This window comes from Ascaphus truei, chromosome 4 (assembly GCF_040206685.1).
Source record: "Ascaphus truei isolate aAscTru1 chromosome 4, aAscTru1.hap1, whole genome shotgun sequence".
Taxonomy (NCBI): domain Eukaryota; kingdom Metazoa; phylum Chordata; class Amphibia; order Anura; family Ascaphidae; genus Ascaphus; species Ascaphus truei.
In genome coordinates, this window is record NC_134486.1 from 67,755,760 (window position 1) to 67,899,938 (window position 144,179).

Here is a 144,179-nt window from a genome sequence, read left to right on the forward strand (position 1 = left end):
CATAAAATCAACGTGCACGTGAAAATCAGGTGAATAATAAAAAATAAATATACAGAAAAATTGATTATGCAGCTTCAACCCAAATTTGGATTGCTTTCTCAATCCAGGCAGTAGTATTCTTTGATTTCCATGTTGAAGGGGAGCGCAATCATGAAAGAAAAAACATATATCTGACAGTGCAATATGCTTCCAATATTGTGATGTTAAATCTTCCCAATCCCCAAATGGATGGTACTCACAATTTTCAAATAATTTCAATACATGTAAAGGTTTCTTTTTAAAGGATTTCCAAACGATAACCTCAGGACTGAGTGATCAGGGAACACACACGAATGGAACCTTCATAGAATAAATAAAGGACCGACATAGTGCAGACTGATACGACACTTTATAATGGTAAGTGAAATGTTGAAATGCACTCACATGGTACTAGAATTAGAAAAGCAGTTTGATCCAATGATCTACATCGACAGCTGGAACCTGGAGTACTCTATCCCCCCTGCTGTTCAGCTCCATCAGCGTCTCGAGTCTCCGTGCTTCCGGGTTGTGATCTCCCCGATGTCCAAGCGGCAGGTGATTTTCTCAGGCAGCAGACAGCATGGTGTGCAACATCTACCGCCACATGGACACACTACGCGCTTCACCTCAAAAGGTTTCTTCTATTCTCTCAGATATATGTTTTCTCTTTCATGAGTGCGCTCCCCTTCAACATGGAAATCAAACAAGCCATTGAATACATTTATTGTCACTGTAGCTACCTATGCCCTCAATGGGGGTATAGCTTGCCAACGTGGCTATCAATGGACACCATAAATAAATAAATGTGTTACTTACCCTTGCGGGATAAAGGAATTCATCCTCCTTATCCTTAGCATCACCAATCAATCCCTAGACAATGGACAATAAAAAGCAAAAACCCCAAACCATAAAATATAATCCATTACCGATGGCCAATAAAAATAAAAAAAACATAAAAAACAGTCTGTGCCCGATGTCACGAAAACTGCATCCTCAACTTGACCTGAAGCAATGGCTCCTCTGTTGAAGACCAGTGTCCGTTAAGTCTCTTCATTGTTTCTTTAAAGATATCTTCTTTTTTTCTAGTCTTTTTTTCTTCTTGCTGGTGTTGCTGCCAGCTCTCCGTCCTGTCAAATGAGATATGACTGGCCTTATGTAAGGCTTGTGACATTGTATTGTATGTCTTTATTTATATAGCGCCATAAATGTACATAGCGCTTCACAGTAGTAATACACGTGGTAATCAAATAAATAACAGATAATATAAATAACAGATCATGGGAATAAGTGCTTCAGACATAAAAGTAACATTAAGGAAGAGGAGTCCCTGCTCTGCGGAGCTTACAGTCTAATTGGTAGGTAGGGAGAACGTACAGAGACAGTAGGAGGGAATTCTGGTAAGTGCATCTGCAGGAGGCCAAGCTTTATGTAACATGTGTCGAGTATTATCCACAGTGCTTCTTTAAGCAAGTGTGTCTTATGCTAGGTCTTAACGGTGGATAGAGAGGGTGCTAGTCGGGTACTGAGGGGAAGGGCATTCCAGAGGTGTGTCACATCACATTTGACAGTCGCATGGTACATCCATCAAACTTGGTTGAGAATAACCTCTCCACCAAGTTTGATAGAATCGCATTGTACAACAAGAAACCTGATTAGTGCAAGTGAAGATACTCGTTTCTGTCCCATGGTTGACCTAAGACCGTTCTTTATACGTTTCAGCTTTCAAAATGAGTGCTCCCTTCACAGTTTGTCTGTCTTCTCCAACCTTCTCCCCACTAACTCATGGCCTCCTCGATCATTAGAGGTGGCCAGTTACATAAAGTGTAAGGCAATAACGGTAGCAGTGTTACAGAAACTGTAGGTGTTGCACGTGTGCTAGTGCCTTTAATCTAAATGCAATGTAACCCACTACTTATTCCCATACACTTTCAATTTGAAAAAAACTTCAGATAACTAAAAAGTATTTTTTAAAGTATCAGCTTAAAGAAAAATAACAAATACTCTGAGAAATAATTCAATTTTTTTACAATAATACCATCTTCTTCAACCGACAATATCTTCTGGCTGTCTCCTGCACAGTCTGCCCTGTAAAATAATCGATAAGAAACCGATGCATTAATTTCACTGTGCTGCCGTGTCTCTGTAAACGGTATGGAACACATATGAATTTCATTGAATTTGTGCGCATGCGTGGTACAGATATTTCCAATTGAATGGAACGCATACATTATCTTAATTATCCATTATTGCTGGATGTGTTTCCTACATGAACAAAGCGTTGATGTTGATCAACAAGGATTAAACTGTGACAAAAAAAATAATTCATGTATTAAAAATTGTATGTATTCAAAAGTTTAATTTATAGTGTTCTGCAGGTGCTGTGAGGGTTGTGGGAGTGGGTGTGGATGCAGGGCTGTGGTTGGTGCCTGTGCAGCTGGTAATGATGGGCTGCTGGGCAGTCTCTGGCAGGTAATGTGGGTGCTGAGTGGTCTGCGGGATCGGCAGGTACTGGGTGGACTGCAGGAACGGCAGGTAATGTAGGTGTCGATGGTCTGTGGAATCTGCAGGTACTGTGGGTGCTGGTGGTCTGCAGGATTGGCAGGTACTGTTGGTACAGCGGTCTGCACCATGCTGCTGGTGTTGTGTGACCTTCAGAATTTCAAGACATTTCTATACATTTCTAGTGACGTTGTTACACTGTATATTATATATAAACACATGTTACGTTTTGTACCATTCAACACGAGCGTGGACAAAGATATTCAGTGTGCCATCTACAGGAAACATAAATAAATTAAATTACATGAATAAATCCCACAAATAATCTGCTGGCTGACTCGCCGACCCACGATGGAATCTGGCATCCTGTTCCAAAAATTACTGAAAAACTTAAAACTGGTGACATGTTTACTTGGCTGTACCCAATCTGGGCAAGTGTGGGCATTAGTAATAAAGAATATGTTATGTAGATAAATACTAGCAGCTGCATTATAGAGTGTCTGTAGGGGGCCTGAAATAAATCTAGAAAGAGGAACAGTAACTGCAGGGAATTAAAACAAAGCCTTGTAATTACACATTTACTTGATTTATATCAATATGCCTGGTGCTAGAATCTAGAAAACTGCCTTTTCCTGACCACACTAGCCATTATCTTGTGTTTGTAATAGTACAAGTCAACATGCTGTTTCAATGTCAATTACAGCCCATGCCAAGGAGACAGCAGTCTCTTTAGATTTACCTCATGTTAAAGTGACAGACTGCACAGTATGAGACATCATCTGACACATTCCTTTATTATAGAAAAGTGACTTGCCAATTTCATATCACGCTAATCACAGTACTTGAATTAGTGCAAGCAATCTGTTCGCTGCAAGGTTATGTACTACTTCTCTTTAAAGAAAGCAGCATTTACTTTTATAAGTAAATGTTAAATATTTATAACATTTTTGAAGGATATGCTCTTAGATGGTTTGGAATGAAACCCTACAGAAAATAGAAGTTGAGCAGTAAAGAGGAAGAAGAGAAACGGAGCACCATCCACAGCAAAAAGAGATCCAGGGGGGGCTCACATATAAAAAATACATTACTTTAATGGATTATACAGGGGACCCCTAGAGATGCAACAGCAAAACACAACGCATTTCGCGTGTATAGCGCTTCATCATGGTTTAAAATTGATCCAGATCTCCACAAAAGTGAGTTCTTTCCAAATCTTATTTCTGCTACTATGCAACAGGGAGGGAGATTACTTTGTGTCAGGATTTGCCATATGTGATATACCGACACGGTACACTAGACACTATTCTCCCTTTAGCTATTACGGATATGACATACTGAAGTTTTGGAGGTACCTCACCCTATTATACTTAAAGTATTACATACTGGCGGATGTATGATTAAGAGCAACCGGATCCCTGCTTCCAGAAAATAGAAGTAGTTGACACTTACGTTTGGAATGAAACACTACAGAAAACAGAAGTAGTTGACACTGACAGTATAAACATTTTGTAATACAGTATGGCTTTGTAAAACCAAAATCCTATCTATTGTTTTGCATTGCACAAATCCGTCATGACATTTGTACAGTACATATAAATTGTAATATGTTTCTTGTGAAGCTAATCTTTGAACTTTTATAAATGTCACATTCCCTTTAAGCTATGATGTCTTGAAAACTCTGTTTCATTTATAGATTACAGTGTTTTTTCTCTATCACTTATGATTTACTTTAAAAAAAGCATATGCCAATTTTACACAAAAGCATCAGCATGTAAGCTTCTTTTATAACTATTTTTTTATTGCTTATGATATGTTCAGTTTCGCATAACCAGGAAATGTACCTAAGCAAACAAAGGATGATAATTCTACCCTGTAGTTGACATTCCCATTTCTTTCCAATAAATGTATATTTTCCAATTGGTGCTTTTGATCCCCCTAGATGCTCTTGGCTATCTTTATCTTCTTCTGATGATAACCAGGAAAAGTCGCCAGAAGAAAGAAGAGAGGTGCAGATCCAATGACCCAAACATTGTCACGGTAAAAAGTATTGAACAATACCGGCCATAAAAAATGCATGGTGTGAAACAACTGTTGACTACCCCCCCATCGCTATGTGCCAAGACACAAGTGGCGCAATTCTGGGCCGAAACACTCCACCGTATGAAAATTAAAAAATCCAATTGAAATTAATAGGATTTTTTGTGGAACAATATTTTTGCCCCATATTTTTGTGGCACAAACAAAAGAGAAAAAGAATGCAAAGAGACACTCAATTAACTATATTCTACACCCATTAACACTCCGAAATTGTAAGGTGGTGCACATAGCATTAGACAGGAGCAGAGTGGTGCAAGATAAATAAGTCTTTCTTAGCTCCAAATTTGCCGTGATCATTTATACAGTATACACCACAATCAATCAATCAATTTTTTTTTTAACCTGTCGACTACCTAAGGGTTTTTGCAGCATGGATCAATATGGTGAGCAATTTAGGGTAGTGCTCAAATGCTTCAAAGAAGAGGCGGGTCTTAAGTGATTTCATGAAAGCTTGGAACTTGGGAGCATTCCTGATGTGAATTGGGAGGTTGTTTCTGTGCTTGGACCCTTCTGCTAAGAATGCTCTTTTTCGTATCCTGGTGGATTTAAATTCGAGGAACACTGGGCATTGGTAGTGCATTGTTGGTTGATCTGAGTAGTCTGGTTGGCTGATTTGAGATAATGTGTTTCGAGATGTATGTTGGTGCTAGAACATGTGTGGCTATTAGATCATAGAAAGGACTTTGCTGTCTCAGTCTTTTTTCACGGCTCCACTGCTGTCGTAATAGTGCAGGTTTCTGAAGGGCATAATCGGTAAATTTACTGTAGTCACAGACAGCTGTTAAGACCTTTTTGGTCTCATCAGTGTGAGTGGTTACAGAGTTTGCAATGTGAAGCTGGAAGTGGCTACAACCAGACCCATGTTTTCATGGTAACCTTTATACTGTATTGCACTTGGCTCTGAGGAGAACTCCATTCTAAACTCCTGGGAACGTAACATTTCAACACTTATACAGTATCTCCTAAATAAAGCATCAGATTTGTTAAGTGTAAACAGCATTGGAAAGGGGAAAGAAGATGTTTCTTAAAGTAAGCAAACAGATAAAATGCAAAAATGGTGATCAGTACGAACTGCTACTTTAAAGGAAGAATCATTTTTAATTGCAAAAAAACCCCAACATTTCACTCTGAATAGGGGAGTGTTTGTCAGTTCAGTGTGCACTTAATCTCAGGCCCAGCCTGTACTTGTGTAAACTCCTTCTAAGCACTTAGTGATATCATATAAAAGGTAATAGCCAGAGGAAATCAAGCTCCTTAGTCATGGTAGAGAGAACATTTCGTCGCATGCGTAAAGCCGCGCTTAACCACCAGATCATTTGGCAGCTGCAGGTAATGTGTCCCCTAATCCTCGCACCCTTAGCCCCCACCCTAAAAACCGTACCGTTAACCCGTTGCCATAAAAACCCTAAGCTTAACTCTTTACCATAAAAACCCTAACTTTAAGTAATTACCCTAAATACCTTAATCTCACCCTAAAAACTCTAACCTTAACCCTTTACCCTAAAAAACCTAACCTTAAGTAATTACATTAAAAACATTCATCTCTTACCATAAAACCCCTAACCTTAACTCCGTACCCTTAAAACATTAACCCCTTATCCTAAAAACCCTAACTTTAAGTACTTACCCTATAAACCTTAACCCGTAACCCCTAATCCACCTACCTTGTGCCAAAAAGGCAAACGGCTAAACAAGGAGCGGCCAACTCTCCCTCAGCGTCTGAGCAGTGGCTGCAAAATGGCCGCGTCTTCCAGTCACATTCCGCCTCAGTCGCCCTTTACCATTTTACAAACTACCTTTAAAAAATATATTTTTAAATATTTATTCAATAAGTGTTTTCATTTTGTAAAAAAAAGGTGTTGTACATCTATGTAGATGTTGCTTTTTAAAAATGTAATTGCAATTGATGAATTTTGTTGCTTTGTGGGACTGTACCTTAAATCCATTTGGATCAAAGAAAAATTGATCAAGCTTGTCCTTGATCTATGGCTACAGTACTGTACATTTAACCAACATATTACAGTGCCACATCATTTATAGTGTGAAAAATATTTACTCTTAATCTAGACAGATAGTCTAAAGAGTGTATCTGTCATGTGTATCTAACTGTCAATTGCATTATTTCCCTCTTCATTAAGATCCCATGGCCCCAAGACATTTTAAATGAACATATGAAAATTATTTTTAACCAGATTGTTCATTAAAGGCAAAGGAAGTAAACCGTGAATTTTTTACACATAAAAATAGAGAGCAAGATCTAATGTGACTGTGAAGGAGCCGAATCTTTTGTGAGGTAAAATCCCAAGAACAACTAAAAATATGTATAGAGCTGATAAAGGCATCTTACCATTTTTATGTCAGGTTTTAGTTTAGTGACTATATTTAATAAGATCACTACATTTGACATAATGAGAATGCATGCAGGGAATACTGAGGAGTCCTGGACAAGCCCATTTTCTTTGTATACCTGATACGCATATATAATTTTTTGCTTTGCAGTAAGTGGGTGGAATAATTCAGTTTTAATCTATTCCATTTTAAATTAAGGGATATCGCACTATGGGGGCTATGCACTAAGCTCGAGCTTTCGCGCCGGGCTGAAAAAAATTATCACGTCCGATAAAAAATGAAGCCGGCGGTGCGATTCACTAAGGCCCTCAGCCAATTTTCTATCGGATGTGCCCCAAATTGGCTTATCGTGCGTGCAATGTTTTTTCCCTCTGCTAGCGCACTGAAACTTCCCGTATGCTAGCTGATAGAAAAAATAAGCCGCCAGTGACGTTTGCATGGAGATTCTGCATCTCCATGCAAGGCTTTTACAGGCGATCGTACACTAATTAAATACATTTTAATTATAGTGTACATGAGCAGGGGGTCTCCGGAGCTGAACAGCATTGGTTTCCGGTCCGAGGACCCCCTACTTCAGGAGATACAGGCCCCGTTATGGGGTGCCGGTATCCCCTGCAGAATTTCAATGTCCCGATCACGTGACGAGGATGCTTGAAAGTGCAGGGGATACCGGCACCCCATAATGGGGCCTGTATCTCCTGAAGTAGGGGGTCCCCGGACCTGAAACCAAAGCGGTTCAGCTCCGGAGACCCCCTACACATCTACACTACTGTCAAAACACACAGAACAATAAACAACATCAGTTGGATTTACTATGGGGTTTTTTGGATTGACAGATGAAGATAGAAGATAAAGAAGATCAAGAAATGGTGACAGATGAAGATAGAAGAAGGTGATTAAAGAAAGAAAAAAGAAGATTTGGGTACCTGATCTGGATCTTCATGGCAGACGGCATCGGATGCTGTTGGAGGCCTTCAAGGTACGTGAGCTTCCTGTTACCCCGGAAGTCGGAGGGCCACCGCTGCTAATGGTAAGTAATATATTGAATGTTTGTAAATGTCTCTTTTTACAGGTTTCTTCATTGGATGTGTTTTTTGATTTTTTGGGGGAGGCACACTGACTGATAATATATTAATCTGTACCACTTTAGGGTACAGATTAATACATTATTATGACAATATTTGGGGGGCATTTGCGGCTTGGTATTGCTATTGGTTCTTTTAATGTCAGTTTCTTATGTGGATGTGATTGTTTGTTTGTTTCCTGCTTAATGGTAATTAAATGTTTGCGATTGGTTTTCGTTTGTAGTTAATGTTGTATTATGTTAGCTAATGCGTTTTATGGTTATTTCAGATATTGTTTGAATGTATTTCTTTGTCTTTTAATGTTTACATTCATTAATGTTGTAGTAATTCATTGGTTTGATTGGTTAGTGTTACTATTCATTTTGAGTTGGTTTAGGAATAAATTGGTTTAATTGGTTAATGGTTTAATTAATTAATTGTTGATGTTGTTACTGCTTGTATTCATTGGATTTGCTGGCTACTGATTTTATTTACTTTATTTAGGTATGCTAATGCAGTGTTTAATAATGGGCAAATAATATATTATCCATATCTGGATAATAGTTATTTTGCACATTATTGTACTGTATGTGTTAGGGGGGTGTATTTAGTTAGAAATAATGTTTAGTATTTTTGTAGGCACAACATTGGTACCGCAGGCCCGCGGGTACCCTGGGACTCCCGCAGGGGGCCCCGGGATGGCCGTGGGGTGAGCCGGGGAAACCCGTGCGACCCCCGGCCTCCCTCGGGGACCCCCGTGGGGTGAGACAGGGACACCCACCGGCCTGTTGTATGGGTTTTGCGCCTGCAAAAATGTAAACAATGAATTTTTTCAAAGTCCTGCTTTTTTTATCACCTGCCTTTAGCTGGTGAGCTTTATTCAGCGCAACATTCACGTACGATAAGTTTGCGTTGCTTAGTGAATCCCGCAGAAGGGCAGGATTCAGCACAAACAGCTCATCGTACGAGCAAAGTTGGACTTTGAAAAATTTCCAGGAAAAAGTCAGTTTTGGAGCGCAAAGTGCCTGTTTGCGCGGCTTAATGAATAGCGCTCGGCGGAACTTCACGTTCTAAGAGCACTTTGCACTCTTAAAACGACTTATCACTGCTTAGTGCATAGCCCCCTACATTTTTGCTTCTCTTCTTTCAAGATACTGTACATGTGGAGTATATGGAGTTGGAGATCTGCATACTTGAGACACTGGAATCTTCATTGGGCTTTAGAACCACTTATCAAATGTGAGTGCACCGAAGTAGATTTAAAGATTTTTCCCTGACCTTGGAGCCTACGAGGAAGCTGCCCATCCCTCCCCCGCAACTTACATATAATAAATACAAAACAAAGGTCTGAAGGTACAATGGCCATGGCTTTATTTACACAAATAATAAACCATGGTAAGTGCCAACTCTTCCAGCATACGCCCCCCCCCAGATAATGGCTGATGGTATCCAAACCATGGTCCGCAAGACCCACCAAGTCGGGCACCCAACCGGCCCGGCCGATTAGTGAGACTGGGCCCCAGGGAATCATGCACAATGAGCCCTGCCCACTTACATCCCCCAGCCACCACAGGACTTTTCTGCACCATAGAACCTCTGCTGGCAAGGTTAACGTGCACTTACCTCGCCCCCAGCAGCCGTGATGAAGGCAACACATGACTTGTGATGACCACCTCAGCCATGCCAGGCATAAAAGTATTTCCTTCATTTTCGTCCTTTTTTTATTTATTTATTTTGGAAAAGGGGACACAAAATATGACACAACAATATAACCATACAACCGTCACGGTATCACGCAAAACAAAGGGGCAGGTGGGCAGGAACTTCTTGGCAGGGAATGGGCCCGTAGCACCGCCCCCGTGCATCATACCGTGAACGTGGTGAGGAGGAGGGAGGGGGAGAGGAAGGCAGCGTGCAGAACTGCCGCACCAAAGGTGAGGCGGGGTGGGGGGGTTCCAGGCTGCCTTACTGAGCACAGGAATACTACACTTTATTTGTAAAAAAGGTTGTACCCTTTTTTCACATAATCTGCAGTACCTGAGGGGAGTAATTGTTCATTTGCAAGAATAGTCTGGGGAGGACTTTATCAGAGGAGCTGTGGTGTGGGGAGAAATAAGGACAGTGTTTCATTTTAATTGATTGAGCGCTACAGTACAGTATATATTCTGTGTTTACTTATACAAGCAAGAATGCTTTTGGATTTTAAAATTGGAAACAATATATATATATATATTGGAGAAACAAGAGAAAAAGCGCCCGATTCATGTGTAAAATCTGGTAACAAAATTTTAATAAAAAATCACAAGACAAATGCACACTCACAATTTGTCAATGCAAATTAAGCATTGTATGGGTAAACCCATGCGCCAACAAGTAGCTGCTCGCCGAATGTTTACTTCAGTACATCAGACCTCACTGCTACCGGTGCATCACAGTCAGATGTCCCTCTGGAAATTCAGGTATATAGTCTGTTGTTCCAGCATTAGATGTTGTGTGTGGCTCAGGGAACGTCCTCCCTCTCCTGGCAGAAGACGCACGAGCTATTCCACCAAACGTAGCTCCTTGAAACCATACAATGCTTAATTTGAATTGACAAATTGTGAGTGTGCATTTGTCTTGTGATTTTTTATTAAAATTTTGTTACCAGATTTTACACATGGATCGGGCGCTTTTTCTCTTGTTTCTCCAATACAATTTGCTGGGAGGTTGCTGACCCCAAAGAAGAAGCAGCCCGGACGTTGTAATCTTCTGTGCCCAGGACATACTTGAAAACGAGAGGTAACTCTCAATGTATTACTTCCTGGTAAAATATTTTATAAATAAATAAATAAATAAATACAAAATCATCAACTTTTTTTGTGGAAAACACATATATATATTTTTTAGTTAATTTTTACACGTTTTTTTTATTTTTTATTTTTTAACATTTTCATTTTTTGGTTAATACATTTCAGCTAATCATATTATATTTTGATAATCATATTTTTCAGTGTTTTTTGCAATAATAGTTCATCATTCATCATTTTTTATTCAATATATTTTTTAACACACAACAATTATACATATACAATTTTTACATTTTTATATTTTACACACACTCACCATCAATACTTATGACCACCATCTGAGTTCCTACATATATTTTATAATAATACATTTTTACAATTGTTTTATACGGGTCATCTGTGCTAACATTTGTTGTGGTCTGTTTGTTGTCAGGAGTCTACTGTGGGGATAGTACACACCCAGGCGCTGTTGAATCTTTCAATTACTGTTTACAATATATATATATATATATATATATATATATATATATATATATATATATATATATATATCCTGATCATAGAAATCTGTTGTCAAAGAGCAATTTCGTCGAATTCTGAAGAACTGGCTTTTTGGTACATTATTTTGCCACTTTTTATAGTGGTTACTACTTTATTGTAGATAACTATTTGTGGACACCCGTTTAAAGTGTATCCTACTCTGAATGCTCATATTGATTTTATTAACAAACAGTTCAAGGTCTAGAAATACCACTGTATCTGGATGTATTAAATGGGTGAATCTTAGTCCCATATAGTTATTATTAAATGATTCCAGAATGTTCTCCAGTTGGTTTCTGTCACCATCCCAAATGATAATAATATCGTCAATGAAACGGCCATAGAACACCAGACCCGCTGCCAGCCATGCATCCCCCCAAACATGGAGGTTCTCCCACAACCCCATGAAGAGGTTGGCATAACTGGGGGTGAATCTGGTTCCAATGGCCATTCCACATGTTTGTAAATAATGTGCCATCAAAGAAAAAATAATTGTGTGTTAAAATAAATTTAATACATAATAAAATAAATTCTCTTTGTGACGTGTGTAATAGTGAGTCTAAATGTAAAATTGATCTATAGAATCTAACCCCTTATTGTGATCTACGCAAGTGTAAAGTGAACAAACATCACACGTGGCCCAATACAATGAGTCCTTCCAAATAATATCGGAGGTGGAGCCAATGACATGCAACGTGTCCCTAATATAAGATGGTAATTGGGATATATATGGTTGTAAATAGTAATCCCCATACTGGGACACGGTCGATGTCATTGACCCCACCCCCGATATAATTGGTCTCCCAGGGGGATGTGTAATGTCCTTGTGTAATTTAGGTAAGTGATAAAATACCGATGTCCGTGGATGTTTAATAAGCAAAAAAGTGCTCTCTGCTTTGGTGATGATACCCTTATTCAGTGCTTCTTGTACAATAGCATAGAATTCCAACTGGAAATCCACAACTGGATCGTGATCCAATACAGTGTAGGATAAATTGTCCTGCAGGAGTCGACTCACCTCTGATAAATAATCTTGTCGATCCTGCAGGACAATTGCTATCCCTTGTCTGCTTGCCTGACAATCAGATCATTGTTATCTTTAATATTATTGAGTGCCAATTCTTCATTTTTAGTAAGATTCCTATGAACCAAACTAGTATTGGTCTGACACAAATGTTCTAGATCTTTAAGAACTACTACAGTATATAGAACGTGTCAATGAAATTGCCCTTGGAATGGTCTGGGAAATAGGTGGATTTTGGCAGGAACAGGGAATGTTTGAAGTCCAGGGCCAAATCCGAACCATCAAGTGAATTGGTGACAGGATGTATAGTGAGATCCTCAGGTGAATCAACCGTATCTGGATGGAGTGTTAGCTCTGAGAGTGACTCCCCTTTTAGATTAAGTTCTAGAATTAAGTTTTTTCTATTGAGGGGTCCCAATAGATTAGTAGATCTTGATTGTACTTGAGTACTAGTAGTGGCCCCTGGCTCAGCAAGAAATGTTCTTAATGCATGAATGCATTCTTACTCTTGAGAGTTGTGATCTAAAATACCCAGTTTATCCTCATCTCTCATCGAAAAGTGTCTCATCAAGGTTAATTTGCATATATACCTATTAAGGTCTACGAATAAATCAAATTTGTTGGGTAAACTGCTCGGCGAAAAGGACAAACCCTTCACCAAGAGTGAGATGTGGTAAGATGTTAAAATGTGTGATGATAAATTATATATGTCGTACTTTTCCGGTGCGGTCGCCATCAGTCTCTTCTCCTTCTGTCTTTGCCTCTGTTTTCCTCCTCTGATCCCTCTGAATCTCTTTTTCTCCTTTGTGGGTTTTGGGATGATTGATTCTGATTCTTGTCCCACAAAGGGTACTGTTTCCCCTTCTCCTTCAGATTTTGGTGAAAATTTTTCTCTAGAAAAGAAGGGGAGGAGGTGGATTTAATGCGGGAAAAGTTAACCATTTCCAGATTGTCTTTTATAATTGTTTTGGGTCTTGCTCCTTCATCTAAACATTATGCATGTTGTTCATTAGATATGGTTTCTTCCTGTTTATCTTGTAAAACAGAAAATCTATTGGAAGTAGAACAACCTGCAGAAGGTAAATGAGCACCTTTTAGATCCTTAGAACTAACTGTTGTCTTAGCTTTCTGTGTTTCAGTACTAGTATTGTACCATTTATCATTAGACTTAGATCTATTGCGGTGATAATCTTTACTATTCACCCTAAATTTATGATAAGTATTATCACCTCTAAATGAACCATATTTATAGGATTGGTCAATATCGTTCTTCCTTCTTCAATCTCTAACTTTATTATTAGCATAGTCATCTTTGTCTCAGGCATACTTATTCCTCTTCCTCTCAATTACCTCATTTTTTAAATTCCAAAACTCTCTTGTTGACTGCCTCATCCAAATTAATTAACTCATCTGTATCTACAGATGGTTTAATAATACATTGAATTTCCTCAATCTCCTTTTTAAGTATTTTTAATTTGTCTTCTCTATAGGTAATCAGCATTTTAATCATTGAGAATGAACAAACCTCTAATGCATTATTCCAATTGGTAGTAAAGATCTCATCTGTTTCAAATGTCATTTTTTTTATAAGTCTGAGACCTCTTGGTATTATTCTCTTCTCAAAATAATTCTGGAGAGATAATAAATCTAACCAATTATGCATCTCATCTGTTAATTTTTCAATAATCTGAAAATTGGTCCTTAAATCAACATTTTGTTCCATCATAGTCTTGGATACCAGGTCTATATTTTGTGCAATCTTATTGCGTCTAGCTAATCTCTCTTCACAGCTTTTCATCATAATTAAATCTAGATGATGATAACACCTACTGTATATAAAATAAGTGGAATATAAATTAAAAAAAGGTCTGTGTGTTTTAAAGATAAAGGAGGCTGCCAACTTCACTAAGTGAATAGTAGCATATAACAAAAAAGGAACAATGAAATGGCATGGTGAAGTGATGTGGTTTACAAAGCATTTGATGAAGACAGTCAGATTGATAGGAACGTACTGTTAGAGAAGTCCAGGGCCAAGTCTAAACTGAATGGATCCAGTTCCCATGATGGAAGATTCAAGGACAAAAGAGCACAGTTTGCTCCTACATTTATAATACAATAATGTCATTTGGCATATAAAATTAAAGATGTCTTTAATAGACATTGGAGTATCATACAAAATGACCCAATTATATGGTCTATGGTACCAACACGAGCTCCAATAGTCTTTAGGGAAGCAAGATATTTGAAGTCTATTTTAGCTCCAAGCAAACTGTAAAGTTCTAATTTAGAGTAATCTAATAATAAATTGTTAAAAGGAAATGTCTCTTGTGGGAGGAGTAGATTCATTACATGCAGGCATATAAACAAAACAAAATAATTTATATATTTTTCCAATGGTACTGTACAGTACATGAGGTAAAGGATTATATAGATTGTTTAAGTACTTATGTCATATACCTCATATCATGTCAGGGCGGCCTACAGTATGGTATATAGGTCGCACTTTGAGAGCCCTGAGCACTAGGTTCCTCGAACATCGAAGGACTGTGCTTCACGGTTTTCAATTACATAGCCTGTCACATCATTTCAATACCACCCATGATAAAAAATACTTGATCTTTGTCCATCATGGGTATTGAGTCCATCTCACCCTCTTTAATGGGGGGTGATAGGTTCAAGAAATTGTGTACTAGAGAAACCTATTAGGTGTATGTTCTGGGGACTTTGCACCCTTGTGGTCTCAACGACCCCATTGATATCAGTACAGTAGTTTAACATCTGCTCCACATGTGTTTGGGGGGTCACTCAGAAGGTCTGGTTTGAACAAGTTAACCTTGTTCCCTTCGGAGTGCCATCTCTCACATATTTGATGGGTATTATTTAGCACACAAACACTACTCTTTGTTCATTTTATACCATATATATAGTATATATGTTAACAGGTTAATCTATTACAGTACCCTATACATGAATCATGCTAGCTTAGTATGATTATCTGTGTCATGATTATATTTTTTCTGGTGGCTTTTCACCTCATATTTCTTTTTGGAGATTAGGGCATTTGCCTTTATTGCTTTTTTGTTTTTCTTTATACCATCTCCTCATTATCTGACCGGCCGGTTGTTAATCACTATGGGTACTTGGTCCCCATAGTGGTTTCATTTTTTGAGGTTTAGTTTATACTTTTTATATTTTTTTCTCCATTTATTTATGTTATATGAGTTAATCCCATTTTCTTTATTTGTTTCTGTCCACTAATATATATTTTCAGTCAGTTAGGGTTTCAGTTCAGCTGTTTTTTGTTTTCCTTTATATTATGATTCAATAAATGTATTATTATTATTCTTTGCAATATTAGTCTTAGTGCTTTTTGTGAGGTTTCTTTTTCTGTGTTATATATATATATATAAATATATAAATATATAAATATATATATATATATATATATATATGGCAACTGTAAATATTCCTGTATATTCATTTGCATGTCTTAGACAGGTCTGCAACCCTGCCTTTCACCATTATCACCCAGCAAACAGCACTTCCACTGCAGCAAGGGATTCTGGGAAATGACATGCAAATGAGCACACAGTGCCACTTTTTATCCCATGCTCACATTACATGAGCAACCCTTAGTCAATGCATGCTGTTTTAAACACAGCTTTTAAGTAAGGACTTGGGAGATGCAAAGTCAGTTAACCCACTCACAGACATGTTTCAACCTTGATGGGTCTCATCAGTGTGAGGTTGGCTTACTGACATTTGCTCAAATGAGATAAGAGTAGGTAATCACCACGACTATTAAGGTTATGGTGGGTAAAAAAAAGTGACTAAAACCCTCCACAGTAAAGCATAAAGCAACTATAAATATTCCTGTATATTCATTTGCATGTCTTAGACAGGTCTGCAACCCTGTCTTTCACCATTATCACCCAGCAAACAGCACTTCCACTGCAGCAAGGGATTCTGGGAAATGACATGCAAATGAGCACACAGTGCCACTTTTTATCTCATGCTCACATTACATGAGCAACCCTTAGTCAATGCATGCTGCTTTAAACACAGCTTTTAAGCAAGGACTTGGGAGATGCAAAGTCAGTTAACCCACTCACAGACATGTTTCAACCTTGATGGGTCTCATCAGTGTGAGGTTGGCTTACTGACATTTGCTCAAATGAGATAAGAGTAGGTATATAGATACAGGAATATTTACAGTTGCTTTATGCTTTACTGTGGAGGGTTTTAGTCACTTTTTTTTACCCACCATAACCTTAATAGTCGTGGTGATTACCTACTCTTATCTCATTTGAGCAAATGTCAGTAAGCCAACCTCACACTGATGAGACCCAAGGGATTCTGGGAAATGACATGCAAATGAGCACACAGTGCCACTTTTTGCTTCAAAAACCATTTTTAACATGGTTCCCTATAGGCTATATATATATATATAAAAACCCTAAAAGGGTGCACTTGGTCCTCTGGTCATGGCCAGGAAGTGTGGATATGTAGCCCGGGCTATTTTATCACGGCACCCCAGGAGTGGTTAACCTGGTGGAGTCATTTGCTACTGCACAGCACTTGGCATTGCACGGATAATTTGCACACCCCTACATTTTTCTGCACTGGCACCCCTTATTGCCTTCCGCTGAGGGGTAGCCATTATTTTTTTACCCGCCAGGCTTCCGGGTCTGGCGTGCACTTGTGCACACCTTTTTTATTGTTTCGTTTGAGCACTTCCTGCACTGCATCACACAGCGCACTGCAGCACTCGCACCATGGATTGTGTTTTGTTTGTTTTTTGGGTTATCAGGCACATAATTTTCTTCGGAGAATGCAAGACTGTGTGCTGGTCGGTGGTCGCCATTCCCTCGGGAGAAGACTGCGGTGGGCGAGTAGGTGTGAGCCGAAAGCCCTAAAGACCTGGAACCTCCTGCTGCGCCTACTGCACGGGGAGGGGATAGGATGGACGTCGGATTCTTCGGATGACGACGTCGGTGTAACATCAGGACTTTTCCTGGCTCTTGTGGCTGAAGAGGACTGACTATGTCATGGACTTGCAGCTCTCCGGAGCCTATAGTCACAAGTTTTGCGCACCTGGTCTCACTTGACCATGAGCACGGTTTTTAGAGGTGAAATCACTTTTTCACCACCCGGGCTACAAAAAAAAAAAGCTGTCTGTGGGTGGGTTTTCTGGCTATGCACCTTAACCCTGGCTGTGCTCAAAGCTGTGACCATGCAGCAAGCTTAAGCCTATAGGGAACCATGTTAAAAATGGTTTTTGAATCAAAAAGTGGCACTGTGTGCTCATTTGCATGTCATTTCCCAGAATCCCTTGCTGCAGTGGAAGTGCTGTGTGCTGGGTGATAATGGTGAAAGGCGGGGTTGCAGACTTGCCCAAGACATGCAGATGAGCATACAGTTGTATTTACATTTGCATATTTGCTTTGCTGTGGAGGGTTTTTGTCACTTTTTTTACTCACCATGACTTAACTCAGTATGGTAAACCCCATCCTTAAGCTTCTGTGCATACCCAGTAACCAACCCCACACTGATGAGAACCATTGCTTTGCGGCCTTTTGGCTAAGATCAAGTGTAGAGTCTGTTCTGTGAAGGACAGACCTAAAAGGGTGCACTTGGTCCTCTGGTCATGGCCAGGAAGTGCGGATATGTAGCCCGGGCTATTTTATCACGGCACCCCAGGAGTGGTTAACCTGGTGGAGTCATTTGCTACTGCACAGCACTTGGCATTGCACGGATAATTTGCACACCCCTACATTTTTCTGCACTGGCACCCCTTATTGCCTTCCGCTGAGGGGTAGCCATTATTTTTTTTACCCGCCAGGCTTCCGGGTCTGGCGTGCACTTGTGCACACCTTTTTTATTGTTTCGTCTGAGCACTTCCTGCACTGCATCACACAGCGCACTGGAGCACTCGCACCATGGATTGTGTTTTTTGTTTTTTTTGGGTTATCAGGTACATAATTTTCTTCGGAGAATGCAAGACTGTGTGCTGGTCGGTGGTCGCCATTCCCTCGGGAGAAGACTGCGGTGGGCAAGTAGGTGTGAGCCGAAAGCCCTAAAGACCTGGAACCTCCTGCTGCGCCTACTGCACGGGGAGGGGATAGGATGGACGTCGGATTCTTCGGATGACGACGTCGGTGTAACATCAGGACTTTTCCTGGCTCTTGTGGCTGAAGAGGACTGACTATGTCATGGACTTGCAGCTCTCCGGAGCCTATAGTCACAAGTTTTGCGCACCTGGTCTCACTTGACCATGAGCACGGTTTTTAGAGGTGAAATCACTTTTTCACCACCCGGGCTACAAAAAAAAAAAGCTGTCTGTGGGTGGGTTTTCTGGCTATGCACCTTAACCCTGGCTGTGCTCAAAGCTGTGACCATGCAGCAAGCTTAAGCCTATAGGGAACCATGTTAAAAATGGTTTTTGAATCAAAAAGTGGCACTGTGTGCTCATTTGCATGTCATTTCCCAGAATCCCTTGCTGCAGTGGAAGTGCTGTGTGCTGGGTGATAATGGTGAAAGGCGGGGTTGCAGACTTGCCCAAGACATGCAGATGAGCATACAGTTGTATTTACATTTGCATATTTGCTTTGCTGTGGAGGGTTTTTGCCACTTTTTTTACTCACCATAACTTAACTCAGTATGGTAAACTCCATCCTTTAGCTTCTGTGCATACCCAGTTAACCAACCCCACACTGATGAGACCCATTAAGGTCAAAACAGCGGTGTGGGTGTGGGTAATGCTCCTCTCGGCCTGCACAGCTATGACCAAATGCAGTACCATCCTATCTGGGGCTTCAGTATGAAAGGTTGGGACGGGACGACAGGGGGGCGTCAAAGGCATGGATTCCTCCCCCTGCATTTCCTCACCTGACAGCATGCCACACTCCTTGGGCTGCCACTGGTTCTCTCCCCCCTCGTGGCCTCCGCTGACTCCCAGTGGCACAAAGGAGGTATTGCGTGGCCGCAACTCCCTGCTGCCCTCCTCCTGCTCCTCGGGGATGTTGAGCCGTAGAGAGCATGCTCTGGGGGTTGGGGGGAAGTGTGAGAGCGAGACACACACACACACTCACCTCTACTTCTGGCTGCCGCTATCTTAGGCACTCAGCGCAGCGAGGCAGCTGCAGCCTGCCTGGCCACTGCCTGTTCCCCCGCTGGGGAGGTGAGTAGAGCACCGGGGAGGGAGGTGAGTGGAGTGTCGGGGAGGGAGGTGAGTGGAGCGCTGGGGAGGGAAGTGAGTAGAGCGCCGGGGAGGGAGATGAGTGGAGCGCCGGAGAAGGAGGTGAGTGGAGAGCCGGGAGGGAGGTGAGTGAGTGCCAGAGAGGGAGGTGAGTGAGCACGGGGAGGGAGGTGAGTGAGCACCGGGGAGGGAGGTGGGTGTGATGGGGGGGAGGGAGAGGAGAGTGTGTGTGTGTGTGTGTGTGTGTGTGTGTGTGTGTGTGTGTGTGTGTGTGTGTGTGTGTGTGTGTGTCCGAGGGGGAAGACAGTGGCAGTTGGGTGACGTCAGACCCACCAATCTGATTGGCCAGAGGCTGAGGACCAATCAGATTAACCGCAGATAGCACTAACCTTTTGATTTTATATATTAAGATATAATCAGCTGTATTCTGTTCATCAATTGAACAATTATATATTGCATGATTTTACTTTGATATACACTTTTATCTTGTATTTTGAGGTGAGAAACCGCAAGATTTCTAGAACAATGAGCTCTGATGCTTTTCAGGCAGGAAACATAACTTCAAGGAAATGGTAACCATAAGAATAAATAAACATGGCAGCTTAGACATTATTTAGTATGCTAAAGATCATACGTTATTTTGCCGAGAAATTGCGAAAATTTGCCAAGATGTAGAAAGATTTAGCTGGATTTGAGCAAAGATTTCCCAGTTTGCAGCAAACAAGCAAATTATGATGTGTATAGACAGTTTACTGTATAAGTCAGTCTGAGAGAAGGGGAGTTAGGAACAGACCAGAGAGAGACGATCTTTCAAAACTAAAGCTGTCTCACATTTTAATGTGGTCTGTAACTGTTATATACGCCTATAACATATATTATCTTTAACTGTGCATGCAATTTTTGTATATAATGTACTGTATAACCCTTTTCACTCATTTTAACTATGTATTTATAACCATGTATTTGTCATTATAACTTTGTGCCCAGGACATACTTGAAAACGAGAGGTAACTCTCAATGTATTACTTCCTGGTAAAACATTTTATAAATAAATAAATTGAGACTGATTGGTATGTTACTCATCTTTTATTATTGCATATAACTAATTATCACATTCTGCTTCATGTTACGGATTTTTATTATCATTGTTGTTTTACAGGAGGACCCCAGGAATGCAGCGGGTTCCGTTCTAAAGGCCCGCCGCAAAGCGAAAATTGGTAGAAAGCAGAACCGGTGATTTGCGGCGTGTGCACATGCGCTTCCCCCTTCTGCGCATGCACAGCCTCCGTTCTGTGCATGCGCAACTTCTGCACCCCCCACCCCCGTTCTGCGCATACGAGACCTCGGGCTTCCCCGTTCTGCGCATGCGCAGATATGGCGGCCCCCTTATCGGTACAGCTGCATTGGCGGGGCGACGAGAAGTGGGGCCCTGCTGTACTACATAATAATACATATAATATATAAATATCATATATTGATTTATATTATACTACTCTCGACTCCTTTCTATTGTACATATTATATTATTATACAGAATATGGTACCATTCCACATATGCAACATCATAATAAGGTGACCTTTTACTCAAAGTATAGAATAACCTCTTTATGAGACATCATTATGGGAGGAAATATATCAACCTTTACATTTGGCGCCCCACCTTGGGGGACGTAACTGTTGCGTATCACGTCAACACGCCGGAAAGCCTGGGTAGACGCAGTGCCGAGGAGGAACCCAAAAACAAACTACCGGTTCCCGGTGGACTTGATTGTGAGGAGGCACAGCCTGATTAGGTTCCTGGAGTGCGGTCAGAGTCTTAGATTGTGAATGACTACTTCTCTACTCTACCTGATGTACGGAGCATGAGCTTGGCTCATAACATGTCTTTTTACCACCAACGTTTGTGAGTGAGATACTTTTATTTTGTCCACAAGATTAAATTGTTAGTTGGATTTTACACATGGAGCGTGCACTTGTTCTTCTTTTTTTGTATACTGTATGTATCGTAATAGGATGTGGTTGTTTCCTTGAAGAAAGCTGCCTGGACTCCTGAGGACACCAATTGTTGGACTTTTTTATATATTTTTAATTTTCAGCACCAGCACCAGTTTGGTGCATTTTTGATGTTTTTTTTAATATATTGGTTTGCAATTAGCAGACCCTGTCATATATGTATTGATGTAGTGTAGTTAGCACGTTATATTCCCGTATTGGATTTTTGCCTCCTTCACACTATAGCCATCAGAATACTGATATGTTAGTTCATCTAAACAACACATGGTTTGCTCTGATTATTTCTAAGTACCTTAAAGTGACATCTTTTTTAATATTACACATCCATTACTAATAACAAAGTGTTTAGGCGCTGTCCAATTATGTTCTGTTTTCATTATATATATTTATATATATATTCATATATGTACATATTTTTATCTTGTACAAGGTATTTGATTCTTATTTCTGAACCAGATAAGAGGAGTGCTTTAGTTAATATTTCTCTATAACTCAGTCTGTTGTGCCATATGCTCAACAGCCCAGATTAGTAGAAAATATTATTAACTCAATAAAATGAATAAAATAGCATTGTTTTAAAGACAATAGCTCTGTGCCATCCCTATTCAGAAATTAGATCTTGATTCAGAATTTCAGTGTAGAGCTTGCAAACCACTCTTCTAAAAATAGTATAATAACGTCTTAGATTACTTCCATTTGCTATACACATGTAGCGACACTTGCTATGCTCTGCACCGCAGACACACAAGCAAAAGTCTGCGATGGCAGGGACAAAGTTTACTGTGATGAAGCTGTGGTGGATCCATGCTTCTGAATGGAACTACCCGCAACATTTATCCTCTGGTTCCCCGAATGCCGTTGTCACATGACCACACGTGGCGCCGAAGACAGTTAGGCTTACTTGATCTGTATGTCATTTTTACGTCTTGCGCTACCATATGTCTGTGGTTAAACATTGCGTTTGTACCTCAGTGCTTCAGGAAATTAGTACACATCGTAAAACTATTTACTTCTGTGGAACACCCCGATCTGGGGAAGTGTTTGTAAATCAAGTGTTTTCTTTACACTTATCCCACCCTGTCTATCTCGGAGAACCAATAAAGTTCAGGGGAGGGGAACTCTGGCTGTACAAGTACTTGCTGAACAAACAATAACATAAAAGGGACTCTCCATAGGAAATCAACCCCCTCCCAATTTAACTTTAACAAATAAATTAAAAAATATATAAAGTAGGTGTCAGACTTGGGTAAAAAAAGGTATCAATTACCCAGATGAGAGACCTTATACATTTATTTATAAAAAATGTTTTACCAGGAAGTAATACATTGAGAGTTACCTCTCATTTTCAAGTATGTCCTGGGCACCGAATTATAAAAATACATGGTTACATTAAAAGAGCCGTATTAGACAGTCAATTCACAGACATTCCATAGACAGATATAGTTGGAAAATTGGGTACAGGGCATAAAGGGCTTGTGATTTTTTGATTGAAATAGAGCAGCTTTAACATCACTTTAACATCACAAACAGCAGCAAATGGCTCATACCCTTTGGCTGCCCTTTGGCTGCACCAAAGGCTGTCCGCCTTTGGGGCAATGCAGGTGTTCACTGGGATGGTTGATTTTCAATGCAGCTGTGAACAAAAAGTTCTTTGTGTCCTCTTAGCTCATTAACATTCCAGTGGGTGGGGTTGACGTTCTACAAAGTACAAGCAAATGATAAAACTTAGCATGCTAGTCCTGTGCAGAGGGCAGCAGCTCTTGGGGAGCCCATCAGGCTGTCCACCTTTGGGGCAATGTAGATGTACACTGGTGTGGTTGATTTTCAATTCAACTGTGAACAAAAAGTTATGTGTCTTCTTGGCTCATTAACATTCCAGTGGGTGGGGTTGACTTTCCACAAAGTATAAGCAAATGTTAACCGTTAACACGCTGGTCCTGTGCAGAGGGGAGCATCTCTTGGGGAGCCCCATTAGGCTGTCCGCCTTTGGGGCAACGCAGAGGTAACATGTCTCTGTAATTAGTTCAGTTTGGTCCTAGTAGGGATTGCCCCTTTAAATTTGAGTTCTTTCAAATTCAGAATGCCTTCTGAGTAGTTTATGCAACCATTTACATCTCTCAGCTATTTAAACTTAAATTGTACATTCAATGCATACAGTACCTTTGTTTCTAAGCATTCAGCTATTACAACTTACAATAAACATATCTCATTTTTGTTAGTATATTAACATTCTAAAATGGAAAGTAACAAGCAATTTGTCTATTGGAGCATATTGAGAGTCTTCTCCTGTCATTTAATTGTCTGTTGCAAACTATGCAAAATTGATTTGCGCCTTTATGCTTGGGGGCCCTCTTCCCTTCCAAGCCATGTTATTAAGACAAATCTAGAACATCCTATTGATAGACCAAACAGATATTAACTGTGTGCTGCTGCCTAGTTTGTCTCAAAAACAGGCATTATTAGATGGCTTCTGAGGAATGATGGGGAAATCAATGTTTTATTATTGTTTGATATTTATATTTACATTTGTAACTAAGTGCATTGTGCAAACAGAAGTTGTTTATACAATATTTGGCAAGCTGTAAAAGAATTGCACTTACAAGTAAAGAATTGGTGACTTGTCTTTCTTCCTTCCTACAGTGTATCGCTGACTTGTGCCTCAAGTTCCTCAATTTCCTTAGGCTTATCATTTTCTATCCCAACTGGCATTCCCCTACTCACAGCTATATTGTAAAAAATGCTACAATTTCACAAAGTACAGCTGGAGCATAGAAATGTGCACCACCTGTCCTGGCAGGGAAGAGCCTTGGGGAGTAGGCACTATCACCTGTAAAGAAATGGAAAAACGGCAAATAGCAGAAATGTGTAGTAAGGTGTAATATATGAAAAGTGTACTTACTGACAAGAAGCCATTCCAATTGTTGCTACCTAGAAGACGTAATGTTTGCTGGCGCGTTGCAGCAGGACACGCAGCAGACCAGTGGGAGCAAACACCATTGTCTCTGAATTAGCTACTCACAATAAAAGGGGTGCCAGCAGGTGCAATTACTCGTGCTGCATCTGTATAAATGAGTAAATTAGCAACCAGATTGGTGATTGGAAGTGGATTATTACAAATCCTCCCATGCTGAGCTCATTTAAATAAATTAGCCATAGACACACGGCCACTCCGCCCATCAAGTTAAATTTGCATACCCCATGAAAACATTTTTCTTCACCAATTTTTAGCCAACTTTATATTGGAGTCTTGTTTTTACCCGGTGCAAAACGGCCTTTAATGCCTTTATAACCAGTTTGCGCTATGACTGCATTGTCATTAGCCAACTCTTAATTGGTCCCTATTCTCAGTTTGACATCAAGTATTCATTACTTTTTAATTTGTAGGTTTGGAACATCCTACCAGGGTTTGATGAAGGTCGTTTATGCTATTTATTCTTGTGAAGAGGAACATGCTGACGAGAGAAAATTGAATTTATCACCTTAATTGGATATTAGTTGATACTGTACTTACTTATCCTATCCCACATCCATGTTGCCTTGGTGCCTCATAGACCTGTCATTTATTTATGCACAAGAAATGAAAATACGCTACTTAACTACTAACATTGCCCTCGCCGTCTTGCCGTAGATACAATACCAGTGTAAGATGTTCTAGTTTAAAATATTTACACCTTCAATCTATTCTCAACACTATACAGTAAATGTACACAAATTCACAGAACATGTGAATATTGGTCTTGCTGCTTGCAAATATCTTGCAAAATTGCATAAATTAGTTTGACAAAAAAGATACTTTTCTTGCAAATGTCATTTTTTCACAATACAGTATATATATTTATATCTGCAACATTTGCAAAAATTCACCTGGATTGCTGAGAGTAAAAGAAAGGTAGCAAAGTTTTGTAAATACGATTTGTACAAAATATATGTATACATTTTGCCAGCGAAACTCCTCAGTGTGCAAAACTTTCACAAATATACAAAAATATTTAAAATGCTGTGGATATTTTCAGGAGCCAAACAAATTTGCACATCTCTACTAATTACTAAATGTGACGGTAGGGGTAAATGTGACTGATTTTAATAAAGGTCAAGCCTGCAATTACCCTTACCTGTCAGTAATACATTTGTATTATATTATGTTATATGTGTATATGTATTCTGTAGCCTGATTCCAGCACTTCAGGGTCATTACCGACCATGATCACCTGAGCTGCTTGTAGCGGGTCTCTGGGGATAATGCCAAGGTGCTGTGGTGGAGTCTGGTCCTACAGGAATATGACTTTACTGTTCAGCACAAGAAGGGGACTGACCACGGCAATGCCGATGAACTTTCCCGGCAGGACGATCCAGGGCCCGCTAAGCTCAGACCTTCAGGCGTCATGCTTGGGGATCAACCTGTTGAGGCTGCTACCCCAGAGCTCTCCACTTAAGGGTGTGATGGTAGGGGTAAATGTGACTGCGTTTAATAAAGGTCAAGCCTGACATTACCCCTACCTGTCAGTAATACATTTGTATTATGTTATATGTGTATATGTTTTCTGTAGTCTGGTTCCATCCCTTCAGGGACAAGGGGTTATTTTTTTTCTGGATGGAATGCTGTAAAGGGGTCTGTGATGCTTTGCATGTGGCTGTGTTTGTGTTGCACTTCCCTCCACCTTTCAGGGCCTGGTTCATATTGCAAACACCTAGCTAGTTGAGATAAGATCAGCTCTTTGTTAGCTGTGAGGTCAGAGTTGTTTAGTTGTGGAAGAGAATTCTTAACAAGCAGCTTGGGAAGGAGCTGCGAGCAACTGTGAGATGCTGCACTGGACATTGCAGGAAGACAGAATATGGAAAATATCTTTAGGGTGATCCCTGCACCTACATTTATAGGGTACCCCAATTTCCCAGTTGTAAGTGTGTATATGTTGCTTTGCTGCAAATAGTTGTGGATATTTCTTTTCAAATAAATTAATTTTATAAACTCTGTGTTTCTGTCTGGTGAATTGATCCCTGGTGTTAGTCTTGGTCTCCCATGACACTAAACACTGCAGATAAAGTCAATATTCTCATTTAAATTCTGTTCCAATCCATCAGTTACCTGCATTTCCTTCAAGGATTTTCTCCTGTCCTTTAATGCATTACGCATCGTTGCTCCTCTCTAAATCTAATTTATAATCTGCTGACCCTATTATGCTTCTTTTCTAGTCCCTGTTTTTATTGCTCTGTCCCTATCTGAAAGCACTGTCCTTTCCAGCACTCTACTTTTTGAACTAATAGTAAACTTCGTTGTTGTCCCAGAACTAATCTGGTTATTTTCCTGTATTTGTGTATGTGCACGAGAAACCAGGGAAGAGTGCTGGAGGATTGGCATCTAAAGATGCTAAAAGTAACCACGTCAAAAAGGGGACCCCTGGTGGTCACTGTAATAGTGTGAGGATTCGCCATTCTGTCCCCTTAACCCTCACCTGTCCATCAGGTTCCAGAAGCACTCAAAGAGGACATCCCAGCGGTGGTTCACGTTCCCGGCATGTAGGCAATGCATGGGCCCCGTCGGTCTCCGCGGTCCCATTGCCCCAGGGTGCACTCTCCCCCCAGCGGCAGTGACGCACGGCGCATGCGCACTCTCTCCAGTGTTCTGTGGTTTCCGCCCCCGCTCTGACAACGGAGGTACGCAGCACAGCGGTCGAACACGCTCCTCCCGTCCCGTCTCGGGTCCCGCCTATGATCTCCGCCCCCGCACTGATGCGGATGCCGTGGCGCGCATGAGTGGCGCGCGACCGGGTTGCCAGTATGATGCGTGGATTACGCGTGGCGTGCGCGCGCTCTCCAGAGGTCCCACCCCCAATCCTAATCGGCTGCACAATAGGACGCACCTGCAAGATCCAGCAGCCTATCAGTGAGGGCTCCTCCATTTCTTGCTTGCCTCACATTGGAGGGAGGTCCTATATATACCCTGTCAGTACTCTCCTGCATTGCTGAGCATAAACTCCTGTTTTGTGATGCTGCTTCTCACGGCATCCTGCCTTGTCTGTTTCTTACCCTGCTGCCTGACCCTGCCTTGGACTTGGAACTTGTGATACTCTCCTGCACTGACCCTGGCTTTGGAATACGATAATCCTGCTCTCTCCTGCACTGACCCTGGCTTTGGCTCTACGACGACTCTACTCTCTCCAATCCTCACCCCGGCTACGTACCCCAACTATCCGCTATTCTCCACTCCAAGACCCGGAAAGTACCACGTTTAGGTGTTCCTCTATAACCCCAACCCCAGCTTGCAAGACTATCCTACTCTCTAGATGCGCCCTCGCGGTTGTGGTCGGCGTTCTAAACCAATCCCTACCTCAGCCCCGCGGTCGCGTCTCGTTTGTGGTGAGCTACGCATTACAAATAGATAATATGACATGTGACATGTAAGCACAGTAGTTGCTCTTTTTACTGGGCCTTTGCGGCTTCCATATCTTAGTGCAGTGATTCCCAACCAGGGTTCCGTGGGGCTCCTTAAAGCAGTCTCAGGGGTTCCTCCTATGGACATACCGCCCCCCCACCCGCCCTCCCCCTGGGGGTGGTTTTTTTTGGTATGTATTTTATAGGGTGGATTGAGTGAGAGTGGGGTAATTGACGAAAGGTAGGGGCGAGAGTGAGGGAAGAGAGGGGAGCAGGAGGGAGTGAGTGAGGAAATGAGGGAGTAAGAGTGAGACGTAAGGGATAAATACATGCGAGGCGGGAGGGGGGAGAGTTAGTGAGATGGATGAGAAAGAAATACATGGGTAGAGGGTGGGAAATAGAGGTGGCTCGTGAGGTATGAAATGTTGTGACTGACCCCTGTCGAACCTAATATGTGTCAGCCAGATAGGGGTTCCCCGAGATTTTTCGAAATACTTCAAGGGTTCCTCCAAACAAAAAAGGTTGGAAATCACTGTCTTAGTGGATGGCCCTCGATGCTTGATGACACCATTGAGCCAACAGTATTTAGGTGAGGAAGGCACCTAGCTATCCCAGGAATGCTGAAGGGGCACATTTACCTGTGCACATGCTGAGAGAGCACAACAGAAGAGAAACTAAATGTAATTTACCCCTTTTTTTTAGTATGAATGCATTACATGTTTTTTAAGATGTGGGAATGGACTTGAAGAAAGGCTGTAGAGTTCGAATGATAGAACCCCCCCCCCCCCATATTCTTTGTTTATTGTATAGCTGCACTGATACGCCAGCAATATTTGACAATTTTTTTCATTTTTTTGATGTGCGTGTTATTCCTATTCTTTTCTCTTGTGCACAAATTGCCTCTCATTAAGGCAGAAAGTGCCTCTAACAAAGGCAGACACAGTGCCTCTCACAAAGGCAGACACAGTGCCTCTCATTGAGGCATGCAGATAAATAGTTCGCTCCATATTTTGAGCGTTCCATATATGAATTAGGCCTTGTTTTTTTTCCTCCCCTTTGGCAGTTCAGATTTTCAAACTATGAGAAGTAAATGGGATGCTGTCTAAATAATATGGGAATGTTACTGCAATTACTGTATGTATATTCACATGTATTTTGTTATCGATCTGACTGAATACGACTGATTATGTTTCTGCCAATTTGTTTTACTTGTGTTTTCTATTGTGCTGGAGGTCACCTCTTTGCACCATGCATGCACTATCCATATCTAAAAATGCACCACCAGAATAAAGCCTATCTAATTGTTTTTCCACCTATGCGAGTCTGTCCTCACCTAACTATGCGCTACATATGTTACACATTTTCTGTCTTGTTTCATTGGCACTTCTGTATTTTATATACTGTAAAGCAAACAGCATCGCTTTGATTATACTGATATACCGTTTTCCCTTATGTAAAATTATCTTTTATCTGTTTGTCTCCTATCATGTTGCTTGGATTTCTAAACTTTCTGGGGTAGAGAATTCCCATATTTCCTTTCCTTACCTGTTTAAACATTGTATTTCATTTATTATGGCACTGGGTACATGTTCAGTACTATGTAAGAAAACATTATAATAATATTAACAGGGGAACAATTTATCAACTTACCTAAGCAATCTGTCATTTATATCTCGTCATCAAAATCAGAATTGGGTGTCTCGTCATTCCTACGTTTTTTGAATTTTGGATTGCCATAACAGTGCTGGTAGTGTAGCCATAGGCACCAACAGGAAGGAAAGCAGTGAGGTGATACTGTACACTGTCCTACTGTAAGTGCTGCGCTAGATGCCTTATCTCAATCTGCCTCTCCATCCATCGCCACGTGGTCAGTGTTGGGCCTGGCTGATCAGGTTGACTCTTTGGGTGGAGGTGGATATCCCACTGAATGCAGCCAGTTGGTTTCCTACACTTTCACCCCGTCATTATCTTCCAACATTCTGTATCTTCACTGGACTGATCCTTGAACTCACTGGGGCCTATGCACTAAAGATTCATTAACAAAATCACTGGGCCATTTAAATCACTGTTTTTATGAGCGTTGCTATCACGGTATTCAGAAAGCCTTCATTACCTGTCATAGAAAAAATTCACAAAACGGGCGATTAGCCGGTGATCTGATGAATGACCCTCTGAAAAGGCCTAACCTGGCGAGTTGTATCTGCTGCAGAGAGAGCTGCTCTGAGAGAGCCGTCCTCCCTTTGCAAATATCGCCCGAAATGTATGTGTATAAATTTTAATTTTGTTAATAGTTTAGATGAGCAGGGGTCTCCTGAGCTGAAGCGCATTGGTTTCAGCCTCAGGGACACCCTACTTCCCGAGATACAGGCCCCGTTATGGGGTGCCGGTATCTCCTATGCATTTTATTCCCATGGTCAAGTGACGCGGACATTTAAATGAAAAGGAGATACTGGCACCCCATAACGGGGCCTGTATCTCGGGAAGTAGGGAGTCCCTGAGGCTATCCGCTATGGTAATGAAGTTTACTGTGAATGCATTTTTATTGCATAGGATTCATGCCAGGGGTCTCTGATGTTAATATTAATGGATATCAGCTCCAGAGATTCCCGGCATCAATTCTATGTAGGAAAAATGCATTTTGTTTCTAAGGGCCTCATGCAGTAAGCGACGAAAATGTGAAATCGGCAAGCTTACCGATTAGCCATGTTATTGGCGATTTTCCCTCTCCGTATGCAGTAAGTGCCGAATCCCTTCAGAATCAAGCCGAAAACCATTCCGCCCACTCTCACGATGATTTGCCGATCACACACAGGTGTATCGGCGTGCATGGCGGGGTGCTGTTAGGTTCGCCAAACAACATTCTTGCTGAATCAGGCAAAGCAAGCATGTATTGGATAGCGCGCCATATTTAAAGGCAACGTGTACTGTTAATCATTCTCTGTGTTGTTGGGAGTGAGAGAGAGAGAGACGCACAGAGCTGGGCGATTTAATATTTGCATATTGACTGAGAGACTTGTTGTGTATTGTGAGAGCTTTGTCCTTTGTTGTTTTGTTTACATCTTTGTCTTGTTTTGTATGTGGGAGTGTTTCGTGTGATTGGCTGTACATTTGTTTTCTGATTTTTGTGAGTGCTAGAGGTATGGCCGCAAAGTGTGGGAAGAGTGATGCTGGTGTGAGTGGTAGTGCTACTCGTGCGAGTGCGCGTCGGAGTGAATGTACTGTTCAGGGGAGTGATGTTGCTAGGAGTGCGAGTGCTGTTGCTGGGAGTGCGAGTGCTGTTGCTGGGAGTGTGAGTGCTGCTGGAGGCTCAGTTGCTGATGGGGTGTCTGGTGGTGGCGTGCTTGCTGGTGGCCAGCTTTTTGAGTCTCTTCCATTGGAACAAGGAGAGTCCAGTCAGCAGCAGTCAAGCTCTGAGCCTAAACGTGCTCGGAAGAAACGTGTGAAGCATCCACGTAATCCTCGCTTCAATGACCAGGAAAATACAGCTCTTGTCACTGGGATTCTGGAGCACTATGACAGTCTGTATGGACATTTAGTAGGTAAGTGTACCTTTCCATTCATTCTTCAAATACATGTGATCCTAGGTCATGTGAGTTTTGTTAATATGCAAATATGGGTCCATAATATCTATCAATGTTAATTATTGTGGAAACACATCTTTTTATCATGCGTTACAACGACAAGAAAACTCACGCGTTCAATTTACGATAACTGCATACAATATTAATGCAAGCTTCCTTACATGTCTAGGTTTCGAAGTTAATGCTCATGTGCTTCACATATTACACCTAAACCAGCATGTTTGCTATCTCTTGGAACAGCTAGCAGTGTAGGAAACTGGTGGTTGTATTATTATGAATTAACGTCATATATTTTGTATGTATTTCTAGTGCGGGCAAGTTCATCAAGCAAAAAAGAAATGTGGGACAAAATAATAATTGGTGTGAATGCGTGTGGGAATCGGGTCAGGGACAAGAGTAATTGTCGCAAGAGATTTGACGATATTAGGGCTAAATTAAAAAAGAAAATACAAGACCAACGCGTGCATGCTTCTGCCACTGGAGGTGGGCCGCCAGCACAACGTCTCATCTTAACTCCATTGGAGGTGCTGCTTCGGGAAAAATTACTTCCCGTCGTCGTGGAGGGTTTGCCCGGTGACAGAGACATCGGAATTTATTCCTCACAATTTCCACCAGGTGAGAAATGTTACTGTACTAGGCGTGTCGTTGCTTACAGTTATTTTACACATTTCCGCTGCTATTTATACTTTCTTCCCAATATAAGCATACCTACATCTATATATGTATATATGTCTGTGTCTCTCTCTCTCTCTCTCTCTCTCTCTCTATATATATATATATATATATATATATATATATATATAGAATCCAATGCACAGCCGGCACACCATATGCAAGTAAATAAGTTTTGGTGCTTATCCCATAAAGCAATAACAGACCATACGATACCGGTTGCAACACGACATCAAGGGACAGCACGCAGGTAAGTAAATCAAAAATGTTCTATATTTGATAGAAGACACTCTCTCTCTCTCTCTCTCTCTCTCTCTCTCTCTCTCTCTCTCTCTCTCTCTCTCTCTCTCTCTCTCTCTCTCTCTCTCTCTCTCTCTCTCTCTCTCTCTCTCTCTCTCTCTCTCTCTCTCTCTCTCTCTCTCTCTCTCTCTCTCTCTCTCTCTCTCTCTATATATATATATATATATATATATATATATATATATATATATATATCAAAATATTTTATGCTAACACTGCCATTCTGCTTTTTAAGTAATCTTTTTCTAACTACCCTTTTTATGTTGGCTGAGCTTCTGTGTTGAAATAGGAAGTATTGACCATATTAGGTACAAACCGGGAAATTAAGTACGGTCTCAGCTATTTTACCTGGAATCATGTGATGTACGGTAGTTTCCAAATAAATGATTTAATGACATGTTATGTCTAACATAAGCACAAAATAAGGGAAATGGAAATTGGCAAATATTCACCTTTGTTTCAAGGCCTATATAACGTGACTGTAAACGCTTAATAAACAGGAGATATTTTTGACCACACATTGGTGTCAGACTCAATTATTTCTCCTCCGAACGTTCGATTACTTTTCCAGGGCTGTAACAGTTGGGAAAGGCCTCCGGAGGTGTTCGATCCGATGTACTGGAGACGATCCCTACATATGCTGCAGTAGAGGATTTTATTATTAAGAACATATATGTTGTAATCCTACTAAAAGCATTAAATAATATACCACGTGGCATTGCGTGCTCATTTGCATGTCAATTCCCACAATCCTTTGCTGCAGTGGAAGGAATTTATGGTGGACGAATATGGGGAACAACAGGGTACCACACATGTGTAAGACATGTTAATGACAAAATATTACTAGGTACTGGTGCAGAACATATATATTATATTAATGTGTATTTTATTTATTAAACTCCTACAAACACGACATTACTGCCTCTTCAAATCATGCATCTAATATATTACATGCAACGGCCAACAAACATCACTTGCACTAACAAATGTGTTTTGGTTTATTAAAAGGTCCTTTTTTGCTTCATCTCATATACAGACATCATAATGAGGCACACGTAGCATATGTTATGTCATTGTGTTCATAGCTTGCACACTTCAGAGTAATATTTTGCTCATCTACCATTGTGTTAAAGCAGCTGCAATTAATATGTAATCACAGCATACACATCAACAGAGGGGGTAGGGTTCAGCACACAGCCAAATAACAGGGTCATGTTACGGTCAACTTTGTTGACACCATTTTCACCTGCTTGAAGTAATTGAAAGGTCTGGGTGATTACTGTTTTTGGGGGAGGGACTACCGTTCTTACAACCTGACTAGCAAAACAGAAGGTAATCACAGTCATTTGAAAGGTTCACTCTAGGTACTAAATCACCGAACAAGCCATTAGCTATCAAACCGTACGTCACACATTCGTTCACTTAGATCTATAGTTCAACTGATATCAACACCACATTATCACACACTGCATGTGTTGTGTTATTGAGTGGCAGCCACATTCAGCCGTGCAACAGCTTCTATTAATGTACCACACATATCCTCTAACAAAAACTATTACTTTTCAAATATGACCTTCTTAATGATAAGCATTGTGAAAGTTCATCTCATGATAGTTATGTACATTATTATTGTGATATGAGTACACAACATATGCAGTGTATGTCCAATATTAATTATATTATCCTAACGCATTACTGCATAAACATAGTATGTTGTATGTTACAGAACTAAAAAGCCCTAAGTACACTGGCATGTACATTGTAATTACAAATATTTATGTTCACTTTGCCACACACATTTTCAGTTCAGGAACTGATGCTGTTAGTTAGCCATAAAAACTCAACATACAGTAACTATCTTCAATATTTACACATGTCAATTAACAACTGATGTTATTGTTCTATATAGTTGCTCCTGGAGGACATGTGTCACCTGAGACGGAACAAGTGTCTTCACCTGGGTCATGCAGCTCATCACACCTGGAAGATAAGTGTATGAGGTGCAGGACTTATAATATGTTCACTTCAATATGTTATGTTAAAAATGTTCATTATTTGTTTTGCACATGTTATTTAAAAGGATTACTTACTGTCAGTGAAAATGAACTTTTTTAATACAACATGTATTGTGTTTGTGATGTGAAGTATCATGTAGGAGTTGTGAGTTTTGAACAACTTTTCATTCATTCTTATTTCACACTGAGTCCAAACAGAATTCGTAAGTCAAGGTACATTTTAATGTGACGTTATAAAACGTATGAAAACATGTTAGGTGTTAGTTATCACAGTGTATAATTACATAGTAAAACAGCTGAGATTAACATGCCATTTCATTATGTGTACATTTATTTTTAGCACATGATGATGATGATGAAGATGATGATGATGATGATGATGATGATGATGCCGCCAAAGACACAGAAATGCAATCAAGTGACCATGAAGAGGTTCCCATTCAAAGAGTTACACAGGCTATTCCTACAGCAACTAGCACATACGCTGCAATAGTAGCTTCTGAAGAAATAATTGTTGAAGCAGAAAATCGTCGCCATTCAGATCTGATGTCAGTGCACGAAAGGATGATATCACTGCAGGAAGAAACGATATCACAATTGTCACATCTCCATAGAGTCTTCATTGAAGTGCCTAAACAAATGCAAAAAATTAACACGTCATTAGAAGCAATAGTTGTTCAGCTAACCCAAGCTAATCACTTGAGAATGACTACAGCAGCACATCAATTCAGCTTTACACCATCAGAGGATGGATGTTTACATGCTACTACTTTTTCACCCCAGTCATCTGATGTTCATTCCCCAGGTCGGGATTTTACCGGTAAAGTAGCTGAAAGTTCTGTGCATGTTCCTGACAACATCCTACCGCTGCCATCTGTAGAAATTCTGGAGCTGACACCTACAAAGAAGGCGCCAAAAAGAAAAATGCACAAGCAGTTACTACTGACCAGTTTTTGGACACAAACCAAAAAACCCAAACATGAAACGGAGCAAGCATCAGTTGTGCACTGTGTACCAACTTGTTCACAAGTGTCACTGGCCACAAGCCCTGCCCGTGAACAGTCACTGCCCACAAGCCCTGCCCGTGAACAGTCACTGCCCACAAGCCCTGCCCGTGAACAGTCACTGGCCACAAGCCCTGCCCGTGAACAGTCACTGGCCACAAGCCCTGCCCGTGAACAGTCACTGGACACAAGCCCTGGCCGTGAACAGTCACTGGACACATGCCCTGCCTCTGAAGTTCTACAGGCCACAATCCGTGCCCCTGAAGTGCCACAGGCCAGTCAAAGTGGCTCTGTTGTGCTTAAAGTTGTAGCCAAACGGAAAAGAAAAATCCAAGAGACAACAAACAGGCCTGTGACTCGGTCTCAAAAGGAAAAAAAATAATAAATGTTATAATTAACTATATCTGTATTTGACCTTGTTTTGTTCACTTGAGATTATCTAATGAATATTGTATGTATGATGAAGACCTGTTGTTTCCAAACATTCAAGTATGTCCTTGTACACGTGAAGGTTTGGAAAGATTAACAGTCCTAATGAATGAATATTTTAATTTATATTTATGTATTAATCATCTGTTCAGTAATGGTCCAACATTACCCAGTTGCTATGTTTAGAGAAGCTGCTATTCACTTAGCTGCAAAACATTGTATTTGGGTGTGTTTCATAGGTATTTGAGCTAGTCATTGCATGTGAATATTATTCACATGCAACTTAAATCAAACATCTATTTAAGCGGTAACATCTTTATTGTCCGTGTAGAGCAGGATTAAGTATTAAATATTACTTACCTTCACCTTGCTTGAACCTTCTTAATGTTGTCCTTTCATCATGTATGAGTACTGGTTTCAATCCCATATCTGTGAATGTTTAGTAATATATATGTAGTATGTAGGGATATATGTACACACACACGGTGTAATAGTTAAAATATATATATATATATATATATATATATTTTTTTTTTTTTAACTATCTAAACTGGTATATATATTTTTTTCACAACATTCACTTGATTCTTCCTTGTGAAAACACAGTATTATAATAATAAAGGCCTAATGTTAGTGAAATATACATAATCAGAGCCTATAACACTATGGCCCTAAAATTATTATTAATCACATAATTCACTCATGTTCATGACCATTTAAATAGGTTTCATACAAGGCCTACTTAGTGGCATAAATATGTTCAGTGTACAACTGGATTAAATAGATATATTATAGGTTCTAACACTACAGGCCTTCTAAACTAACAAAAGGCCTTGTTTGATGGTAAATCTAAATTCGACACAGCTGAATGTAATAGGCCCTCAAACATACTAACCCTGTAATATTGTACCATTACAAAAAGTCAAAGCAATATAAAAAACCCTGTTAACATATAAGCCCTTAAATACAGTTATACAGTATACACACATATTTAAATATAGGTTTTAGAGACATATATATATATTGAAATATATACATATGTATATGTGTTTATGAGATATTATATATATATATATATATATATATATATATATATATCTACATATACACACAGTTAAACTCTGTGACACAGACAGGGAGTTAAGCAGACAGAAAGATACACAGGCAAATGTAGCAAAAAACATAGAGCAAAAAACATTTGCAGCTGTGTGTATATCTCATTATATTTCTGTGTAAGCACTATTTTCATAATGCCAACACTGTTTTTGTCCTCACCCACATTGTTATTTAATGAAAATCCGACACTTGTTTTGAGAATGTAGATAAAAAAACCTTAATTTGACTTTCACAGTGAAATGGCAATCAGAAACCACAAATGTCTGCCAATTATTTTTACACAATCGAATTGGTGTTTGCAAAAAAGAGTGAAACATGTAACTTTTATGGTGGCCTTGAGTAGAAACCCACAAAACAGATAACATTTACCTAGTTTCACATTCTCAAGAGAGAACGTCCAACTCCACTCACATTATTTGAGACGCTGCAATGGCTGAGGATCTAATTCTCAACATGCATCCACACAAAGCGTATAAAGTAATGATTGCGGAGGCGATCATATCAACTCAAGAAAACAAAGCCAACGTGGGCCAGATCTATGATTTGATAAGAGCAAAATATCCTTATTACCAAGACCCTGGGCGTTCAGGAAATTTTAAATCCTCTGTAAGATTCATTTTATCAAAAAATGAATGTTTTGAACGTGTGCAGGATAACCTACATGAAAGTTATGGATTTTGGCAGATTGCACCGCAATTTAAAATCACCATGGAACATGGTACATATCTTCTGATAAATAGCATATTTATTCCTAATAACAATAGCAATGGATCCGCTACTACTGTTCCGTGTGAATCGATACCTGCTGCAATATCTGCACCCTCCATTCCTGAAACACACATGCTACAAGAACATAACTGCTATGATGTTTTACAAAGCCTTTCTGCTGCAAACGCATTCGAATGGCTACACGAAGAAATGAACGTACTTCCGGAACAATTGTTTGAAGAAGGCAGTGGCGATTCCTATGAGCGCCTCATGGAGATGTGTGTCATACAGGATTCAGCGGTTGGCTCAACCATGGATGCAAATGCATTGTCTTTCTGGAGCGAGCAGTTGTAGCCAGATGAAGTGTTACTTCTAGAAGAATGGTAAATATAACAATCGTTATGCGTTGACTCACCGTTAAAAATTTAAACTTTTGTCTATCCACCATTTTTACTTTAAATGCGTGGATACAGCGTTACATTGCAGACTGCATAACATGTAGCGGTCACAAACACATTGTTTCCTATTACAATATACTAGAACCAGAAAGATTAGTACACATTGGTCACGGAATACATATTCCTACTTTCCTATCTCATGAAACATATAATAGCAACATGTTACCATAACTGTAACACACACCTGTTTCTTTATCATGCAACATCTACAAAAAAAAACCGGGTCGGCCACATATGATGTGGGACCCTTGTCATGTGCCAAGGCGTCCTTAAAAAGGATTACGGATGTAAGGCCCGCCCCCAACCGACGTGCGCACGTCAAAGCCTATTGGCTGTGTCGGTTGTTATAGTTACGGTCACTGCACTGTGTCATGCGTGCGCGTCTGTGTTTGTGGGCGTGCACTATGCGTTAGCCCAATGTTAATTCTGTGGGAGGAGTGTTTGCGTGCGCTTCACGCTGGCTTAACATGATGTCACATGTATTGGATTCGCGCATTGTGTGATCGGCCGTTCTTTCCGTCCACACACGTCTGTTTAAAAAGATTAGAGATGTACGCGTTTAGAACGAATGTAGTTTCGCCTTCATTGGATTTGAAATAAATATTATATGGTTAATGGTATTTACAACATGTATTGAACGCACAACGTATGCATTGTTTTGCGCATGCGCTAACACTTTGTCGACCCAAGCGTGAAGTGCGTGCGCACAGTAAGATGTGCGCGCACATTTTTATGTATACAGCCAACGGACAGTTCATATACATAGTTATGCGTGCAACACAATTAACAAAATGATCAATAATGATGTTTAATTGTAACCTTGTAGTTCTAACATATAAGTGATTAACGCGTGGATATACACAATCATATAGAGATGTGTAACGCGTTGTCACGGCTACACATATATTAAGGTGCCATCTTTGACCATAATGTGTTTGCTGTTTTTCAGAGATGTCGGGGAAGATTCAATGGGATCAATGTATGATTTCAGAAGAGTCTAACGTTATATGAGATGATTGTGAGGAGGAGCAACCGACTAATATACTACATATGGAACTATTTAGATATTGCTTGCAGTGCATATTAAATAACAATACAAAATGTGATCCAATTATGGCTATATTGCATAAGCACTTAATTAACATAATGATGTTGCTAAACAGTGCAGTTAGAAAATTTAATGTGTGTTCTTTATTTAGTACTAACATTATATGGCATGGTCTGTTTTATATATAACAACCATTCCCACTCTGAATAAACATTTGTGTAGTATATTGTGTAATGGAACGTATGAATGTAGAAACTATGTAAAGGAGACTTACAACCAACTAGCCATTTCATGTAAAAATTTGCTTGTAACATGGGAATGTTGTTAAAATGGTTTGGGACTGCTGCAAAGAATGTTAGTGGCAAGATGTAGTGGTCAACTACAATGCATGCAGTTATGAATATTAGGTCAACATCATGTAAACAATTACGTTAATGTGTATATTTCATGTACCAAACTAACTGTAGTTTTCTGTGTTTATTAAACGTTCAACACATACATAGTAAAGTGAATATGATGATATAAGCTACCATAATAAATCTGATGTTATCATTTGACGGTGTTATACATGCATCATACACAAATTGATACAGACACAAACAGTTGTATTGAAAAGTGTGCCTATGCAAATGTGCACGTGATTGACGTTCATATGTTGATAATACTTGTAAATGATCATCATAATAATGATGAAGTGACATGAATTACATGACAACTATATTAACAACATTGACATTGGGTGAAAATAATAATGCAAAATTACACTTAAATTTGAGACACTATTGGGTTTGTGTTAACAGTTTGACACTTGTTACATGTAGGTCACATCAACACAGATGTGTGACTTATACATACACATGTGAGAATGTTAAAGTAATCTTTACTAATAATGTACAGCATTACTAATAACATACATTGCAACATATAATATGTACAAAGCATTGGTGTGATTACAGGCATTCATGCATGGACTGTTATGATCAGTCAATTGCATCCGTGATTAATCATCTCCCGTAAGGATAAAACTATCAGCATTTATCCCGTTCTCTCCACCCACCTCTATATTAGAGTAATTGAATTTTTAAGGGAACATACATTAAATGTGATTTAATGGCACTAATCATTTTCTAATACAATGCTTATGAAACCTCAATAGTAGCTAAATGTATGTACATGATTCAGAAACTACATGCATGTAAAAATTAACGTTTAGCAATATGTTGTGTTTTAACATCGTATAATTAAACGTCTATTGAGGTAGGCACATCTTATGACAGATGTCAGTTCATATACATACCATGATCAGTCATAGAGGAGATATACCTATAATACAATGGAACAATATATACATTTCAAACATTGACATGACATCTTCACTAACGTAAGCAACACAGCAAAGTGTGTATTTGGTGTTAAATGTGAAACACCATGTATATTTTATCACATAACAAATGAAAAGCAGCATGGTGTACACATCATATGGATGCGCATGTTACACTGTAACAATAACATTGTATGTAAGCATACTGCAAGAATGAATGACTATGGCCATAGTATGTGTATTGTGTTAGCATCATCAACAACACAATGCTAAACAATTACTCATTTGTTACACCAGTTGTATTCACATACACACAACTAATTTACAATCGAAGAAGGATTATATAACCTGTGCAACAATAACATACCGGTGCCACATGCCTTTGTGCACACAGCAGAGAAGAGAAAGGTGTGCAACCCATATTCATCTGTGTCCTAACAGAAGGGTATGTAAAAACAAATTACTGTTAATATAACATCATTAATATATAAAAGTAGTACTATGCAAATATATTTTTTTACTTACAAGAAAAAAACGAATTTATGAGATTCTGGCGTGTCTGGCCACCACTGGCTGTTTGTTCATTTTCAGCAGCTACATGGGTGGGATGCTCCTCTACCAAAGCCTCAGCTAGGTCTGATTGTACATTATGTGTGAGTGCCACATTGTGCAAAATGCAACAGGCAATGATAATATCAGACACTTTTTGTGGCTTGTATAGAAGAGCCCCACCAGTTCTGTCGAGACACCTAAATCTGGTCTTGAGTAGGCCAAATGTCCTCTCTATAACAGATCGCGTAGATATATGGGCTGCATTGTACCTCTCCTCTGCTTCAGTTTGAGGGTTTAGCACCGGAGTCAAGAGCCACGGCCTAATTCTGTATCCTGAGTCACCTATAATCAATGGAGCACACATAAGCTTACATTAGTAATAAGATTCTACAATGAAATGATTCCTAAACAAAAATGTGTTTGGTGTTACAACATCCAAATATGTACTCACCCAGCAGCCAGTTGTAGTTGTTTGTGGAAAGTGAGCGACCACGTCAGGAATACAACATGTAAATAAAAAACATATAAAGCAATAATTGTGCAGTATTGTGATTATTTTTTGGCTTGTTCAAGAATCTTGGCTCTTGGGGAAAACCTACTTACAGCAACATAGAAGAAAATTCGCATTTGTCTGACTCTGTCAGGTAGTGGAGAAATTATGAGGTTTCTTTAAGGTGTACTTATATCCTCACTTGGGGGCCTATGCAGAGAGCAGCGCTATTTCGAAATTCGCCATTTTTTGGAGAAAATCGCGCAGAAAGCAGCAGAAAATGGCGAGTTCCGAAAAAAGCGCCAATTTTTCTTTTCTATTTGTAAAACTCGCCTCGCGGCTGGCGAGAACCTCAATCTCGCCAGTTTTAAAAATATCCTAATGCAGAGAGGCGCGAACGGCATCTAGAGGCTGTTCGCGCCAATAAAATGGCACGATTGTCTCCTTTTTGCCTCGCCAGAAAAAATTGGCAAGAAGCTGCCGCTCGCGGCCATTGCAAAGGGAAAAAAAAGGCGCGAATTTGTTTTTACACGTTTCTGAAGCGCGCATCTCGCCAATTTAAACTCGCCACACGCATCCATGTTAAACATAGCAGAATTCGCACTTTTCTGCATATGGAGAATAAAACTCTCCAAAAAAGCTACTTTTTAATAAATTCGCCAATTTTAAAATTCTATGCTCTCTGCATAGGCCCCTTGGTCTTGACACATATGGATAAGCTCAGAGTTGGTAAGATTCAAATTCCCATAAGGTATATGTGGACAAAGAGCAGAGAAATAGACCGATGGTGTAGGTTGTAGAACAGGATTTTATAAATAGCAAGTTAAAAGACATGTACTCACACTCTGTACATGTATATAATGCACATAAGGGTATCTTTAGCGCTGTGTGCGCTCGCTGTCGCTTCTCCCCATCCTCCTCTATCCCCAGTCCTGCTGCCGGCAATGGCGTGTGACGTCACGTCCCTCTGAACGGCTGATCGTATCCAAAGGAGGCAGGCTGTGGCGCGCTGGGAGAGGAATCGCGGGTGAATTCAAACGGCTGGAATCTGGAGTCTTCTCTTCAAAGCAGCTGCAGCTTGATGAGATGGCTCTACGCGTTTCGCTGTCGCATACAGCTTTGTGTAGCTGACGAAGCTGTATGCGACAGCGAAACGCGTAGAGCCATCTCATCAAGCTGCAGCTGCTTTGAAGAGAAGACTCCAGATTCCAGCCGTTTGAATTCACCCGCGATTCCTCTCCCAGCGCGCCACAGCCTACCTCCTTTGGATACGATCAGCCGTTCAGAGGGACGTGACGTCACACGCCATTGCCGGCAGCAGGACTGGGGATAGAGGAGGACGGGGAGAAGTGACAGCGAGCGCACACAGCGCTAAAGATACTCTTATGTGCATTATATACATGTACAGAGTGTGAGTACATGTCTTTTACTTGCTATTTATAAAATCCTGTTCTACAACCTACACCATCGGTCTATTTCTCTGCTCTTTGTCCACATATACCTTATGGGAATTTGAATCTTACCAACTCTGAGCTTATCCATATGTGTCAAGACCAAGTGAGGATATAAGTACACCTTAAAGAAACCTCATCATTTCTCCACTACCTGACAGAGTCAGACAAATGCGAATTTTCTTCTATGTTGCTGTAAGTAGGTTTTCCCCAAGAGCCAAGATTCTTGAACAAGCCAAAAAATAATCACAATACTGCACAATTATTGCTTTATATGTTTTTTATTTACATGTTGTATTCCTGACGGGGTCGCTCACTTTCCACAAACAACTATGACTGTACCTGTGGGAAATCAAAGCATATTTCCCTGGAAGGTTTGAGAAGTATCCTGTTGGGTAACATTATTTATTTTTATTATATTTATTGTTTGAATTTGATCACAACACTGTGTATTTATTAGGGAACTGTGGCGCCTAGGCAAGTCATTTAAGTACATCTCACCCAGCAGCCAACCATGTCCAAAATGTCCTTCTTCGAAAGCATGGAAGACTGAAGAGTTCCTCAGGATAGAGAAATCGTGACTGGAACCAGGGAATTTGGGTACCACATGCATTATCCTCATCGTGGCATCACATACCACCTGGACATTCAGTGAATGGTAGTGCTTACGGTTGCGGTAAACATGCTCACTCTGACTAGGTGCAATCAAAGCAACATGGGTGCAATAGATTGCACCCAGCACACATGGTATCCCTGCTATGTGATAAAAGCCATTCCTGACTTACAGCCACTCTGTCGCCTCTGTAGGAAAATGAATATAATTCCTAGCGCGTCTATTGAGTGCATAGAGAAACTGGGTAAAGGCCCGCGAGAATGTAGATTGCGAGACCCCGCCCACTATGCCCACTGTTGTCTGGAATGACGCGGAAGCAAGATAATGTAATGAGCACAGCATTTTAACAAGCCCAGGGACTGCACGACCTCTGGCTGTCAAAAAATCTAAATCTCCCCTTATCTCTTCATAAAGAGATAAGATTGCTGCAGAACTCAAACGATAGCGACTTACTATCTCCTCCTCACTCATCCCATCTAACAGGGTTCTCTCCCTGTACACACGCGGACGAGGCACAACTTGTCTCCTCTGTCTTCTCCTCTGATCTCCTATCCCTCTTCCTGTCCCTCGCCCTGTCCCTCTCCCTGTCCCTGTCGTATCCGCGTGCCTGTCCCTGTCACTGTCCCTGGCTCTGTCCCTCCCTTGCCCTATGTCATTCTCTTCATCTGCAAGCCACTCATGCAAAAGAATGTTCCGATGTCTCCTAAACAATCGCAACATTTTGAAATGAGTAGCTGTGAATGAGCAGGTAATGGGCGTCCCTTAAATAGGTATGTGATGATGTCAGGTGACATAGTAAAATGCAAGGTGTTACATTAACATATTAAAGTACTTGGCTCCCAAGCTGTCTCCATTTGATCTAAGAAGTATTTGTTCTGTGTATTCAGCAGGGAATCATGATATTTGACAATGATGTAACTTGAAGCTTTGTACAAGCATTGATTGAAAATTATTAGTGTAATGTGCAATGCATGTAACACTTCTGAACGCAACAGTCAGTCATGTAATTAGACAAAAAGCCTGAGATTGACGTCGAAAAAGTTTGTTGTAACATGTCTAATTAGCCATGTTATTGTCACATGTTCACAACAATGAATTCTCGTGTGCATATGCATACATTTATGTAATGAGGATAGTTGCTATTGAATCAGTTTGAAAGGTGTAACAATGATTAACTAGTGTAGATGTGTGTATAAGTTAGCTTGAAGTGCTTGTAATGCAACGTTTACAATGTAAACATGCAATGTGATTGACTGTCCAATAACTGACGTCATGAAAAAAGGGAGGACCCAAAGTACATGTAAACATGAGAAGAAAGATGTACATGAACGTTTAAAGATGCGTTACACATTACAAGCATTGTGTAATGTAAAGCAACATGAATATACGGTGGATGTGTTAGATGTGTGACATGTGTAACATCATATAAACAATTGTCGCTCAGTTCAGTAAAATGTGTCATATGATGTGAGGTTCTCCTTTAAGAGTTGAGTATAGGATTTTCCCTTGACACATCATCACATGATGAGTAATGTGACACGCAAATGATGAAAACATATAAAAGTACAATGTTAATCAAATAATACACGTCAGGTGTGACACAATGCAGTGAATGCCCCCCACACTGTAATGCTAATCACATTTGTATTGTGAGCAATGGAACGTAAACAGTACTATAATGTTATACGTCCCCGCTCCATTGACTCCATTGATGTACAGATGATTTTTTTTTCTAAGTGCCGTTCCGGCAGCCTTAGCGATCGTTCTCCCCTCCAACTTGCCAACTTTAGTTGGCGGGAGAAATTGGCAATGAAGTCTCAATTTCTTGGTGCCGATCAGCCCTGATAAGCTGATTTTGCTACTTGAATACAGCCGAATTAAAAAAGTGGCGATAAGTGCTGAAAACAGGCTTATCGGCAGCAGACTGGCCATAACAAAATTATCGGCTACGAAACCTGCCGAAATCAAGCACTTATCGGCGCTTACTGAATCTCAAACCCAATTTTGGCAGTAAAATGGCGAAAAAACCCTTATCAACGCTTACTGCATAGAGCCCTAAGTCCCACTTCTCTGCAGGTTTAAAACACCTTTACGCAAACTTTTCTGGCGTGAGGATTCTGTGATAAAATCACCATTCTAGAACGGTGATAGGTGTTCATAGCCTAATCACTAGAATTGCACGAGTTTATGAACATGCCGAAAAGCGGTGATAAGTGGCTTATCAACGCTGCCTCAGTGATTTTTTTTTATGAGCAATTTTTTTTTCAGCAATTCAGTCTTTTATCACCCACTTATCACCGCTTAGTTAATAGCAGTAGGCATTTTGGGCGATAAGTGCTTGAAGTGCTTGATAAGTGGCTTATGAACGCTTACTGCATAGGCCCCACTATCTCTTATTGCCTTCTCCAACACATTTCAGTGTACTTCAATTTCAACCACAATCATTTATTCTATTCCTCCCTGCTACTTTTACTGCTCTTTTCACATCTCCTACCTTGTACTTTTGCCCTGCACTCGTTGCATCCCCTAGTAGTCTTGCCCTGCATAGGCAGGCAGACAGATTTCCCAGCCATAGTCTACAGATCTGAATGTGGGCAATGAGGCTGTGCAGGGTGGGTTCATCATTATTGTGACTGCAAAAGAAGGAGGCATGGAACTACCACACATGGGGGCAGGGCCGCCAAGAGGGGGGGTGAAAGGGCACTGGCCCTTAAAAAAATGGCGGTGATTCCCCGCGGTTCCGGCGCGCATGCGCAGGACAAGCAGGGCCCACTCACCCCCCCCCCTGCTCCCAACGCGCATGCGCAGGGCACGCTCACCTCCACCTCCTCGCTCCCAACGCGCATGCGCAGGGCCCGCTCCCCCCACCACTCCCGACTTGGGACAGAGGGGGAAGTACCAGCTACTCTTGTGCGGCCCGCTCCCCCTTCGATCTCAACGTGGGATGGAGGGGGAAGTACCAGCTCCTCCTGTGGCCTGCTTCCCTCCCTCCTCCCCCCCGCGGCCAGCTTCCCACGTGCCACCCGAGCCAACCTCCTGCGCGCCGCCCGAGCCCACCTCCCGCGCCCCCTCCCCCCCGAGCCCACCTCTCGCGCCCCCTCCCCCAAGCCCACTTCCCGTCCCGGGCAGCTGCCGCTGGGATATCGGGGGCAGGAGGGGGAAGCGTCCGGCGGCAAGCTGCACCCACCCAGTCTAGGTAAGTCACCCCACCCAGTCACTGTTACTCACTGTCACCCATTGTCACCCACTGTCACCCACCCAGTCACTGACTGTCACCCACCCAGTCACTGACTGTCTCCCACCCAGTCACTGACTGTCTCCAACCCAGTCACTGACTGTCACCCACCCAGTCACTGACTGTCACCCAGCCAGTCACTGACTGTCACCCATCCAGTCACTCACTGTCACCAACCCAGTCACTGTCTCCCACCCACCCAGTCACTGTCTCCCACCCAGCCAGTCCCTGTCATCCACCCACCCATTCACCCACCCACCCAGTCACTGACATTCAACCCATCCACCATCATTCAACCCCACCCACCGTCACCCACCCACCCACCGTCATTCACCCACCCACTCACCATCATTCATTCATTCATTCAAACTGTCATCCTGTCATTCACCCACTGTCATTCACCCACTGTCATTCACCCACTGTCATTCACCCACCATCATTCATCCACCGTCATTCACCCACCATCATTCACCCATCTGTCATTCACCCACCTGTCATTCACCCACCAGTCATTAACCCAACTGTCATTCACCCAACTGTCATTCTACTGTCATTCACCCACCCAGTCACTGTCATCCACCCACTCACTCACCCACTCACCCACCCAGGCAGGCAGTCACATGTCTTTTGTTGAAAATATAAAAATAAACAGGTTGCATTGTAATGTTTTTTTCTGTATCACAATAAGAAAACAGTTAAGTAAAAGTTGCGCGCTAAAAGATATTTTTTGAGGTAGTTGCGCTATGGGTCTGGGGGGGGGTGCGCTATGGGCTCGGGGGGGGGCCTGCTCCTTTCATTTGTCCCGGGCCCCATGATTTCTGTTGGCGGCCCTGCATGGGGGGAGGGGTAAGGAGACAGTGCGGGGACACTTTCCTTCTCCAGTTTTCACTTCCACTGCTAACCATCAGATCACCTACTGCTCTTCAACTTCCTTTCCCTCATCACTCCTAAACTCCTGCCCACCCACCCAATCTAAGCCATCTCTCATCACTCCCAAATGTTTTGCCCACCCACCCACCTGAGTCCCCTTTACCTTTAAACTCCAGCCTTGACTCCACCTGGGCACCCTTTCCCTTAACTTTTAGCCCCCACCAAACATCAGTCCCCTTTATAATTAAAACTCCAGCACCAACCAAACCTCAGCCTCTTTTACCCCCAATCTTTCACCCATCTAGTAAGCCCCCCCCCCCAGCCAACTGGATGTCCACTGGCCTGAAGAACGCTCCCCACTGTTTGCTGTCCAGAGTGGCTTATGCAGTCTGCCACCACCTATCCTACTACCCTTCCTTCCTTTTATGTAAGAGACATAAGCCCTTTTTGAAAACTATTACCTCTCTAAGAAAGCCATATTACATGTTAATGTAATATTTACTGCATGTAAAGCTACTGATTTAATTCCAAATTTCTATATTAGAAAAATGTGTACACATCATTCAGTATTTTGCTTTGAGTTAAAATAATGCATTTCAGTAAAAGTTGTTGCCAAGAGACCAGGTATAATTTTTTTTTAACCTGATGAGTGGATGATGGCTGGGTGGGTCATGGCTGGCCATCCTCCTTACATTTGTCCTGGCCCCAAGCTTTCTGTTGGTGGCCCTTAGTGTAGGGTATTAAGGGTTTGTTTTTTTTGGGAGGTATTTCTAGTTTCCAGTGAACCATGCAACTAGTGTTGTACACCCCTACTGAAATTCCTCCTGTGTACAGTATGAAAGGGGGCGCATGCTGCATTATGAATTACAATATTGGAATTACTATTGGAAGTAATTAATCATTTCTTCTTTAAGCCTTGCATACAATAACTGTACTGCTGTGGGCACATCAACATAGATGATCAACAGATCCTAAACAACAATACTTAGAACTAGAAAAATATTATTTGTTTTGCAATTATGCAATTGCACAGGAGCAAAACCTGACTTTTAATAATTAAATGCCAGTTTAACTTTGCTTAAATAGTCAGTAAATGTGTAAATATATTATTTTTCTAACTGTAAAATACAAATTGTTCATGCTTTAGCCTAACCTACTGAGGCTTTGTGTATATTTACATGTTACACCAGATCGAGATACTTCCAGCAAGAAACAGGCAGGAAGAAATATTTTCGCCATTGCCACACGTATTCTGGGTACACTTCATTTCCAGTTAATTGGATAACATTTCAGAAACTCTCTAGGAAAAGGGTATCATGCTCATGTCAAAGCTAATTGGAGCACAAGATGTAGATTGTCTTATAATTTTTTTAACACCAGCATATGGTGAAAATCATGATCTCACCTACCTTTTGTAAATGTCATATCAATCAGCTCTATATAACAACAAGTATTTATATATTTATATTTAGTAAAATAGTTATTTACAGTGTAGTTGAATGTAACTAATGTAGCTAATGTAACACTATACAGTATGTCCACAGAAAGCACATCATTACGTAAGGATGATACATTTGGCCTAATTTTTCAAATGACTTCAGTGCTCTGCCTATTTAATACTTTGGGCCTCATGCAGAGAGCATAGAATTTTAAAATTGGCGAATTTCATAAAAAGTAGCTTTTTTGGAGAGTTTTATTCTCCATATGCAGAAAAGTGCGAATTCTGCTATGTTTAACATGGATGCGTGTGGCGAGTTTAAATTGGCGAGATGCGCGCTTCAGAAACGTGTAAAAACAAATTCGCGCCTTTTTTTTCCCCTTTACTATAGGCGGCGAGCGCCATCTTGCCATCTTTTCCTGGCGCGGCAAAAATGCGAGAATCGCGCCATTTTCTTGGCGCGAACAGCCGCTACATGCCGTTCGCACCTCTCTGCATTCGGAGAGTTTTAAAAATGGCGAGATGGAGGTTCTCGCCAGCCGCGAGGCGAGTTTTAGCAATAGAAAAAACAAAATGGCGCGTTTTTCGTAACTCGCCATTTTCTGCCGGTTTCTGCGCGAAATTGTACAAAAAATGGCGAATTTCGAAATAACGATGCTCTCTGCATGAGGCCCTTTATGAGGAAAACATGCCCAAAAAAAGTACAGCCATTTTAGTATGGGAAAGGGAGAAAATGTGCACTGTATGGCATACAGATGATAATTATACAGCTCAGTCCATGGCACGGACAGCTCTCGCAGAGAGGGTTCCCCCCTTGCTGGACAAACAGACAGAAAGTAGATTGACTCGAGGACTGACTTTCCATAGATTGCAGTGACATACAGGTGCAAATGCTGGTTGTCGTCTGCTTGGCTTGAGAATTCGGCACTTTATCCCGTCTTACGTCGTGAGATTCAAGTGGCAAGACTAATGGCCCATCGGGTTAACACAGTGGGAGTCCCTGCTATGTGAATTCTACCTGACTTCACCTGTCTGTAAAAGAAGCACCGTGAGAGATAGACTGAATCAGTCACTCTAAATGCATGCCTCTAATAGGCGATCGCAGGGGTTTTCTTTTATTTTAATAATACAGTATTGTTGCAAGGGGTCTCCAGAGCTGAGCCGCATTGATTTCAGGTTCGGGGAACCACTGCTTCACGAGTTACAGGCCCCGTTATGGGGTGCTGGTATCCCAGTTTAAGTTCTCCCACGTCACGGCCCACGTAATCGGGAGATTTAACCAAAGTAAGCGGATACCGGCACCCCATAATGAGGCCTGTAACTCGGGAAGCAGGGGTGCCCGGAGCTGAAATCAGTGCGATTCAGCTCCGAAGACCTCCGGCTTCAATACTATGTTATCGAAATAAAATAAAAGCAGCTTCATTAGCTTAGTGGCAAACCGCTAAGGCAATGAAGGGGTTAAGCCAGACTACCTGGTTTATTGGGGGTAGAGAGGGTGAGGGAATGGGGTAGGTGCCCCAGGGTGGGTGGTCAGGCCTACCGGAAAGGTTGCGGGAGTGGTTAACTCCTTCATTACGTTTTCAGTAGTAACCGCTCTGGTAATGAAAAGGTTAACCCCTCCCACTACTCACATAATAGGCCTAATCACCCACCCTGGGGCACTTACCCACTTCACTATCCTCCTCTACCCCCACTAAACATATCAATACAATACATTGAACAACCCTTCCCCCCCCAAACACATACTGTACACTTGTACAGTAATGGACAAAGGGCCTTATGCAGTAAGCGCCGATAAGGCTTTTTTCTGCATTTTTTGCCTTCCCGAATCAGTAAGCGCCGATAAGTGGGAATTATCGGCAACTTTTTTTCCCGATAAAAAATTATCGGCAGCCGGCTGCCGATAAGCCACTTATCGGCACTTTTTTTACCCGGCTGAATTCAGGTAGCCCCGATCAGCTTTTCGCTGCTGATCGGCACTCCAGAATGGAGAGTTTATCGGGAATCCAGCCCACCAACTAAAGGTGGCAACTTGGTGGAGGAGAAGCATCGGCAAGGGCGACACTTAGAAAAAATCAGCCCTTTTTCCTGTCTTGGATTGATGCCGGGGGTCTCCGGAGCTGATACCCGCACCGGAGGCCCCCGGCATGCATCCGAGGCAGGAAAAATGCATTTATAGGCCACTTCATTACCTTAGCGGCTAACCGCTAAAGCAATGAAGGGGTTAACCCACCGTGCCAGCTTTATTGTGGGTAGTGGGGGTGGGTGAAGGGGGTATTTGGCCCTTGTTGTTTGTTTAGGGCTTGCCGGGGGGGTTGCGGGTGCACTTAACCCCTTCACGACCATAGCAGTTAATACCGCTACGGTCATGAAGGGGTTAAGCCCTCCCGCTACCCACCCGTAAGCCCTAAACAACCACCGTTGGGGCTAATACCCCCTTCACCCACCCCCGCTACCCACAATAAAAAATAATCACACACAGCAGCCCCACACTAAATAAATCTAAATAAATAAATAAATAAATATCTCTATATAAATAAATAAATAAATAAATAAATATATATAACCCCTATAACCCCTAACATACACATATATGCACGTCACTGATACTATAGGCCGGCGGAGGCCCTCGGGTGTTACCCGCAGGCCTGCAGTACCAATTATGTGCCCCCCCCCCAAATTAATGACTAAACACATACATACTTATAAAGAAATAACCCCCCCCCCCCCCTTAACACATACAATATAGTAATGGCAACAATTACTATTATCCACAAAGGGATAATAGTGAATGTGCCCATTTTAAATACATAAACAGCAATTAATACATTAAATACATATAGTACTCACCCATGTCTGGCTGCCACGATGAAGGCCATCCTCCTCTTCATCCTGCCCATGCCCCCTCCGCTGCTGCAAAACAGACACAAAAATGAAAACATCCAATGTAATGTCACCTAACCCCTTAATCACCATAGCGGTTATTAACCGCTACAGTCATTAAGGGGTTAACCCACCCTCACCCACCACTCGGGATGCCTACATACCCTCCCCCCACTAACCCCACATCTCGGAGGCCTAACCACCCTCATCCACTACCCACAAGGGAGGCCTACCCACATACCGTTGGGGACAGTACCCACAATAAAAACAATACAGTGACCCACAATAAACATCATTCAATTTACTAAATACATTACCCACCCCTGTGCCCCCCATAAATACAAGATTTATCCTTTTACAAACAGGGTTCATAAAACAGCCCCATGCGAGTCCCCGGTGGGCTGGCAGGGCACCTGACAGACCTAGAGGGTACCAGCAGCCCTTTTCAAACAGGTTCTGGAGGCCTGCTGGTGGGTCCCGCCAAGCGCCATGGCCCCCAGGTGGTCTCCTTGGGTCACCATGGGCCACAATTGGGTCCCCACGGTAGGCCCATGGATGTCTGGGAGCCCCGGGTCAGACCCACAAGTGTCTGCAGGGCCTCGGGTGGTTCCCACGGGGGTCTGGGGAACTCACGAGTTCTCACTACGGGTCCGCAGTGCCCCCACGGATGTGGGACCACCGCTTCATCCCCGCAGACTACGGGTCCGCAGTGCCCCCACAGATGTGAGGCCACCGCTTCATCCCCGCATGTGTCACCCGTGGAACCACCAGCCTGATACCCGTGAGATACCCGAGGAGACCCGCAGGTGGTCTTCAGAGGTCCCACACAGAATCACGGAACAAACCCTGAATGTAAAAAAAATAAACCTGGCCTATACATTCAATACATACACACACCCCCCCCTCCCCCCAACACCTACAGTACAATAATGTGCAAAATAACTATGATCCAGATAGGGATAATAGATTATTTGTCCATTATTAAAAACATTAACTAGCATATTCTAATAAATAAAGTACTACTGACCTCATCAATAAGAAGTCTCCGTCGCCAGCAACATACTTGTCTTGCCCACAAAATACATAGCCAAAACAAAGCCAATACATTGCAATTACATTCAGATATCAATTAACCCCTTAAACACCTTATCGGATAATAACCGCAAAGGTAATTAAGGGGTTAAGCCACACTGGCCCGATACCCACCCTTCACCCATGAATTTGTACAGTGGCTTCATCATGCAAATATATATATATATATATATATATATATATATATATATATATATATATATATATATATATATATATATATATATATATATATATATATATACACAGTGGTTGACAAATCACCAAAAAATCTACTCGCCACACAAAAAAATCTACTCGCCACCTAGTACCAAACGTGTGCTGCTTGGGCCAATATTTACTCGCCCGGGGGTTAAATCCACTCGCCCGAGGTTTGTCGAACACTATATATATATATATGGTATGAGCATAGGCACCCAGGAACACTATTGAACTCCTGTCTCAGCTGACACACTGAGCAGAAGAATTGACTGACTTTAATTTTGATTTGTGGCTTTTATCAAAGGTGCGAATGGATCAATTTGATGACGTGGCTGGAATTTTTTCTAATCTATCAGAGACAGTAAGTTACAGCGACGCTGAGATTGCCCAAATCAGATACACTGAGGATATTGATGCGGTTTTTGGACCTGATAAAGCGGTAGATATATATAATGATACCATTAAATTAAAGAAAAAAGAGGTAGATGCTTATCTACACGGTGTGACCTTATCACATTACCATAGAGAAAAATTACTACCAAGAGGTTTCCGCATAAAAAATCAACCCACAATTGGTAGAGGGGATCCTGAGTTTCTTAAAAAATGGATAGGCATATTGAACAAATGCTCCTTTGATTTAATGATTTTGGTAATAGAGCAATCCAGTAAGGAACTTATTAAAATAAGAACAGAAATAGACACAATTTCTACCAAATACGGGGATACTCTTAGCACAGATACATCCACAGATTGGGTTGATAAGATTCAGGTAAACATAGACGCATATCGTGAGAACATTATTAAATATAAAAAAGAAAAATTAAAGGTTGTCAAGGCAGATTACAAGGAAAGACGTGTTTATAGATGGTTACTGGGGATCAGTGAAAATACGCAGATTACACAACGCAATAGACGCTTTTTCAACAAATCTAAGAAAGCAGGCGCAACTGACAGCACCTATAACACAAGTGATACTGATTACTCTGATAACCCTGATAACACACTAGCTGAACCTTTTTTAGGGCAGGGCAAGCCTCCCCTTCCCAAACGTTTACCCAACGCAGAGGGAAGACAAGAAGAGGGGGGCGGAAGCGGCAGATATCAACTGCGACAGACAAAAACAAGAGGAGGGAACAAGGGCAACCAGCAGAAAACATAATATTTAACATGTCTAACTATACCCTCAACCCCGCTGAAATAAGTCTTTTGAATAAAGGTCTATCATTTGTTCCTACCCATAGACAGGACCCTTTCAAATGGGAGGTTGACCTATATAAACTAAACCGTCAACTTAAGCTCAGAGACTATTTCAGCAGGATACCAGGGACAGATGATAGCTCAATGGCCAACACTGACATATCTAGCTCATTCAGACCACAGAGTACATTTGACCCCCAAACGCATAACTACAATATCCTCACCTTTATGAGTCTAGTGGAAAATGAGACCAGGCCAAAAATAAAGAACTACCCCACCAGTTTCTCCAATTTGACTAAAGTGGAATACTTAGCTCTAAAGTCCCTACAGGGCAATAAGGATATTATCATTAGGTCAGCTGATAAGGGTGGGGGTATTGTGGTTATGCCTTACACCTACTATCGGGGGGAAATACTCAGACAACTGGGGACAGCTTCCCAATATAAATGTTTGGGGTCAGATCCCACGGCATCTTATAAAAAAGAGATTGATTCGGTCATAGATCTGGGCATTACCAACAATTGGATCTCTGAAACTATTGGGAATTTTCTAAAACAACCATTCCCCATCATCCCTGTTATCTATATCTTACCTAAGATACACAAATCCATAACTGCACCCCCAGGTAGACCGATTATATCGGCACGTGGCTCATTGACACATTCTATTTCAAAGTACGTTGACTATTTTCTACAGCCCATGGTCACCAGGATGCAATCTTTTGTGAAAGATACCACTGATTTTATTAATCAGCTCAGTACCTTATCAGGTATTACAAGCAATACCATACTGGTGACCATGGACGTAGCTAGTCTATACACAAATATCACACATGAAGAAGGCATTGAGGCTAGCAGATGTCATTTTGCGCAATTCACCAATCATCAGGGCCCTCCTCCTGATTTCTTGTTACTATTAATGCACATTATTCTCAATAAAAACTATTTTAAATTCGAGAATAAATTCTACTTACAGTTGATGGGCACTGCGATGGGGTCCAACATGGCCCCATCGTATGCTAATTTATTCATGGATACATATGAGCAGAAGCATATCATGAATAATAACACATTCAAAAATAATATTACCAAATATTTGCGTTATATAGATGACCTGTTCTTTATCTGGGATGGCACAGAAAGAGATCTATTATTGTTTGTAGACCAACTTAACACAATACCCTCTACCATCCGCTTCACTGTTAATTTCAGCAAAGAAGAGGTGTCTTTCCTCGACACAATTGTCTATAAATCCAATGGATCGCTAGCCACTAAACTTTATAAAAAACCAACAGATAAAAATACTCTCTTATCAGCAACCAGCCATCATCCAGGCGCATTGAAGAGAGGCTTGCCATATTCGCAATTTCTGCGTGCAATACGGATCACAAGTGACCAATCACAGCTGGACGAGGCGCTAATAGAGATGAAAGAAAAGTTCCTGATGCGGGGATATGCATATAATGATGTCTCTCTTGCCTTGGAGCAGGCCAAAAGTGTGGACAGAAGCAGGTTGCTGACACCCAAAGACCAAAAGACTGACGATAACCGGTTCAACATTAGAAGCACCTTCAGTACGGCATCTGGCTTCATCAAGAGGTGCATACGTAAGCATAGCCACATCTTGACCAATGACAAAGTGATTGGCAACAACTTTATCAAACCACCCAGATTCTGCTATCAAAGGGGCCGAAACCTGGGCGACTACCTTACAAAAGCAGATCCTACCGCCAAGTATGCTGCAAAACCAATGTGGCTATCCAGACCAGCAGGCGTGTATAAATGTCACGGTTGCATCAACTGCCAGTACTTGATATTGGGGAATTCCTATCCACACCCTCACACTGGCATCCGCCAGAAGATCAAGGATACAATGAATTGTGAATCCAAATACGTTGTATATTTTATACAATGCCCATGTGGCCTTTATTACGTGGGAAAGACAATGAGGATGCTTAAAGAGTGATTAGCCCTACATCGTTCTGCCATACGGAAGGCACTGGCTGATACTGAAAACAAGGAGGATTTGTCACATCAACCAGTAGCAAGACATTACAAAGAGAAGAGGCATGGGCTCGCCACCTTGCGTTGTATGCCAATTGCCCAGGCACGGACTTCGGGGAGAGGAGGGAATCGCAACAGGACACTACTACAGCTTGAAGCCAGACTCATCTACAGTTTGGGCACATTGAGCCCACGGGGTCTAAATGAGGACTTCAGATTAAGCTGTTTCCTGTAATCTCCGCACCTGGCCCATTGAGCTGCCTGCTGATACTAGGATTAATCTTTAACAGCAAAACCAGCGCATACTGCCTTGGGGTGTCAGCCAGTTAGCCGCATTTCCTCCATCATGTCTGGCACCTTAGATCCCTTGCAGTCAAGATCCACCTGTGGCTATGTTTGCTGAAAGCGAGACACACACAATTTATCACTAGTTTCTCCATGTGACAGTGTCTGCATTATGTGTTTATGTTGGTATTTAAGGTGTCGCTCCCTGAAAGGATACATAGTCATCAATGCATTATCATTTCTTACAATACGCATCATGCGTTCTATGGCTGAGTGCTTTCAGCATTTATATACTGTCTTTTTTGTTTGTGCAAATTATTATGCTTTGATGCACGATTTCACTTTTTATGTATGCTGGTGCATTACAGTGTGTCAGATACCTCAGGTCCCTTTTAGTCAAGAGCCACCTGTAGCAATGTTTGCTGAGAGTGTGACACAGCATGTATTCTAATTTATTACCAGTTTCTCTATTTGACATTGTCTGCATTATGTATTTTTGTTGGTTTTTTAAGGTGTCGCTTCCTGACATGATGCATAGAGTCATCATTGCATTATCATTTCTTACACTATGCATTAGGCGTTATATGGCTGAGTGCTTTCAGCATTTATATATTGTCCTAGATTCCAGTCAGCCACGTCATCCACACGTGTGTATATATGTTTTAATCCCTCACATTTTTTTGCACATTTACGGTGAGCACATCAGATGTTTCACATGTTTCGCTTAACTTGCAGTTACAATGTGTATTTTGCACGTCCCTGAAATAGTTAATCTATCCAGGTATCAGCTCCAGATCAGTTTAGCCCATGCGCACTCTCTCCGGTTATCCAAGATATCGCTGGGTCTGGCAGACTTATGTAGTCTCTCAGCAGTAACATTATGCAATTCCTGAGCCTTTTTGCGCATGCCTAAACACATATCAGGTAAACAAATATAGAGTTAATATATTCAAAATGGATGCTCTTTACCTGCTGATACTGTGGATGCATGTCACATAGGCAGGTGAGGCTAATTAACTGTGATTGGTTTTGTTGAATTGCACTGGGGTTTGGGGTATATATATGTATTGTGCACTGCATTCAATTGCACCACCTTGAGAAAGGTCCCACTGGGGGACCGAAACGTCGGTTTTTGTGTCTTCTATCAAATATAGAACATTTTTGATTTACTTACCTGCGTGCTGTCCCTTGATGTCGTGTTGCAACCGGTATCGTATGGTCTATATATATATATATATATTATAACACACAGGAATAACGCTCAACACTTGAATAGATTGTGTCCAGAACACCTGTTAATAAGTCATATATTGTAAGACTAAACAGTGGTGCTAAAGGTTAATTAAATATGAAAACAACAAGGGGAAAGCAACCTTTAAATAGCACACGGACATAAATGAAAGTGTAACAAAAATAATTTTATTAAAGTGATTAAAACAGGGGATGAAATATAAAAAGAGAGGGGGGCTCAACACTACCTAGACATAATGGACCTGGAGGCAAGGGTCTAAGTAAAGATCCAAAGCAAGACATATACAGGGTACAGGTGGCTTTGTATAAGCACACCTGCGTGACAATCAACCTGCACTGAGATCTTGTGACCACATGTAAAAATATTATGCCATATAATTTGATGCAATGGTTACATGTATTGGGTACACAAGTAATGGAGGTAACAGAATGCAAAATACGTCATCGCTCAGTAGGTAGATGTCACAGACAAAGGTGGGTCAAAACTCCATGTCAGATGGAATAAGGTAGGGGCCCCCCTCAGCAAGACTCCCACTCCAACGCGTTTCGATGGGAAACTGTCTTCTTCTGGGAGTGGTGAGGGGAGAAATGGGCTAGCATTTATGGCAGAGATCATTACAGCAAAAATCACGCCAAAATTACAAGAATTGCAGGCAGCTGTGAGAGAAGGAAGTGTTTGCAGCTATGGCAGTGTCATGGGGTCTGTTTTGCAAGGATTGCTCATCTCATTGGGCTATACTGGTCACATGTGCACAATTGGGTCAACCCCTATGTAAATCGGGTGATGACGCATGTGACGTCATCGCGTCACGAGCGTCATAGCGCATGGGCAAATTATCCCCTCCCACTGAAGCCTCTGACAGCTGTAAGTGGGGGAGAAAGTGGCAAACAGATACGATATATAACAATAGTGCCGGGTTACTAAAGTCTAATCCGGCTGTCGTCACATTATTATATGAAACAGCACCACACCTGGGATGACACAATTGCATAGTCCTAGTGTGTGTCACACGGTGAGACAATCTGTGGCTCTAAAAAGTGGATGCGGGCCAATAATTTTTCTAAAGCATTTTCAACCGTATAATACGGACATTGTAGGACTGGAAAGGTCCTGGAAGAAGCATCACTGAAGGTGCAACAGTCGGTGTGCAAGATTATTTCAATGACTGAAATCCATAAGGACTTTAGTATCCCGGCACTATTGTTATATATCGTATCTGTTGCAGGTTAACGTTCAGCAAAGTGGATATGTATTTGCACTTACCTGCTTCTATGACTGAACTGTGCCTATCATGCTGAGTTAATCAAATATGTAGATCATTGCTCGTATATATCTTAAAACTGGTCACGAATGCACAGGCACATGCCTTAACTAACATGGCTCATTGTACTTTCCCCTATTCAGGAGTATACAAGTATTATGGCTGACATTGTAGCCACTACACTTTATTGGGGTACCCTTACTCAATGGCATATGACCTTTATTTACCCTTTCAGACTCAGCTACAAAACTTATAACATATTGCTCTTTGTTGTACATATAACCATCTTTATTTGTATTTCCAACTCAGGACAGCATGCTTCTTAATGTCCTTACCAGCAGCAGCTTCTTTCATTTAATGCCTGGGGCCTCCTAGAGTGTCTTTTCACTTGTATTTGGGGTATGATTGCCCGTTTTTTCTATCTACAAGGTTGTCATGCCAACCGCATGTTTACACAACGTGATGACGTCATGCGCTTCTCCCTTAGACTCGGCAAGCAAGGACATTACAGTCAGTCTCTTGCGAGTGATTTCTTTGCCACTTTCTCCCCCACTTACAGCTGTCAGAGGCTTCAGTGGGAGGGGATAATTTGCCCATGCGCTATGACGCTCGTGACGCGATGACGTCACATGCGTCATCACCCGATTTACATAGGGGTTGACCCAATTGTGCACATGTGACCAGTATAGCCCAATGAGATGAGCAATCCTTGCAAAACAGACCCCATGACACTGCCATAGCTGCAAACACTTCCTTCTCTCACAGCTGCCTGCAATTCTTGTAATTTTGGTGCGATTTTTGCTGTAATGATCTCTGCTATAAATGCTAGCCCATTTCTCCCCTCACCACTCCCAGAAGAAGACAGTTTCCCGTCAAAACGCATTGGAGTGGGAGTCTTGCTGAAGGGGGCCCCTACCTTTTTCCATCTGACATGGAGTTTTGACCCACCTTTGTCTGTGACATCTACCTACTGAGCGGTGACGTATTTTGCATTCTGTTACCTCCATTACTTGTGTACCCAATACATGTAACCATTGCCTCAAATTATATGGCATAATATTTTTACATGTGGTCACAAGATCTCAGTGCATGTTGATTGTCACGCAGGTGTGCTTACACAAAGCCACCTGTACCCTGTATATGTCTTGCTTTGGATCTTTACTTAGACCCTTGCCTCCAGGTCCATTATGTCTAGGTAGTGTTGAGCCCCCCTCTCCTTTTAATTTTCATCCCCTGTTTTAATCACTTTAATAAAATTATTTTTGTTACACTTTCATTTATGTCCATGTGCTATTTAAAGGTTGCTTTCCCCTTGTTGTTTTCATATATATATATATATATATATATATATATATATATATATATATATATATATATATATATATACAGATATACAGATATATATATATATATATATATATATATATATATATATATATCTGTATATCTGTATATATATATATATATATATATACAGATATATATATATATATATATATATATATATATATATATATATATATATACACACACACACACACACACACACACACACATGATGAACCAATATACAAATAAATGTAGAAGGGTTATCAAAAACATGCTGTACTCCAAATAACACTTCTCCATACAGACACTCTACAATAAAATTAATTTCCTTTAATAATCCTAACTGAAATTACAATCACAATCATCAAATGCCAATCAAATACCTCTAATGCCAATCAACACATTGCATTTACATTGTATATATGATGCATACAATCTATGCAGCATATACATTCTGCAAATGAATGTTAACAATAACATTGCAAGCAAAATACAGATACCTCCCAACAAGTATACTATTTTAACCAATCCAGAAACATAAATCAATTACCATTCATTAATGACATCCCTAAACAATTTACATTCCATCCCTAACAATTAAACAATTAACAAATTCATGCCTTTAACATAACAATTTAGCCTTTGAAAAAATATAAGTACCAACAAGAATACAAAATTGAAAACCAAGGCTAACCCTGACCTCAAGTACACCATACAATATCAACAATTACATCTATCTAATTTTAAAATACATTATACACACATTTATGCATAGCAGCATAGACAAATTAATTTAAAACACATCAAATCAAGCTTTTAAAACAACCTCATTTCTTACCCTGTATGTATATATCTCTCTAGACATACATACATACATACATACATACATACATACAGTGGCAAGAAATGATATACCACAAATAAATAAATACACATGTAAAAAAAGCTTTTAAAAAAAATAACAAGTTAAATAAAATACATTTCTTTAGTTCACTTACCATTACTTGACCCCACCGACTCCTGTTGAACAGCTTACTCACGAACCAATCCACCAGGCACAGGAACCCATAAAATAAAAAACCATAAATAAATAACCATTAAACTAAAAATATAAATCAATCCACGGGTCTTCTATTTGTAATCCATCTTCATCTGTATTTTTCTTTCTTCTATCTTCTTCCGGTGTCTTCGTCCCGTCTTCGGCCACGCCCTGGTCTTCTTTCTTCAGTAGGCGGTCCTTCCTCCTCGGCGGCTGGCTTCAAAATGAGACGACATAGGCTTTTAAAGGCCTATGATGTCACATTTTCGTCATGGTTCCCACGGCCCTGATTGGGCCTTTGATACCATGTGTTTTGGCCGATAAAAAAAAAATGATGACGTCACTTAAAGGCAATGAAAGCACAGCCAATCAGAATGGCTTTGCTTCAATTGCCTTTAAGATGACGTCATTAAAAGAAACATGCCCGTCCTCACATGGTACGGTAGCCAATCAGAGCGTCGGAAGTCTATCCCTACTCTGATTGGCTCCAGTACCATGTGACAGGCTTTCAATGACGTCACATCCGTTCTCCCACAAGCCTCTGTCACATGGTCTACTAGAGCCAATCAGAGTAGGGATGGAGTTCCCACGCTCTGATTGGCTACCGTACCATGTGAGGACGGCCATGTTTCTTTTCATGACGTCATCTTAAAGGCAATTGAAGCAAAGCCATTCTGATTGGCTGTGCTTTCATTGCCTTTAAGTGACGTCATTTTTTTTTTTATCGGCCAAAACACATGGTTTTCACGGCCCAATCAGGGCCGTGGGAACCATGATGAAAATGTGACTTCATAGGCCTTTAAAAGCCTATGTCGTCTCATTTTGAAGCCAGCCACCGAGGAGGAAGGACCTCCTACAGAAGAAGAAGGCCAGGGCGTGGCCGAAGACGGGAAGAAGACCCCGGAAGAAGATAGAAGTATACAGATGAAGATGGATTACAATTAGAAGACCCATGGATTGATTTGGATTTTTAGTGTAATGTTTATTTATTTATGGTTTTTTATTTTATGGGTTCCTGTGCCTGGTGGTTTTGTTCGAGAGTAAGCTGTTCAACGGGAGTCGTGGGGTCAAGTAATGGTAAGTGAACTAAAGAAATGTATTTAATTGAACTTGTTAATTTTTTTTAATGCTTTTTTTACATGTGTATTTATTTATTTGTGGTATATCATTTCTTGCCACTGTATGTATGTATGTATGTATGTCTAGAGAGATATATACATACAGGGTAAGAAATTATGTTGTTTTAAAAGCTTGATTTGATGTGTTTTAAATTAATTTGTCTATGCTGCTATGCATAAATGTGTGTATAATGTATTTTAAAATTAGATAGATTTTTTCACAGGCTAAATTGTTATGTTAAAGGCTTGAATTTGTTAATTGTTTAATTGTTAGGGATGGAATGTAAATTGTTTAGGAATCTCATTAATGAATGCTAATTGATTTATGTTTACTGGATTGGTTAAAATAGTATAGTTGTTTGGAGGTATCTGTATTTTGCTTGCAATGTTATTGTTAACATTCATTTGCAGAATGTATATGCTGCATAGATTGTATGCATCATATATACAATGTAAATGCAATGTGTTGATTGGCATTAGAGGTATTTGATTGGCATTTGATGATTGTGATTGTAATTTCAGTTAGGATTATTAAAGGAAATTAATTTTATTGTAGAGTGTCTGTATGGAGAAGTGTTATTTGGAGTACAGCAAGTTTTTGATAACCCTTCTACATTTATTTGTATATTGGTTCATCGTGTGTGTGTGTGTGTGTGTGTGTGTGTGTGTGTGTGTGTGTGTGTGTGTGTGTGTGTGTGTGTGTGTGTGTGTGTGTGTGTGTGTGTGTGTGTGTGTGTGTGTGTGTGTGTATTTGCATGATGAAGCCACTGTACAAATTCATGAGTGAAGGGTGGGTATCGGGCCAGTGTGGCTTAACCCCTTAATTACATTTGCGGTTATTATCCGATAAAGTGTTTAAGGGTTTAATTGATATCTGAATGTAATTGCAATGTATTGGCTTTGTTTTGGCTATGTATTTTATGGGCAAGACAAGGATGTTGCTGGCTACAGAGACTTCTTATTGATGAGGTCAGTAGTACTTTATTTATTTGAATATGCTAGTTAATGTGTTTAATAATGGGCAAATAATCTATTATCTCTATTTGAATACTAGTTATTTTGCACATTATTGTACTGTAGGTGTTGGAGGGGGGATGTATGTATTGAATGTATAGGCCAGGTTTATTTTTTTTACATTAAGGGTTTGTTCCGTGGTTCTGCGTGAGACCTCTGGAGACCACCTGCGGGTCTCCTCGGGTATCTCACGGGTATCAGGCTGGTGGTTCCACGGGTGACACATGCGGGGATGAAGCGGTTGCCTCACATCTGTGGGGGCACCGCGGACCCGTAGTCTGCGGGGATAAAGCGGTGGTCCCACATCCGTGGGGGCACCGCCGACCCATAGGTGCGGGGATGAAGCAGTGGTCCCACATCCGTGGGGGCACCGCGGACCCGTAGTGAGAACTCGTGAGTTCCCCAGACCCCGTGGGAACCACTAAAGGCCCCGCAGACACCTGTGGGTCTGACCTGGGGCTCCCAGACATCCTTGGGCCTAGTGTGGGGACCCAATTGTGGCCCACGGTGACCCAAGGAGACCACCTAGGGGCCATGGCGCTTGGCGGGACCCACCAACAGGCCTCCAGAACCTGTTTGAAAAGGGCTGCTGGTACCCTGTAGGTCTGTCAGGTGCCCTGCCAGCCCACCAGGGACTCGCGTGGGGCTGCGTTATGAACCCTGTTTGTAAAATGATAAATCTTATATTTATGGGGGGGCACAGGGGGTGGGTAATATATTTAATAAATATAATGATGTTTATTGTGTGTCATTGTATTGTTTTTATTGTGGGTACTGGGGGCGGGGGGGGGGTTCCACAACGGTATGTGGGTAGGCCTCCCTTGTGGGTAGTGGGTGAGGGTGGTTAGGCCTCACGGGGTGGGGGGTTAGTGTGGGAGGGTATGTAGGCGTCCCGAGTGGTGGGTGATTAAGGGGTTATCTGGTGATTAAGGGGTTAGGGAACATTACATTGGATGTTTTCATTTTTGTGTCTGTTTTGCAGCAGCGGAGGGGGCATGGGCAGGATGAAGAGGAGGATGGCCTTCATCGTGGCAGCCGTAAATGGGTGGTGAGTACTATATGTATTTAATGTATTTATTGTTGTTTATGTATTTCAAATACACAGGGGATGTATGTTGTTTATTGCTATGTTTATTGGGGGCAAATGTCCCCAATAAACATGCTATTGTGCCTTAACCCCTTCATTGCCTTAGCGGCTATCTGCTATGGTAATGAAGCAGCATTAATGTATTTTTCATAATATTGTGCAGAAGCAGGGGGTCCCCTGATCTGAACCGCATTGATTTGTGGCTCAGGGGACCCCCTGCTCACTGTACACTATTATTAAAAATACATTCATAATGCTTCGTTACCGTAGCACATAGCCGCAAAGGTAAGGAATGAGTGTTTATTTATATATGTGTTTTACTGATAGTGTAGATGTGCAGAGGGTCTCCGGAGCTGAAGCGCTTTGGTTTTAGGTCCGGGGACCACCTGCTTCCCGAGATACAGGCCCCTTTAGGGGGTGCCGGTATCCCTCTGCTTTGTTTACATTCCGCGGTCACGTGATCGGGACCTTTAAATGCAGAGGGATACCGGCACCTCATAAAGGGGCCTGTATCTCGGGAAGCAGGGGGTCCACGGACCTGAAACCAATGCGGTTCAGCTCCGGAGACCCCCTGCACATGTACAATATCAGTAAAAGTTGTTTATAAATACTGAATATTTTGCCGATGTTTGCGCTGAGAGAGCGGCTTGTCTCTCTCTGCTGCAAACACCTATCGGCACAAAAGGCATATGGGAAGGCTTATCGGGAGCCAGGCTGTATCGGCACAGGCTCATCGGCAGTTTTGCTTTCGCAGTGATTCGGCAGGGATCGGCAAGAATTCAGCCCTTACTGAATACTACGAGGGCAAATCGCCAAAAAAAGGCCTATCGGCAACCCTTGCCGAAGAGATTTTATCGGGGCTTACTGCATGAGGCCCAAAGTCCCTATTATCCATATATGAAATCAATGTGTTCAGCTCCAGAGATCCACTGCTGATATAATAATAATAATATTATTATTCAAATAAAAGCCTTGCGACCACTGTTAATGGCGTGCAGGGAGAGTGTCTGATTCAGTCTATCTCTTACCAAGACCCAACTTAAGACACACTTGCTTAAAGAAGCATATGAATAGCACTGTGGATATTCTGAACACATGATACATAAAGCTTGGCCCCCTGCAGATGCACTTACCAGAACTCCCTCCTACTGTCTCTGTACGTTCTCCCTACCTACCAATTAGACTGTAAGCTCCTTGGGGCAGGGACTCCTCTTCCTTAATGTTATTTTTATGTCTAAAGCACTTATTCCCATGATCTGTTATTTATATTATCTGTTATTTATTTGATTACCACATATATTACTACTGTGAAGCGCTATGTACATTAATGGCGCTATATAAATAAAGACATACAATACATACAATATAATACTGCGCGTCCCTTACAGACAGGTGGAACACGGTAGGATTCACACAGCGCGAGTCCCATTGAAACTCTGGGATCCCCCGCTGTGCTAATCTGATGGGCTATTACAGCCTGCTATGGACCATCTCTCGAGTGACCACGAGATAATCACGGATTTTGCTTTGCAAGCGGTCAACAACTGGAAGTTGCACCTGTAGCTGCTCTGCTGCACACAAAACCCTGACCCAGAATAATTTTGTCAACATATGATTTAGCATCATGTTCCCAAAAAATGTGGGAACAGTGCGCTGTGGAGAGATGTGGCCCCCGTGTGTTCACGTGCAAGTTTGGAGCAGACTGGTTCTGTCCACCGGAACAACAGGCTATCCCAGACCAATCAAGGCTCACTGCACTTTGGTATCTAATTGTGTCGATATTCATCATGTGATGTGACTTCACGCCCCCCTCAGTGATGTAACACAGAAGTGCGGGCGCTCAGAGGGGAATCGTCACTACTAGTCACCAGGCACTATAAGTGTGTTCTCAAGTGATATGTAATTACTGGTATTCAGCTTTTTAAAGTCTACATGGACTATCATCACGCTGTATGCATGCATTGGAGACTTGTCATCATCCATTACACACACGGTGTGTTTGCTGCACCTTAGAGATTTCCACCTGTTCCACATACGGTGATCTGATTGCCATCGACGGTTGGGAGCTGTTTCCTGATGAGACGTACAACCTGAGTTGGACCCATTGTGCAAGTTGCCACCACTCTGAGGGGTTAAGATGACATCCGGAGACCACCCAGGAACACTTACCAGAGGGATCCTCATCTGTCTGCAGTTCCAGTGCTAGCTATGTGGTAATCTCATGTAATGCACACGTAATTGCGATTGATCTACCATTTTTATGTGCGCAGAATACTTACCCTAATTTTTAATATAAAGAGTGTAGTTGTTTGCTTACATTAACTGCTCTGTAGCACTTTGTGGTCAACCAATCATGGAAACCCATTATTATTTGACCTGTGGGATACTAAAGGGTTGATATGTAAAAGCAATGTGTTTAAAAGTAAAAATGTATCAAAAGATTCATGCTGGTTTAGCTTATCTAATCTATGTATATAATGGCCAGTATATTGTCCATTATATACATAGGAAAGACAGGTCTAATGCCAGTCTGGACAAGGTGATAAACGTCTGCCATTTATCCTATTCTGATGAATATCAGATCTTGATGAATGGCAGTTTTTTCTTAATATGTTGGTATTATGTCGTTTTTTTATGGGATCCAATGCTTGTAATGGATCCGATAAGTGCTTTATTTTTGGCAATGCAACGTTGATGCATGATAAAAATAAGGTTCTAATACCGCATTTTTTCGGATACCACAGCTTTTTGTTTCTGGCCCTATGACTGCTCACTTGCATGTCATTGCCCAGAATCCCTGGCTGCAGTGGAAGCACTGTTTGCTAAGAGATAGTGGGAAAAACAGGATGGCAGACCTGTCTGAGACATGTGAATGTGCAAACAAGTGGTATTTTTATTTGCTCTACACTGTACAGTGGAGGGTTTTTGTCACTTTTTTTTCAACATATTTTATAATTCTTTTTAACAAACATAAAAGAGAGGAGGGGAGGATTACAAAAAATTGATTTTCCTGAGGGTTATGACCTTGACAATGTCATTGTATCACCAGGTTTCTACTTTATTTTCTTTTTTTTTATATATATATTTAAAGCTCTTGATTTTTCCTTTTTCTACCTTTCTACCTTTTCTACCGTTAATTCCCTAAGCACCATCTTTTGGCTAATGTCATTGGAACATGGTCCGAAAAGATTTGTATTTCTGTATCTTCAAAAAGAATCTTGTCTAGGTTCCTGGTTTTCTTGATAATTTCTTCTTTGGTCGAGAAATAGTGGAGTCTTGTAATTATATCCTAGGACCTCTATTTTCAAAAAATTTTAGGCTATAGATTCTATGGGCTCTGTCCAGTTCCTGCTTTGCGTTGATTGCTTCTGGGAGTATATTTTGGAAAAGCCTGTACAGAGTCCTGGAGTCGGGATATCTGTTCTTTCATTTGGGCCATATCCGAGTCTACCTCCACCTGTTTTTCGGTGGTGGCCTCCATGGCTTCTTCGAGACCTGTGGTACGCTCCTCAACCGCTGCGATTTCTGAGCGGAGACCCATTATTGCGCTCTGCAGTTCTTCGTGGAATGTCTGTTTGATCTCTTTGACTCAGGCCTTTGAATCATTTCTGATATTTGAACCTTGGTCAGAGTCTGACCCAGATTCAGTTTCCTCTCTGTCCTGAGATTGTGTTACTCTTTTTTTTGTCTGAGGGTTTAGGCGTTGCGTTCTTCACTTTTGAAAAATTAAGAGGCCTCCGGTTTCTGTACCTTTTTCAGTGGAGCCATGTCTCGGGTTGTCAGGAAGAAGTAGAGTTGGGCCAGCCCCTCTTCGCTCTTATTTTACTGTTTTTTTACCGGTTTTATTTAGCGTCTTCCGGGTGAGGCCCGTGTCATGCTTCTTCGTTTATGCCGGGACCATTTTTGCACCCCCTCACATGGGTAGTCAGCTGTTACATGAAGATGTTTAAATGCACTTGAGTTGTGGGGATTTTAGGGCATGGGAGGGTGTGACCGCCCAACCCAGCGTTATTTTATTTGTTCTTTTGCGTTTATGCGACTGTGGAGTATAGGTGGCGTTCGTAACGGCTGTGAGCAGCTGTTCAGGAGCACATGGTGGCCATTTTAGGGTGCTGTGTTGTTCCTTGTGGGCTTCTGGCTTGTTCTGCACAAGGACTCTGCTCAGAGTTAAAACCTCAAGGGTGGGTGAGTCCACAGGCCCCTGTAGTTATGCCTTGATAGCTATGGCTATTTGGCACTTGCAGAGTTTTAGGGGCCCTCAGCTGCAGTCCTGGGGAGTGAGGATACTCCTAACAAGGTTTTACGCTCCTGGCAGGCTTCTGGGCTTTTTCCTGAATAGGAGAGGGGAGGAGTCTTGCTGGGACCAAGCCCTCAGTCTGGGTCTCGGGGGGGTTGGGGGGGGGCTGACAATGTAAAGGGAGAGAGGGACAGACTTGTGTCTCTTGTTTATTCTTGACGGGCAAAGCGTTAAGATGGCCACCCCTCTTCTGTGCAAACGTCTCTCCTGCAACAGCCAAACAGCAGCCGTCCTCTCCAACAGTAACATTGCCAATTCTGACCTGCTAGTTGGCTCCCCGGTGTTTGCGGGATCGTGGGCTAGAAGATCTCTGAGCACCCATCGGCCATCTTGTGCTCCTCGCAGATCGATATGGAGAAAGGTATCACGGGCCAAATGTGCTCTCCCAGGCACCGATCCGGGGCAAGAACACCTCCAGACCAGCCTACAGGGCTGGTGTTCTGTGTGAGGAATGCTGCCTCGAGAACTGGGGCTAGCTGGGGGTGTTTGGCAGTGTTTATTGCCGTGGTCCACCGGAGCTGAGCTAGCGTGCGACCGCTTAGCTCTGAGTCTTGGCCACGTCCTGGGCTTTTGTCACTTTTTGACTCATCATAACTTATTCTGTGTCTGGTTGAATTCTGTGTAAAATTTGGCAAAATTGTTGAAATTCGGGCAATGTGTCTTATAAAATTTAAGAGAGAACCACAAAACATGATGCAAACTGGTTTTGAAGACCTGTGCACAACTACTTTTAAACAACCAAAATCAATGATTTTACTTAATATTGGTAAGACAATATTGTCCTAACATGTTCATTTTACAATACACATTTGCATTTTGTAGTTTTATATTGCACATGATTTAAGGCCCTGTGCTTTCTGCTGAAGGTTAGACAAAAATTCACAAGGTTTTAAAGAGGTCAGAGCTGTTGTGATAATCTCTATATGAACACCTGTTGATGTTGCATAACAAGTTCCCTTTGTCAACACGTAACCTGGCTACTGCATTCCACTTATTTATGGCCTTTCAGATTGGAATTACTTGCTCTCATTTCAGAATGTTAATGTATTTTCAGCTGCTGGTTTGAAACCATCGTCATGCTCAGCATTTTTGATTTGTCAAGCTTCCTGAGATACGTGCACCCAGAGACTTAACATTTAATTTGACTTTTTACTCAGCTATTGCATCTGAGTCATACTGTGACAAATGTACAATCAAAGCCAAAGAGGAATATATTTTATGCATTTTTTTACAACACCTGTCACTGTGGTAAAATTGGAACCTTAAAGCAGACTATGGGCCTTATGCAGTAAGCGCTGATAAGGCTTTTTTCAGCATTTTTTGCCCTCCCGATTCAGTAAGCGCCGATAAGTGGGAATTATCGGCAACTTTTCTTCCCGATAAAAAATTATCGGCAGCCGGCTGCCAATAAGCCACTTATCGGCACTTTTTGAACTCGGTGGAATTCAGGTAGCCCCGATCAGCTTTTCGGTGTTGATCGGCACACTAGAATGGAGAGTTTATCGGGAATCCAGCCCGCCAACTAAAGTTGGCAACTTGGTGGAGGAGAAGCATCGGCAAGGGCGATACATAGAAAAAATCAGCCCTTTTTCCTGTCTGTGATTGATGCCGGGGGTCTCCGGAGCTGATACCCGCACCGGAGCCCCCCGGCATGCATCCGAGACAGGAAAAAGGCATTTAAAGGCCACTTCATTACCTTAGCGGCTAACCGCTAAGGCAATGAAGGGGTTAACCCACAGTGCCAGGATTATTGTGGGTAGCGGGTGTGGGTGGAGGGGGTATTTGGCCCTTGTTGTTTGTTTAGGGCTTGCGGGGGGGTTGCGGGTGCACTTAACCCCTTCACGACCGTAGCAATTAATACCGCTACAGTCATGAAGGGGTTAAGCCCTCCCGCTACCCACCCGCAAGCCCTAAACAACCACCGTTGGGGCTAACACCCCCTTCACCCACCCCCACTACCCACAATAAGAAATAATCACACACTGCAATCCCACACTATATAAATCTAAATAAATAAATATCTCTATATAAATAAATAAATATATATATATATATATGTACCCCAACAACCCCTAACATATGCACATCAATGATACTATAGGCCGGCGGGGGCCCTCGGGTGTTACCCGCAGGCCTGCAGTACCAATTATGTGCCCCCCCCAAATTAATGTCTAAACACATACATACTTATAAAGAAATAACCCCCCCCCCTTAACACATACACATCCACAAAGGGATAATAGTGAATGTGCCCATTTTAAATACATACATTTTAAATACATAAACAGCAATAAATACATTAAATACATATAGCACTCACCCATGTCCGGCTGCCACGATGAAGGCCATCCTCCTCTTCATCCTGCCCATGCCCCCTCCACTGCTGCAAAACAGACACAAGAATGAAAACATCCAATGTAATGTCCCCTAACCCCTTAATCACCATAGCAGTTAATAACCGCTACAGTCATTAAGGGGTTAACTCACCCTCACCCACCACTCGGGACGCCTACATACCCTCCCCCACTAACCCCCCACCCCATGAGGCCTAACCACCCTCACACACTACCCACAAGGGAGGCCTACCCACATACCGTTGGGGAACCCCCCCCCCCCACCCCCAGTACCCACAATAAAAACAATACAATGACACACAATAAACATCATTATATTTATTAAATATATTACCCACCCCCTGTGCCCCCCCATAAATATAAGATTTATCCTTTTACAAACAGGGTTCATAACACAGCCCCACGCGAGTCCCCGGTGGGCTGGCGGGGCACCTGACAGACATACAGGGTACCAGCAGCCACCTTTCAAACAGGTTCTGGCGGCCTGTTGGTGGGTCCCGCCAAGCGCCATGGCCCCCAGGTGGTCTCCTTGGGTCACCGTGGGCCACAATTGGGTCCCCACTGTAGGCCCAAGGATGTCTGGGAGCCCCAGGTCAGACCCACAGGTGTCTGCAGGGCCTCGGGTGGTTCCCACGGGGGTCTGGGGAACTCACGAGTGCTCACTACGGGTCCGCGGTGCCCCCACGGATGTGGGACCACCGCTTCATCCCCGCACCTATGGGTCAGTGGTGCCCCCACAGATGTGAGGCCACCACTTCATCCCCGAAGATGTAACCTGTGGAACCACCAGCCTGATACCCGTGAGATACCCGAGGAGACCACAGGTGGTCTCCAGAGGTCTCAAGCAGAACCACGGAACAAACCCTGAATGTAAAAAAAATAAACCTGGCCTATACATTCAATACATTCACCCCCCCCCCCCCCCCCCAACACCTTCAGTACAATAATGTGCAAAATAACTATTATCCATATAGGGATAATAGATTATTTGCCCATTATTAAACACATTAACTAGCATATTCCAATAAATAAAGTACTACTGACCTCATCAATAAGAAGCCTCCGTCGCCAGCAACATCCTGGTTTTTAGTTGCCCACAAAATACATAGCCAAAACAAAGCCAATACATTGCAATTTCATTCAGATATCAATTAACCCCTTAAACACCTTATCGGATAATAACCGCAAAGGTAATTAAGGGGTTAAGCCACACTGGCCCGATACCCACCCTTCATCCTATACATCCGTGGGACCACCGCCAACCCATAGGTGCGGGGATGAAGCGGTGGTCCCACATCCGTGGGGGCACCGCGGACCCGTAGTGAGCACTCATGAGTTCCCCAGACCCCTGTGGGAACCACCCGAGGCCCCGCAGACAACTGTGGGTCTGACCCGGGGCTCCCAGACATCCTTGGGCCTACTGTGGGGACCCAATCGTAGCCCACGGTGACCCAAGGAGACCACCTGGGGGCCATGGCACTTGGCGGGACCCACCAACAGGCCTCCAGAACCTGTTTGAAATGAGCTGCTGGTACCCTGTATGTCTGTCAGGTGCCCCGCCAGCCCACCGGGGACTCGCGTGGGGCTGTGTTATGAACCCTGTTTGTAAAAGGATAAATCTTATATTTATGGGGGGGCACAGGGGGTGGGTAATGTATTTAATAAATATAATGATGTTTATTGTGTGTCATTGTATTGTTTTTATTGTGGGTACTGGGGGTGGGGGGGGGGGTTTCCCAACAGTATGTGGGTAGGCCTCCCTTGTGGGTAGTGGGTGAGGGTGGTTAGGCCTCATGGGGTGGGGGGTTAGTGGGGGAGAGTATGTAGGCATCCTGAGTGGTGGGTGAGGGTGGGTTAACCCCTTAATGACTGTAGCGGTTAATAACCGCTATGGTGATTAAGGGGTTAGGGGACATTACATTGGATGTTTTAATTTTTGTGTCTGTTTTGCAGCAGCGGAGGGGACATGGGCAGGATGAAGAGGAGGATGGCCTTCATTGTGGCAGCCGGAAATGGGTGGTGAGTACTATATGTATTTAATGTATTTATTGTTGTTTATGTATTTCAAATACACAGTGGGTGTATGTTGTTTATTGCTATGTTTATTGGGGGCAAATGTTCCCAATAAACATGCTATTGTGCCTTAACCCCTTCATTGCCTTAGCGGCTATCCGCTATGGTAATGAAGCAGCATTTATCTATTTTTAATAATATTGTGCGGAAGCAGGGGGTCCCATGAGCTGAACCGCATTGATTTGTGGCTCAGAGACCCCGTGCTTCCCGAGTTACAGGCCCCGGTTTGGGGCACTGGTGCCAGTTTAGCCGCCATATTTATAGCGGACACGGCGCAAATGGGGTGCTATAAAGATGGCGGCGACATTGCCACCCGATGACACATTCTGGGGCCTGTAACTCGGGAAGCAGTGGGTCCCTGGTCCACAAAGCAACGCGGTTCATCTCAGGGGACCCCCTGCTCACTGTACACTATTATTAAAAATACATTCATGCTGCTTCGTTACCGTAGCAGATAGCTGCAAAGGTAAGGAACGAGTGTTTATTGATATGTGTGTTTTACTGATAGTGTAGATGTGCTGAGGGTCTGCGGAGCTGAAGTGCTTTGGTTTTAGGTCCGGGGACCCCCTGCTTCCCGAGATACAGGCCCCTTTATGGGGTGCCGGTATCCCTCTGCTTTGTTTACATTCCGCGTTAACGTGATCGGGACCTTTAAATGCAGAGGGATACCGGCACCTCATAAAGGGGCCTGTATCTCAGGAAGCAGGGGGTCCCCGGACCTAAAACCAAACCACTTCAATGCGGTTCAGCTCCAGAGACCCCCTGCACATGTACACTATCAGTAAAAGTTGTTTATAAATACTTTTTTTTTTTGCCGATGTTTGCGCTGAGAGAGCGGCTTGTCTCTCTCTGCTGCAAACACCTATCGGCAGAAAAGGCCTATCGGAAGGCTTATCGGGAGCCAGGCTGTATCGGCACAGGCTCATCGGCAGTTTTGCTTTCGCAGTGATTCGGCAGGGATCGGCATGGTTCGGCCCTTACTGAATACTGCGAGGGCAAATCGCCAAAAAAAGGCCTATCAGCAACACTTGCCGAAGAGATTTTATCGGGGCTTACTGCATGAGGCCCTATGTCCACAAAAACTTATTTACAGCTGTATTAAGACCTAATGACCCCAGCATCACGGAGGAACGAGCAAAAGTCTGCAGCGCTGGGAACAGTGTCTGCTGTGATCACCCTGCGGGAAGTTCAAGCTTCTGAATGTGACCCCGCACAGTCTCAACAAAAAAACAAAAAAGGGTCGGGGAAGAGAAACAACAAAGAAAAATTATAACATTATACAATTTATATGTAAAAAATGGAACACAATACACTTACATAAAAAATAAGTGGATCATGATGATCCGATCATCCAAAAGCTCCACTGAGGGTCGGGCTCCGTTTCCCAGAGAACCCACGATTTGACAAAGTCCCAGATATTAAAGGGCAAAAATCCAGCTCAAATGATGTAACAAGGGGCCAGATAGAATTTGCAGTCGGCGTCCTCGTGGAATGTGGATTGCAGCTTCCATGTTCGTCGTCACGGGCGTCCCGTCACTGCGTATGGCCTCACCGCAACGCGTTTCGTGTCAGAGTGACACTTCATCAGGGGATTTGGTCTTATGATCCCCAGGCTCGGGTTAAATACAAAAGCTAGGTAATAACATAACCTATGGGGATCACACCGGATAATTTATTCAAAATCCGTCCAATTAGAGTTACCCAATTGTATCACTACCCAACAATTAGGCAAACGGAGATCCTAAAACCTGAAACATTGACAGTACAAATGAAAAAACTATAGACATGGCTTACATGATGAAAACAAACTACAAGTTGACATGACATAATGATGAAGAATGACTATAAACATATGAAATATACTGTAATACCACATAGACATAACACATCCAAACATAAAAACATAAAAATGCGAATGAATATGAAAAATAAACAAAATGAATGATATATTAAATCTATAATGTACCATCAATCCATTATAAAAATGTCTGTAAAGACATAAGATCAATAAAAGACTGTGGTACATCCTTAACCCCTACTATGAATGTTATGTATTCTTTAATAGGGCTAGGAATTATAACCTACAGTTGTGTTTGGACTCATAAGAATGGATATTTGTCCTTTAAAAAGCTAGGTAATAACATAACCTATGGGGATCACACCGGATAATTTATTCAAAATCCGTCCAATTAGAGTTACCCAATTGTATCACTACCCAACAATTAGGCAAACGGAGATCCTAAAACCTGAAACATTGACAGTACAAATGAAAAAACTATAGACATGGCTTACATGATGAAAACAAACTACAAGTTGACATGACATAATGATGAAGAATGACTATAAACATATGAAATATACTGTAATACCACATAGACATAACACATCCAAACATAAAAACATAAAAATGCGAATGAATATGAAAAATAAACAAAATGAATGATATATTAAATCTATAATGTACCATCAATCCATTATAAAAATGTCTGTAAAGACATAAGATCAATAAAAGACTGTGGTACATCCTTAACCCCTACTATGAATGTTATGTATTCTTTAATAGGGCTAGGAATTATAACCTACAGTTGTGTTTGGACTCATAAGAATGGATATTTGTCCTTTAAAAAGATAAATTCCCTTAATGATACATAAAACTACTTGGCCAGTGATTGAACAGAAGTATATATATCACATACTAGGACATAATAGATATCTCTAGTGAAATGCATTATTATAGTAGGGCAAAGAGACTGCATGAGGTTGAGAAGGTCTTAATCCAAAATATAAAAAATGTCTTAATCCCACAAGTGGATATCTTAATGCAAAATGTACAGAATATCTTAATATACAAAAAAGCTTGATACCCTAATTCACAAGGAGAGCTGATGTCTATCCGCCTGTTTATTAATACAAAATACAAAACATGTCTTAATCCAACAAAGATGTCTTGATAGTACTGGGAGTATACATAATGTCTTAGTACAACAAATAGATATCTATTTATACAAAGAACCTCAATACCCCAATGCATACAGTGAACAGATATCTCGCCTCCTATGTATTCCTCATGTGTGAGACTTATGGGGAAAAAGACCCACTGGATGGAGCACTGGAATAAACACATCTAATCTTGGTATTTGTTATTGCTGACAGATGATAAATTACTTAAAAAAGGGAACTAATTTGATTAACTTATTGAGCCCCCCGGGAGCTTTACTTCCGAGAGTATAGATCCAGAATTGTTTCCTTTGTAGTAGGAGATTTTCTCTATCACCTCTCCTGGGATCTCTAGGTACAACTGCTATCCCTCTGAAGTGAAATTCATCTACTTTACCCTCATGATGAGTTAAGAAATGTTGTGCCAGGTTGTGAATCTTCTTGCCTTTCTCCAAATTACCCTGGGCGTTTTTAATTCCATTAACGTGTTCACACATCATGACTTTAAGTGGTCTAATTGTTTTCCCTACATACAGAAGATTGCACGGGCAATCAATAATGTATATTATGAATGTAGTGAGACAATTTATAAAAGGTCCAATCTCATGCAATATACCAACCGGTTGGTGGCTGCACTGTCTAATTATCAGTTCACGCTGAAATACAAGCCAGTGCCCTTGAGCATCGGAGCCAATGCTCTGCTCAGAAGGCCTGGACTGAGTGCAACGCCAGACGATGGTCAGTGGGAAGAAATTCCTGGCCCTGGGATTCGGGTCATGTGCTCCACAGAGGCTATCGTGGAGGACAAAGTAGCCTTTTCCGAACTCAGAGTAGCAGACTCATTGGGTGTCAGTCAAAGGCACTTCCAGCAGCATACTGCCATCCTGAAGGAATGTCTATCATGCCGGATACCATAATGAGGTGAAACGAATTAGTGATACACCAGATGCAAGACCCAGTGGCCAAAACCATACATCTGGCCATCCAAGAAAACAACCCCTCCTTAGTGAAGTGTGCTCCCGTCGACATGGTCACCATCATCATGCGGGAATGAGATAAGTTCCGCATGGACCATGGCCTTCTCTACTAGATTATCCCCTATCACAACCATCCAGATAGGAGACAACTCGTCCAGCCCAGAAGCTTGCAGTACCTTGTCCTACGATCTTTGCACGATGATCATGGACCCCTGGGAGTGGACGAAATATTCAGACTGGTAATAGATAGGTTCAACTGGCCCAAGATGCGGGAATCAGTGGAGCGCCATTGCCGGAGGTGTCTGCGGTGCATATAGCGAAAAACACTGCCTACACGTGCAGCCCCAGTGGGCCACTTAAAGAGTGCTGGTCCCATGGACCTAGTCTGCATGGATTTCCTCTGCAGCAAGACAGACTCAAAGGGTATCGGGAACGTCCTGGTAGTAATAAATCATTACACCCGATATGCTCAAGCGTTCCCTACCAAAGACCAGAAAGCTCTCACAGTAGCTAAAGTACTGTGGGAGAAGTATTTAATCCATTACGGGTTACCTAATTGGATGCACTCCAATCAAGGGAGAGACTTTGAGAGCAAGTTAATAAAAGAACTAAAAGAACGAAAACTGCTCAATATCGAGAAGTCTTGTACGACTCCCTATCACCCTGAAGGATATGCCCTACCAGAAAGGTTCAACCGAACTCTACTGGATATGCAAGGCACTCTGAAGGGCTTCAAGAAGGCCAGATGGAGCAAGCATGTTGAGCCGTTAGTGCAAGGCTACAATTGCACCAGGCATGAATCCATCGGGTACACACGCTATCTGATGTTCGGCAAAGAGGCACGACTAACTGTAGACATTCGGCTCCGAGTATCCACCGACGGGGTGCCGAACATGAAGTACTACAAATATGTGCAACGGCTCCAGGATAACCTCCATAGAGCATATCAGTTGGCGGAAAAAGCCACCGCCAGGCTGAACGAGAATAACAAGCGGTGGTATGACCATAAAGAGCACCATCAGGAACTTCGGCTCGGAGATGCCATTCTACTGCGGAATTTAGGAATACCAGGAAAGCACAAGCTAGCTGACCGCTGGGGAGAAGCTCCCTTCGAGGTAGAGTCACAGATGCTGGGCCTCCCTGTATAGCGCATCCCAGATTCAGAAGGAAGGGTAAGGGTCTGGCATCGGAATCACTTGCTACCTATTCCTCAAGTGGGGGAAAGTGAACCTGAACAAGCCTCAATAGCACCGGCCAGTCAACCGGAGGAGTCCAGCGAGATCCCGGATACTGTAACAGAAAAGAATCAGGAACCTTTGGAAGGAACCTCTGCCACCACAAATGGAGACTAGTTGGCACCACCAGAAGAAGTAAAAGGTATTGGGCCTGTCCCCCATGTACCCTCCTCCCCTGCGGCTTCAACAAGCCAACCACTCGACCCAAGGAGTCGACCCTAGTTCGTTCCTACTAGAGACAATGTAGTTCAAGATTCACCCTTTATGAGAGGGCCGGGGCCTCAAGCCGATGGTAGCCTCTCCACCCAAAAAGACATCGAAGAAGAGACTTTCAGGAGTCAGAGTGAGACGCCTTCCAACAAGAATGGCGTATGTTTCGTTAGGGGCACCTCATTATGACTCTGAGCAGCTGTCTCAGAGTAGGTTTGCCTCTGTAATGACCACGCTCAATGAACTGTTCAATCTGGTTTAGATTAGTTTTACCAAGATAAGTTATGTATACAATAGAGGCAACTCTTATTCTAACAAAAACCAGTGGCAATTCCCCAAAAGACCCAGGTACACCCAGGTACATTCTGAATACATGCCTTAAACTTTCCTTAAACTAGCCCCAGCATTTCTGCATTGATTAATGGCCTATCAGATTAACAGCGGGGGTCCCGGGCAGTCCCATTCAAACTGAATTGGACAGCCAGGGATCCCTGCTGTATTAATCCTATGGGTCGTTAGTCAATGCAGAAATGCCTTAAACGTGCCTCAAACTAGCCCAGAACATACCCAGCACATACCCAGCACATACCCAGAATGTAACCCGGCTAGTTTACAGCAAATGTTAGAATAAACGTTGCCTCTACTGTATGTACATTTTCCATTATATAAGATTCTGTATATGGTTCTCAAGCGGGGACATTGAAGTCGCCAAAAGGGGGAGGATGCAGTCTAGTCCCCCTACCCTGTGTCCAGTATGGGGGAGCTCAGTTAGGCCCTGAGACAGCCGAAGAGCCGAATTGTAGGGAAGGCCCCAGATAGGGACCCTTCCACATATTAGTATTGTTGCGCCTGTGGCGAACGGCCACGCGGCAATCTGCGGCTTGAGACCAGGCAACAGGACCCTGAGACATTCAGGTGAGACACTCCAGCTGGAGCTCACCCCATAAGGCAGATCAGGACTCTTAGGAGAGAGGGGATTTGTGTTGGAGGCCCCACTACGTGGGACACGCTCCAACCCATCGCGATAAGCAGCACCTGGATACTGGAGTACCTTGGCAGGAACCCAACATGCACCTATATCCACAGCGGGTAGCGCTACCTCACACTTGGATGGGGACTTGCTGGGACAGGACATCAGGGGTATTGGTGCCATGGCACCCTCAGTACAACGTCTTTACCCCTCAATAAAAAAACACCCACACAAATCCTCTATTCACACTCTCTATCTACTCCATCCTGCTGGGGATCTCCTCTAAACCTGAAGCCAGACATACACAAATGTAAGTGCTCACTGATATTCTCCTGGATAAATATCAGTATCCAGGAGAATATCAGTGAGTACTTACATTTGTCTATGCGGTCTCACTTACAAACTATGATCCAGCTCTAGGGACACATTCACCAGCTAGTTGGGGGTCTGACTGATCACGTTGAAGATCTTCTCAGGCATCACCATATTTATTGTTGGTTGTTAAACCCTGCACAAGTGCACAATAGGATCCAGGTTATTATACCCTGGACGAATCTATACTGGATTGGTTACATTTATCTTTTGATGCACATTTTTATATCAATATAATAGTGCCCACTCACATGCTCTTGAGCTCTGTTTTTGGGAGGCTTTGTTCCTCCATTCTTCTAGCCAGACATACACACCATACTCACCCATGCCTCCGTGCCATCTCTTCCCCTGTAAATGGTGTTAATATGATTTATACTGACTGACCTTAAAACATGCCCTACAAATCAAGCATCCCAATAGCCTGCACTCATGGTTATTGTCCCACACCCACAGTCACTCCTTGCCCATTGTTGCCAAGCACTGCCATATACAGCACTTATTCCCTCACCTGCTGTCGCTGTAAGTCTCCCATCTTACCACTTAGATTGTAAGCTTTTTGGGGCAGGGATTTCTTTTCCTATTGTCTGATTTTGCTGTGCTTATTGTATTATTATAATTCCCCGTACTGTATTCTTTGTGAAGTGCTGAGTACACTTTTGGCACTATGTAAATAAAGACATACAATAAATTTAAATGACATCACATCCGTTCTCCCCAAAGCCTCTGTCACATGGTCTACTTGAGCCAATCAGAGTTGGGATGGAGTTCCCACGCTCTGATTGGCTACCGTACCATGTGAGGCTGGCCATCTTTCTTTTCATGACGTCATCTTAAAGGAAATTGAAGCACAGCCATTCTGATTGGCTGTGCTTTCATTGCCTTTAAATGACGTCATCATTTTTTTTTTGTCGCCCAAAGCACATGGTTTTCATGGCCCAATCAGGACCGTGAGAACCATGACAAAAATGTGACGTCATAGGCCTATAAAAGCCTATGTCGTCTCATTTTGAAGCTAGACGCCAAGAAGGAAAGACCTCCTAAAGAAGACCAGGGCGTGGCGGATGAAGATAAGAAGACCCTGGAAGAAGACAGAAAAAGACGGAGAAGACCCCCACTATGGATTACAAATAGAAGAAAGAAGATACAGACACTTGTGGATTGTAAAGGTTTTTTATTTTATGGTTACCTGGTTCCTGTTGTTGGATTACCTGTTCCAGTGCTTCCGGTTCCCCTTGATTTCTGTGAGTGGTTCATCTAATGGTAAGTAAACAAAATAAATGTATTTTATTTTTATTTTACAGGTTTTTTTGGATTTTTTTTCCTGACGTCCATTTTTTTTTAATGTCCATTTATTTGCCCTGAATTTATGTATGTCACTATGGATATACATACGTACAGGACAAATCAGTGGTTGTATTGTATGTTGATTTTTAATGTGACTCAATTGTTTTTGATGCTCTTTTATTGCACCTGTATTTATGTCTGTAAACTATAGATGGACATACATACAGGTATAATAAAAACTTATTGGCTTGCCTTGTTTGGATGTTTTTTGGAATTGCAATTTGCTGCTTTGTGTAAAAATGTGTTGCTAATGTACATTTCATTTTTGCAAATGTTTATTTAAAGGCTGTTTGCTGTAGATTATTTTCTTGGCTTATTTTTGGAAGATAGATTTAGTGTGATTGTTACTTTGACATATATTATTTTTCACAATGGTTTGCTTGTAGGATTTGAAGTGTGTAATTGATTTGGATTGTAATTGATTGGTGATTGGATTAATTGATGGTAATTTAATTGTGTTGATGCTTTGTTTTTCTTTAATGATTGTTTTTGGATTAGTGTATTTGATTTGGAGCATTGGTTGACATAGTATACATGATGCACAGATTAATTGTATCATGTACACATTGTCAAATTGAGTGTTTGTATTTGGATTTATTAAATATTGATTTTGATTGATTGATATTATATATATATATATATTCATGATGAAGCCACTGTACAAATAAATGGGTCAAGGGTGGGTATCGGGTCAGGGTGGCTTAACCCCTTAATGACTGTAGCGGTTAATAACCGCTAAGGTCATTAAGGGCTTACGGGACATTAGTTTGGCACTTTTTCTTATTGTGTATATTTTTCAGCACCCCAGTGTATGGACGGGGCGGAAGATGAAGGTGGCCTTCATCGTGGGTGCCAGACAAGGGTAAGTACAAAATGTATTTATTGTGATTAATGTATATTTAATGGGCAAATGCATTATTATCCATATGTGGATAATAGTAATTCTGCCCATTACTGTAGTGTGTATGTGTTAGGGGGCGGGGGGGATGTGTGTTGTATATAGCAATGTTTATTGGGGGCAATTGTCTCCCAATAAACATTAAAAAAAAGCTCACGTGACCGGGACATTTACATTCTGCAGGGGATACCGGCACCCCATAACGGGGCCTGTATCTCCTGAAGTAGGGGGTCCTCGGACCTGAAACCAATGCGGTTCAGCTCAGGAGAACCCCTGCTCATGTACACTACTATTAAAAATCATATTTGGACAGCACGATCGCCTGTAAGAGCCGTGCATTGAGACGCAGCGTCTCCATGCAGTTCTTACAGGCTGCTTTGTTTATAATAGTTATCGTGCTAAATAACTTTCAGCACGATATCAGGGGGGAAGAAGGTGATCGCGCGCTATGGCCCTTTTGGGGAAGGCAGGCCATAAACGCGCCATACAGCCTTAGTGAATAGCGCTTATGGCTTCAGTCTTTTGCGGCCGAGCGATATAACCCATGTCAGCGCTACATAGCGAAGCTTAGTGAATCGACCCCACTGTCTTTTAGGGTAAACCGCAACACAGGACAGATCCAGCTCTGGTTCAAGTGTATTTATTTCCTCTAACACTCCAGCAGATGAAGACAAGATAAACAAAAGAATGAAAAAAAATCCTTGCTCTATCTGAGCACTAACACAAAAGTTCTCTAGCTATTTTTGAGTGGCTTCCTCACTTACCAAACAATGTAAACACAGGTATCACAAACAAAAATGCTGCAGACAAGTGTCTGTTTGTTGTGTCCAGCTCTATTAGGCCCGTTCAATAGTAACGGGCGCGCGATACGCCGTGCGCGCGCGCGGAATTTTAGTTGGCTGACGTTAGTCAGCCTTTCTATAATGGCGCCGCACGCGCACGGCAAGGAGAGTAGAACCGTCCGACAGGGGGAAAGAAGAAAAAAAGAAAGAAATCGCGCTGCTACCGCAGCTGAAAATGTAAGTATATGAGTGTATATGAGTGTATATGTGTGTGTATGTATGTGTGTGTATGTGTATATATGTACAACGTATTAAAAAAATTATTTCAGGATTTATTTATTTTAAAACACACACACACACATACATACACACACATATACATACACGTGCATACACGTGCACGCGGCTGCATACACTATATAACAGCCCTTAAGCCTCGTCCATAGTGCAAGATGCTGAGCGAGCTACTTAGCTCGCGCTACAAACAAACGTGTGTATTCCAAGCGCATGGCCATAGTTAATGCGAGCTTCCACGTGCACGTGAGATACAAGGATACCAAAAGCAGAGGAGGCAAACTTGTTTGCTATTGCAGCGAGACAGCCTGGTCATGTGAGCGGCTAACAGCCAATGAAAATTTAGTAAGTTGTTCTGCCTGGATACTGTTCAAATTACCTTTTGTCAGCTGAGTTGAGCTTGCTGTGAAAATGTGGACAACTCAACTATTGAAAATTTGATTTCTGAGGTTTACAAACGTGAACATTTAATTCATACCATGACAGAAATATCAATGATAATTTATGGAGATACATTTCTGATGTATTGTCCATTACTTGTATATAATTGTTACCTTTTTTTGTAGTGTACAATGCTTATTTCAATGCATTGTATTTTATTGATGTAGCCAGGTCCCCCGTTCAGTGCGCACCCCCCACCCCCCCCTCTGTTTACTCACAGCAGCCGCTCGGGGTGAAGTGCGGGGGCGTGCGCGAGCATAGCGCGCCTCTCCTAGGGATGCGGCCGGTTGCCGGGGACGCGTGGGGCCCGTTGCTTGGGCCGCGGTCACGTCACGTTTCAGAGGTCCCGGTGGCTCACGGTGCTGGGCGCCGCCATTGCGAGTTGCGTTGCGCATGCGCAGGAGCCAGAAGCACCGGAGGCTCACAGACAGCTTGCGCATGCGCGGTGATAGCGCGAACGGCCTGGCCAATAGGAAGAGGGCTCTTGAAAGGGACTACATATCCCATGAGCCTAAGGAGCGCCCCACCTGGATACATTTCGCAGGCTTGGAGCATGCTAGGCAGTTGGTGACCGGAGCAGCTAGGGGAACGAGGTAGGGTGCAGGAGTCAGTAACTCTCTGCACTAGACCAGCAGCCCCCTAGGCCACAGATAGCCCTGAGTCACCAGTAGTGTTGTGTTGTTCAGGGACAGGCCCCAGGTTAGGGACCCTGCCCCTTATTATTATCCAGAGTCAGTTATGGACACAGCGGACACTGCGCTTCCATCCAGAGGTCTGGGCTCAGACCTTCGCTGCGGCTGCAGCAGCCATCCGGGTGGGATCGCCCCGGACGGTAGTTCCTGTATTCGTCAGCCTTCGGATCCTTTGTGAAGCTCCTTGGCAGGCCCGGGCACTGGAGTGCTCGGCAGTTAACCATCATCAAGTGCACCAACGATCCTATATTATTCATATAAGACATAGTGGCTGCACAGTCACACATATATTTATCTCACTTGCGGGTGGAGGACATATTGTGTAGGGTTACTGGACACGGGGTGGGATCACCCGGTGAAAGGGGGTTGCGTCCTGTGAGACGCAGTAGTTAGTGTCTCCTCTAGAGAGGGACACCTGTTGATACATATATGCATAAGTACGGTTGCTACAGTAAAGTTATTGTTTTTTTTACATGCTGTGTGTGTGTGATATATATATTGTCCTGCGAGGATCACTCCCCTCTGGTGGGAGCCATCGCAGGTGGAGGTGCTGCACCGAGTACGAGGTTACTCCTATTATTATACGTGCCCCAGGCTCCCCGTGGCGGAGGCTTAGGCCCCTGTGAGCCTAACAGGTAAAACACCACATCTGGTAACATTAGGTTCCCCGCACACAAATACCATATGCTCTTGGGTGGGGGAATACCCGTTACATTTGGAGGCGCTGCTCAGATTCTACCTGGGGTGCCCTATTCCTTATCAATTTGTTCAAATTGAACACAATCATGTCCGTGCCATCAAAGCAAGATGTAATTGACTGGGCCTTAGCGCGCCACGTATCCCCAAGGCGCGTGGTTGCAGTGGCGGGAGTATCCAATGATACGGGCTTCAACACAGTACGCACACAAGTAAGAGATTGTCCGGGACTTACCACTGCCCGGGTGATAGACTTTAAACTTGATGTTGACGTCCGGGAAATCACCTACCTCATGGCCATGGAATGTGACATATGCTCAGAGACTGTTTCCCATGTATTAAACTTACCAGAATCCTTCCCCGAGGACTGTCCCATGATATATCCTGACCCACAGGCTTCCGAAGAACCGTCCGCCAGTACGCCTCATGGGGTATGCCCCCCAAAGGTCTCCTTCACCCCGAGCGGTTTCGGGGGAATCAGCAGCTGGGCGGGGAGTCCACCCACCTCGCCTACTCCTGATAGACGGCCAGGCGGCCTCCCAACCATGCCTAGCGTAGGAGCTGGAACCAGTACTCAGCCCCTTAGTGGAGATCTTTCCTTGAATGTGATAGACTCCCAACTAGTGGAAACTGTAACCCTCTGTACCCAAGCACAGAACTACAGGAAACTAAAGGCCTTTTCTGGGATTCTGCCGACGCCTTCAGGAGAAGAAGGGATCGAGACATGGAGGGTCCATACGCTCCAAGCAATAGTGGAGTGGTCGTGCTCCGAAGCCAGCAAAAGGCAGAGGCTGGTTGAGTGCCTCCGAGGCCCAGCCTCCCAGCTGGTACGGACGCATCGTGAAGTGGAAGGAGAAGTTACAGCACAGGAACTGGTGGAAATGCTCACTCAGTCCTATACCCGAGAAGACGACGAGGATGAGCTGATGGCCCAGTTCAAGGCTCTTCGCCAAAAAGAAGGAGAGGATTTATCTGCCTTCGTTCGCAAACTACAGCTGTCACTGGGGACCCTCCTGTCCAAAAACATCATTTCGGCCGCCGAAGTGGACCGATACCGATTCAAACAGCTACTAAAGGGGTCATTGCCTGATCACAACATAGCTATAATGATGCGGGCCGCCCCGATCGCTGCGGTACCACCCAGCTACATGGAATTATTGCGTCATATCAGAGGACATGAGGTGCAGCGACATTTTCATGAATCCAAAAAGACCAAGGATACCATCAAGGGTGACACCTCTGTTCCCTCCGCCCCAAAGGGTAAGAAATCTTCCACCCAGGAGGAGGAAGTGACTCACAAGTCGCCTGCCAGGAAGGGTCGTGCCCCAGACAGATCATCTTCCACGTACAAGGATCGTCCTGAACGCCGCAATGTAGTTTGCTATAACTGCGGGAAGAAGGGCCACTTCTCCAGCGATTGCCCGGAGAGGGAGGATCCTCCGGAGGAAAAACCTCCTGATAGAAGAAACCCAGCCCGGTCAATGGTCTGCCGAGTACAAATGGCCGGGTCTGACTCAGAACTCCTTCCTGGAACCAAAGATGCCCCTTCTGACTCCGGCCCCGGTGATGACGCCTCACCAAGGTAAACTTACAGTCAAGTAGGCCCCGCTGCCATCATGCGTGTTGTACTGGAAGGGATCTATGCATCGGCCCTACTGGACACGGGATCACAAGTGACCATCATATACCGCAAGTTCTACGACCAGCACCTTAGACACTGCCCCCTGAGGACGGCCGAACATATGAAGGTTAGGGGGTTAAGTAATGAAGACTACCCCATCAATGGGATTGTAAGGGTTCAACTGGAAATACTCCAACTGAACACCGGCAAGAAACACCCAATGCATGTAGCGTCAATGGTATGCCCGGAGCCCCAAGACCAGTGCAAGTATTCGATCATCTTGGGAACCAACACTGATATAATACAAGCTGTAATCAGAGCATACCTGAAAGAGACCAACGAGTTGCCACTGGCCAATTCGCTCCTAAACCCCGTCCTACGAGAGAAGTGCAACCGGGTATATGCCTTGGAGCGTCACAGGGATCTCTACAATCGTCAACGCGGACTGACGACCATATTACCAGGGGGAGTGCAATGAATGGCCATCTGGTGCTTTTATCCCAAGTGAGATGAGAACGATCAGCTCTTCTCTCTGGAGAGTACCCCTGAGGAAGAAGTTCAGAGAGATTATAGGGTACTACCCGAAGTAAGGGAGTGGACGACAAAGATCACTCGACGAACTTACGTATATGTACAGAACATCTCCCCATTCCCGATGGAACTTGATGCCGGACAGAGTCTGGGTTGCATATATCCGGTCAGCCCTATGGAAACAACGCCGCAGGTGAAGGCGGGGGCAGCGAGTGAGCGGTTAGTCGATTTGGACTTCAACTTCGGCGAGTCAATGTTGCCCACTGAGTGGAAAAAGCGGCTGACAACCCAGTTGAATAAACGACGGATTGTGTTCTCCACGAGCGAAATGGATGTGGGGTGCAGTCGCAGCGCTCAACATGCCATTAGACTGAGTGATGCCACCCCGTTCCGGGAACGCTCTCGTCGCATCACCCCGAGGGATATGGACGATGTGAGGAACGTCTTGCAGGAAATGGAGACCGCTGGGATTTTGACGGAGTCTCGGAGCCCCTACGCATCACCCATAGTGGTGGTGAGGAAAAAGAACGGATCCGTACGACTGTGTGTCGACTATCGAACCCTGAACAATCGTACGATACTGGACCAGTACAACCTTCCTCACATTGAAGAGATCCTGAATGCTCTGAACGGAAGCCAATGGTTCAGCGTGCTCGATCTGCGCTCCGGGTACTATCAGGTACCTATGAATGCAGAGGACCAGGAGAAAACGGCCTTTGTCTGTCTCCTGGGGTTCTACCAATTTACCTATATGCCCCACGGTATATGTGGGGCCCCCGCTACCTTCCAACGACTGATGGAGAAGACCATCGGGGACATGAACCCTCGGGAGTGTCTCGTCTACCTGGATGACATCATTGTCTTCGGAAGAACTCTGGAAGAGCATGAAGAGAGGCTGTTTAAAGTGATAGACCGTCTTGGGAAGGAAGGGTTGAAATTGTCCCTAGACATGTGCTGGTTTTGTCACACCTCGGTGACCTACGTGGGACACATCGTGTCTGCTCAAGGGATCGCCACCGACCCAGCCAAAGAAGAAGCGGTCATGAACTGGCCGCGTCCCGAGAATGTCACAGAACTACGATCCTTCCTGGGGTTTTGTGGGTATTACCGTCGCTTCGTGGAAGGGTACTCTAGTAGAGCTAAACCCCTGAACAATCTGTTGAAAATATACCCCGAAGATACCGGAAGGAAGGCCATATCGGCCCGCCAACTGTTTGGTGATAAATGGACGTCTGAGTGTGAACAGGCCTTCCTGAAATTGAAGAAATATCTGACCGAAGCGCCGGTGCTTGCGTATGCTGATCCCGAACAACCATACGTTCTGCATGTGGATGCCAGTCTCAATGGACTGGGTGCCGTCCTGCACCAGAAGCACCCCGAGGGCTTTTGGCCTGAGCCTACATCAGCCGCAGTCTGACACCCAGTGAACAGAAATACCCCGTCCACAAGTTGGAGTTCCTGGCTCTCAAGTGGGCGATCACCGAGAAGCTCCACGATTACCTTTACGGTGTTACGTTTGAGGTAAGGACGGATAACAATCCCCTCACGTACATCAATACCTCGGCCAAATTGGATGCAGCAGGACACCGATGGCTGGCAGCTCTGAACAATTACTGATTCTCCCTGAAGTATAAGCCGAGACCTTTGAATGTCGGGGCTGACACCCTCTCCCGACGGCCAGGGCTAAGTGCTACTCAAGATGATGAGGAATGGGAAGAACTCCCAGGACCCGGGGTGCGAGCTATGTGTAGCACTGCCGCCATCGTCGATGATCAAGTGGCCTTCTCAGAATTATGGGTTGCGGATTCCTTGGGATGCCAGTCGCAGGCTGTCCCAACCGCCTACTGCGATCCAAAAGGGATGAACCTAACTCATGACAAAGTGTTACGGTGGAAAGATCTGGTAGACTACCAAATACGAGATCCTGTCATTAGTATCATTAGGCAAGCTGTTGAAAAGAAGAATCCAGCCCTTCTGAAGCGTGCTCCCAACGACTTGGTTGCCTCGCTCATGAGGGAAATGGACAAATTCGAAATCGACAACTGCTTACTCTATCGGGTGGTGCAATACCACAACCACCCGGATAGACGACAACTAGTCCTTCCTAAAAATTTGCAATACATGGTTTTGAAGTCCCTACATGATGAGCATGGACATCTCAGTGTAGAGAAGATCTTTGGATTGATCAGAGACCGCTTTTTCTGGCCCAAGATGCGAGAGGCCGAAGAACGCCACTGTCGCCATTGTACTTGGTGTATACAACGCAAGACCCTGCCTACCAGAGCAGCACCCATGGGCCATCTGAAGAGTTCTGGCCCAATGGACCTTGTTGGACTTTCTGTGCATTGAGCCTGATAGCCGGGGAATATACAACATGCTGGTCATCACGGACCATTACACCCGGTATGCCCAGGCCTTCCCCACGAAAGATCAGAAAGCCATCACAGTGGCAAAAATATTATGGGAGAAGTACTTCGTGCACTACGGTCTTCCCAACCGCCTTCACTCTGACCAAGGTCGGGACTTCGAAAGCACGTTGATCCGAGAACTGCTCAAAATGCTGAACATCGCCAATCACGAACGACCCCGTATCACCCCGAAGGAGATGCGCTGCCAGAACGATTTAATCAAACCTTATTGGACATGCTCGGAACTCTACAGAGTGCTCAGAAAACTGAATGGAGTCGACACGTGGAGGCCCTGGTGCATGCGTACAATTGTACTTGACATGAGTCAACTGGATTCTCCCCATACTTCCTCATGTTTGGGCGAGAGGCGAGATTGCCAGTGGATGTACGTCTTAGAGTCTCGACGGATGGGATACACAATGCTACCCATTTCAAATACGTGCAAAGACTCAAAGACAGTTTGCAGCAGGCCTATCAACAGGCTGAGAAGTCTACAGCTAAGCTGAACGCTGGCAATAAAAGGTGATACGATCATAAGGTCAAATATCGGGAGCTTCGTCCTGGGGACGCTATGTTGCTTCGAAATCTGGGAGTCCCGGGAAAACACAAATTGGCCGACCGATGGAGAGACGGTGTATATGAAATAGAATCTCAGATGCCTGGCCTCCCGGTCTATCGCATCAAGGACACTGAAGGCCGGGTAAAGGTATGGCACCGTAATCATGTTCTCCCCATTCCACAAGTGGGAGATGAGGAAGCAGAGATACTGGCAACACCGCTCAATGGTGAGTCCGACTTATCAGAGATGGGTCAAGAGACTGTAAATAACAAAACCCACTCTGAAACTCCTGAAGATCCTATGGAAGGACCCTCTCAAAGGGACTATCCCACAGAAGGGGCATCTCCCGGAGGAGCTATGGGTAAAGGGCCCCGTAGGCCAACGCCTACTAAGGTGGCACCAACAGGCCAGCCTTTGGATCCACAGAGCCCATGCTTTGTGCCTAACAGAGACTGTTCAGAGACATTTCTCCTCTCAAGGGAAGAGGCTGAGCCTCAGGACTGTGTTTATTACTCCCCCGAGGGAGTTGCAGAAGAACAGCTCCGAAGGAGCCAAAGAGTCAGGTACCCTCCAATTCAGGTAACCTATGATCAAATTGGGGCACCCCATTATGAGGCTCAGCAGTGGTCTCGAAGCAAAATCCAATCTGTGATTGTGATGCTCACAGAATTGTGCAATATCGTATAGAGTCAATGCGAATGTGCTAAGTTATATGATTGAACTGCATTTTTATTATATAATTTCTGTACATGGTTGAGTTGTGTCTCAAGCGAGGTCATTGGGGTTTTTACCAGGGGGAGGATATAGCCAGGTCCCCCGTTCAGTGCGCACCCCCCCCTCCGGTTACTCACAGCAGCCGCTCGGGGTGAAGTGTGGGGGCGTGCGCGAGCATAGCGCGCCTCTCCTAGGCATGCGGCCGGTTGCCGGGGACGCGCGCGGCCCATTGCTAGGGACGCGCGCGGCCCGTTGCTAGGGCCGTGGTCGCGTTGCAGAGATCCCGGCGGCTCGCAGTGTAGGGCGCCGCCATTGCGAGTTGCGTTGCGCATGCACAGGAGCCAGAAGCGCCGGAGGCCCACAGACAGCTTGCGCATGCGCGGTGATAGCGCAAACGGCCTGGCCAATAGGAAGAGGGCTCTTGAAAGGGACTACATATCCCATAAGCCTAAGGAGCACCCCACCTGACCCCAGGGAGCCAATAGGGCTACAGCATCTCCCTGCAGGGGAGATTGGATACATTTCGTGGGCTTGGAGCACATTAGGCAGTTGGTGACCAGAGCAGCTAGGGGAAGGAGGTAGGGTGCAGGAGTCAGTGACTCTCTGCACTAGGCCAGCAGCCCCCTAGGCCGCAGATAGCCCTGAGTCACCAGTAGTGTTGTGTTGTTCAGGGACAGGCCCCAGGTTAGGGACCCTGCCCCTTATTATTATCCAGAGTAAGTTAGGGACACAGCGGACGCTGCGCTTCAATCCAGAGGTCTGGGCTCAGACCTTCGCTGCGGCTGCAGCAGCCATCCGGGTGGGATCGCCCCGGACGGTATTTCCTGTATTCGTCAGCCTTCGGATCCTTTGTGAAGCTCCTTGGCAGGCCCGGCCACTGAAGTGCTCGGCAGGTAACCATCATCAAGTGCACCAACGATCCTATATTATTCATATAAGACATAGTGGCTGCGCAGTCACACATATATTTATCTCACTTGCGGGTGGAGGACATATTTTGTGGGGTTACTGGACACGGGGTGGGATCACCCGGTGAAAGAGTCTAGCATCCTGCGAGACGCAGTAGTTAGTGTCTCTTCTAGAGAGGGACACCTGTTGATACATATATGCATAAGTACGGTTGCTACAGTAAAGTTATTGGTTGTTTTACATGCTGTGTGTGTGATATATATATATTGTCCTGCGAGGATCACTCCCCCTCTGGTGGGAGCCATCACAGGTGGAGGCGCTGCACCGAGGTTACTCCTATTATTATACGTGCCCCAGGCTCCCCGTGGCGGAGGCTTAGGCCCCCTGTGAGCCTAGCAGGTAAAACACCACACCTGGTAACATTAGGTTCCCCGCACACACATACCATATGCTCTTGGGTGGGGGAATACCCGTTACATTTAAAAAATAATTGTAGTGTACAATGCTTATTTCAATGCATCATATCTTATAAAAAAATGTTTGTTTTCAAGGCATGTTTTCATTCATGACATAGTGTATTATAGATGTTTGCAGAATACTTCTGTAAATTGCATGGCATTGTGCATTTTATTATTTTCTAAAGATGTGTTCTCATGCATGACACTTCCTTCCCTTACTTTTAACTCTTAGTAGGGACAGGTAGAATTTGCCAAAGCAGGCCTTACAGTATATACCTTCCATCCACCACTATACCACATTTCCTCTCACAGGGCAAACAACATCACAGCAGTGAATCAACCCTCACTACACCTACAGTAGGATGTGCATTCCATTCATCTCCTGGCCTTTAACTTTGATTTTTAACATTTCTCTTAAATGATCTTCCTCTAATATAAACTTGTAAATGTCTCCACCTCTATCTTCTACAGAGCCACATGCACCCTCCTACTACAACGCATTCACCCTTTTCTCCTCACCCCCTTTTCCTACATGCACATACTGTACACTTTATTTCTTACACTTGCTCCTCTAAATGCCTATCGAATAAATCTTTTGCTCGTGCAAATTTTGCTACATGCTAATGTATTAACTAAATGTTCTAGCTATCGCCCCTCAGTGAAATGTTTCACTATTCCTCACTCAATTGCCATATTTCCTCCAAAGACGTGGAGTAGCAGATGGGTCAAAGCAAGTACACTTCCCAAAGTAAGAGACAATACTGTATGTCGGAGGTCAGAGAAAATAACGCGCAGTTTCTGCATCTTGTCCCTTTAAAGCTACAAGTTTATGTATATCCACACTTTTAACCTCATACCCTAGGGACCTGTGCCTGTCTTTCTACAATATAGTACTTCATGAGGGGAACTTCTGCAATAGAATGAAGGGTTCTGTGAAATAAAAGGTAATACTGCCAACTAAGGAGTCCACATAATAGTCTTTTTTAAGGTCTTTAGATGTTTTCATGTCAAAATTTGGAATTCAATATACTGTACAGTAGCTGTTTTGGTATGGGACTAGGTATTATTCATTTATTCTCCCCATTTTATGATTATGAGAAAGCTCTCATTTCTGAAAAGAATTGATAATGACATTGAAATACATTTTAGACTAGCTCTCATATGAGCCTGGCACAGTCTATCTCATATATTTGAGACAGTATATATCACTTTATTGCTTTTAGAATAAGTGCTTTTGGGAAATGATTGCATTCAGAAAATGTAATTTACAACAGCTTTATACACATTTATACTGATTAGGAAGAAAGACTGCAGGGAACATTCCCAAATGAATGTAAGACGTATAGCTAATTAAATATAAAATGCAGTTTTTGCAAAGAAACTCAGAGACTCAGACCATATATTAATGTACTTATTTGAACAATGACCATGGCAAACTTTGAAGATTGTCTGCAAATAAATTGCTTTGTATTGTATAGGCAGACAATAGTTAAAAGGCATTGTTATGGTTTTGCCAGCAGTTAAAATGAGCATCCTGTTTGCAAAGCCACATAAAAGACTCATCCATAAAACAGGGGAAAATTGCACCAATTAGACTTTTTTGTTGTTGAAATGTTTGGCAAGATATTTGTGCACCAGCTTTTGCCACTGGTATGTTTTGATTATTATATTCCTCAGGTGCTTTAAAGCGGCAGACCAAGCAATATCCTACATGTGTTTTTTTTTTTTTTTTTTTTTTTTTTTATAAATCAGTTCTGTACTATGAGAAAATACATGTAGTATTTAAAAAAAACTGTGAATGACATTTATGTATTATGATGTATTATGTATGATGAAACAGGCTCTGGCACAACCCTTTTTTGAGCCCTGCCCTCTCTCTAGCAGTGAACCAATTTTATCTAGTGACTGCCTGGTCACATGATCTTCTCCACAGAACTTTGCATCTTTGTTCCTCTTCTGCTGCACTGACAGCCATTTAGTGAACCCCGAGCCAAATCTTTGCCGATCACAGGAGAACGGTTCGATCGGCAAGTTAGCTATTTACTTATCGGGGGGCGGCAGCTTGAACTGCTGCTTTAACAAAAATGTAATTTCTTTTATGGGTAAAAGAAAAATAGAGAAATAAATCAGACCTAGTAGGTCTGGGTCAAAGTTTTTTGAGTGACAAGTATTTTCTGATGAATATCCTAACTCTCAGGAGTTCTATAATTCTTAGCTTTGAACAGATAACTTCTGAATGTACACATAAACTTTGAGAAATAAAACAAACTAAGATATTTCATTTTGTACCATTCATTTTTATTAACTTTGTAAATTGCTGGTTTGAATGTTTATGATTATATGATAATTCCTACCTATCTGGATCTAACTTGCAAGTGTATATGATTCACATACTGTAGTAAACAATGAACATTTTAGTTCATTTTCTCTTTGTTGGCCTTTTCTATTTGCAACAGTACAAACAGTAATATCATATAAAAGACTACAATAAAAAGTAAATTGTTTCAAAATAATTTAAGATAAATTAATTTGACCAAAAATAAGAATTCAAATAATTAACAAATTAAACTAATTTAGTTAAAATAATCAGAAATAATTATTATAGGGCTACATCGGAGTGCTGAGAGCAATCAAAATGGAAGTGGACAATGTCATAGGAGACCAGAACTTAACCCAGGGATCAAGGCACCAGACAGGACAAAGCAGTTCAAAAATAACTTTTATTCCAGCCGGAGGCAGTCTGGGCTTGCTTTCACTTTCCAATGAAGTAGGGATTGTACAGACCTCTGGTACTATTTGTGGCAGAGTACTTTTAAAAGTCCGGCTGAAAAGTCCTGCTCCCCACTTCTCTTCTTGTACAGCTACAGTCCCGAAACATAAAGCACTTTTTTTATTTCCCCCTAGCAAGGCTCTCAGCCTCGTTTCCGGGTGTCTCCAGCAAAGCCTCAGAGCACACTGCTTAGATCACCTACACGTTAGGGTCCGAATGAGCTGTGGAGCATTGATCGAGCTCCCCTTATCTAGCTTCCGGGGAGCCACAGGAAAGCATGGTAGAGGGGCTGGTGACCAATCACAGTGCGGATGCTGTAAACCGACCAATTAGGAGTCATGGGCTTGCCTGCATTAGCCAATTAGGGCTAGGGACTCCTTAAGGAGTTAAAGGGCTTGTGGAGGGAAATATAAACTGGCCAATGGGTGCCTACCAGAGGGACACGGCAACAGCGACTCCCTGCCAACAGGATGTCTCCTGGGCTGGGCTGGCTCTGCTCTGGCTGTGGAGGCAGACATTTTCTCGTCTTTTTGGGCGGATGACCCCCAGCCCCATCTCTGCCTTTAGACACTTTATTCTTTGTCTCATGCACCCCTCCAGTCTCCTCAGCAGCCATTTTCTCTGGACTTCTATTTTCAGGACGATGGTCACGGCCACGGGATCGCTACCGAAGCTGGTGCTGCCCGTTTTACATTAATATTTGATTTTTATATTTTTAGTGATGAGTGTTTTCTGTGGTTTATTTTCAGTACCTTAGTTATAAACCTGCAGTACATATAAAAAGATATTCTAAACACTAATGGTATTCTTCTCACTAAAGCCTGTTATATTGAGTGTTTTCTCTTTCTCCGAACTATACCTCGGCAGCATCTAAGCATGCAAATGTGTTAGCAGGAAAGGCAGAAAGCAAAGGTCACAGAAAAGAAAGGTTTACAAATAACCCTTTAATTAATTATTCCTCGTCAGAATTCTCCCAGAGTTTACTTTTAATTATTGTACTTAGTATATAATGAGCGTATACAGGCACACCATTAAAAATCCATCTTCATCAAATTCATAATGTTCTGTATGCATCTTTAAAAAACTCCTAATTCAAAATTAATCTTGTAGAGAAATGTAAAAAAAGAAATCTATAATGGCATTTGGTATAGTATAGAAATGCTTCAGGCAAGGGTCTTTAATTGAATAGTGCTGTGTGCAAGAGTGATTTCATTGTGTTCACTGTCAGCAGTCGAAGTGATTGTTAATAGCCAAAGAGGACTCTTTCTGCTAACCTCTGCTATTATCTTTGCCTCCAATTTTATTAAAATTATATTGTTTTTAACTGTGTAAAAAAGCTCAACAGAAAATTATGTAATACACATTGTTGGTTTTCTCTTAGGCCCCTATATAATAATGGAAATGTATCAAAAATATATCATATTGAGAGAATTATTCGGAACTTCGACAACGCAAAAAGAACAGTTAATAATGGTATTTGAGGGATTACAGTGGTTTCTCCTAAAACAGATTATAATGTAGAAGTGGTGTATATACAAGTGTCACGTACGGCACACCTGTGACAATGTGACCTGCATACGGGACAATGGCTAATACACAGCTCACAAGCTGCCCCACTTTTCTCCTCCGCAAAGGTTCCTAAAATGGACAATATCTCCCCTACGGGACAAGGGTTAATACACGGATCACAAGCTCTCCCAATCTTCACCTTCGCAAAGGTCCTTCAAATGAGTAATATCTCCCCTAAATCCGTCCCCATATACCACCTGTCACGAACAGCACACAAGAAAGCATGTGACAGATATGCAATCAGGGTTAATAACACATGGCTACTCTAGTCAACTCATCTTTTGCCTTCGCAAGGTACCTCCAATGAGTTAATATTAACCCCATACTCAATTGCAATCATATCTATAAGCTTCCACCACCCGAGAAATGCAAATGAAAAATGTAATATTAATAAATCTGCCAGGGTCCCAGATCCCTGTTTATGACACAAAAAAACAAACTTAACACACAAAAATCTGTTAGCAAAGTGTGTCTGAAAATGTAAATAATCTCTCCAGAGCGTGCAACAGTTCATTCAGAGCCCAAAGCATCACTTATTAAATGTTTTAATATATATAAAAATACAGTGCTTAGATTACAGAAAAAGTATTACAAGAACAAACAATTACAATAAGTATGTGTGGTAGGTAGCACTCCCAATTTAGGGGGGGGGAGTTTATAGGGAAATAAACTAATAATGTGGTGCAGGGGAACAGGGAGGAACCTCAGACCCCCCGAAAAAGTCACTAATATATACAATGGTCCCAAGCACACAATCAGAGTCAGAGTCAGACAGGATGTCAATTTGGAAAAAAGCAAATTGTATTGAATATAGATGCAAATACAAAGCTTGCCCTAATGAAGGCCAGAATAATATACATAGATTGGAGAGGAAGGCTGGATGGTGGGGAGACAAATGGAGTGAAAAAACACAAGACAAAAAGGGTGGGGGGGAGGGGAAAAATACATACAAAACACGTAATGAATAGGGTGAAAAGTTTCAGGGCCTAAATCGCCCCTTCTTCATGCCCGTTCCCACAGACTGATGCAATCTATGGTATTTCCCTAATTATGCATCTCCGTCCAAAAAAACTCTCATCTTAACCAGGTAAATGGTGTAAATAATGAACTGTACATATCTACTATACCTAAATAGAACAATCAAAGTCAACCTCTTGTACTGGAGTAAGACACGTAATATCAACAGAATATATGGAGGCTCAAAAAGCACCAAACTATAACACCTGTATATGCAGACATAGGTAATCACAGATATAAGAACCCAGGTAATGACCAAATAATAGCGTCAAAAACACTGTCTACTCATGGAGCAAAAGGAGTGAACATATAACAACTACAAGGAACACTAGTAGGTAAAACAGAGATAAGCTGATAAAGCAAAAAATGAACGATACGAATCCTCTGATGTGGTTTGTGTCAGCAGCTCTCATGCAGTCATCTGTGGTGCCTGTGATGACTGCATGAGAGCTGCATTACAACCAAAGTTGAAACTTTTCCTCAATATCTAAACACACTCATAACTTCCCTTATGTAATACTTACACACACGTGGGCTACATTAACAGATTTAGGCGCACATCGCTGTAACAACTAGACTAATCACGACCGTCTTAATCCTAAATTTGAGCGAAAAATGGATATCTGTCCCTTAGTACCTCTTAACCATGCAGTGTGTGGTGTCAGAACATGCCACTCTGTGACCTGATTACAGATTTGTAACTCTTATTATGCAGAGTCAGATGATATTCGCATTTGTATTAAAGACACTCTTTGGTTGAATACTTTCTTAGCCATGCCCCTGAAGCATGCAGAACCCTCCAGAGAATGCCTATGAAGCTAGCTCTAAAAGAATCCCATTTATAAAGTTGTCAAAAAGCAATATTTTATTCCCATCTCTGGCAGAACAACTGCCCTTATCTCGAGACTCTATCAGCTCCATACAAACCATCTGGTATTTTAGTGAGCCAAACATGAGAGGCCCCCCAATTACCGGTAAGTTCCATTTGAAAACCAGCATAGACACATCTTAAACAAAATACATTGTATTTTTAAACCCAACTTGTACCTTCATTAACCCCTGAAGCACACATGGATTAAAATACATAATATCTAACGATATTATCATGACAACAAGCAATAATATAAATAAAGGTGCTCAGCCAGTCATGAAACAGTTAAGATAGGAATTTATAGGAAAATTATTTGCAATATATTATATAATGGATATTGTTACGTTTACTTACAGCAATATGTACACTGCTTTTTCTGTTTCTGTACGTGTATGATTTAAATTTGTATCATTTCATGTATGGTAAACAGTCGTTAGATATGAAGAAATATATATATTTGCTGTTGCATCTGCTTATATGGAAATTGTGTATGATGTAAAAATGTTGTTATGAAAAGTAAAGATAAATAGTATGCAAAAAAAACCATATAAATGCAATACTTTTAAAGATGCAACTTCTCAGATCTGATTTAAGGAAACATACTGTATATTTAAGCCAATTACACAAATGTTCACCAGAGCCTATTCACTCCAGTGGAGTTGTCATATTAAGCTGAAGAGACACTAATAGTACAGTACACAGCTACAGCTAAAATGTGTGGGTGGTGGGGTGCTCTCTAGGTAAGGCTAATAGGAATACACAAGAACAGAAAACCTAGTGGCAAGCACTCTAACACCATCAATGTATAATGACATCTTTAAAATACTTTAATGATCCAAAATGAATATAAAATATAGGGCATTAAAACAACACACTATAGTAACTATGGTCGAAGTGTGAACTTTGTGTGAGTGTTCTCGATCAATAACTAATACAGGTATCAGGGACCTGACAAGGTACCTGATACCTGTATTAGTTATTGATCGAGAACACTCACACAGAGTTCATACTTCGACCATAGTTACTGTCACGGTGGACCAGTACTTCTTAACACTTTTATATTTTTGGGATTCTTGATTGAGCATAACAAGGCAGGCAAAATAAATTGTGATTTATTTCTTTGCAGACAAACACACGACAACCTCAGAATACACTTAATAATCACTTACTGGGATGGGGAAACTAAATAAATTGCCTATTGAACGAAATATGAAGAAATAAAGTCTCTGTATTGCAATCCTTTTGGCTAGGTCGCAAGTTGCCGACCTAATATTTCTTCCAAATGAAAGAAGTTTGTTCTAGTTAATTGGGATTCGTTTTGGAGTCCCAGGGCTAACAAATTCCTGAAGTAGGGGTAAATCCTTGGTTACGATGTTGTTAACCCCTTGCGTTCTGGAACCGCTGCCGCTATACTTGAACGGAATCTTGAGCAAAGCTTGGATAAGTCATGAATCACACCGGGGATAGCTCGGCAGGCATGGTTATAGAGTTTACAGTCCTATCTCTAAAATGCGAGCCCAATCCTCTCAGTGGGAACATTTAACCCACCAATCCCCTGTCAGGGATTGGACTTCGGCTGAAGTGGATCCCAGTGGCAAGAACAGCAGAAAGCGTAGTAGGGGTCACAAGCAGAGGTCGGCAACGAGGAGACTGGAACAGGATGATAGCAATAGCTAGCACAGCAGTAAACACAGGAACCTTGCAGGAGCTAAGAACCAGTATAAACAGGCAAGGAGGAACAGAAAAGGGAGGTTTATATAGGCAGGCTGAGAGGTGGAGCACAGGTGCCGAGGTGTCAGGTATCAGGGTCTGGAATGTTCCTTAGTTTAGCAGCAGCAATCCCGATGGACAAGTATAGGTACTGCAAGCTAGAACAAGACATTGATAGTGGTAGCAGTCCCGGTGGCCAAGCATGGGTACAGCAGGCTAGAGAATATAACATTACTCCCCCCTCCCAAGAGCATTCTCCGGACGATCCTAGCTAGGCTTGTCTGGATATCTCCGGTGGAAAGCTTTGACTAGTCGCGGAGCATGTACAAAATCTTTGGGTTCCCAAGACCTCTCCTCTGGGCCATAGCCCCCCCCCCCACTCCAGTGAACCAGGTACTGTAGTTTCCATCGGTGTAACCTGGAATCCAAAATTCTCTCCACAATGAATTCCTCTTCATTATCCACGAGGATGGGTTCCGGGGGAGGAAGTCTCCGTCCAGGAAACGGATTTTCATGGAAAGGTTTCAGCAGAGAAGAATGAAACACGGGGTGTATTTTGATGGTCTCACAAAGCTCTAATCTGAAGGACACTGGATTTATTAGTGCTGAGATGCGAAATGGCCCGATGTATTTTTGGCCCAATTTGATGGTTGGAACCTTTAAACGTAGATTTCTTGTAGAAAGCCAGACTTTATCCCCGACTTGAAATTCTGGGGAGGGTCTGCGGTGTTGGTCTGCTGCTCTTTTGTACTTTACTTGAGTCTCACGAAGTGTCTATTTGAGGGTCTCCTGGATGTCTCGCAGAGTCTCCAGTTTCTCTGTAACTGCTGGAATGGGGCCCGAAGATGGAAAACGAGGAATAAAGGTTGGATGAAATCCATAATTTGAGAAAAAGGGACTCTTCTGAGTTGATGAATGATGTGAGTTGTTGTATGAAAACTCAGCTAATGGTAGGAAATCAATCCAGTCATCCTGGAGATGACAAACAAAACATCGTAAGTATTGTTCCAAAGTCTGATTGGTCCTTTCTGTCTGGCCATTGGATTGTGGATGATAGCCAGACGATAAATTTAAATGAATTCCTAGAGTGGAACAGAAGGTCCACCAAAATTTTGAAGTGAATTGTACCCCTCTATCGGATATGATCTCATCAGGGGCCCCGTGAAGCCGAAACACCTCTTTCACAATCAACTTGGCTGTCTGGTCTGCAGAAGGAAGATTGTGTGCTGCAATGAAGTGAGCCATCTTTGTAAGTCGATCCACTACTACCAGTACTATTATTATGTCCACTTGATCGGGGCAGGTCAACAATAAAATCTATTGATATAGACCCCCAAGGACGAGTTGGAACCGGAAGAGGCTGCAGCAAACCCACAGGTGATGCTCGAGGGGTCTTGGTCCTAGCACAAGTCTCACAGGAGAGGACATAGTATTTAACATCTTGTGCTAATTTAGGCCACCAAAAAGAGCGAGACAACAGTTCCTGTGTCTTGAGGACACCTGGGTGACCAGCGGGTCGGGAGTCGTGCATTAATTGGAGCACCTCTAATCTTACCTCCTTAGGGACGAACAGACGATCCTTACAGTTCCAGAGACCATCACATAGAAATAGTTCTGCTTCCGGAGGAGGGTTTTTAAGAAAAGAGTCATTTGAGTAGGCTCCCTTTATTCGTGTGAGGAGATCGGCGGAGAATGTGACGCCCAAAAAATTTATTTTTGGAAGAATAGTTTCTTCTTGCTCTTTGTCAGAACTAGGATTTAGGCAATGACCATGACAAGGCGTCGGCTTTCCCATTCTTGGAGCCAGGGCGGTATGAGATGTGGAACTGAAATCTTGCAAAGAAGAGAGCCCATCTGGCTTGTCGCGCAGACAGTCTCTTTGCGGATCGAATGAATTCTAAGTTCCTGTGATCCATAAAGACTGTAACTGGGTGATTGGCCCCCTCCAGTAGATGTCTCCACTCAGAGAATGCAGCTTTTATAGCCAAGAGTTCTTTGTTTCTGATGTCATAATTTCGTTCAGCTGCTGACATTTGGTATAAATAAAAGGCACATGGATGAAGGAGCATCTTGGGTCCAATTCTTTGTGTCAGAATGGCACCAACAGCAGAGTCGGATGCATCCACTTCCACGATGAATGGTAATTCTGGATTTGGATGGATGAGGATAGAGGCAGATGTGAAGAGTGACTTCAATTGTTCGAATGCCGCATCCGCTTTAGGAGACCATTTGAAGGGGAATTCTTTCCGTGTGAGTTGGGTGATTGGGGCAATAGAAATTTGGGGCAAAGAGAAATTTTTAATAAAACGTCTATAGAAATTGGAAAAGCCCACAAATCTCTGAATGTCCTTTTCATTTTGAGGGATTGGCCATTCCACCACGGCTTGAATCTTGCCTGGATCCATACTCAAACCGTCGGGAGAGATGATGTAACCGAGAAATTGCATGCTGGTCTTTTCGAATTCGCATTTTTCTAACTTGATGTACAATTTGTACTTACGGAGACGCTCAAGGACAATTCGGACATGTCTCTGGTGATCCATGATGTTATCTGAGAAGACTAGGATGTCATCCAGGTATGCCACTATGAATTGGTCCAATAACTCTCGGAGGACATCATTGATTAAATGCTGGAAGGTAGCAGGGGCATGACAGAGTCCAAAAGGCATCACCAGATATTCATAGTGCCCATAATGGGTTCGGAATGCTGTTTTCCATTCGTCACCGGGTCGAATGTTGACCAAATTATACGCTCCTCTGAGATCTAATTTGGTACAGATTTTGACTGACCGAATTCTTTCCAATAGTTCAGGAAACAGAGGTAATGGGTACCTGTTCTTCACCGTAATCTTATTTAGTTCCCGATAGTCAATGCAGAGGTGTAGAGAACCGTCTTTCTTTCCCACGAAGAAGAGCGCAGTGTCTGCTGGAGAAGTAGAGGGTCGGATAAAACCTTTTGATAGGTTCTCCTGTAGGTAGTCATTGAGGACCTTCAATTCCGGTTCTGAGAGGGAATATATTCTTCCAAACGGAATAGCAGCACCCGGTAATAATTCAATGGGACAGTCATAAGAGCGATGTGGGGGAAGCGTATCTGCATTCTTCTTGTCACACACATCTAAAAACTCACATTTGAGTATGGAGCCGGCAAAAGATTTTCTTGGGACGAGGAAATCTTATGTATTCCTACACACTCTGGTATAGGAGTTTTAGATAGACAGGCTAACTGACAGTGCTTCGAGGGAAACGTGAGGGTCTTTGTCTTCCAGTCAATTAGTGGGTTATGGATCATGAGCCATGGAATTCCCAGAATCACTGGAAACAAAGGTGATGGAATGAGACCAAATTGGGCTCCATGATTAGTGTTAAGTTACTTGTTTCATAGGTAACAGGTCCAGAGCTCAAGGGAGAACCGTCAACGACTTCCATCCTTTCTGGCGATTCCGTGGCTACAAATGATACCGAATTCTTCTTGGCGAATTCTATGTCCATAAAATTCCCTGCCGCCCCTGAGTCGACCATTACTGTGGTTGAAAAACGATGTGTTCTTCCTCGATTATAATAGGAACCAGGAGGTGAGGGTGTAGCGAAGGAGGGTTATCTTTCCCTTGAGAAGCAGAGAAAACAGTCTTTGAAATAGCGTGCAGCTGATTTCTCGTAGGGCTCAGGAAAGAAGACCACCTGGACTTGTTTGGGCAATCAGCGAGATAGTGCCCATCATTTCCGCAATATAAACAGAGATCTTCTGTTCGGCGTCTATTCCTTTCCCCGGTTGAGATGGGTCCCCGCAGTGTATTTACTTGCATCGGCTCCTCCTCAGTCTCCCTGGAACGTCTTGGGGTACTGACATCTCTAAACCCGGGGTTGCTTGGCATGAACCCCTGTATCTCCAATCGTCTTTCCGTAAGCCTGCGATCAATTTGGATGCATAAACGGACAAAGTCCTGAAATCTCTCTGGGGGCTCCACCCGGGCTAGTTCGTCTTTAACTTGCTCTGAGAGACCCTGCCGAAAATGATATTTCTGCGCGGCCTCATTCCAATCAGTATCGTTAACCCATCTCCGGAATTCAGCGGCGTACTCAGCTGCCGAGCGTCTTCCTTGATGAAGATTGTTCAGAGTTGCCTCAGCGGTTGCACTACGATTTGGGTCATCAAAAATAAGACTCATGGCTTCGATGAACTCCTCCAGGTCCCTTAGTAGTGGGCTATGTTGTTCTAACATAGGGGAGACCCAAGCAAGGGCCTCATCCTTGAGCAGGGCTATGATCAGTCCAACCTTGGCTTCGTTGGTATTATAGATGGTAGGCTGAAGCTTGAACACATGTCTGCATTGATGAAGGAAATCCCGAAAAGATTGTTTTTTTCCTCCAAATTTTTCCGGAAGGGTTACACGGGGCGCGGTTTGCACAGTCACAGTCTTTTGAACAGATGCAGTGATTAAGGCTGCACGTAGTTCACGGTTTTCAGCTTCTGCGGCGGCAGCTCGTTCCTCTGAGCGGAGGGCACATCCTTCCGCGCGGACGACACATTCTTCCCAGCGGGCATCACGTTCTTCCTGGCGGGCATCCCGTTCTTTCCGGAGGGTATCCTGTTCTTCCACGTGACCAAGACATTTGATAAGGTGTCCTTGTTGTCCTTGGAAACCAACCATGATACGTTGTAAGTCATGGAGTGTCCGAGCATGGGTCAGGTCTGTTCCGGCGGAATCCATGGTAGGGCCTGTTTATTCTGTCAGGGATTGGACTTCGGCTGAAGTGGATCCCAGTGGCAGGAACAGCTGGGAGTGTAGTAGGGGTCACAAGCAGAGGTCGGCAGCGAGGAGACTGGAACAGGATGATAGCAATAGCTAGCACAGCAGTAAACACAGGAACCTTGCAGGAGCTAAGAACCAGTATAAACAGGCAAGGGAGGAACAGGAAAGGGAGGTTTATATATGCAGGCTGAGAGGGAGCACAGGTGCAGAGGTGTCAGGTATCAGAGTCTGGAATGTTCCTTAGTTTAGCAGCAGCAATCCCGGTGGACAAGTATAGGTTCTGCAGGCTAGAACAAGACATTGAGAGTGGCAGCAGTCCCGATGGCCAAGCATGGGTACAGCAGGCTAGAGAATATGACATCCCCGTTCTGCCAGGAGTTTGTAAAAAGGGCAGGGGCTGCCTCCTGGTTTGCACTGAGCATGTGTCAACTTCACACCTGCACTCCTTAGCATACCAGGGTCAGCCTTTTACCTGGTGACCCTGAGTCTGGGGTTTGGCCACAAAGTGCGAATGGCCCATGCTGAGAACCGGTATCTGGCACTCAGCAATATCCCGGCCATTTTCACACTTTGGATCTCTGAGGCTTTTCAACTCTGTACTTCACTAGACTCAGAGGCTCCTACTTAGCAGGGGCCCTTTGAAGTGCAGAGAGGAAAATAACCTCAACTCATGCATTTGTAGCAGATGGCTACATCAAGGAATTAATTGCGGGCGGACAGAAAAATCTTCCTGCCTGTACCTTTTAAAACATAACTAAAATACAGTTTATTTATATATATATATATATATATATATATATATATATATATATATATATATATATATATATATATATATATATATATAATTAACCCCTTCTGTCCCAACACGATTTAGGGTTAATCAGCCGGGCATACTGACTTTATTATTGGCATGATTAACCCCCGATCGTCACAGTTAAAACAGTGTTGTTTTTAAAGCCCTATATTTTATATTCGTTTTGGATCATTAAAGTATTTGAAAGATTTCATTATACATTGATGGTGTTAGAGTGCTTGCCACTAGGTTTTCTATTCTTGTGTATTCATATTAAGCTGAAGTAAACTAGTGGTATGATCAAGAGTGTGGCAATTTCAATTTAATGTTAAGAAGTACATATAGATTTCATTTTAAGTTGTAATATCTTTTAATGAACAAATAAGAGTTCTTTATAGATCAGGGCCACTGAGAGGGTTATCGGCGCTGAGGATTCTACTATGGAATCAAACTTCAGAAAGCCACAAACAACTGCGATAGCAAAATGCCCAAAACTGCTGAGTTGCCAGCAACATGATGTTCACCTCTCTCAAAAAGGCTCACACGGCGATCTGTCCCAGCTGCATAGAGAGCTTCAAAGAGAGAGCCGCCTCTCCCTGCGCATATCTCACCAGCGATCGCAGTGTTTTAATAAAAATGTTAATACTAGTGTACGTGAGCAGGGGGTCTCTGGAGCAGAACCAAGTTGATTTCAGGTCCGGGGACCCCCTGCATCCCAAGATACAGGCCCCAATATGGGGTGCCGATATCTCCTATTCATTTAAATGCCTTGCGTCATGGGACAGTGGGATTTAAATGCATAGGAAATACTGGCACCCATAATGGGGGCTATAACTCAGGAAGCAGGGGTCCCCAGACCTGAAAACAATGGGGTTCTGCTCCAGAGACCCCCTGCTCATGCACACTAGTATAATTTTATTTATTAAAACAGCTTTATTAACTTAGCGGCTAGCAGCTAAAGCAATGAAGGGGTTAACCACCAGTGTTCAGTTTATTGTGGGTAGTGGGGTTGGGTGAAGGTGGTATTTGGCCCATGGTGGGTGTTTAGGCCTTGCAGGGGGGTTTGCGGGTGAAGTTAATGCCTTCAAAACCTTAAGGTTTAGAATCGCTATGGTAATGAAAAGGTTAACCCCTCTCGCTACCACCCGGTATACCTAAACATCCATCCTTGGGGCTACAACCCCCCCTTCACCCATAATAAACAGAAATACACACAACAACCCTACTATCCACCTCCTCTACCCCCAACACCCTCCCCTCCCCCCACCCTCGCCCACACCATATACAGTGCAGTAATGGGTAAAGTAACTATTATCCAGATCTGGATAATAGTGCATTGCCCATTCAAAATTAAACATTAGCCAGCATAAATAAAGTTAATAAAACTTTCTACTTACCCCTGCCATCATGAAGGGCATCCTCGTCAGCATACTCCAGGTTCATGTCCTCAGTTGCCAGCAAGAGTACATGAAAAAATACAATTTAATGGCCCCTAACCCTTAATCACCTTAGCAGTTAATAACCGCTATAGTAATTAAGGGGTTAACCCCTGTCCCATGCTACCCATCCGGGAGGCCTAACCACCCACCCCAGCCCCACTATACCCAGCCTTAACCCATTGATTGGCACAGTGGTATATCATACCCATATAATATGGGCATGATAAGCCACTATAGCACTCAATTGTCAACCTAATACAAATCATTAAGGCCAAAAATACACAATATTAAAAAAAATACACAAGCACCTAAACACGCAACAATAAAATATTTAAAAAGCCTAATAGTACACATGAATAAAAACTATCACCAAAACAGCAAAATAATAAAAATTATGTTATTTCAAAACATAACAATAAAATTAAATAAACACATATCCAACCAATTAAATAAATAAAAGCACTAGCCAACAAATTAATGAAATAAATAAAAGCACTAGCTAACAAAACAATTAAATAAATAAAACCACTAGCCAACAAAACTATTAATTAATTTAAACCGCTAACCAACCCTAAAATGTACTAAAAACAAGCCATCCAAATTCCAAACAATTTAATCAAAACAATAAATAGAAATAGAAAAAATTATAATCAATTCAAAACAAGCATTTGCCAAAAAATGCATTGCCTATCACTGAATTTATATGTACCCTAAAGGGGCATAGATGAATACATTAGCAGTCAATGGGCAATCAAAAACATAAAAATAAATAAATACAATTAAAAAAATTGAAAAAATACATTTATATACATTCAATATTTTCCTTACCTTTAGAAGTCTTCGCCCTCCGAATCCCGGTGTTTCAGGAAGCTCTCAACCCGCGATGTCATCACCCGCAATCCGTCTCCATCCTCCTTGAAGATCTGCATCACGTAAAAACAAAAATCTTCTTTCTTTGATCTTCTGTCACCTTCTTCTATCTTTATCTCTCATTCTTTTCTTCTTTTCTTTAATCTTCTTTCTTCTTTCTTTCAATCCAAAGTACCCCATGTTAAATCCACAACGGATGTTGTCCCATCGTCTTATTGAGCTAAAATGAGATGGAACAGGTCTTATATATAAATGTGACATCACATTTTAGGGTCAGATGGGGGAAAATTACTATAACAAAACCAATATTTACAGAAAATCACCTAGCTTTGCCAATGCGCATGTGCAATGTATTGGTTAATGCATTTCTGTGTAACGAAAATCCCTGTTAATATAGCTAACGTAAGGATGCTACTGTAGTTTAATGAACGGCCGTTGTTTTTGCATAGCTATTTTGTGGTGCTACTGTAGTTTAATGAACGGCCGTTGTTTTTGCATAGCTATTTTGTGGATACCTGTTAAACTTAGGAAAAATAACCGACGTTACTTTTATAGTTAACGTCACATTAGTAGCCAAGATTTAACGGACCTTTGATGTACAGCAGGGCCCCAGTCATGCACCGGGTTCCGTTCTAAGGACCTGCTGCAAAGGGAAAATTGCCGAAAGCGGAACCGGCGATTTTCGTTATGTGTGCATGCACAGACCGGCAATGCGCTGTTCTATACATGCGTAACATCGGCAAAACCCTCCATTCTGCGCATGCGCAACCCCAGACCGGCCTGTTCTGTGCATGCGCGCACATGGCGAACCACTTCTCGGTACCGCCGTATCAGCGGATCGACGAAAAGCGGAGCGCTGAGAAGCGGGGCCTTGCTGTATCAACTATAAAGGTAATTTGGAAGCAAAAGTTTTTTGCCTAGCTAACAACATGCAACAAATGAAAGAAACTTCTTTAACAAGCTTCCAACAGTATACTGTATTTGAAGCAGTTGCAAGCAAAATATAGTGCAGTGCATCTAAACTACGCGTTTTATTTTACATTGATACATCACCTCTTTAATTGTGTCTTCAGAGAATTCAGTTTGTTTAGTTTATTACGAACTACTTTCATGAAACCAGCATTGTATGAAGAGCTACAGTATGAAAAGTGTTTGCCCATCACTACCTGGGGGAACAAGGAGAGAAAACTTCAAAGCTTGAATACTTATACCTAGGCTTATCTTATAGTATTGGTGTTCCTGGAACAATAATCCCTCCGGTAAAGTCTGTGAAGAATTAAATTTTATTTCAGATGGTATCCCCTCAGCATCAGGCAGATATCTTATAATTAGAATCACAATTATGCAACGGCATTGCTGGGAGCATTGAAATATATTTCTTCTTTATGGACACAATTCTATGTCTCCTATTTATTTTTAGATTTGTTAAAGATGTACAGTCAATGGCTTTTTCATATTAACAAAAAGACCCTTGTAGCACTTAACAAAAGAAATTAGAAAGAAAGAAAGAGAGAGAGAGAGAGAGAGAGAGAGAGAGAGAGAGAGAGAGAGAGAGAGAGAGAGAGAGAGAGAGAGAGAGAGAGAGAGAGAGAGAAAGAGAGAGAGAGAGAGAATCCTAAGAATTATACTTCCTATATAATTTTTTTAAGTCATGAGCTTTTTAGGTATGATTTTAAAATTAAGTTGTTTTCCTACTCATACACTTTATATAGTCCTTGAAAAATTACAGAATATCACTATGGTAACAACAGTCAATCTGTAATATGCACCACACTGCGGGGGAAATTAATTGCACTCCGATACGAGCTATTGCACAGCGATCCCACATTAACTAATATTCAAGTCAGTGGCACACAACACGAAATCGCTGTATCGAAGCTCAATGAAACACAGCGTTTGTTTGCCTTCATGAAACCTGACAGTGTTTTGGTGAGCTGTAGTCACTTTCGCAAAGTTAACCGAGATGTGTGGCAAGTAACTATTCTGTATTGGTGCCACACTTACACTGTTTTTCATTTTGTAAAAATTTGGCCTCAGATTTAAAAAAAAAACTTCATCAAGACCTATTTTACAAATTGGAATGGAGAACATTTTAGTAAAGATGGGAGAACCAGTCCAAATAAGTTTCCCAGATATTGTTTAGACCAAATCTGCCCCCCCACCTTCCCCCCACACCAAATTCCGTCTGTCGATTGAGTACTAAAAAAACGAGCAGATTAATTCAAATCCATTGAATACAATCCAGATGAGACAGAGACCAAAAAACACTTTCAATTTAGTTGTGTCTCCAGTTATATATATATATATATATATATATATATATATATATATATATATATATATATATATATATATATGTATATATATATGTAACGGTTTTTGTGAACCGGCCTGACCCACCCAATCTCATATTGGCCCCTGTGGTCTAACCAGTCCCCATTACAGTGTGGTAGTGTCTGGTGGTGCACCTGTTGGCAACAGGACTCCTGAGTCTCCCACATGATGGTGTGTGGGGAGAACCCGTCCAGACAGGCAGCTGAGGTAGTGTGCTGAGTCCTACCTATATCCAGTGCAGCGCCTCCACCTCATCAGGATCCCTGCGTCCGCATGGGGATGGTCCTGGTGAGGAACTCCTCGGTGGTGCCCCTCTCTGTGCAATAACTCCACACTTGCACACGAGAGTGTTGGTAATCAGGAACATCTTTATTGTACAGCGGGCAACTGCCCTCCACAATGGGGTGAAATCAGCCCTCCATTGTTCGCTGTGCTTCTCTTTGAAAGGTGTCTCGTCCTAATCAAGGGATTCCCTATCCCCGCAGGGATAATACACCTGTGCCAGGTCCCTGGTCACAGCCTTATTGTCCTTTTAATATTCCTCTTTAACTTCTAAGCTAGAACTGACTCCAACAGCTTTTCTCTGTCTCCTTGTGCTACCAGACTCACAGCTCTGCATCAGACTACTGCAACAATGTTGCAGACCTCCATCTGCCTCTTACTGACAGAGGCAGCACAGCAACAGGAACTCAGCTAACTTTTGATCAGTGCTGTGCCTTATGTATACTCTGGAAGCTGACACACCTCTGACATCACTAACCATGGAGTCAGAGCCTGTGACCACTCCCATCCATACATAGGGCACCTCACCAGGGTGTGAGGGCAAACCTCCATAATCACTGCTGGCATGCCCACAACTTACCAGACCTTACTGTCAGCAGGAGAGATGACTGCAGCCATTTTACATGACCGCTACATTCTCCCCCTGGTGAATCCCACCGTCCCCGGCTGGGACCTAAATTTGAACACCTTCCATCAGGAAGCACTGTGAAACAAAACACACATTAGTCCCAACATTATAGTACATATAATAGCCGATACATCCTAACATAGACGTATCACAACCAGGATTACTCTGTTATAGAGTATCCATTAGAGGTACTACCATACCCTTTAAGGTGGCCTACGCACAGCATGGTCCACTGGGCTTAAAGCAGAAATGCTGTAACCCTCTGGTTTACACTTCTCATCTAACCCGCCAGGATCCCAATCTTCTTCCCCTGATCCTTCCTCCTCATCAGTGCCATACCCCTATCCTCACCAGTGGAACCCATTTTAAACTCAATTTCTCCCTCCAGGAGGGGTTCAGGGACATACAGGTACTCCAACCCGTGGGGCGCTTTGTACTTGGCTATAATAGCCGTCTCGGCCCGGCTGCTCCTAGTCAGCTCTGCGTTCCCTGCCCTCCCTGGCAACACCCATGACAGGGGCTCATCAGGGTCTACTGGGTCTGATAGGATGTCAGGACCCATGGGCTCTATTTCCTTGTGCTCAATTTTGAACCACCTCTCTTGCAGCTCCCTTTCCCTCTGCGCGGGTGTGAACTCTCCTACTGCCCACCAGTAATCCACTATATCCTCCCTTCGGATAAGGAATCGCGTACGATCCATCCAGGCCACATAGCCCTCAAATAATGGGGCCCACCACCGGGTATCTTTACCTTTCTCTGACTCTATTGGGTCACCTTCCTCTGCATCCCCCCAAGAGAATACCCCCGAGGTTCTTTCTGAGCGAGGCTTAGACCATGGGTATGATCCCTGTGCCTTCTCCTCTGCCGACTCGGTTACACTAGGCACCCACCGGTCCCTCGATACCTTACCCAGTTGCCCTCCACCCCTGGAACCACCCTCTGAATCGTAACTGTTCAGTCTCTCCCCAGTCCGTTCCTCACCGATTCCCTGGGACCCTCCCGACATTCCCAAACTGGACGGGGACCCACGGGAAAAGGTGACTGGGACAGGGGCTTTATCTAGGGCATGGGTTTGGGCGTAGGGACAGGAAATGGGCATCCGCGGGGTTCCAACCCGCTCTCTGCCTTCGGATAGTCCTGTATCATTGTGCGGATGTGCCGCTGGTTGGGCCTCACCCGTCTCAGCTCTCCTCGCAGCCTGCCAGCTCTGTGTTGACACAGGTGATCGGGAAGCACTGCCCGATCGCCGAGGCATTGTGGTTCTCTCTCTGGTCGTTCCGCTACCTCCGCCGGAAGTGACGTCATCACCGGAACCGGATACTCCGCCATCTTGCGATGGATCCCCATGCGGGATCTCTTCCTCCACAACGACATCCGCCGCCGGAAGTGATGGTTCTGCTCTCCGCTCCGCTCGGGCCTGGGCTAGGCCTTCCTCTGCCGTTGCCACCACCGGCGCCTAGGGAGGGTAAGGAGGTATCTCACCGCTCCGTCGGCTCGGGATGGAATCTTCTCCTCCTTCCGCGCTGTAAGTCACCACGGCCGTGGGACTCCGCCTCTCGGGTTGGTTCTGCACCGGCGACACGAGACTCCGCTCCGCCGCGACACAGGTAAGTGCCGGTTCTTTTCCAGCACCGCTGTAGTGGTCCGCCGGTAGGCGCATCACCACCGTCGTTAGGGTCGCTTGTTCCTCTTTCGAGGAGCCGAACTCCGACTCGGGGAGTGGCACTCCCGCAGGGGACCGACGGTGAGGTTCCGGGTTCTCACCGCGGTTGTAGACCCCTCTCTCTTCAGGCTCCGTTCCGATCATTAGGAGTGATCCCCATTCTCCGGGATCAACTGGTTCGGTGCAGGCCGCACGCGGGGCTTCAGCCGTCAGCATGGCTGTGTCCGCTCCCGCCTCCTCGGTCTGCCCAGGCACGAAGGGCTGCCTGGCCCCTAGGCAGTGGATGCCACATTGGGGACACCATGCCGTGGTGCTAGCTTCTCCGCCGGGTAACCTTTACTGCGTGCACAGGCACCGCAATGTCTCTTTGTCCCCAGCCTTGACTACCAGGAAGCCTCCTGGCAATGAATAGGGAAATATGTCCATCTCGCTTTTGGTAGTGCTGGTCACAGGAGACACTTTGCACAGTGGTCTCTCCTGTTCACCAGCTCCTCGCAACTGTGGGACAGGAAGCTCACATCCAGCTCCTCCCTCAGACAACTCGGGTCTTGCCTGGCAGAGATAGAGACCCCTCCCCCTGGTGAATATTTGGGGAGGGTCCCACAAGTTAATTGGATGCCCCGGCACAGGGGCTGAACTTTTCACAGTCCTGGGGGCGTGGCCTCTGATTTCGCGCCCTTATCCCCAACAGGGTGGAATTCCTCTTTTGCCGCCAATTCCAGCCGTTTTCTTTCAGCTGCCTTGCGTGTGAAGTACCCTTCCTTTTTGCACACAACTCCAGCTGCCGGAACTACTTCTGGTAATTGCGCCGTCGGCTCACCAGCTCCTGGATCCACTAGACCCATGCCCAAGGGGCATAACTGGAAGCCACTCCCCCTGGTTGAGATTAGGGGAGGGTCCCATAGATTTATCGGGTGACCCAGCACTGGGGCTGAATTAGTCACTGTCCATGAGGGCGCGGCTGCAGCTTTCGCGCCATACCCCCCATCAGGTCGGGGTTTCCCTGTTGGCGCCACTCCTGGCCAACTCTCTGCAAGTCCCGAATTTGCAGAATTTTCTGCAACTCGCCCACGCGGTCTCCCAGGGAGGCGGGAGCCGCCATTTTGTAAGTCCTGTTCTCCAGATACAATCTCAATGTCCTCGTTACTATCATTCAGGGTAGCACCCCGCGGTCCTAGGCAGGGCCAAAACGGTGCAGCTACAGCTTTCGCTCCACTCCACAGCAGGCTTGTAAAAGACATTCCAGCAACAGCTTGCTCTTCAGTGGGACGCACGCCACGTGTGCTCTCCCCATCAGCCTCCGGTCGCCATTATGGACTATCCGCACCGCGCGGATCCTCCATTCTTGCGGTCGCCATTCTCTCGCAGTAGTTAGGATTATTATACATGGGGCTCCTCTCTGCGGGGCAGCCTCCACACCGGTACAATAAAGATTGCCCTGATGCACCACCTTGTGTACCTAATGTAGGCTGGACTCGTGTTGCACTACCTCAGGCTAGGCTCACTCTCTCAGTGTCTGCTGTATCTCCTTCCTCCCAGTCTGTGCTCCCTACGGTAAGAGGTCTGGAATGGGCTAGAGTACTCTGGGGCTCCCATGCAGTACTGGGGCGTCTACCTCTCTTGGTCAGCCTAGCGCAGACCCTCTCCAGGACTCCTGACCACGTTAACAGGCTATCCCTTCTGGCATCCTACCAACTAGCACTACCTCACGGTGACTAGTGACGGTAACAGACACGGTGACAGCTATAGCCCGGCTCCAAACCCCCAACTCCTTTCAGGCCCCTAGGTCGTCCCTGCGAACTGACAATACCCTGCCAGCCCCTGAACACCCCTAGGTCCGTCCCAACGCAGCACAGAGTGGCAGCAGACACTCTCCCTGTTTCCCAGTGTGCCTAGCTAGAGCCTGTCCTGTTGACAGATCTGATCTCAGCAGCGCCTCCAAATTTAACGGTTTTTGTGAACCGGCCTGACCCACCCAATCTCATATTGGCCCCTGTGGTCTAACCAGTCCCCATTACAGTGTGGTAGTGTCTGGTGGTGCACCTGTTGGCAACAGGACTCCTGAGTCTCCCGCATGATGGTGTGTGGGGAGAACCCGTCCAGACAGGCAGCTGAGGTAGTGTGCTGAGTCCTACCTATATCCAGTGCAGCGCCTCCACCTCATCAGGATCCCTGCGTCTGCATGGGGATGGTCCTGGTGAGGAACTCCTCGGTGGTGCCCCTCTCTGTGCAATAACTCCACACTTGCACACGAGAGTGTTGGTAATCAGGAACATCTTTATTGTACAGCGGGCAACTGCCCTCCACAATGGGGTGAAATCAGCCCTCCATTGTTCGCTGTGCTTCTCTTTGAAAGGTGTCTCGTCCTAATCAAGGGATTCCCTATCCCCGCAGGGATAATACACCTGTGCCAGGTCCCTGGTCACAGCCTTATTGTCCTTTTAATATTCCTCTTTAACTTCTAAGCTAGAACTGACTCCAACAGCTTTTCTCTGTCTCCTTGTGCTACCAGACTCACAGCTCTGCATCAGACTACTGCAACAATGTTGCAGACCTCCATCTGCCTCTTACTGACAGAGGCAGCACAGCAACAGGAACTCAACTAACTTTTGATCAGTGCTGTGCCTTATGTATACTCTGGAAGCTGACACACCTCTGACATCACTAACCAAGGAGTCAGAGCCTGTGACCACTCCCATCCATACATAGGGCACCTCACCAGGGTGTGAGGGCAAACCTCCATAATTACTGCTGGCATGCCCACAACTTACCAGGCCTTACTGTCAGCAGGAGAGATGACTGCAGCCATTTTACATGACCGCTACATATATATATATATAGGTGAAACAAGGCAGCGGGCACTCTGTGAACAATGAAAAGCCAGGTATTACCAGATCTTCATCCAGAAAGAAGAGACAGCACACAGCCAAGTTGAAATAAGTAACAATATATTGAGGTAACAAAAACCAAGGCACTACATCCGAAGTTTTGGTCAGCTACACGTGACCTTCCTCAGGGATGTGCACAGGAGAGTGGGGCATCAATGGTTAATGAAGCAAACAGTGAGGGTAAGATATCTTTGCCAGATACAGTCCATGAACAGCCATGTGGCACAAGCAGTCAGAGTTCAAATATCACCAATAGAGAATGTCCCTTCTCAGATATTGAATATGGTGTACTGACCGCAGACCTTGTTGGACACGCAACTGGTTCCTTACACGTGTTGTCCGGTTCCGTTGTGGGATAGTAATGCCTCCTGGCACGCCGAAGATAAAATCCCTTCAGTGTTAGTGTTAGCTTCCGCGTATCAGACCTCAGTCAGAGCTAGAGGTCTAGAGTGGATACGCTATGTTGAAAACACTGCTGCTTCCTAGTATGAAGCCCACGATCAATGCTCCGCCTCCTCACACTCCGTCACTGTGTCACGACGCTCCAACATGTTTCGTCACACGTAGTGACTTTCTTAAGAATGAGAATGCTGAAGCTGTGATAGTTTATTATAGCCACGAAATCAGCTGCAAGCAATCTCAGTCGTTAGCTGCATGTGGACAATTAACCATTAAATACCACATGAAGCTTGGATAACCATGATGAATGATTAATAAACCAACCCCCTTATAATAGCTCGTTATAAAACACTATAAAACTCAAAATAGTGTACTCCATGAATTGAAAGTAAATATAATAATCAATTAAAGGTTAAAAGAGCATAAAAAAGATATATAATAGATGCAAGGGGGGTGGTAAGGCAGGGTAATACAGAATCCAATAATAAATGCATAAGATATAGATGAAAATACATATTGTATTGTATGTCTTTATTTATATAGCGCCAAAAGTGTACTGAGCGCTTCACAAAGAATACAGTACAGGGAATTTTAAAAATACAAGTGCAGCAAAAATCAGACAATGGGAAAGGAAATCCCTGCCCCGAAGAGCTTACAATCTAAGAGGTTTGAGGGGAAACTTACAGAGACAGCAGGTGAGGGAATAAGTGCTGTAGATGGGTGTGCTTGGCCACAATGGGTGGTATAAGTGACTGTGGGACAATAGCCATGAGTGCAGGCTATTGGGATGCTTGATTTGTGGGTCAAGTTTTAAGGTTAGTCAGTGTTAAATGAAAAGGTTAACACCATTTAAAGGGGAAGAGATGGCAAGGAGGCATAGGTGAGATCAGGTGTGTATGTCTGGCTATAAGTATAAAATATAAACAATAGGTGTGTGTCAGAGTCATGCACTCGCATAAATACACCGCTTGTGCAAGAATTAGTACACACACCACAAGCGAAATAGAGATGAGAGCTGATAAATATAACACAGGATCAGGAGAGCGCGGAAAATGAAAAGTGAGACTAAACAAGTGTACTGGTATCAATGCAGTCGTTGAGGCCTCTAGGGACCATAAATCCAAAATGATTCCCGAATGCAAAGAGTCTTAAATCTGTCACCACCTAATTTGGAACTAGGGACTGATTCAATGCCTGCTATTCTTAAACTGGTAGGATCCTTGGAATGTAATGTAGAAAAATGTCTGGGGACACTATGATTGTTGGCACCTTTAATGATAGCCCTACGATGTTCCAAGAATCTGATGCATAATGGGCGCTTAGTTCGTCCAAAATACTGTAAATTGCAGGCACATGACAGAATGTACACTACGTGTGTAGTTAAACAATTGATCTGGCTCTTAATACTGTGTACAGATCTATTAGTAGAAGAGGTGACAGACTTACAGGTGTTCAAATGTTTGCACATAATGCATCTAGACCTCCCACACTTGACATTCCCTGGGGGAGAGGTGTGAGGATTAACCAACAGAGGGCCCTCTCTAAGCCTACTAGGTGCTAGTTGGTTTTTAACGTTGAAGGCTCTACGAAACACAACTGGAGCTCTTGGAGTGAGATACCTATTAAGATGTGGATCACACATTAATACTTTCCAGTGTCGATTATATATACATATACAGAATGTAGTGCACTTTCCCCCACCCCCTGGGAGATAAGGCGTCTACGGTGTGTGTGTGTATTACCTGTGGCTCGCAGGAGACCTGAACCTCCGCCGCGGAGAGCCTGGGGTGTATCTGATTCTATATATGACAGCACCTCCACCTGCGTGGGATCCCAACTATGCGGGATAACCCCGTGCAGGACCATATATGTACAACATACACTGATGCAATAAAACAATAGCACTTTACTGTTGGGCATATATGCAATGACAAACAATGATAACAATAATACTACTGGTTACAGCTAACCAAACAGCCTTGCCCGACCTTTCCCACCACCGTGTTACCCCACACCGTGTCCACAGTACCTGACGGAGCCCTCGGGCACCCAACCACCCTGGTATCCACAAGAGTCTAAACCCACCCCTATATGTGGTCAGCGCTGCCACTATGGTGTGTGTTAATTGGTTGGTGCACTTACTGATGTAGGTACCTGCCGGGTGCCCCAGCACCCGGGCACGCTGACTGGAAGAACGATGGGAACCGCCAATCCAGCGATGTCATCCGCGATGAGAACACCTCCGTGTGGGTGGTATCCAGCTGGAGTGTCTCTAGGTCTTGCAGTGTGATCTGGTCCAAGATCACAATCCTCAGGGTTGCGCAGCGTTGCAGCTGTGTCCCTGAACTCAAACAGCTAATGGGGCAGTTTCCCTATTTAAGGGCCTGTCTCTGTAGCTGCCACAAACTGCAGGGGAGTCGGAGCCTAGCTGGGGCCTAGGGGAATGTCTGGCCTAGTGCAGGAGTCACACACCCCTGCACATACCTCTTACCTCTATACTGTCCCAGCACCGACTAACGTGGCTGCAGCATGCAAATTGTATCTATATTCCCCTTCCAGGGGAAGCTGCAGCACTATTGGCTGATCTGCGCCACATGATCCTCACCCCTATGCATTATGATTATGTGTAATGCTGAGCTTCTGTGTAATGGCCGCTACTATTTCTATGCCTCTCCGCATGTGCGAGCTCCTGCGCATGTGTGATATTTCCAATATGGCGGCACTCTGTGGAGGGAGCCGCCGGAGCCTCCGGCGAGCCGTTCGCTGGTCCCTACTCCCTTGCAGTACTGGCCGCACCTGTCCCTGCCTCCGCTGCTAGGCGCGACCGCGCCGGGAGGTAAGGGAAAACGGGGCACCAGGGGACCCTGCTATACTCTCCCCCTGGTGAAAATAGCAACGTTCCCGCTTGGGAACAGCGTAACTCAATAATATAACACATAACTTATATAATAAAAATGCAATATAGATATATGAATACAACTTATCACATTGAATCAACTTTAAACAATGTAGCACAATTCAATGAGCATCACAATCACAGATTGGATTTTGCTCCGAGACCACTGCTGAGCCTCATAGTGGGGTGCCCCAATTATATCATAGGTTACCCAGTTTGGAGGGTACCTGTCAAGCTGTGCAGCCCATAGACCAGGCCAGTCCCCTGTACTGAGGTGGGATGTTGAATATACACACCGACAGCAGAGGGAGCGGGTCCGGGATGTGGTTGTAGCGTGGCCAGGCCTGGATTAAGATTTAGAATAGTCGTTGTACTTGCCGAGTTCAGGAGTATAGAGAGTTCCGTAGTTAAATCCGTTTCTGTGTCCAAGGGTCTGAGAGGTAAGAATCGTGATGGGTAAGCCGAAGTCGGAAGCCAGGGAGGTAAGTCAGACAAGCCGGTTCAAATCTGTAGGAGTAAAGACAAACAGGAGCACGACACAGTATCCAGTCTACACAGGAAGCAAGGAGCTATGCAGAGCAAGGAAGTGAAGGCAAAGCAGGATATTTAAAGCAACAGTGACCAATCCGGACGAGGGGCATGGCGGAGGCGTGTCGAGGAGCTGCTCGTGAGTGGCTGAGAGATCAGGAAATAGTAGAGCCCAGCTGAGAGTCTGTAATACAAGTGCCAGAATCCAAGATGGCGACGGCAGAGTTCAAGGTATGCACTGGGCGGCGGCATGGGTAGCGACGGGGGGCAGGGGCAGCAGCCGCTGCAGTACTGGTAGTGGGTAAGGAGGGGTCACACCGCAAGGGACATGGCCCCCGATTCCTTACATTACCCCCCCTTCAGGATCGACCTCAGGACGATCCATCCAAGGCTTCTGTGGAAATTTCTTGTGGAAGCAGTCCAAGAGAACTGGAGCATGGATGTCCTCCTTGGGTACCCAAGAGCGTTCCTCTGGGTCATAACCCTTCCAGTGAACAAAGAATTGTATCTTTCCTCTGGATACATGAGAATCCATGATTGTCTGGATTTCGAATTCAGGTTGTTCTTGGACCGTGACTGGTTTGGGTCTATGGGTCTTAGCAGGGAACCGTTTGCTCTGGACGAATGGCTTGAACAAGGAAACATGGAATACGTTTGGAATCCTCATGGAAGACGGAAGTTGCAGACGAAATTCCACAGGATTAATTTGTTCCTGGATCAGAAAAGGCCCTAAGGATCGGGGTGCCAATTTCAGGGTCGGAGACTTCAACTTGATGTTCTTGGATGAAAGCCAAACTCGGTCCCCTGGCTTGTAATTAGGGGCCTGTTGATGACGGTGGTCTGCCTTAGACTTGAATTTCTGAGCGGCGCTAAGAAGCGCGGACTGAATCTTGATCCATGACTTCTGAAGAGTAGTTACCTGTTCATCAGCCACCGGCACTCCTATTGGAATGTTTGAGATTGGCAGTCGACTTGGGTGGAAACCATAATTCACAAAGAACGGGGTTTCGTGCGTGGATTCATTACGAACTGAATTTGTTGCAAATTCTGCCCAAGGTAGCAGGTTAACCCAATTATCCTGGGAGTCGGAAATAAAACATTGTAGGTATTGTTCCAGCATTTGATTTAGTCTTTCTGTTTGCCCATTAGTCTGGGGGTGATAGCCTGGCGAGAAGGATAGCGCCATGCCAAGCCTCTTGGAGAAAGCCCGCCAAAATTTTGATATAAATTGCGTGCCTCGGCCCAAGACTATGGATGTAGGTATCCCATGGATGCGAAACACCTCCTTGGGGAGGATATCAGCTAGGGTGGGCGAGGAGGGAAGTCCTTTGAGTGGAACAAAGTGGGCCTGTTTTGAAAAATGGTCAACGATGACCTAAATGGTATTCATCCCTCTGGAAGGGGGTAGATCCACAATAAAATCCATTGAAATATGTGACCATGGACGTTCAGGTACTGGCAATGGCATGAGCAAGCCTGAGGGTCTTTGATGAAGAGTCTTGTTTTGTGCGCATACTGGACAAGCACTAGTAAATTCATGAACCATCTTTGCCATATTAGGCCACCAAAAAGTACGCTTGATAAGATCCAAAGTTCTTTTGAAGCCGCGATGGCCGGCTGAACGGACAGAGTGGCCCCATTCTAATATCTTTTGATGAAACCTGGGTGCAGCATAAAGCGTTCCTTCCGGTACCTCTAGACCACTCGGAATTTGTGTTTGAGCTTCAACGATCTTTTCGAGAATGTCAAATGAGTTGGCGGAAATTATAAACTTAGAGGGTACGATAGTTTCAGGGGTTTCTTCGGATCTTTCCTCAGGAGAAAATTGTCGGGACAAGGCATCAGCTTCTGTGTTCTTAGAACCGGGAATATAAGACAGAGTATAATTAAATCTTGAGAAAAATAGTGCCCAACGGGCTTGACGAGACCCCAGACGACGTGCATTTTCGATATAAAGAAGATTTTTATGATCGGTCAATATAAAAATAGGTTCACGGGAACCTTCCAGGAGATGTCGCCATTCCTGTAAGGCCATCTTGATAGCCAAGAGCTCTCTATTGCCAACATCATAGTTCTTTTCAGCGGGCGAAAACTTCTTTGAAAAAAAACCACATGGATGAAGCTTATCTTGAGGGAAGAATCTCTGGGACAGGATGGCGCCTGCACCACAATCAGATGCATCAACTTCTAAAGTAAAAGGAAGACTAACATCGGGATGTCGCAGAATGGGTGCCGAGACGAAAGCTTGTTTCAGGGTTTCGAAGGACGAGACGGCCTGCGGAGGCCAAACAGACGGGTCAGCTCCCTTTTTGGGAAGGGCCGTAATGGGAGCCACAGTGGTGGAAAATTTTCGGATGAATTTCCTATAGTAATTGGAGAAGCCCAAAAAACGCTGGATGGCTTTGAGAGAGTTGGGCTGAGGCCAATCCAAAACAGCTTTAAGTTTTTCAGGGTCCATTAAAAATCCTTTATCTGAAATTATATAGCCTAAGAAGGCAGTAGAGGTTTGATGAAAAAGACATTTCTCGAGCTTAGCGTAGAGATTATTGACACGAAGGCGAGCGAGAACGATCCTGGTATGCTGGACATGATCTTGAAGATTTTTAGAAAAAATTAGGATATCGTCCAGATAGACGATTACGAAAGAGTTGAGAACATCACGGAAGACATCATTCATAAAATCCTGAAAAACAGCAGGAGCATTGCATAAGCCGAAGGGCATTACAAGATACTCGTAGTGGCCGCTTCTGGTATTGAAGGCAGTCTTCCATTCATCGCCTTCTCGGATGCAAACAAGATTGTACGCTCCTCGGAGGTCTAGCTTGGAAAAAAAGTTTGCCCATTGAAGCCTATCAAAAAGTTCGGAGATCAGCGGAAGGGGGTATCGATTCTTGACTGTGATGAGATTGAGCCCTCGGTAATCAATGCATGGTCTCAGGGATCCGTCTTTCTTTTTGTCAAAAAAGAAACCGGCACCAGCGGGGGACGAAGAATTACGAATGAATCCTTTTTCAAGGTTTTCTTTGATGTATGCTGCCATGGCTTCAGTTTCAGGGAGAGACAAGGGGTAGGACTTACATTTCAGAAGAACAGCGCCAGGAACCAGATCAATGGGGCAATCATAAGGTCTGTGAGGAGGTAGAACCTCCGATTGTGTCTTGCTAAACACGTTGATGAAATCCGCATATGCTTCAGGAAGAGCGGAATCATTAGCCTGGGGCGTTTCCACTCCCGCGAGGACTGTGGTAGGAGAAATGACTGGCAATGGTGAGGCGTCTGACTCTGGCTCCCACTGAATTGTCTTGCCATCCCTCCAATCAATGCGTGGGTTGTGCTGCTGTAGCCAGGGTAATCTTAGTATTACTGGAACGGCAGGAGAGTGCATCACGTCAAAGGATATGATTTCGGTGTGAATACCGGCAGAAAGAGTGAGAGGAAGAGTCTCTAACGTGATGAAGGCAGGTTGCAAAGGACGACCATCAATAGCCTCGAGGCCAATCGGCGATTTCTAAGCGATGAGTTGAATCTTGTTATGAGTAGCAAAATCTTGATCCACAAAGTTACCACCGGATCCTGAATCAAGAAAAGCAGCGGTAGTTACGAGAAAATTCGGACCTTCAAGCGAGACTGGAAGCATAATTCTCTTAGGGAGTTCCTCTTCAGAGATAGGGTGAGAAGATATTGACCCCAAAATGAGTCCCTCTTGCCCCATTGGTCATGTTTGTTCTTTGGGCCTTAAAGGACAAAAACGTACCGTATGCTCAGGAGATCCACAGTAGTAGCAAAGGCCCTCATTCCGGCGACGAGCCCTTTCGGCAGTCCGGTCAGGGGTTCTATCGGCAGTCCTGTCGGTATTACGGAACTCTTGACTGGCAATCTGCATGGGTTCCACAGTGTCTAGAACAGGACGAATAGCTGGGAAGGATCTGGGAAGAATAGGGTCAGAAGAGAAAATTCTGGGACGCTGGCGTTCATGACGGCGCTGTTGAAGGCGCTGATCCACTCGTATGCATAGTGCGATCAATTCCTCCAATCCCTGTGGCCTGGGCTGAACTGCAAGTTCATCCTTTACAGAATCGGACAAACCTTGCGAAAACACAGCAATAAGGGCTTCCTGGTTCCAATGCGTCTCCGCCGCGACAGTCCGGAATTCCAATGCGTATTTGGCTACGGACCTACGATCTTGAGACAATTGAACAAGAGAAGCAGCAGCAGTATCTCTGCGTGCGGGAATATCGAATACCTGCTGGAATTCTTGACGGAAAAGCTGGTAATCCTGGGTGACTTCCGCACGCAACTCCCAGATGGGAGAGGCCCATGCCAAGGCGTCCCCTGTTAAAAGAGAGTAAACATAGGCTACCTTGGTGCGTGCGGTGGGGAACAGGCTGGGAGAAATCTCAAACTGTATTTCACATTGGTTCAAAAACCCACAACAGGCTAGAGGGTCACCCGCATATGCTTTAGGCGTAGGAATCCTGAGTTCTGATGGCCGGTCGCCACCCTGCACGGCTGGGGCCGGAATAGGCTGTAGTGAAAGCTGGGAAAGCTGTTGTACCAGGCTTGTGATTTGAGTTCCCAAAGTATCAATGCAATGCGCAAGTCCCCTGATTAGTTGGCCCACCTCAGTCAGGTCTGTTTCTGTTGGGCTCTGCATAATGTCACGCTGTGCAGCCCATAGACCAGGCCAGTCCCCTGTACTGAGGTGGGATGTTGAATATACACACCGACAGCAGAGGGAGCGGGTCCGGGATGTGGTTGTAGCGTGGCCAGGCCTGGATTAAGATTTAGAATAGTTGTTGTACTTGCCGAGTTCAGGAGTATAGAGAGTTCCGTAGTTAAATCCGTTTCCGTGCCCAAGGGTCTGAGAGGTAAGAATCGTGATGGGTAAGCCGAAGTCGGGAGCCAGGGAGGTAAGTCAGACAAGCCGGTTCAAATCTGTAGGAGTAAAGACAAACAGGAGCACGACACAGTATCCAGGCTACACAGGAAGCAAGGAGCTATGCAGAGCAAGGAAGTGAAGGCAAAGCAGGATATTTAAAGCGACAGTGACCAATCCGCACAAGGGGCATGGCAGAGGCGTGTCGAGGAGCTGCTCGTGAGTGGCTGAGAGACCAAGAAATAGTAGAGCCCAGCTGAGAGTCTGTAACACCAGTGCCAGAATCCAAGATGGCGACGGCAGAGTTCAAGGTATGCACTGGGCGGCGGCATGGATAGCGACGGGAGGCAGGGGCAGCAGCCGCTGCAGTACTGGAAGTGGGTTCTTCAGCTACTCCCTCTGGAGAGTAATAGGTATAGTCCTGATGCTCAGCCTCTCCCATTGCGGGTAATAATGTCTCTGAATAGTCTCTGCTTGGAGCGAAGCATGGGCTTTTGGGGTCCAGGGGTTGGCTCATTGGAACACCCTAGGAGGCGTCGTGTGTTGGGGCCCTTTACCCGTATCTCCTCCAGGAGGTGCTCTGGGACTTCAAGGTCCTCTTTGAGAGGGTCCCTCCATTGGATCCACTACAGTCTCTTTAACAGTCTTTTCACCCTCTGGGTGACCATTAGTGGTCTAAGAGATGGTTTCTTTGCTATCCTTTAACTGTTCCGGCGCACCGTCCAATGGTGTAGCCAGTATTTCTGCTTCATCATCCCCCACTTGTGGAATAGGGAGAAGGTCGTTACGTTGCCTTACACGACTATCCATGTCTTTTATACAGTAGACCGGGAGCCAGGCATCTGTCACGTCAACGGTCAGCGAGTTTATGCTTCCCTGGAATTCCTAAATTGTGGAGAAGCACTGCATCTCCTGGACGGCTTTCCCAGTATCTGACCTTGTGGTCATAGCGCCTTTTATTGCTGGCGTTGAGTCGAGCAGAGGACTTCTCAGCTTGCTGGTAAGCCTGTTACAGGTTCTCCCAAAGCCTTCGCACGTATCGGAAGTGTGTAGCATTGTGTATCCCATCTGTTGACACTCGCAGACGTACATCCACTGGTAATTTTGCTTCTCGCCCAAACATGAGGAAGTATGGGGAGAATCCCGTGGATTCGTGTCGAGTACAGTTGTACGCATGTACTAGGGCTTCCACATGTCGGCTCCATTCTGTTTTCTGAGCGCCCTTCAACGTGCCGAGCATTTCCAGTAATGTCCGGTTAAACCTCTCCGGCAGGGTGTCAACCTCCGGATGGTACGGAGTGGTTCGAGACTTAGTGATGTTCAGTATTTTGAGCAGCTCCCGGATTTGTTTGCTTTCAAAATCCTGGCCTTGGTCAGAATGGAGGCGATTGGGCAGATCATAATGCACAAAGTACTTTTCCCACAGTTTGTTTGCCACTGTGATGGCCTTCTGATGTTTGGTCGGGAAAGCTTGTGCATATCGTGTGTAATGGTCTGTGATGACCAGCACGTTACAGATACCTCGGGCATCAGGCTCGAAGCACAGGAAATGCATGCATACCAAGTCCATGGGACTCAAGTTCTTCAAGTTGGCCATGGGTCCCGCTCTGGTAGGAGGGGTCTTACGTTGAATAACCTGGAGCAACGCCTACAGTGTCGTTCCACCGCCTCATGTATCTTTGGCCAGAAGAACCGGTCTCTGATGAAACCATAGGTCTTCTCCACACGAGATGTCCATGCTCATCGTGCAAAGCTTTCAGGACCATGGTTCCGGAGGAGAACCAGTTGTCTTCTATTTGTGGTATTCCACCACCCGATAGAGTAACTCATTGTCAATCTCAAACTTATCTGCTTCTCGCATGAGAATGGTGACTATGTCGCGGGGAGCACTTTTCAGAATGGCAGGATTGTTCTTCAGGATGGCTTGGCGGATGATGCCAGCTATGGCATCCTGGGTCTGATTTTGGATCATATCCTTCTACATTATGATCTTATCGTGGGTGATATTCATCCCTTCTGGGTCACAGTAAGCGGCGGGACGGCTTTGGATTGACATCCTAATGAGTCTGCGACTCTTAACTCTGAAAATGCCACTCTATCCGCTGTGACAGCAGTCGTGTTGCACATGGCTCTCATCCCTGGGCCCGGTATCTCCTCCCCAACAGTCATCGTCTGGAGTGGGGCGCAGCCCTGGTCTTCAGGATAGGACATCCGCTCCAATATTCAGAGGCCCTGGTTTGTATTTCAGTGTGAATTTGTAGTTGGATAGTGCTGCCAGCCATCGGTGGCCGGTAGCATCTAGTTTAGCGGATGTTAGTATGTAGTTGAGGGGATTATTATCCATTCGTGCTTCGAAAGATACTCCATACAGATAGTCATGGAGTTTGTCCACGATGGCCAACTTGAGGGCGAGGAACTCTAGTTTGTGTACCGGATAATTCTGCTCACTGGGGGTCAAACTTTGGCTGATGTAAGCTACCGGTCGGAGGCCTTCTGGGTGCTTCTGATGTAAGACTGCACCTAAGCATTAAGACTCGTGTCCACATGGAGAAAGTAGGGCTGTTCCGGATCAGCATAAGCAAGAACAGGTGCCTTTGTTAAGCTTCTCTTCAAGCCCTGGAAGGCCCGTTCGCATTCTGCCGTCCATTTATCAACGAACGGCCATTGAGCACAGGTGGCCTCACGCCAGGCGTCTTCGGGGTATATCTTGAGAAGATTATTTAGAGGTTTGGCCTTACTGGAGTACCCCTCCACAAAGCGACAATAGTAACCACAGAACCAGAAGAAAGAGCGTAACTCTATGACATTCTTCGGTTGCGTCCAATTTACCACAGCTTCGACTTTAGCAGGGTCAGTGGCGATCCCATCTGCAGACACAATGTGTCCCACATAGGTCACCGAGGTGTGACAGAACCTACACTTGTCAAGAGACAGCTTCAAGCCTTCTCGACCTAGAAGGTCCAGTACTTTCAGCAGTCTTTCTTCATGTTCCTCCAAGGTCTTACCAAAACCGATGATATCGTCCAGGTAGACCAAGCATTCCAGGGATTCATGTCACCGATAGTCTTCTCCATTAGGCGCTGAAAGGTCGCGGGAGCTCCGCAAATGCCTTGGGGCATACGCGTAAATTGATAAAAACCCAGGGGACAGACAAAGGCTGTCTTCTCATTGTCTTCGGCACTCATTGGTACTTGATGGTACCCAGACCGTAAGTCCAGGACACTGAACCACTGACTTCCCATTAGTGCTTTGAGTATCTTTTCAATGCGGGGTGGGTGTACTGGTCTGGTATCGTATGATTATTCAGTGTCCGATAGTCGACACACAATCTGACTGGCCCATTCTTCTTCCTCACCACCACGATGGGCGAGGCATAGGGACTCCGGGATTCGGTCACAATCCCCACTGTCTCCATCTCTTGTAAGATGTCCCTTACATCGTCCACATCCCGAGGGGCGATGCGACAAGATCGTTCGCGTAAGGGGGTGCATCCCTGAGCCAAATAATGTGTTGGGCACTTCGACTGCAGCCCACATCCATCTCACCTGTGGAGAACACATCCCGGCATTCTTGCAATCTGGACGTCAGTCGGTCTTTCCATTCGTCCAACAGGGCTGAGTCCCCGAAATTGAAAGGCAGTTCTGCTGGGTGCTCTGCGATCACAGCTGTATTCACATGAGGCATAATCTTCATGGGGTAGCAGGATATATTCGTCCCAATCTTCGACCTGGATCGAAGGCCATGGGTTATGAAGAGCTATTTTGGACAATCAAACTAATTTGCTCAGGAATCTCGGAAGGCCATTCCCGTACCTCTGGTATCAGCTTGTATCCTCGCTGAGCATCTTCTTCTGGCGTGCTCTCCAAAGAGAAGAGATGGTCAGTCTCTTCTCGGTCAGGGTAGCAGCACCATGCAGCCATGCATTGCACTCCCCCTGGTGGGCTCTCCGTCAACCATGCTTGGCGGTTGAAGAGATCTCCATGATGGTCTAGGGCAGATATCTTGCGACACTCCTCCCGTAGGATAGGATGAAGTTTTAGGCTAGATAGAGGTCATTCACCGGTCTCATGTAGGTAGGCCCTGATTATGGTCTGCACTATGTCGGTGTTAGTTCCCAGGATAATCGGGTACTAGGGCTGCTCTTGGGGTTCAGGGCATACTATTGCTTCCACATCCATAGGGTGCGACTTGCCTGTGTTCAGCTGGAGTATCTCCAGTCGAACCTTCACTATCCCATCAATGAGGTAATCCTCATTGCTTAACCCCCTCACTTTCATATGATCCACCGACTGCAAGGGGCGGTGCTTGAGGTGTTGGTCATAGAACCCTCTGTACACGATGGTCACTTGGGACCCAGTGTCCAACAATGCTGACGAATAGCCCCCATCCATGATGCCGTGTATGATAGTGACTGGTCCTACCCGAAGGTCAGCATCCAAGGGTGGAGTTGTATCGTTGGGGCTGGATTTGAGAGGAGTTTAGGAGGGGGGGGATGTGGGTTCTGCGGTTTGGACTCTACAGGTCATGGATTGAGGAGGGTTCCGCCCAAAGAAAGTTTTTTTTTCTTGAGCTGAACATTCCTTTTTGAAATGGCCTTTCTGGCCTTTCTGTCGCAGCGGTCGGAGCGACCTTCGCCAGCTGTGGAGGGAAGAGCTAACCTCCTAGGCAGTAGAGAACTGGGTTGGTACTGCCGCTGAGGAGTAGAGTCTTCGGTCTTCTCTTTAATCCTGGACATTTTCCTTGGAGTTTCTTTGTTCTCCCCTTTGGAGGAATCTCGAGAGGCCTTGGGGGTCTGGAACCTCAGGATAGCCTCTTGTTCTTGGATTTTGTCCAGTAGATCCTCAAAGTTGGGAGCACTAGTGATGGAGAAGGTGCAGCAGATCCTGGCCACGAGGGGGTGTGTGAGTGATGCTCCTCGCAAGAATTGTCTGGTTCTATAAGTGTCTTATTCGGCCTTCTGGATGACCTTCTTGAGGGTCAGAGTCCACAGCATCATTTGTAGCTGGAGCAGGAAGTCAGATAAGTCTTCTCACTCCTTCTGTTTGAGGGCATAGAATTTCACCAACAATGCACTTGAGTCGTCCATCTGTCCATGGGCCTTGGTCAGGACATTTATCAGTTCATTAGCCTCAGCTTCTTCATGGTCATCGCATGGTCCCGCCATTCTCCAAACCAGTGGTTCCCAAACTTTTTCGGTTCAAGGCTCCCCAAGGCGATCAGGATTTTTCCGCGGCGCCCAAAGAAAAAACAAAGGTGTATATACATACCTAACAGTTGAGGTGCGCAGTTGGTGTCTCTCTCAGACACTCTCACGCACTCTCACTCTCTCTCACACACTCTCACTCTCTCTCTCAGACCTCACTCTCTCTCTCAGACCTCACTCTCTCTCTCAGACCTCACTCTCTCTCTCAGACCTCACTCTCTCTCTCAGACCTCACTCTCTCCCTCAGACCTCACTCTCTCTCTCCCTCACTCTCTCTCTCTCCCTCACTCTCTCTCTCTCTCTCTCTGACCTCACTCTCTCTCTCCCTCAGACCTCACTTTCTCTCTCTCTCCCTCAGACCTCACTCTCTCTCTCCCTCAGACCACACTCTCTCTCAGACCTCTCTCTCTCTCTCTTAGACCTATCTCTCTCTCAGACCTCTCTCTCTCTCTCTCAGACCTCTCTCTCTCAGACCTCTCTCTCTCAAACCTCTCTCTCTCAGACCTCTCTCTCTCTCAGACCTCTCTCACTCAGACCTCTCTCTCTCAGACCTCTCTCTCTCTCTCAGACCCCTCTCTCTCTCTCTCTCTCTCAGACCCCTCTCTCTCTCTCTCAGACCCCTCTCTCTCTCTCTCAGACCTCTCTCTCTCTCTCTCAGACCCCCCTCTCTCTCTCTCAGACCTCTCTCTCTCTCTCAGACCTCTCTCTCAGACCTCTCTCTCTCTCAGACCTCTCTCTCTCAGACCTCTCTCTCTCTCAGACCTCTCTCTCTCTCAGACCTCTCTCTCTCTCTCTCTCTCTCTCTCTCTCTCTCTCTCTCTCTCTCTCAGACCTCTCTCTCTCTCAGACCTCTCTCTCAGACCTCTCTCTCTCAGACCTCTCTCTCTCTCTCTTAGACCTATCTCTCTCTCAGACCTCTCTCTCTCTCTCTCTCAGACCTCTCTCTCTCAGACCTCTCTCTCTCAGACCTCTCTCTCTCTCAAACCTCTCTCTCTCTCAGACCTCTCTCTCTCTCAGACCTCTCTCTCTCAGACCTCTCTCTCTCAGACCTCTCTCTCTCAGACCTCTCTCTCTCTCTCTCAGACCCCTCTCTCTCTCTCTCTCTCAGACCCCTCTCTCTCTCTCTCAGACCTCTCTCTCTCTCTCAGACCCCTCTCTCTCTCTCTCTCAGACCCCTCTCTCTCTCTCTCTCTCTCTCTCAGACCTCTCTCTCTCTCTCTCTCTCTCTCTCAGACCTCTCTCTCTCAGACCTCTCTCTCTCTCTCTCAGACCTCTCTCTCTCTCAGACCTCTCTCTCTCTCAGACCTCTCTCTCTCTCTCAGACCTCTCTCTCTCAGACCTCTCTCTCTCTCAGACCTCTCTCTCTCAGACCTCTCTCTCAGACCTCTCTCTCTCTCAGACCTCTCTCTCTCTCTCTCTCTCAGACCTCTCTCTCAGACCTCTCTCTCTCTCTCAGACCTCTCTCTCTCAGACCTCTCTCTCAGACCTCTCTCTCTCTCAGACCTCTCTCTCTCTCTCTCTCTCAGACCTCTCTCTCAGACCTCTCTCTCTCTCTCAGACCTCTCTCTCTCTCAGACCTCTCTCTCTCAGACCTCTCTCTCTCTTTAGACCTATCTCTCTCTCAGACCTCTCTCTCTCTCTCAGACCTCTCTCTCTCAGACCTCTCTCTCTCTCAAACCTCTCTCTCTCTCAGACCTCTCTCTCTCTCAGACCTCTCTCTCTCAGACCTCTCTCTCTCAGACCTCTCTCTCTCTCTCTCTCAGACCCCTCTCTCTCTCTCTCTCAGACCCCTCTCTCTCTCTCTCTCAGACCTCTCTCTCTCTCTCTCAGACCCCTCTCTCTCTCTCTCTCAGACCCCTCTCTCTCTCTCTCTCTCTCTCTCTCTCAGACCTCTCTCTCTCAGACCTCTCTCTCTCTCAGACCTCTCTCTCTCAGACCTCTCTCTCTCAGACCTCTCTCTCTCAGACCTCTCTCTCTCTCAGACCTCTCTCTCTCTCAGACCTCTCTCTCTCTCTCAGACCTCTCTCTCTCTCTCAGACCTCTCTCAGACCTCTCTGTCAGACCTCTCTCTCTCAGACCTCTCTCTCAGACCTCTCTCTCTCTCTCTCAGACCTCTCTCTCTCAGACCTCTCTCTCAGACCTCTCTCTCTCTCTCAGACCTCTCTCTCTCAGACCTCTCTCTCAGACCTCTCTCTCTCTCAGACCTCTCTCTCTCTCTCTCTCTCTCAGACCTCTCTCTCTCTCAGACCTCTCTCTCTCAGACCTCTCTCTCAGACCTCTCTCTCTCAGACCTCTCTCTCTCTCTCTCTTTCTCAGACCTCTCTCTCTCAGACCTCTCTCTCTCTCTCAGACCTCTCTCTCTCTCTCTCAGACCTCTCTCTCAGACCTCTCTCTCTCTCAGACCTCTCTCTCTCTCAGACCTCTCTCTCTCTCTCAGACCTCTCTCTCTCTCAGACCTCTCTCTCTCAGACCTCTCTCTCTCTCAGACCTCTCTCTCTCTCTCTCTCTCTCGCGCCTCTCTCTCTCTCTCTCTGACCTCTCTCTCTCTCTCCGACAGACACTCTCTCTCTCTCTGACAGACACTCTCTCTCTCTCTCTCTCTGACAGACACTCCCTCTCTCTCTCTCTGACAGACACTCTCTCTCTCAGACAGACACTCTCTCTCTCTCAGACAGACACTCTCTCTCTCTCAGACAGACACTCTCTCTCTCTCTCAGACAGACACTCTCTCTCTCTCGCAGACAGACACACTCTCTCTCTCTCGCAGACAGACACTCTCTCTCTCGCAGACAGACACTCTATCTCTTGCAGACAGACACTCTATCTCTCGCAGACAGACACTCTCTCTCGCAGACAGACACTCTCTCTCTCGCAGACAGACACTCTCTCTCTCGCAGACAGACACTCTCTCTCTCTCGCAGACAGACACTCTCTCTCTCGCAGACAGACACTCTCTCTCTCGCAGACAGACACTCTCTCTCGCAGACAGACACTCTTTCTCTCTCACAGACAGACACTCTCTCTCTCTCTCGCAGACAGACACTCTCTCTCTCTCTCGCAGACAGATACTCTCTCTCGCAGACAGACTCTCTCTCTCGCAGACAGACTTCCTCTCTCTCAGACAGAGGGGAGTGGAGGAGGGGAGAGGAAAGGCAGGAAATCCGTGCAGGCAGCTCCCTGCACACACACACACACACACAAAAAAAAAAATACACAGACACACACACAAATAAATACACACAAATAAATACACACACACACAAATAAATACACACACACAAATAAATACACACACACACACAAATAAATACACACACACACACACAAATAAATACACACACACACACAAATAAATACACACACACACACACACACACACAAATAAATACACACACACACAAATAAATACACACACACAAATAAATACACACACACACAAATAAATACACACACACAAATAAATACACACACACACACAAATAAATACACACACACACACACACACAAATAAATACACACACACACACACACACAAATAAATAAATACACATACACACAAATAAATACACACACACAAATAAATAAATACACACACACACACAAATAAATAAATACTCACACACACACACACACACACAAATAAATACACACACACAAATAAATACACACACACACACACACAAATAAATAAATACACACACACACACAAATAAATACACACACACACACACACAAATAAATACACACACACACACACAAATAAATATACACACACACACACACACAAATAAATACACACACACACACACACACAAATAAATATACACACACACACACACACACAAATAAATATACACACACACAAATAAATATACACACACACACAAATAAATATACACACACACACACAAATAAACACACACAAATAAATACACACACAAATACACACACACACACAGATACAAACATTGAAGAGCAGTGGAGAGCAGAGGCAGTGACGGATGTGAGGGGGGGGGGGGGGGGTTGGGGGGGAGGAGATCCGTGCAGGCAGCTCCCTGCACACAGTCACTGGGCAGGCAAATGTACAACTCTCCCCTCCCGCTCCCTTCTCCTATCACCCCCCTACCTTCTCCTATCACCCCCCTACCTTCTCCTATCACCCGGGGCAGAAGGGGACAGGACACCGCGCAGACAGAGGAGCAGGAAGGCAGACACACACACTCACCGTGTGCTCTGCACAAAGCCCCGCCCCCGGCTTCCTCTCTGCCTTCAGCCAATCCCCTGCGCCCGGCCGGCATGAAGGAGTGATGGTGGGGTGTGATGATCGGAGCGATGGTGGGGAGGATAATTGCGGCGCCCCTCTAAGCAAGCCGCGGCGCACCAGGGCGCCGGGGCGCACAGATTGGGAACCACTGCTCCAAACGCCTCTTCTCCCACGGATGTGGGTCGCGTCCCAGAGAAAGGCTTCAACTTGTTTTTGTTTTTGCAAGGCCTCCACGAATGACTATACTTCACCATTGTGCATATCCATCATGTAACACCAAAATTGGTTCTCACTCTCTTTTTTCTTCTCTCTCTCTCTCTTTCTCTTTTTTTCTCTCTCATAATTTCCAGGCAGCGTAGAAAAACAAAAGCTTCAGGCATTTTGCCAACCCTGTCCAAAGGTGAACAACCCCCGAAGATAACTTGTGCAAAATAACTATAGGAAAGCCCCTAATTCACCTCTCATACTGTGAGTGAACAGGAAGAAAAGTATACATTATGGAAGAAGAAAGGAGTGGGTGGGGAAAGAATGTGTGAGTGTCTTCCTATGTGAAGCCAAACAGCTTGCCAGCTTTAGCCACGCAGTCAGTTTTTTAGGCATACAAATTAGGAATTAGGGCATTAGGTTTAGTAATTAGCACTGCTTTTTCGCATTAGCGTTGCTGTAGGCTGAAATCCTTGTAAACTATATTTTTTCTTGAGAACTTTCAGTTCAATCTAATTTACTTCAGTAATCTAACTGTGATATTAGCAAAGATTTGACTTATTTTGTGTCTGCTCGCTTAATGTAACCATATATTTATAACCATGTATTTGTCATCATAACTCTATGCCCAGGACATACTTGAAAATGAGCGGTAACTCTCAATGTATTACTTCCTGGTAAAACATTTGATAAATAAATAAACTCTTGTTGAACACACAGTGACATCAGGCAAAAGGGACCAGCTACATCAAATAAACCTTCTAGCAGGTTTCAGACCACCATGTTTAAAAACATGTTTCAAACATCTAAAATTATTTTAAAATACAGGTAATAGATTTTAGGGAAAAAAAGAGGCATCAATCATTCCAATGTAATCACTTAAACATGTCACTGCCATTAGTGCAAATTGGTACTAGGGGGGGGGGGTTGCCCCTTTAGGTAGTGAAACTCGGGACGCTTAGGTTAATTGCTTAGGTTATTTTTAAATGCAATTAAACAAGATGTTGTTGCTGCCAAGAATGTTAGAAAATATTCTACTCTGGAAGAAGAGAATGTAATTGCTGTAAATCAATCAATTGCGTTGTTCAATACACCATTTATATGTATGTATATTATTATTGATATGGAGTCAACAATGTTCACAGTGCTACAAAAAATAGATTTTACAATGCAGGGGATTTTAATACAATAAGAGCAAAAACATAAGTACACGATAGGAAAATGAATCCCATCTTATAGCTTACAATCAATATTATATAATCGAAGTCCAAATATAATTTAAATGTTTTGGAGTATATGTGTATATGTGAACTTTTGCAGGGCATGTTTGTTAACTTTTAAAAGAATGCTACTGTACATCAAGGTGTCTTATATACAGCAGTGCTCAATGTCTCCAATCACCTTATCTGGACGCTGGCATCTGGGCTGGCAGGGCGTGTATGCTAGAAGGTGATAATGAAGGGCGCCAGGAACTTTATTGCTATAAACAAGATCTTTATTCGTTTGGTTAGGTTCAACATATAAGGACATCTTCTCTTCAGACAATAATAAGTGTCAAAAAATACGGTTGCATTTGCTATTATTCCCTGGTAGCTCTTACCAGTTTCTTAGGGAGGTTCTGGACTTGGTACCCTTAGCCCTGAATCTGCATGGTATTTGATGTCCCTGTGTTTGGATTTGCCTCCTTACCACCAGGACCCATGGTAGAGATACTTCCCTCAGGGATACATATCCTGTCACTCTGAGGAATACCCTCCTTATCACAAGGTATCAGAAGGGGCCCACATTTAGAACTGGTCAGTATGGGACAATGCTGCAGTGCTCTGGAACCCTCTATTTAAAAGGATTGCCCCCGGAGTAACATGCATCCTCCTCTTTCAGGGCAGACGACTAACCTCGGACCATTGCTATAGGCTATGACTAGAAGGGGCACGTTCTCAAACTATAAAATAGCTTTGGCAGGTTAGTTTTAGAAACTTCTCAAACAAAAACAGGGGTAAACATGAGACCAATTTACAGTCACTTTTTTTACACATTGGTATGTTAATATTCAGCACTTCTTTTTCTACTCTGCAGTGTGAAAGTACAGATGCAGTGGCCGCTATTCGAACACTTCACGCGTTGTATACCTCGGAATACCCATGTCATGGCGCAGGATTTCTTCCAACCGTTCCGCCTTAAGACGCGAGTGCAGTCGAGTACAGAAAATGGCATTTTAGTGTTCTGGTTTTTAAACACCTGAAATTGACACAAAAGCACAGTACTGCACACATTACAATTCATTCATTTAATTGCACACAATCTATGAAATGCAAACAAAGCAACCGCGTTAAACACGTGTGCCTGGGGCGATTGGCTGCGTTAATGCCGTGTGGAGTACAGCAGCGCACACGCAAACGGCACCGTGATTTGTTAGAATAACGGCCGCTGCATCTGTACCAGTTTTCCTTTTTTTGTTCCCAAGACAAGTAATCTTGGGGTCCATGCCTTAAACTACAATGATGGCATTTCCATGCAAAAGGGCCATTTTCTAATGGAATTGCATCTTGCTGTAATAATTTGGTACTTTCTGAGGAAAAATTGCCTTTTTGATACCACTTGTTTCCTGCTGGGCAATTCTGTATGATATGCACATTTTCAATACAAAATGAAGCAAACTCACAATATTACATATTTTCTCTCTCTCGCTGCTCCCCTTCTCCACCCCCATCTACCCCTAGTTCTGCAGAGACCTGCGCTCTATTAATCTACCAGTTTTTTATTCCTCCCTCTCCTCTCTCAGCTCCAGACCCTGACAACATGGTCAGGAACTATAACGATGCTTGTCTCAAGCAGGAAGCAGACCCGCAGGGCTGGAGGTAGGAAGGTGAAGGAACCGACCTGAGCCGAGGGACAGAGTCCTGATAGAGTAGTGTGTCGTGGGCCGAAGGTTAGGGCTGGCAGCAGAGTTGTGAAGTTGGTGTGGATGCAGAGGTCGATGCAGGCTAAAGACAAGGATAGTCGAGGTACGTGAGCCAGGTCTGGTAACGTGGAAGACAATAAGAATAAATGCGTTGCATGAACAGAGCAGGAAACTGGATCTTTGCTCGGCAACTTTCTGCTAACAGGGCTGTCCTTCTAAAGAAAGCTGCCAGAAGCAAAGATAGACGATTCAGCCACAGAGGGTGAGCAAGAGCAAAATCCCGAGCTGAAACGTGAAAACCCAGAAAGGATTTTGCCAAACCTCATAGGAAGTAATAATACATTGAGAGTTGCCTCTCATTTTCAAGTATGTCCTGGGCATAGAGTTAAGATGACAACTAATACATAGTTACAAATACATAGTTACATAAGTGAACAGGGTATACATTATATACAAGAAATAGCATGCACAGTTAGACATAATATATATTATAGGTGTATATAACAGTTACAACCAGATTAAAATGTGAGACAGCATTAGTTGTGAAAGAACTTAAACTGGTAGTGGCTGTGAGAGTCTCCGGTAGATTGGTCCAGTTGTGGGGTGCACGATAAGAGAAGGAGGAGCGGCCGGCTTCTTTGTTGAACCTTGGGACCATGAACGGTCTTTTGGTGTCTGATTTCAGATGATAAGTGCTGCATGTGGTAGGGGTGAGGAGCTTGTTCAGATAGCTGAAGCAGAAAGTATTTGAAGGCAAGACAGGAAAGGTGAACTTTGCGCCTAGACTCAAGTGATGACCAATCTACTTCTTTGAGCATTTCGCAGTGATGTATGTTGTAGTTGCATTGGAGGACAAAATGGCATATTGAATAGTAGAGGGCATCAAGTTTGCTAAGGTGGGTTTGGGGTGCCGAGGCGTTTATTATGTCTCCATAGTCGATAATTGGCATTAGCATCTGCTGTGCGATACGCTTTCTAACCAGCAGATTTGTTCCTGTAAAGTACACCTAGTTTGGCATAGGTTTTGGATGTCAAGGTATCAATGTGCATCCCGAATGTTAAGTGGGAGTCAAATCATATGCCCAGGTATTTAAAACTAGTAACAGGAGTTAGGGTGGTGTTAGCGTTGGTTCTGATCTGGAGCTCAGTCACTGAAAGCTTTAAAAATGTAGTCTTGGTTCCAAATATCTTTGTTACAGTCTTGTCAGTGTTTAAAAACAGTTTGTTTTGGGAAATCCAATTTTTGAGTCTCAAAAGTCAGATTGAAGTATGTGTTCGAGGTCTGGGAGGCTATGGCTGTGTGCATATAAGATTGTGTCATCTGCATACATGTGTATTGAAGCTCCCTTAAATTCTCGCCCTTCTAACCCAGACCCTAGCTAAATTCCCACATGTGTATGCTGCGTTCCTGCACTCGGTCCTCTGAACGCCTCTAGTGGAAATCTCACAATCTTGCAGATTTCCTTCACTTAAAATGTATGCTATCCTGTTTCAACGCTGCCCTCTTTCAAGCTAAACAAACCTACTTTTCTTCACTAATCAACATGCACAAGTCTGATCCACGCTGACTCTTCTCTGTCATTGACTCCCTACTCAGACCACCCTCTCCTGCCTGTTCTTCTTCCTCCATCTCAGGACTTTGCCGACTATTTCAAGGAAAAGGTGGAATCCATACATCAGGACATCCCCTCGGTATCTCCCTCCCATCCCACACCTCTTCCTAACTCTCCTCCTGCCTTCCTTGACCCTTTTTCTGCTGTTACAGAGGAGAATATGTTGTTGCTGATCTCCTCTTCTCCCTCTATCATCTGCCCTCTTGACCCCATTCCCTCCCATCTCCTAAAACCTCTTGATCCTACTATAATCACACAAATTTTTAAATCTTCCCTCTACTCTGGTATAATTGCTGAACTACAGTACTAATTCAATCATTGAGAGATTAATTACACTTCAATTACCTATCAGTGGTTGTTTGTATGAGTGTAAATATGTTTCATACAATATAATCAACTTTTGTTCTCATACATGATCACTCCAATAAATTAAAATTGAAATAAAATAATAATAATAAAAACTTCTCTTCTCATGGATACTGTAATACTTGTAAACAGTGCATAATCTAACTAGTTGATTTATCACTATCTATTTGCATTCATTTTGGCATGTATCTTGCTTTCAACACAAAATCTTAAATATAATGTATACAGTATTACTCTTGTTTTTCTTTAAAGACCTTAATTGAGACAGCAAAATGTGTCTAATACATATAAAATGTTACATTTGAATTAGAAAAAATATATCTATATATATATATACTAGCTGAGAGACCCGGCGTTGCCCGGGAGAGGGGGGGGAGGGACAGTGGACGGGAGGAGGGAAGGGGGGAGGGGAGGGGGGGAGAGACAGTGGACAGGAGCAGGGGAGAGGAGGAGGAGGGGAGGGGGGGAGGAGGGATGGGGGGGAAGCGAGGAGGGACAGTGGACAGGAGGAGGGGAGGGGAGGAGGGACAGTGGACAGGAGTAGGGGAGGGGGGAGGGACAGTGGACAGGAGGAGGAGAGGGGGGAGGGACAGTGGACAGGAGGAGGGGTGGACGGGAGGGGGGGACAGTGGACAGGAGGGGGGGACAGTGGACAGGAAGGGGGGGACAGTGGACAGGAGGGGGGGACAGTGGACAGGAGGGGGGGGGACAGTGGACAGGAGGGGGGGGACATTGGACAGGAGGGGGGGGGGACAGTGGACAGGAGGGGGGGGACAGTGGACAGGAGGGGGGGTGGGTTGCTTACAATTTCCGTGTCCCTCCTCTCCACTCCCCCTGTATGTTTCTCGGCTCCCCCCTCTCTCTCCGCTCCTGCTCCCCCCCCCCCCCATGCGTAGCTCCGGTCCCCACCCTAGAGTGTCTGACACACACACAGTGACACACACACACACAGTGTAACACACACACACACAGTGTAACACACACACACACAGTGTAACACACACACACACACAGTGTCCCACACACACACATACACAGTGTCACACACACACAGTGTCCCCCCCCACACACAGAGTGTCACACACACACACAGTGACACACACACACACATAGTGACACACACACACGTCACCTCTCCTTCCGTCCGCCGCCATCTTACTCCGCGAGGGAGGAAGGGGGTCCTTCCGGGCGCCGCCATCTTAGGCGCCGCGTGTCCACTGCCTGTCGGAGCACCGGGGGGGAGGTGAGTGGAGCACCGGGGGGGAGGTGAGGGGAGCACCAGGGGGCAGGTGAGCGGAGCACCGGGGGGGAGGTGAGTGGAGCACCGGGGGGGAGGTGAGCGGAGCACCGGGGGGGAGGTGAGTGGAGCACCGGGGGGGAGCTGAGCGGAGCTCTGGAGGGGAGCTGAGCGGAGCTCCGGGGGGAGAGCTGAGCGGAGCACCGGGGGGGAGCTGACACGGGGAGAGGAGGAGAGCGCGGGGGCGCACGGCGCGTGCTTGAGAGCTGTGAGGGGTGTCCCGGGCGCTCGCTCCGCTCCCCCGCTGACTGTAGCGGTGCCGGGGGGGGGGATGAAAGCGCGGGAAACAGGGAGACACGGGGAATGTTGGTTCTGTGTGGTGTGATCTCCGGAGGAGCTGCGGCCACGTGCGGTGTCCGTTGGTGATGTGAGAATGAGGCGGTGAGGTGAAGGGGAGGTGTGTTGGCAGAGTAGGCCGTAAGAGGCGGTGTGAGCGTGCGGTGTGTGTGGTGTTGTGTGAGGGTGTGGAATGTTGCAGTGCTGAAAGCAATAAGACTGTGTACCTGATTGTGCAGTTCTGTCGTGGTAGCAGGCGGTCAGGGTTTTCTGGGTTGAGAGCAGTGAGGGTTAGGTGCAAATCTCTCAGAGCAGTGAGGGTTAGGTGCTGGCAAGCATTCCCAAAGCTCAGTGAGTGAGTGGTGGGAGAGTGTGTCAGTGGTGTAGGTCAGTGAGGGGTGGGACAGTGTGGCAGTGGTGTTGGCCGCAGACCAATGAGAGTTGTGCGGGGGCGGACCGCAGACCAATGAGAGGTGTGCGGGGGCGGGCATGGCCTGAGGTGGAGTGACAGGCCAAAGGTGCAATCAGATTGTCTGTAGGGACACAGGAAGATGCAGACAGGCATACAGTGCTTTCACTAATATATAATAAGATATTTATTGAAGAATAAACACCGAATAGCACAGCACTACATAAGCACTGCCAAAGTTTGTTACTACGTTTATAAAACGAGGAAGATGTGAGGTCATTCCTATAATAACATAACTAAACATAATCAATCAATAATATAATGTTTCATTTTACATTACACATATGATTTCAGTTTCAATGAATGTTCTTTCTTAAGCAATAGTACAAAAAAATGGATTATCATCCATAAAATCTGTTGCAGCACCTTCTCAAGAATGTTATTTGTAAAGAGGCAGAAGATATCTCACCCACTGAGTCTTTTAAGCATCAGGAAGAAGTTCCAAGTTTGTCACATTGCCAAAAGTCAGCAGAAAGCCACAACCAAATATTAATTCTGCACAAAACTGTGAGTGCAACAACAGCTACTGTAGGGTTTCAGATTTGCAAAGAATGTCTAGGTTATTCAGATAGCAGAATATAATACCAAAGAGCAGCCTTAATAACACACAGATGCAACAAACCAATAGCATTTATTGGTATTATATACTGTCCTTGTGAAGGGATTTGATATATAGTACAAGACCCACCTTTGCACATGTATTCACTCAACCACTGCCTGTTCTGCAAAAGCATCTGAAGCAGCCCCAGAACGGATGCTTTTATGTTGTGGTCTGAGAAGGGAGAGGATGCCATTCATCTGGAGAAACATGCTGATTTGAATTTAACAAAAGACAAAAAGGCCTGATGCTACATCTAACTGGACATATTATATAGTTAAATACTTATCTGTATATCTTCTCTTAAGCAAGGGTCATTTAGCTCAATTCTTTAGCCAAAGGATTTTAAGCCTTCAACCACTTCACGATATGGCCCATCTGTAGGTCCTAACACTGCTGCAGTACAACAAAAGACAGGGGAGCCCATTGCTACATCCAATTGACAAAACATATATGGTAATAAGTATAAAGTTAAATATATTAATAATAATATTATCTTGGTTATTTAGTTAAACCATTTGGCCAAAGCGTCACAAGCCTGCATACCAACGTCAAGGTATAACCAACTTTGCAGGTCATAACACTACACTGTGAACTTTCCCTTTTGCCTCTGTATGAGGGGGAAACACAATAGTAGGTCCTGTCCATACAGCAAAATGAAGAAAAAAAACTCCCAAGTTGCTAGGAATGTGTGTGTTAATTCTATTTCTAACTGGCAGATGTGTGGGAAGATGGTGCTCAAATATAGATGTGTATCAAACAGTATATAAAAGTTCATATGAAGACGGCCAAACTGGAACCCATCATGGTATATAGCAATCCATAGAGATACATATTCCAGGGGCAACCAGACCTAGCAGTGTCCACATGGCCACCGCATCCAATGGTCTTGGTGTATTAACCCCATAAAAATCCCAAATAGGGTCAAAGGTAAACAGTAGGGGCCAAATCCCATTACCTGCCCATAGGGGAATCCAGAGTAGATCCAAAGTTCCTAGGTTCCAGGGCATGCTATCCTGTAGAGTAGATCAGCATGCAGAAATAGTGAAGCAAAGGAGCACAGCACAGCATCCATGAAGAGAGAATAAGTTCAGGGCAACTCCATATAAAAAGTTAAAGGTATTTTAATGAATGTACAATGGTGAAGAGAGAGCTAACGCACCAACGCGTTTCATCCCAAAGGGACTTTATCAACATGGTGCCACCTGATGGCAAATGACGTTGCGTCGCCATAACATCGGGACATCACGTGACGTTGTGACGCTGCATGTTGCTATGACAACGAGGTGCCCACTGGCTCCATGCATCATGTGATGTCCTGTTGTCATGGCGACGCCATTTGACATCGCCATGATGAAGGAAGATATGCTGGAAGATATGGTGCAGGAAAAGATAAGGGGTCTCGCCCCATATGTCCTGCACCGAGCCCATGTAATATTCTTAGCCGGCCCTACCCTTACTTCTTTGTCAAATGTTCTTCATATTATATCAAAACCACTGGGAGGAATAATCACAGACCATTTTTACTGACCTTACTTCCCCACCCGAGCAAAAATATAGCAATACAATTAAATGCAGATAGCGCTGCAGTGCTACAATTTGAATCTAACATTGTATAGATAGAAACAATTGTATTTTTCCAAAAATATCAGGGACTGTGGTTTAAACATATTCATTTTATAAATGAGAAGAATAGGAAACGTCTTAAATAGCCATTCATAGCGTATAAAAATGTACTACTATATCTATTGTGTCTTCCTGATAAGTGTTAATGTCACTAATACAGTAACATAGTAACAATGTCATGGACTGAAGACAAATCCTCCAGATTCAATTCTTCTGGTTTACAAAACATGTAGGTCAAATGACATAATAAGACATTTTTTAACAATAGCGGCAAAATATT

The 144,179-nt window shown here is 43.9% G+C and overlaps 2 long non-coding RNA genes across 3 annotated transcripts; both read right to left on the bottom strand.

Annotated features, from left to right (window-relative positions):
• Window positions 1–34,794: 34,794 nt before the first annotated feature.
• LOC142491948 (uncharacterized) lies at window positions 34,795–38,125 on the bottom strand. Of its 2 annotated transcripts, XR_012800609.1 has the most exons (4): window positions 38,003–38,125; window positions 36,319–36,387; window positions 35,344–35,423; window positions 34,795–35,156 (listed from the first exon to the last, which is right to left on the bottom strand). It is a non-coding gene; the product is annotated as an uncharacterized LOC142491948 (long non-coding RNA). The 2 variants fall into 2 exon arrangements; XR_012800608.1 differs by lacking the exon at window positions 38,003–38,125 and having other exon boundaries at window positions 34,798–35,156; window positions 36,319–36,430.
• Window positions 38,126–41,046: 2,921 nt separating this feature from the next.
• On the bottom strand, window positions 41,047–109,736 carry LOC142491949 (uncharacterized). Its single transcript, XR_012800610.1, has 4 exons — window positions 109,641–109,736; window positions 108,546–108,807; window positions 52,109–52,171; window positions 41,047–41,503 (listed from the first exon to the last, which is right to left on the bottom strand). It is a non-coding gene; the product is annotated as an uncharacterized LOC142491949 (long non-coding RNA).
• Between the last annotated feature and the right edge of the window lie 34,443 nt (window positions 109,737–144,179).